This window comes from Coloeus monedula, assembly GCF_965178545.1.
Source record: "Coloeus monedula genome assembly, chromosome: 14".
NCBI lineage: Eukaryota > Metazoa > Chordata > Aves > Passeriformes > Corvidae > Coloeus > Coloeus monedula.
In genome coordinates, this window is record NC_138794.1 from 5,463,350 (window position 1) to 5,602,294 (window position 138,945).

Sequence of the window (138,945 nt, forward strand, 5' to 3'; positions counted from 1 at the left end):
AAAAGACACCTTCCCTTCTGGGTTTTGCCTACACAGGGGGAAAGATCCATCCACAGCCAACAGCTACCTTAACAGGGCAAAAGGCAAAGCCACAAAGGGAACTGTGTTTAGCCAAAATCCATCCCTGGCCCAAGGACAGACCCTTGGGGACCTTCCTTCCACTATGGTACTTAAAAAAAAGAAAAAGACAGAATGCAGAGACCCGTCGGTGGGCTGCCAAGGACTCTCTAAATGCAGCGGGTATGTCACAAGCAGGGATTTGCAGGGGGGCTTCATCTGCCGCCTTGCCCCCCACCCACGCATGCATGAGCTGGGGATTCTCATACCACTGTCCCCCATCACTCACTGCCACCTCCCTTGTCAATTGAGGAGGTTCTGCCTTCACACTTCCTTGAGACACCCATAGGTTCATGCCAACAATGGGGGCAAAAATGAAGAATTAAAGCACCAGAAAAATTTCAACCGCGGTTTCTCTCTCCTGGACATTAAAGGCCAAATCGCTCAGTCCCCTTCAGGGGAACTGCTCTGGGGTAACTGTACCAAGGACATGGCCTGAAAAAATACCCGAAAAATCAGCTCAGGAGAGGTGATTTTGTGAAGAAAAAAAATAGTAAAAACAAGAGTGGTTTCTGACCAGCTGATTGAATAGCAAGGTGAAAAAGCTTGCATCGATCCTTTGTAAGAGTTCTCATGTAGACACGGATTTCCACACTTCCATTTTATTTCATAAAATTATATATATGTGTATTTATATACACACACACAAAGACATTTATTATATGTGTGTGTATGTTTTTTCCTCAGATCCTCTTTTTATATTTTCACCTTTTGCAATTACAAAAGCCAGGGACAGAAATACCTCCTGGGTTCTGCCAGTGCAGAACACTCCCACCAAACAGATTTTCTCTAACATGCTGGTTGAATGATTCCTCCTGAATTACATTCATTAGGAATTTGAATGTTTCTTTCCTCCATCCCCCATCAAATCATTACTCCGGAATAAATGCATTCATCAACCACCTTGCTCAGTTCCCTCCTGCTTTGTTCAGTCTAGTTTTAAAGCATCTCCACTGAAACCGTTTGCACCTGACTCGATGCTAGCGCAAGAAAGGGGGAAAAAAAATAAATAGGAGAAGAACTGAGCGCCATTCACAATATTGTGAAAATAATTGGAAAATTATTTCTTAAAAATAGCCAACATAATAAAGGAGGGAAAGGACTACATTCCTTCCTCCCCACCTCCGATCTCTTCCACAATTTCTGGGATTGCATCGAGTATACATATTCCAGATGGGCTGGAGAGAAGGAGGTTGGTTCTTAATGACACGTCTTTCGCTGCCTTTGGAATGAATGATTCATTCGGATCTTGCCGAGACTCGGTGCCACAGTTGAGTTACATTTCTAGAAAATCCGTATCTTTAATTCTGGCGCTGCGTGTGGGACCCAGCAAATCATGGAATTACTGCTGTAACTTCGGATTAGTAACGCTTTCTAAATGATAGTCTAATTCCAGGCCTTCATGCTTTTCAGCGTTCACACTCACACAGCCTTTTCCCTGGGAGGCTTCCTGCGGAATTAGTGCTGGCGTCTTCGTCTTTCTCTGCCCTTTTTAATTTCTCCAATGACTTCTCATTAGAATATATAATAACAGCTCCTCAGAACTTTTCTTTCTCCTGGTATAGCCAAATTCAGGCTGAGATCCTTTTTCCTTACTGTGGTTATGGCGGTGCTTTGCTGGCCCTGGAAGGGTGCACAGGCAGATTTAGCTTTGCGGGCCTACGTGGCATCTGACGCCATTACCCCGTGCAAGGGAAGGTGGAAAACCTGCCTGTGAGGTGCGGGGGGCTCCCACCTCTCACCGCCCCCGCACATCGCTGGGCACGGGCACCTCGGCCCTGCCGTGCTCCCCTGTCCCTCGGCAAGCGATGCCTGCTGCGGAGAGAGGATGGGGCAGGGTACCCACGCTCCACCTCGCCGAGTAGCGGGAATGCGGCAGCATCTCTCCCAGCCCTCCCCATCTCCAGCAGCATCTCCTGGGGGGCAGAGAGCCAGCTTACAGCCCACTCGCAACCCCAACCACGGGAAGGTTTCTCTCTGCAGCCTTCCCAGAGCTGTCACGACCCGTGTGGGTTGGCGGCAGCGCGGGGACCATCCCTGCGGGATGCGAGCGGCCGGCGCCGGGCGAGGGGCTGGTGGCGATGCTTGCAGCCTGCCCCAGGGTACCGGGGGGCCAGGGGGACCCCGGCCTCGGCCAGGGGCGCTCGCCCCACGCCAGCTGGGAAAACGTGCCGGGGAGGCTCGGCGGAGAGCACGGTGCTTTGTGTCGCCATGGGAACGGAATGCAGATGTGCCAATTGCTTTTCTTTTCTTTCTTTCTTTTTCCACCTTTTTTTTTTTTTTTTATTTGCCAGACATTGTAATACATATTATGTTTCAACTTCTGGGGCTTGCAGGAGAGGTGAGGGAGGCTTTGTGGCTTGCCATGCACTCGGCTCCCAAAGAAGCCCCAGGGCCGGGCGGCTGCACGCTGGAGGGGTGCACCCAGCAGCGGGACCCCTTCCCTGGGCATACCCCACAGCTACGGGCAAAAGCAACAGCCACTACGCAAGAAAAGTGATCACATTATCACCAACTTGACCTTCCAAAGGCAGGCCAGGATCAAATCCAAAGCCGAAAAAATAGAGCGGGAGGGAGAGAGAGAAGGAAAGATATCCAAAAGCTGCGGGGGTTCGTGGTCTGACCCGTAGGCTGGGACGGGGGGAAGATTTATTTGGGGAGGGCGCTCGCTCTCTCCATCCTCCCAGAGCCGCGACATCCCGCAGCCTAGGAGTGAATATCGATGTGCGTTTAACCGATAATTAAACCCCGGATTTATTGGGGAAAGGAAGAATTGGCGCAGGACTCGCCTCCCTGTCCCCGTCCCTCCCGCCCGCTGCCGCGGAGCCCCGGGCTGCCCGGAGCGGCCCGACGGGGAGGTCGCGGAACCGCAGCCCTTACCTGGAGCCCCCAGGGCGGCGAGTCGGGCCGTCTCTGCACTGCCGGTCCTGGTGCGGCCGCTTCCCCTGGGCGAGCAGGTCTGGAAGTCATTTCTACTTTCGGTTATCTAGCTTTATGATGGCTCCACAACACTCATACAGCTAGATAACCAAAGACAGAAACATCCCTCCGTCGGGGATGCCGGCCATCCGTCCGTCCATCCGTCCGTCCGCTCCAAGGTGCGGGCACGGCCGGGGCAGGGCGGCCAGGAGCTGCCACCGGGAACCACACACATATAAAAAAAAAATTTAAAAAGAAAAAAAAAAAAAAAGAAAAAAATAAAAAGAAAAAAAAAAGAAAGGAAAAAAAAAAAGAAAAAAAAAGAAAAAAAAAAGAAAGAAAAAAGAAAAAAGAGAGAGAGAGAAAAAGATAAATACGAAGCGGAGAAGACAAGCCGGGGCAGAGCCACGGGCGCACGGCGGGCTGCCGCAGGGACTCGGAGCCGAACCGCGCCGTACCGAGACAGGTCGGGCTGTGCCGAGCCGAGCCGAGCCGGGCCGGGCCGGGCCGGGCCGGGCCGAGCAGCGATGGGCAGGGCAGGGCAGGGCAGGGCTGTGCTGCGGGGGCCGATCCGAGGCGCTCGGTGCCCAGCCCGGCCCGGCGAGCGGCACTCGCGCTCCCGCCCCGCTGCCCAACTTCTACTCCCCTCGCATGGTAATCGCCCCCTTTGGGAAGTGACGTCACGCCGCGCCCAGCCAATCCCCGACCCCTCATTTAAATCAGCGCCCCCTTTCCCGCGCTTTCCAGCCCGGGATGGGCTTTGCGGCGGCCCGGCACGGGACGGGGCGGCCCGGCACGGCTGGGCTCGGCACCGGGCGGCACCGGGCGGCACCGGGCGGCACTGGGCCCTCCGCCTCCTCCCGCCTGCCCCGGCCTGTGTCGGGGGCTGCTGCGCCGCGGGTCGCTCACCTCCCCTGCCCCCCTCCGCCGCCTCCTCCCGCCCCGACGTGCCCCCGCGGCAGCTCCGCTGGGCCGGGGGAGAGGCGAGCAGCATCCCTGCACAGTCCTGCACTTGCGACTAACTTCCCTTTCCCCGTCCTCGGCACTCCCCTCTCTCCCTTTTCCCTCTTTTCCCTTCCCCTCGCCCTTTCCCTTTCCTCTCTCTTCTTTTTCCCTCTCCCCTTCACTCTCTCTCTTTCCCTGGCCTTTCCTTTCTCCCCACCTTTTCCCTTTCCATCCATTTTCTTTTCGTATTCTCGACCTCTTCTCCCTTATCCCATTTTTTCCCTTTCCTCGCCATGCCGCCCCCCCCCCCCCCCGCCCATGCAGCGCACCTCTCTCACACTCTCTCGTCCCCCAGGAATGCCCTTCCCGTCCGGCCTCCGCACCTGGGGGCTGCCCAAAAGACCCTTTCTCCGCAGCCAGACGCGGGGCCCGCCCGTCCCGAGACGCGCCCCGGGGACGCACCAGCGATCCTCCACAGATCCTCTCTGCTCCCCGTTTTCCCACAATTTTAATTATTTTCCTTCCAGCTTCTGCTATTTCCTGCACAGATTCTTAACGCGACGTGTGTGTAGCGGCGAATCCGGCACATACAAATAATAACAGCAACAATAATCAGACTAAAATGCCAGGAGGTAAATATGATTATCTGGGGCGCTTAACTGACCTGCTCCTCACTAAAAAAAAAAAAAAAAAAAAAAAAAATTAAAACTGTAATCCCTCGCCGCTTCTGAACATCTCCTTTCTTTAAATCCCAGACGAGGGTAAAATGTGACCTGCTACAAAACGAGGGATCCGCGAAACGAAGCGATCTCGGCAGGAGCAGCCGCGGCAGAGCGCTGCCTGCCGGTCCCGCCGCCTCCGGCTCCCGGCGAGCTCCGCTCGGATTATTTATCTCTCCCTCTCTTCGCCCTCCCCCTCCCCGCCATCCCCTTAAAAAAAAAAAATTAAAAATTAAATAAATAAAATCTACGAGCTCAATCAGGCTAAAAGCTAAAGGACGAGGACTGCCAGCCCTTTGCGAGCCGGCGCTGCTCCCGGCGCCCAGGCGAGCCCGGCCACCCCTGCTTGGCTCCCGGGAACCGCCGGTTGCCTCCCGCCTCCTGCCTAACGAGAAACGGGCCCGGGGGTGCTCCGGCCGCCCCGACGGGGCTGGGGAAGGTGAGGAGAAATATTTTCTCCGTCCCCAGCCCCTCGGTGCCTCCCCCGCGGCCCGCAGCCGCTCGGGAGGGGGGTTGGCCGGCGTTTATTTCAATCTATCCTGGAGACAGGGGTAGGAAAAAATTGCCATGAATGGTATCTCCTTAATTTTACGGCCTTGGATTTTCTCCTAATTTATCGGTTTCGCTGTTAGGGTGGTCGCTGCTAGAATGCTCGCGGCTGGAGCGGGGGAAGTCGCCCGTCCGCCCCGCTGCCTCGGAGGGCAGCCCGTGGGTGCGAGGACAGTGGCGCCGAGCGGGCACGGGGAGCTCGCCTGGCCCAGGGACCAGCCTCTCTTTGCCCCCACGGGGGAGGCCCCGTTACTCACCGCGGGGCCTCGGTGGCGGGGAGAAGCTTGGGGCGCCGCCGACAGCTTTCCCCACTCCCGGGGCCGTTTCGGCGGCGATGCGGCCCCGCTCCAGCCCCGTTGTCCCTGCGGCAGCGGCGAGGGGGCCCAGACGGGCAGAGCCAGCCCCGTTAAGCCGCAGCTCTGCCCGGCTGCCGCCGTGCGAGGTCTCCCGCCCGCCGTGCCGAGCCCCCGGGCCGCCGTGTCGCTCAGGGGAGGATGCTGCGGGTAAAGCACCGCACCTCGCCGGGCTGCTCGGGGCTGGAGAAGGGGTCCCCTTTCTCTGCCGGTTAGAGGAGGTGATTTTCTTGGCAGAAATATATATAATAACATTTTTCTTCCCTTCTCCTTTTCGGCAATGTCTTGCTCTGCTCGGAGCTCTCGCCTTGACCCTCTCCGTATAGGCAGAGCCTCAGTACCTGGGAGAGAATACCTTGTGCTCCGGGTATTTTGGTTTGTTTTTAGGCTTTGGGCTTTGTGGATTTAAAAAAAAAAAAGGTTATTTTGTTGGGGTTTTTTTGGGGGGGTAGGGGTTTTTTGGGCTTTCTTTTTGGCGCAATTTTAGCAGAATGCGTACAAAATGGCTCCTTGGCACAGCGCAAAGCACCAGCGAGCAGCCTGGGGAGGGATCGGCGGGAGCTGCCCCGGCTCCTAAGCTCCGGTGGCATCGCCCGAAGCCAGCCCGCTTCCTCCTCCCCTGGGCCACCCACGGGGGCCGCGGGACTCTCCTTCATCTGCACGAGAGAAAACAACCCACGGCGGCGGGCGGCCCGACGGGACGGGGAGGGACGGCGTGGCTCTGGCCATGGTGCTGCACCGGCCCCGCGGACCTTCCGCGCCCACCCGCGGGCAGGACGGCCCCGCTGCCCGCTCCCTCCTCGGGTGACCCCGGCGCCAGGCAAGGCGGGCGGCCCCGCCGGCCGCACCTCGGAAGAGCCCGGTCACCAGGCCGGCCCTGAATTATTTAACGTGATCGCCCAGGAACGAGTCCGCTGCCTTTCCCTCTTCTACGTCCCTCACGTCTGACGTCACTTTTCTTTAATTAGGAGAAGTTATTTTTAGCCAACCTGGAGTAACCCCCCACGCCTCGCCGCCTCGAGCTGCATCTTCTCCTAAGTGTTTTTCTGGGCTGAGTTTTTTTTGTTTTTTTTTTTTTTTCTCTTTCCTCTCACCATCGGGGCCTGGCAAAGAAGCGGCAGCTCCCGACGGGCGTGAAGCAAACGAGTCGCTTTGTTTAGTAATTAAAAGCCGCCTCTGAGCAAGCCCCGGCGCCGAAAAGGCAAAGCGACGGCGTCTCACCCCCGGCTGCTCTTTTATCTCCGGCCGTCGGGGCCGGGACCCAGGTAGGGACAGCCCCGGACCTTCCTCGCTCGGCGGGGCGAGGTGCTGCCCGTCCGGGGGCCGGGGGTGGAGGCACGTCGATGGGATCCGGCCAGGTGCAGACTCTCAGGCCACCTGCATTGCTATGATTCAGGTTTCCTTAAGGCTGAGGCCTAAAATGCATTTCACTTCCAGGGTGATACGAGGAAAAAAAAACCAAAACAAAACACAAAAACCAAACAACAAACCCCGAGGAAATAACCATTCGCGGGAAGGGAGGGAGCAGAAAGGAAGAACGAATGCGGGGAGAAAAGAAAAAAAGAAAAGAAAAAAAAATAAGGAAAAAAAAAAAGGAAAGAAAAAGAAAATGATAAAAAACAGGGATGAAATAAAATAAAATAGCCTTTTTTTTTCTTTTTTTCTTTTTTTTCTTTTTTTTTTTTTTAGCAAAGAAAATGGATACAGCAAATGAAAAATGAAATATATCCTCCAGCACTAGAAGCTGGTGGCAGATCAGGGCATGAGCAGCGGTAGCCCCGTTGCTGGTCCTCAGGGGTAAATCCGAGCAAGGGAGCGGGACGCCTCCCCCTCACCCCTAAAAACAGGCCCAGTAGCAGCACCCGCTGCGCCGGGAGGATGAACTTCCTCGGGAGCTCGGGATTTCTCCCGCGGCCTAAAGCCTGGGTGTCCCGGGAGGCTCGGCCTCATCCGGGCGTTTTGTCCGGTGCCGCTTCTCCGACCGGCGAGAGGGGAGGTTGGGGGAAACTCGGTAGCCCCCCGGCAGCGCTCGGTCCCGGCTCCCCGCCGTCCCGTCGGGGCTCAGCCTGCCCCGAGCCCCGCTCCCGAGCTAAAACGTCCCGGGCATCCAGGGAGAAGCTGCCAGAGCAAACGCGTCCCCGGCAGCAAAAGGTGCCCTGTATCTCCCTCTCGTGCCCCGCGAAGGGTGAGCCGGGGCCAGGGAGCCGCGCGGGGCCGTCCCGGTCCCGCGTGGTGCCGGCACCTGGAGGCGCCCAACTTCCCGGCGGGGACCTGCCCAACTTCGTATCCCCCCTCCCTCTCTCCCTGCCTCCCTCCTCCCCCTCCGGCAGCCGGTGTGTCCCCCCCGGGAGGAGACTCTGCCCCCGCGTCCTCCCGCCTCCCCGGGGCCGCCCCGCCGAGGCGGCGATGCCCGGCCGCGACACTCACTCTGCTGCCGTGCGGAGGGCAGGACGATGGTCCCCGGGAGAAGCGGGCGGCGGGGCCATTCCCCTCCCCGGGGCGGGCGGAGGGGCGGGCAGGGCTGCCCCCGGCCGAGCAGTGGCCCCCGCAAGCCCCAGCCCCGGGCGCGGGCCGGCGGGGGCCGCGGAGGTGGCTCTGCCCCGGCTCCGTGCGTCTTCCCGGCTGCTGCCGGTGCCGGCTCTGGTCGCTGGCCGGGAGCTGCCGCCGCCGGCAGGCTCTGCCCGCACTGACGTCAGCCCGGCAGCCGCCTATTCACTCCAACCATGGCGGAGAGGAGGAGGAGGAGGGAGAGGGGGAGGGGAGGAGGCGGTGGGAGGGAGGGGGAGAGGAGGAGGACGGGAGGAAGGCGGCGGTGGCGGCGGGGGCTGGTGGCTGGCAGGCTCCACCGAGCAGAAAGCGCAGCCCCTCCGCCTCACCCCTTAATTACCCCCCGAGGACGGGGCTGCGCGGGGAAGGGGGGCCGTGTACCCCCCTTTCCCCCCGGTGAGCCCCTCTGCCTCCCGCTCCCCCGGGGCGGCCGTCGCTCACCTGGCCGCCCCACCGGGCACCCCACTCTCCCCCCGGCCCCGGGGAGCGCTTCTCCGGGGGGAGAGAGGGGGCAGCTCCCCTCACCCCCCGCCACCCGAGCCCCCTCTTGGCGGTGCCCCCATCCCTTGAGGAACGGACCCCGTGACGGCGGACAGGGAAAGGGCTGCGGCCGCCCCTACCCTCCCCTGGCCCGGGCAGCTCCCACCGCCCCCCGGCCGCCTTCCCGGCCCCGCACCGCTGTCCAAATGCTGAAAGGACCGGCGACTGCCCAGTCCGGCCCGACACGGCCCGGCACGGCACGGCACGGCACGGCACGGCACGGCACGGCACGGCACGGCACGGCACGGCACGGCACGGCCCGCCTGCGGCCGTCGGGCAGAGCCAGGCCACAGGCTACCCCGGGGCCGCAGCCCCTGCCCTGGAAAGGGGGTCCCTCCTGGGGCCGTACCGGGCCGGGCCGGGCCATGCCGTGCTTACTCCGACACGGACAGGCCGAGTCCGGAGCCCGGTTCGCCCCGACAGCCGCAGCGCAGCGCCCGGCGGCCGCAGCGAGCTGGGACCGGGGCGCGGGCACGCAGGTACCGCCGGCGCGTCCCCCTCCTCTCCCCTCCGTCTCTATCTTCCTTATCGTCTTTACAGAATCACACATACACTGCACCGCCTGCAGCTTCTGCTGTAAGACTCAAAAAGCCCTCCCCAAAAAAACACAATCCCCCACACCCCAATCCCTCCTGGCACACCTTTACTTCGCTTCCGACCTCTCCTCTTTCTTCCTGCGTTTAACCTGGCTCCTAATTTTTATCTCCAATTCACTCCACCGATGCCCCTGAGCGGCTCTGGGGAGACTCTCGCCGCCCCGATGAACACACAGGGATTCCCAGACAGGATTTCTATGTAGGAAAAAATACACCGATCGAGCCCGAGAGATCTGCAACAGCCGAACACACGCCGCCTCGCCTTTACATTCGTGTTTTTAAATTCCCCCGTTATTTTCCTTTTTTGCATCTGCGAGTTGCCACGAAAGGAAACACAACCCCAAATGCCACCGCCAGCAGAAATCGGAGCTTGTTGCCAAATTCCGTAGTATTTTATTTTAAAAGCAATTAACGCCATTAAAAAAAAAAAAAAAAAAAAAAAGCGCGTCTTCTCCTCTTGCCGGGGAGTGTAAGAAATCCTTTTGCTCACCCAGAGTCGAAAACCTAATGGCATTGTCGTTAAACACGAAAAGGAGAATATTAAGAAATTGCAACACTCCCTCCCGAGCGCTCCCCCCCTCCCAGTTTATTTGCCCTAATAATTAATTCACAAGAGCTTAACTTCGGTGTAACCCCGGCGGTCTTTTCATTAAAAAATCCCCGCGTTTCCTATTGAATTAGCTCTGCTCCATTGTCGCTGAAATGAAGACGCCAAACCAACTTTTACCCTGAGCATTTTCTCACCAGCCCAAAGAAAAGTCTCTCTCCTTTTTCTTTTCTCTAATTTTTTCTTTTTTTTTCTTTTTCTTTCTTTTTTTTTTTTTTTTTTTTTTTAACTCAAGCACCCAGGCGATGGACGTGTCCTGCAATTTAACTACTTTCAAATTCTTTGTTCGGGTCCCACCGGGGCTCTATTGTCACCCTATTGAGAGAGCTTATTGCCAAGTCAAGCCTGAGCGAATTGAGACACGCACGGGAGGAGCCCCGGGGGCTGGGAGCGGGATCCGTGGGCTGCTCGGCCCGGGGGGACCCCGACCCAACCCCGAGGGAGCGGGCACAGCGCGGGGCAGGGGCTGCCGGCAGCCCCCGGGCCGGGATAACCGGCACCGATTGATTCCACAGGAGCCGCAGCCGCCAAAGCAGCCCCGGCCCCGCAGAGCCCGGTGGTTGGGATGGGGCAGCCCCGGGAATGGGCACTCCCCGGGACCAGGCTCCTTTGAACCCTCAAAGCATCCCCCGCAGCAGCGCCCTGCCTCAGGTACCACCGCGGCGGGCAGGAGAGGGACTTACCTTGGATGCCCGCGGTGCCGCCAGCTTCCCTCCTTCGCTGGTTCTCCCTTAATCCCGAAAAGGAGGGTCCTCCTCTACTCTCATCCCACCCCCGACCCCTCCACCTCGGAGCCGGCTCCCGCCTGTCTCCCGTCGCCCTCTTCAGCGCTCACTTTGGGAGCTCCGGGGCTCGCTTCCCGACCAGGGAGAGAGCTGGATGTCGGGGGTGCTTTTCTTTTCTCTTTTCCTTCTCTCTCTCCCGACTCCTCCCCAGCCTGGAAAAGGGGTTGCGAGCTGGAATAGGGGGGTACGAGCTTCACGGAAGGGTTATTTCAGGAGAAAAAAAGCTGAAAAAGCAGTGCTGGGCACGGATTCCCACGTAAGCCCGTACGTCACCTATAAAAATCGCCCGTTTCTCCCGTTTCTTGGCTCCGGGGGGGAAGCTGAGACATCTCTACCTGTGGAGGGCGGGGGTGAAACCCCATTAAAACCGGCACCCCGTTAAAAACGTCCTGCTCCAGCTGGGAGAGGAAAACAGAACCGGGCGATGCTGGAAGGCAGGGGCCGCCTCTCTGCATCATCACCCTCTGCCCCGTGGTGATGTTTGGCCGCCCCCTGCTCCCCCAAAACACCCACCTGGAGCCCTTCTCAGCGTCTCGACGCCGGGGAGAGATGGAGGTTTACGGGATCCCACGCCGATCGCACAGGGAGGGCCGCGGCGGGGACAGGGGGACACTGCGGCCATCACATCCCCCTCTTCGCCACGGTCCTCCTGTTGTGACCAACGGCGTCTCCGCCGTCTCCGCCGTGTCCCGGGGGAAGAGGAAGCCCTTGACCCCTGGCCCCCGGGGCAATGGGGTTAAACAAAGTCCCACCGCCCCATTATCCGACAGACAGCATTGAGTTCCCGGCGGGGAATGGGGTCTCCAAGAAGCAGGGGAGAAGTCGCAGCTCCCACCTCTGGTACCGGACCCCGACGGGGCACACCTGGATGGGGATGGTACTCTGACAGACATAAAAACAAAAAACCTAGGGAATGAAAAAAAAATACTATACACATCCCATTCCGACTTATGCATTGCATCCAGCTCTGCTGAAACGGCGGATTTTTGAGGTTATTTCGGGTTGTTCACAGTGGTGATTTTTTTTTTTTTTAATAGCGGTGCCGTGCCTTGCCGAACCTTCCTGCCCGCACTCGGGTGAGGCACAGGCAGACCCGGCCCGGTCCTGCCTGCGGACAAGGCAGCGGAGCTCGTTGTCATCAACCCTCCCTGGAGCGCTGCCGCGAGAAATATTTAGAGGAGAATTTATTTTTTCTATTTACGCTTTGGAGAGAGGAGAAATTTGTTTGGTGGGGCGGGTTTGAATTTTTTAAAATTTCAATTTTTGCGAACACAATAAAAATAAGTATATAAAAGACGCCAAATAAGAGAAATCGGTGTTAACACAATGCGTCGGAGGGGAGAACAAGTGCACCCGGCTCCTTTCCCAGAACCACCCCGGAGCCGGGGGTCCCTAAACCCTTCTTCCCTTCACTCCAGGGCAGCTCATGGCTCTTCCACGCCGGCCAGAGCACCCGCGGTCTTGGAGCATCTCTCCCCGCCGGCTGCGCACCCTGCGCCCCACCAAGCTCCCGCAGGAAGACCGGGAAACCTCAAGTCCTCGGTATGGAGGTGGCCGAGGACAGGCGTCCCCTGTGGCTCCTGGCAGGCTCAGGCAAACCGGGTACCTCCTGCTGCTGGGTGAAGCACGGCGAAGCACAATCCCCCATGGAATCTCAGGCTGCGGGGCAGCAGGGACTTTAGGGGCATCGAGAGGCTGTGAAACGCATTCAAAGCCTCAGAACCCCGCATCGCGCCCTGTGTGTGTGTGCGCGCTCCTCACATCCCACACCACTCCCGTGCTGGCTCTGCCTTTTTGGAGAGCGGAGAGCAGCGGTTCCTCACTCTCCATCCCCCCAATCCTGCATCCCCAAGAGGAGGGTGATGCGGAGCTGGAGTATTGGGGCGGAGGCGCACCCGGGGTTTGGAGCTTCGCAGGGGCCGGGAGAGGCGAAGGGGAGGTCACGGTGCTCGGTGCCCCTGCCCGGTGCCGCACGTGAAGCGGGGAGCGGGACGGGACCCGAGCGGCGTCCGCGCCCCGACGGCCCCGGGGGCCCGGCCCGGCCCGGCCCGGCCCACAGCGGCGGGGCCGCAGCGCCACCTGGCGGCACGGCACGGCACGGCACGGCACGGCACGGCCCGGCCCGGCACGGCCCGGCACGGCCCGGCCCGGCACGGCCCGGCACGGCACGGCACGGCACGGCCCGGCCCGGCACGGCCCGGCACGGCACGGCACGGCACGGCACGGCACGGCCCGGCCCGGCACGGCACGGCACGGCACGGCACGGCACGGCCCGGCACGGCCCGGCCCGGCACGGCACGGCCCGGCACGGCACGGCCCGGCACGGCACGGCCCGGCACGGCACGGCACGGCACGGCCCGGCACGGCACGGCACGGCACGGCACGGCACGGCACGGCACGGCACGGCACGGCACGGCAGTGTCAGCGCGGGGCTGGGCTCTGCCGGGAGCCACCGTCCCGGCCAGAACAGCTCCTGCGGCGTGCAGGGAGCCTGCACCCACCTGTGCGGACCTTGGCACCGCCTATTTACCTTCCTTGTCAACCTACATCCCACTCCTTGCACCCTGCATCCCCTGCACCCTGCATCCCCTGCACCCTGCATCCCCTGCACCCTGCATCCACCTGCTCTGCAGCTGGCATCCCATTCGCTGCACCTGTGACTTTTCCTCTGCACTCTGCATCCCATTCCCTGCACCCTACATCCCCTTCTTCGCACCCTTCATGCCCTTCCTTGCACCCTACATGCCCTTCCCTGCACCCCGCATCCATACCCTGCACCCTGCATCCCATTCCTTGCACCCTGTATCCCTGCCCTCCATTCTGCATCCCATTCCCTGCATCTATGGCCTTTTCCTTCCCTTCAACCCGCATCCCATTTCTTGCACCCAGCACCCATTCCCACTACCCTACATCCCACTCCCTGCACCTGTGGCCTTTTCCCTGTACGCTGCATCCCATTCCCCACACCCCGCATGCCATTCCTCGCACTCTACATCCCATTCCTTGCACCCTGCATCCTCTGTCCTGCACCCCGCACACATTCCCTGCACCTTACATCCCATTCCCTGAACCCTACACCCATTCCCTGCACCCTACACCCTCTTGCCTGTACCCTACACCCCATTACCCCACACCCTGCGCTCACGTTTGGCTCTCCAGCCACTGCTCCACCCTCAATCCATCCGTGAGGCTTGGGGCTTCCAACGTGACAAGCACCGGCGAGGTGCGTCCCGGCCCCGCCACCGTGGGTATCCCATTCTACTCGCACGCAGCCGCTTCCCACCCCGCTCCGCGGTCAGACACGGGACCAAAAGGCGCACCGCGGGTGCGGTGACCCCGCTACCGGGGCCGCGGAAGCCCCCGCACGGGTTAGCGCAGCAAAAATACCAGCGCCAGCATAGCGCTCCCGGCGCGACCGCGGCAGGACTCGAACCTGCAATCTTCTGATCCGAAGTCAGACGCCTTATCCATTAGGCCACGCGGCCACCTCCACTGCCGCCTTCCCGCCTGCCTTACTGAGGGAATCCCGGAGGGCCGTACCATGCGCGGGAGGGGGGCGGGACGGGACGGGACGTCACCGCGGCCGGAAGCTCCCCCGGGCGCCCGGATTTGGATCTGCCCGGCGGTCCAGGCCCCTGCAGCCCGTGCCGGGACCAGGTGGGAGCCGGGGGCAACTGAGGGGGAAAACATCTGTATGGGGGAAAACATCTGTACGGAGGAAAACATCTGCGCGGGGGATAACATCTGTACGGGGGATAGCATCTGTACGGGGGATAACATCTGTGTGGGGGAATAACATCTGTGTGGGGGAATAACATCTGTATGGGGGGCACGGCTTTATGGGGGAAAACCCCGGTATGGGGGAAACTCATCTGTTTGGGGGCACCGCTGTGTGCGGGAAAACGTCAGTATGGGGACACGGGTTTATGGGGGGCACGGCTGTACAGAGGGGTGCGGGACTGTACGGGACAATGCGTGCATGGCGGGGGTGGTGGCCAGTGCTGAGCTCACCCCTCGCCTTTTCTCCGCCCGCAGCTCCAGCTGCCCGTGCCGGGGCACGTCCCGGAGCAGGGGTGGCGATGAGCCGCGTGTCCTGGGTGCGCTCGCTGAGGGGCTGCAGCCCCCAGCCCCGGCGATGCCACTCCAGCTCCTCGGCCAGCAGCCCGCTGCCGCAGGAGCCGAGCCAGGAGCCGGCCGCGGGCCAGCGGCGCATGAACCCCCTCAACATCCAGATGCTGTCCAGGACCCTCCACGAGCAGATCTTCCGGGGCGCCCGGGTGCGCTACTCGGCGGAGGAGGTCCGGCGGAGCGTGGAGCACCTGCAGCGCCACGAGCTGTGGGGCAAGGAGACCTCCACGCTGCCCGACGTGGACCTGCGGCTGCCCCGCATGTACGGGGACAACATCGACGAGCACTTTCGCCTCCTGGCGCAGAAGCAGAGCTTGCCCTACCTGGAGGCGGCCAACGAGCTGCTGCGCTGCGAGCTGCCCCCGCTGCCCGAGCAGTGGGCGTGGAAGCTGGGCTGGACCCGCTACGGCCCCGATGGGCGAGCAGAGGCTGTCGACTTCCCCGAAGAGCGGGCGCTGGTGTTGGATGTGGAGGTGTGCGTGGCTGATGGCCAGTGCCCGACGCTGGCCGTGGCGGTCTCGCCGCACGCCTGGTGAGATGCCGTGCCAGCAGCGACGCTGGGGTCACGGCAGGGGTGGGGAGGAGGAGTTTTGAGAAGGATGGGGATGCTCCTGAGCGGAGCCTCTTCCTGCAATCCACTGCTGGCTTGCAGGAAAGACACAACGAAGCCCCAAAGCGTGGCTCTGGAATGTGTGTACTGCTTGGCAAGTGCAGCGCTCCCCAGGGTGGGTCAGCTCCCTCCCACAGGTGGGGTCCTGCTCAGCGGCCCATGGCACTGCAGGTGATTTGTTTGTGACAGCTGCCGGTGCCACGTGTCCCCCGCAGGTACTCGTGGTGCAGCAGGCGACTGCTGGAGCAGCGTTACTCCTGGTCCAGCCACCTCACCCTGGCTGACCTCATTCCCCTGGAGAGCCCAGCAGGTGCCAGCTGTGCCAGCAAACAGGACTGGATGGAGAGAGTGGTGGTGGGACACAATGTGGCCTTCGACCGGGCGTTCATCAAGGAGCAGTACTTTATCCAGGTAATCCGTTGAGCCTTTGCTTTGTACTGGCAGCTGCAACTCCTTACCCAGATAATCATTTGCATTGGCTCTTGAGGGTTATTTTGATAGATGCTGTTCTGCACAGGTACCCCAGGTTTGTGTTCACCTTGTCCTGCAGAGCAGGCTGAGGTTGGATCCCTTTAGAGGAAAAGGTTCTTGCATCCTCTAAGGCTGCTGGAGGCTGCAGGGTGACAGCCGGGTAGGTGGCAGGAGCCTTTGAGCAGCTGACAGCCTGCACTGGGCATGCTTTTGGCTCTCAAAAGGGGAGTGTGGGAGGCAAAGTTTCCCTTAGCAAAAGCAGCTTGAGCAGAGGAATTGCAGCTCCTCCAGCATATCCCAAACCCTCACTTTTCTCCCACTGTGTTGTGTCCCAGGGCTCCAAGATGCGTTTCCTGGACACCATGAGCATGCACATGGCCATCTCGGGGCTGACGGGCTTCCAGCGCAGCCTCTGGATGGCTGCCAAGCACGGCAAGAGGAAGGGGCTGCAGCAGGTCAAGGAGCACATGAAGAAAACACGCAGCAAGACAGAGGGGCCAGCGGTGAGTGAGGGAGCTGAGCTGCTGGCAGCAGTGTGGGCGGCAGGGGACCGTGTGCTCCTGTGATGGGGCTGTTTGCTCCTGTACTGGCAGAGTGGGAGCTGTTGGAGCAGCTCTGCTGAGTGAAGCTCTCGCAGCACATTTCAGATAAGGTGGCCTTGGTTTAAACTGGAGCAGCAGCATCCTCTACTCCTCCTGATCTTGGCTGCAGCTGGTCCTCCTCCCACACTGCCTGACCCCCCTGTTGTCCACAGATCACCTCGTGGGACTGGGTGCACGTCAGCAGCATCAACAACCTGGCCGATGTGCACGCACTCTACGTCGGGGGGGAGCCGCTGGAGAAGGAGGCACGGGAGACCTTTGTGAAGGGCACCATGGCTGATGTCAGGAGTCATTTCCAGGTGCCATTCCACCATCCTGACAGGCAGCAGGAGCTGGAGAGGGGAGCAGGGTGGTAGTAGTTGCTGGGGTAGTTTCTATTTTGCTGCCCTCTCTTGCAGCTTTGTGTGTGCATGGGGCTGTGACCTGCTCTGGGTTCCTGCAGCCCCGATGCCTTGCCCTGTGCTGGCAGAGGGGTGGCTGCTTTTCCTGCTCTCACCTGCTGCTGTCCTCAGGACCTGATGTCATACTGTGCCCGTGATGTCCAGGCTACCCATGAGGTGTTTCAAGAGCAGCTGCCACTGTTCATGGAGAGGTGAGAGCTGCCAAGTTCTGGCTGGCATTGGCCAGGGGGCTGTGGGCTTGGTGGGCAGTGGGGAGGGTCACAGTCCCTCTGGGCATGAGATGTGGCTCCTCATGTCCTTAGGGTGTCCTGAACCTCTTTTCAGGAGGGACTTCAGACCCCTGCTGTGTAGGTGAGCAGGAATAGACAGCAGCACAGTGGCTGGGGAAGGTGAGCAGGTTTCCTGAGGCAGCCTGGAGCTATACAGTTTTAGGGTTGTTGCACAGGGCAGGCAGAAGATACAGAGATCATTACAGTTTAGAGGAAGAGCATCGAGGATTGTGTGAGGCTGGGAAACTCTAGATGAAGACACATTTGTATCTATTGTAGTCTGGTGCTTCCAGGGCAAATCCTCTCTGGCAGATACCTAATTCCTTGCTGCTTTGGGGCCCAGGTGCCCCCACCCTGTGACATTTGCAGGGATGCTGGAGATGGGAGTGTCGTACCTGCCGGTCAATGGGAATTGGAAGAGGTACCTGAATGACGCTCAGGGTATTTACGAGGATCTGCAGAAGGAGATGAAGAAGTCCCTGATGAACCTGGCCAATGATGCCTGCCAGCTGCTGCACGAGCACAGGTACCGTGGGCTGGGGCTGCAGGTCCTGCTGGAAGGAGCTCAGGCACCAGGTGGTCCATGGGGGGCTGTGGGTGGGTGTGAGGGACAGAAGCAAAGCTGTGGTGTGACAACAATGTATCATCAGGTACAAGGATGACCCTTGGCTGTGGGATCTTGAGTGGGACACACAGGAGTTTAAGCAAAAGAAGAATACAGGGAAGAAGAAGAAGAAAGGCCAGGATGGGAACAGCCAGGTCTCCCTGGCAGCAATGGATGCAGAAGAGTCAGCGCAGGAGTGGCAGGAGGGTGAGCACAGGTGATCCCTGGGGAGGAGGGATGCTCCAGGGCTGCCTCCCCAGGAGTGCCCAGACAAAGGGACAAGGTTTGTTGGTGCTGCAGGGTAAATCATTGCTGGCCTGTGTCCCATGCAGCTGCATGTGGTGGGGGACTGGTTTGATGTCCCTGTCCCCAGAAGGGTGGCACAGAGGACCCTTTGCCAGACAGTTCTTCTTGCCCCACCAGACCCTGGTCCCCCCAGTGAGGATGAGGAGCTGAAAGTCCCTGCAAGCCAGCTCTGTCTGGAGCGCCTGAAGGAGACAGTTGCACTGCAACCCAAGAGACTCCAGCACCTGCCAGGCCACCCAGGGTGAGTTGGGGACCCTGGGTGTCCCCAGGGCTTGCCCTGCGCTCTCTGACCCATCCCTGCTGCTCCCCAGCTGGTACCGCAAGCTGTGCCCACGCCTGGAGGAGGAGGGGTGGGTGCCTGGCCCCAGCCTCATCAGCCTGCAGATGAGAGTGACCCCGAAGCTGATGCGCCTGGCCTGGGATGGCTTCCCCCTCCATTACTCGGAAAAACACGGCTGGGGATACCTGGTGCCAGGACGGCAGGACAATTTGCCAGCAGCCCCTCTAGAGACCGATGGCCCCTCCTGCCCACACAGGTGAGGGGATGTAATGGGGTGCTGGGCTGGGAGCTGCTCCATGGGGATATCTGTGGGAGCTCCCCAGAGCCCTGGCACTGTGCCCAGGAGCTGCCCCAGAGCCTTGGGCCCCGTTGTGGGTGCATCAGCCCTCCCCTCTCCTCTGCCAGGGTGATCGAGAACCTGTACAGGCAGCACTGCCTGGAGAAGGGCAAGGAGCAGCCCCCAGGGCTGGAGTCTGCTGTAGAGGACGAGCTGGTGATGGATAGCAGCACAATGTGGCAGAAGGTGAAGGAAGGGATGGAGGGTTCCCTGGTGGGAGGGAGGGGTGGGGCTGTGCTTCTTCCTGAGTGCATGCAGTAACCAGCCCTGTGTGCAGCTCCAAGTAAGAAATTCCCTTTAATAAGGGAGGATTGGTGTTTGATCTGGTTTCCCCCACGGTCCCTCTCTGCTGCAGATGGAAGAGCTGAGCCAGATTGAGGTGGATCCAGAGGAGAAAATGAGCAAAGCAGGCCAGAGCCTGGTGCTGGTAAGGAGGGGTTTCCTGTGGAATGGGGTGGTGAATTGGTCTCTCTTTACTTGATTTCCCCCTCCTGCCATGCCTGAAAATGTTCCTGGCATTGTCTCACTTTGCTGGTCGCAGGAGGAGATGGAAGAGCTGAGCAAGCAGGCAGAGATGAAGAGCCAGCCCTCATTCCACCATGGCAATGGTCCCTACAACGATGTCAACATCCCTGGGTGCTGGTTCTTCAAGCTGCCTCACAAGGCAAGCTGGGGCTCCTGGGGCTCTTCCTGTCCCCACAGTGCTGCTGGGACCCACGTGATCTCATCCCGTGGGGTTGGGTGGGGGAAGTCCATCCCTGTAGCTGGGACAGAAGAATGCACAGAGCTTTGCTGATGTGGTGTGGTGGCTTGCTGAGCCCTGACACCTCTTTTGCCGCTAAAGGATGGGAACGATAACAACGTGGGAAGCCCTTTTGCCAAGGATTTCCTGCCCCAGATGGAGGACGGCACCCTGCGGGCTGCTGTGGGCCGCACCCATGGGACAAGAGCCCTTGAGATTAACAAAATGATCTCGTTTTGGAGGAACGCTCACAAGCGGATCAGGTGAGCAGCTGCTTTCATGGTGACACCCCTGCAGGTGGAGGCTGTGTTGAGACAGGGGAGTTTGTGTGGATGCACAGGGGAGCTCAGCATCTCACCTGCCTTGTGTCCTCCCAGTTCCCAGATGGTGGTGTGGCTGAAGAAGGGGGAGCTGCCTCGTGTGGTGACCAGGTACGGGGCAGAATGATCCAAATCTGGGCTGTTGCTCCCTTTACCCCGCGCCAGGAGGGCTCTTGCAGGATGATGCTCATCCTCGCCTCTGTCCCAGGCATCCTGACTATAGCGAGGAGGACAGTTACGGAGCCATCCTGCCGCAGGTGGTGACCGCAGGCACTGTCACCCGCCGAGCAGTGGAGCCCACCTGGCTGACGGCCAGCAACGCCCGGGTATGGCCACGCTTGGATCCTTGCCAGGGGTGTTTTGGGGCTCCCTCTGTGTTTTGGACTGATGGGAGCTGCTTGGGTTGGAATAGGAGTTGGATATGGATGCTGGGATTTGTGGTGGCAGGGCCAGTGCTGGGGTGGTCTTGTTGATGTGCTTTGCTGTGGGAGAGGGGAAGGAGTTGGCAGAAGCTCTGGAGCTTCAGGATGTGGTGAAAGGGAAAGAAAGTACCAGTTTCTGTCCTTTCTCAAGCTCCCCTTCTTCTGTGCTGGAGTAACCAAGTGGGTGATGCTCCACCATGGGTTAAACCCGGTTTTGACATTGAGAACAAAACTTAGGAGCACGGGGGGTGCTGTGCCAGCACACTGTGGCTGTGGGAGGAAGGCTGCTCCTGTGCCATGGAGGAGGAGAGGGATGTGCTGAGCTTGGCATCGTGTCCTGCAGGCCGACCGGGTGGGCAGTGAGCTGAAAGCCATGGTCCAGGTGCCACCCGGCTACTCCCTGGTGGGAGCAGACGTGGATTCCCAGGAGCTCTGGATCGCCGCCGTGCTCGGCGAGGCGCAGTTCGCTGGCATGCACGGTGAGCCGGGGCTGCGCCGCGGGGGAGCGGCTTTACTGGCCAGGGCGGTGATCTCCCCGATCCCAATCCTGATCCCGCCTGGTGCCCACCCTCTGCTCCGCTCCCGCAGGCTGCACGGCCTTCGGCTGGATGACTCTGCAGGGCAAGAAGAGCAACGCCACGGACCTGCACAGCAAGACGGCCGCCACCGTGGGCATCAGCCGGGAGCACGCCAAGGTCTTCAACTACGGGCGCATCTACGGGGCGGGGCAGCCCTTTGCCGAGCGGCTGCTGATGCAGTTCAACCACCGGCTCACGCAGCAGCAGGCGCGCGAGAAGGCGCAGCAGATGTACGCCGTCACCAAGGGCATCCGCAGGTGGGTGCTGCCCGGGGACAGCGGGGACCCGGCTGCTGGCAGTGTCCCACTGGAGATGGGTTACTCGCTCTCTCCTCCAGGTTTCATCTCTCCGAGGAGGGGGAGTGGCTGGTGGCAAAGCTGGACCTGGCTGTGGACAGGGCGGAGGATGGATCAGTGTCGGCCCAGGATGTCCAGCGGCTCCAGAGAGAAGCCGTGAAGAGGTGAGATTGGCTGACCCTGCACAGCTTTGTGGCGTTGGGATGTGGAGAGGGCTGCAGCCCGATGGGCAGTGGGCAGAGAAGGCAGATGGGGCTGGAGTCTTGGTCCACCCTTCCTGCTGGGCCAGGGAGGTTTGATCTGGGGGCTCTCAGCCTCACCCACTCTCCCAGTGAACAATTAGCAGGGTCTCATCCTGCTGCCCCAAACCAGGAGGGTGTTTGAGGATCTCAAATGGGGACCTGCAGCCCACTCCCACACTTCAGCAAACCTCCCCTCTGCCCCACAGGTCCCGGAAGGGGAAGTGGAATGTGGTGGAGCAACGAGTGTGGGTTGGAGGCACCGAGTCTGAGATGTTCAACAAGCTGGAAAGCATTGCCTTATCCCCCTCCCCACAGACCCCAGTGCTGGGCTGTCACATCAGCAGGGCCCTGGAGCCTGCCATGGTCAAGGGGGAGGTAAGGATGTAGCTCTGGGCTGCTGAGATTTTGGCTTTGCTCCTCTTCTCCAAAATGGGTACCTGATGTTCAGCCCCTCTTAGATTGCTGGAGACCCACTAGGCTCTTGCAGCCATTCAGGAAACCCACTGTGCCTTTATCTCCATGCCATCAAGAAAACTCAAGCACCCTGAGTTGAAGAGATTTCTCCCAGGAGCTGTCCTGTAAGGGTACCGTGCCCTTGACTGCAGCGCTCTCTTACTGTCCATCTGTGTCTCCTTTCACCAGTTTGTGACCAGCAGAGTGAACTGGGTGGTGCAGAGCTCAGCTGTTGACTACCTGCACCTCATGCTCGTTGCCATGAAGTGGCTCTTTGAGGAGTTTGACATCAACGGGCGCTTCTGCATCAGCATCCACGACGAGGTGCGGTACCTGGTGCAGCACCAGGATCGCTACCGGGCAGCCCTGGCCCTGCAGATCACCAACCTCCTCACAAGGTGAGATGTGATGGCTCTGGTGTCTCCTGGGGAGGGGCAGCAGTGACTCTGGAGAGGGACAGGCAAGCCCCAGGGGCTGGAGTTGGCTTTGCCTACAGCAAGCTGGTACAGAGCAGTTTTCTTCTGCTCAGGGCAAGTTAGCAGCACTGGAGGCTGCAGTTCCTTCATGTGTGACTCAGGTGGCTATAAATGGACCTCGGCTTTGATTTCCAGGGATAATATACTGGCAAGAGGGGGATATCATCAGTTTCTGGCTCCTGCAGTGATGGGGCCATTCATTGGCTCTGCTGGAATGAAAGTGAATTGCCTCCTGCTCCTTTCAGGTCTGCAGCTGTCACATGGCAGCAGCCTTTGGGCTTGGTTGAGGAGCTGGGAGCCTGAACCTGTCCCATCCCTAGTCCCCTGCTGCCTTCAGGGGACAGCAAGGGGCACGGCTCATCTGTTGTGAGCACCAGCACTGTCGCCCCTCCCACAGTGTGCTTGGGGTGCTCCTGCTGCTTCCCTGCCCCATGCAAAACTAAGCTCAGCCTAGAAAGCTCCTGACCTCAAAGGGCTCCTGTTGATCCAGCTGTGGCACAGGCAGCTTTGCCAAATCCCCCTCCCAGCACCGTGGGGTATTTGGTTACACGGGAGCTGGCCAAGGTGAGCTGTTTCTCCCGTGGGGAGGCAGGGATGCTGCAAACAGCCTTTCTGCAGCCGCAGCGGGGACAGGCACCCTGACGTTCCTGCCTTTGTGCCGGCTCCTGCGAGCACAGGGCTTCCTGCTGGGAAAATCCCGCATCTGCTCTGCCTGCCAGAGAGGATTAGCCAGCAGTGAGGGGCTGGATTCTTCCCTTCTCCCCAGGAGGCTCCATTACTTCCAAGGAGGCACCGTTACTGTTCCTCCCATGCCCACTTTAGCAATACTTGACTCTCTTGCTACCCAGGACTTAGAAAACATCTTGTCCCCCACCTGCTGAGTGATGTGGGTGCAGAGTACCTTGTGAGGGGTGGCTGGCCAGTGTTTGGTGAAAGTGCCTGGTCAGAACTGAGTGTGACCAGGCCAAGGGTGATTGTCCAGCACCGTCCCACCTGCTTTCTCGTTCTCCAGGTGCATGTTTGCCTACAAACTGGGCCTGCAGGATCTGCCACAGTCAGTGGCTTTCTTCAGTGCGGTGGACATTGACCAGTGCTTAAGGAAAGAGGTGACCATGAACTGTGTGACACCATCAAATCCCACGGGGATGGAGAAGTACGGCATCCCTCAAGGTGAGCGGTGTCTGTGCAAGCTGCCCCCTGTAATCATCTCTGCACGAGCCTTCCCAGCTTAAGCAGAGCACTTGGCCTAAGTAGTCATTCCCTCAGGGCTCCTCTGTTCAGCTGAGGCACCTCATAAGCCCCTTGGTTCCTGACCTCTCACCTGACCTGCGGGGCAACCACCGTGCTGGAGCCTGCCCCTCTTTCCTCAGGCCTCGTGCAGTTTGTGCTGCTGCTTCCAAATATTTGTGACAGTGATGAGCCAGGCCTGGCTCTGTTCTCCCATGCTATGTTTGCTTTGTGCTCCTCAGAGGAGCCCTCCTGTGCACTTTTAACACAACCCAAATTTAACTTCTCCTTCTCTGAAAGGAGGCACCTCAACAACCTTGGCTATTTTGCCCTGCAGACCCAAATATTTCCATCCTTCATTCCTTTCCCTCCTTCCCCACTCTCCCTTAGCCCAGCACAGCTCTTTTCAGAGAACTGCAGTGGTGTTGCTGGGTGCTTTCTCAGCAGTCCCAGGGCCTCAAGTCATCCCTGTCTGCACTCAATGTAACCCTCTAATTGTTGCAAGCAAACATTTAACTCGTGGCTGGGAAAGCAGCTCCTCCTCACTGTGCAGCAGCTCTTTCCCAGATAAGGGAAGAACCTGCCCTCAGATTTGTTCTCTCAGTCACTGCACACACCAGATGCTCCGCCCTTAAGTACCCCTTATTAAGAGTCTTACAGGCAAAGGGTGCTTTCAGAAACAGGATTTGTGCTCTGTAGGCAAAAAGGGCACTTTTCACCAAGAACAAGGCAAATTAAACAAGTGCATCGCAGTCAGGATCAGCAAAAACGTAACAGCAAAAACGTGTCAAACCACCCTGGGCAGAGGAAGCTGTGGCCTCTCGCTGCTCAGGAGCTGCACACAGCAGCTTCAGCTCCAAGGCAGAACAGCACACGTCCCCAGCTTCCTACTGGTGCTGGCCCCTTCATTGTCACCACCACCCAAAACAGAAGTTTGAATAAATTTAGGGCTTTCTGTGCTACATGCTCTGAACTAAAGCAAATCCGAAGCATCGCTCTCTTACGTTTCACAGTCTGAGTGTCCTGCAGGGAACTGACTGTCCCCTTGTCTTCCAGGGGAAGCACTGGATATATATCAGATAATTGAAATAACCAAAGGTTCGCTGGAGAAGCAGTGACGACACCAGAGTGCCAGGACAATTGTCCAGACGGCGTGCCAAAGCCTCATTGTCCTTTCAGAAGCAGATCTTTTGGCAGGGACTGATCCCAGTCACTCCCTTCCCTTTTTGCTGTAAGGAGGGATGTTCCTGGGGAAGATCTTGTAGCAGCACCTTTGAATAGCAGAGGCACTTCTGATGGCAGCAGCCAGCTGTGAAACCTGACACAGGGGCCAGAGTCAGTCCCGTGGACTCAAGGGAAGAAGTCATAAGTATTTGGCAAGAGAAGCAATAAACCATCATCTCTGGATCTGCAGCCTGCGACCAAGACGAGTCCACCATGGAACAGGCACTGTGAGAGGAGGCAGCAGCAGCAGGCCCCGTTTATTTTTTTCTCTGTCTCTTCTTTTTGGGTTCCTGGTTCTCATCTGTCTGCTCCGCTGTGCTGCTCTGGAGAGGGGAGGGAGAGAGCAGCATCAGAGTGTGATTGTTTTTGTGTGAGTAGTCTAAGGAGTGTTTACCTAGAGCAAGAAGCCAGGTGTACAGAACAGGATTTAGCTTTTTTTTCCTCCCCAACATAAGGACCTGAAATGGAACTCCTGTCAGCCACTGAGACTTTCCCTATGGACCACCCACCTTCCCAATTCATGCTTAGACCACAGGCTACCAGTGGCACAGAACAGGGACTCTGTCCTGGGTTTTGGCTTGTTGAAACACTCAGGAAAATATGGACAGAAGCACCAATAAAAACCTGGACAATCAGCAGAGTAAACTGTTTATTTTTTTTAGCCAGCACAGGCGGCACTGCTGTCACCAGCACTCCCTAGTAGAGATGGCTCTGAGAATGATGCCTTGCAGAATTTGCCCTGCCAGGTCTTTATCTACAAAAACCTGCATACAAAACCACTTTGCATCATTCTGCAAAGGTCTGATCCTGGCCAGGCAGTAGATCCTCATGTGTAATGCTGATAGACCTCTCTGCTTTCTGAGGCAAAGAACAAGGCCTAAGAACAGCTTCACTTCCCCAAGACTAGGGACACAGAGCTGGTACATGAAAATAAAAGGCCACTCAAGGCAGAGGGTGGGGTGTAGGGGGTGTTCTGAGAGAAACTGTTCACTCCTTCCTATCAGCTTAGTATTAAAGTGAGAGCTAACCCAGGGAAAAAACAAGCTGTCCTAACTTCACACATTCCTGCACAACTCACAGATACAGCTGGCTTCTAAAGAGGAGGATACCTCCAGTAAAAGCAGCTAAATGAGTTCTGACCTGGTCATTGTGTGGCTCGTTCTCAGCATCCTCCGAGTTGCGCTCCTGCAGGGCACTGTCCAGCACGGACGCGTTGATGCGGAAATCCCGGGAGGTGCTTAACTTCATGTACTGCATCAGGTTCACCTGCAGCAACCAAGGGGGAAACAGGCAGGGGAAACATGAAGCCATGAGCATCTTAGCTTAGTGTTCTACCCTGTCTAGTCCTTTGCACAGCACTGGGACAGAGTCCCTCACAGTAATAACGCAGGATTGAAGCATGAAGTGGGTGAAAAAGCACCTGCCCCCATGCAGTGCAGGGGCCCATTTACATCTTCCTAAAAGCCAAATGATTGCCAGTTACTCTCACTTTCATGTAGGATCTTGTTGTGGTACATTTCACGACACAGACTGGGAGAGAGTGAGGAAAGGTGGCACAAGGTGTGCATGTTCCTGCTCCACCAGAAGCCACAGGTCACAGGCAGGACTGATGTGGACATGGGCTGGCATCAGTGTGGCAACAATTCAGCAGTGTTGGGCCAGGAGCATGGGCAAGGGCTGAAAGGTCCTTACACCTTCCTAATTACATAAGATCTCTGCAATACATTACCTTTGACTTCTTGGAGAGGTGGATAAGGAACTTCTCATACTGCTCAATTGCAAAAATCAGGTTTGGGATTGGCTTGGTCTCCCGAAGCACCTTGGCCTGAAATGCAGAGAGGAGTGAGATGGGTCAGATTTGGGAGGGAACAATGGCACTGTAGCCTGACATGAAGACCATAACATTCCCAGTTTAGTGAAGAGTCTTCAGCAGCTTTGCTCTGTACCAGTGCTGCCCCAGCAAGCCTTGCCAGCTTTGTCACTAGTTTTAAACTGACTCCCAGGATGGTTCTGCAGTGAGGCTCTGCTGTGCATTGTTTTGTGCTCTGCCCGCAGCCCACAGCCCTGATATCCCTGTCAGCAGCTCCTCTGCTCCAACTCTCCCAAGGCATCACAAGCACAGGCCATCCAGGCAAGGAGCACCCTGACATTTCACCACATTGTTGTCCTGCTTATTCACCACCACTGGTGCTCGTTCCCCATGGTGACAGAGGGGTAAAGGACATGCAGCATTTCAGTCCATTCCCATACACTCAGGGAAGAGCTAGGCAGATCATGCCTGTGGCTTTTAAACCCTTAACATCACAGGAATGTCTGGGACAGCTGAAGAGACGGAGGAAATGCTGTCTGGGAGCACAGACAAAGGACATCAAGGACCAGGAACCTGCCAGCCTGTTCACTTGCTCCCAAACAAATAATCCAGTTGTTTTCAACTGCCTTACTTGAGTGGAACCCATTCCTTCTTTAATCTTTAAATGTACTGATAAAATTAAGAAACACTTAAAGAGGATGCAATATCGGTTCCAATAAATTAGCCCATATCTGTAATTTCATAGCTTACCCCGAATGGCAAAAATACCAGACAAGGCAGACTATCCAGATGGACCTTTGTTTCATGTCCATGAGATTTTAAGATGCATTTAGTGAAGATGGCCCTTTTGTTATGTTTTTTTTTGGTTGCATTTTGTTTGTTTGTGCTTTTTTAGACTTTTCTCTGAAGTTACCGTAGATTAAATTTGATTTTCACTTAAAGGCCCAAATGACAAATTGTCTGGTGATCTGTAAGAAGCCACCAGGTACCAGAAGCCTCGAGGTACGATCCTGCAAATACAGCCCATGTTCTAATGGAGTGAGTCGGTCTTACCATGACTGTGGAGACTGCAGCAGCTTCATCCTCTTTCTTCTTCTTTTTCTTTTCTTCTAAAAAGCTTAAGCTCTCACTGTGGATGTTCTGAAAGAGGATGCCAAAGGATGTGTCATTAGAGGGTAAGCAGGGAAGGAAATGCCAGCCAAGAAAGGCCAGAGAAGTCCTTGCTCTGGCCAGCTAACAGCATTACCAGCTAGGTAACAGAAAGGTAATGATACAAGGGTGGAATTTGGGATGATCTCAAAAAAAGATAAGGAAAGAAAAACTAATTTCTTAATTCACACATTCAGAAATGTGAATGTGTGAGAAGTCCCCAGCAGTGATAGCTCTGCACACCCCAACACCTTCCCCAGTATGTTGTACAATTCCTGTGGTCCTCACACAAGTACCCAGTTCCTCTCCAGGCAGATAAATCCCAGCTCCAGCACCGCAGTCTTTGGCACCCACATTGCTTCACACTGTGATGACTGCAGTGCTGTTGACCTTTATTTGCCATTGTGGTTAACAGCAGTATTAATCTCATCGAAAAAAACCCCCACATGAACAGAGGGGAAAAAAACCAGCAAAAACCCAGCTCCTTCCCTGCTCAAGCAGAAATCAGCATGCTCAGTCTCAATGGTGCTGAAATGTCTTATACTATATTTGACAAAGTAAAGCTTGAACTGTGAGAAACTCAGGTCATGTCAAAAAGATGAATAATCCCCAAGGGTGCCCATGTACTGAAGCTGATGCACCACTCAGCACCAGATAGACTGGCTGTGATTCTGCCAGTTAATTTAGGCCTTACCTGTACGTAAGTAATGAATGAGTAACACTGTGGGGTCAGATGGGAACCTGAGAGCTTCACCTGCAAAGGAGCAGAGAGAGAGGCTGGTGTTACTCCTAACTCAGGGCAATGAGCCACTTCCCCAGAAATCTGCTCACACTCACCAGCTTTTCCAGTCTTCCTGGAATCGTACTTGAGGTGCTGCGGCAAGCCTGGATGTACTGCAAGGAAAACATGAGTTCCTTCTAGGTGTGCTGTTCCCATCCTGTATCCAGGCAGAGCTCAAAGCAGCTCATACAGTGGCACAGTGGGGAGGGCAGGATTTGCACAACTATCCTCCCCAGTGGCTTGCTACATCCAAGGTGCCATGTCTGCAATCCAGAGCTGTGAGAGGAGAGCTCTGGGGCAGTCACCACCTCGTATCAAAGGAGCTCCACAGGCCTGTGTTTCATGGCCCAGGTTCCTCCAGGTTCTGCTTCAGGGAAAGGGAATGAGTGGCAAAGGCAGGAGTGGTGAGCACTGTGAGAACGCTGTGAGTGCCCTTCATTGTGCACACAGTTGTGTGGAGGAACCCACAGGACACGCTGGAAACAGCAACTCCAAGCCATGCAAAGCCAAATTCAGCTGGAGAGAAGCTTTCATCTCCACTGGTACAACTATCACTGCTCAGAAAGGTCATGAAATTGAGGGCATGAAAGTCAACAGAACAAGGGCTCAACTCCTGCAAGGGATCAACAGCCCAGTCCCAAGCCTAACTGCTGCCAGGGGTCACTGTGAGCTTGCTGCAGCAGATGGGGAGAAGGTTTTTAGCTCAGAGGCAGCCCGCTGTCAGCAGAGCACACTCACGTGTTTGATGAGGGAGGTGAGAATTGCGTATGTCTTGCTGAGGCTTCTCAGCAGTGTGTCCACACAGCTCCCTGCTGGGAGTGCAGTCTGCACCAGCTCATGATAGACTGTCAGCAGAGTTCCCAGCTGCAGAATTACACCTTTCTCCAGAGCCTGAGTATGATCTGATGCCTGAGAGGAGTCTTCTAGAAGAAAGAGATGAATATCTGGTGAATGCGTGTCTAATGAATCCAGTTGTGCAGGTGGGAGGCACAAAAGCACATCTCTGTGTCTGGTATATAAAGCCCCAGTGGGGCAAGGGGAAAATAATAATAATGGAGGGATTCTGTGAGAACACCCTTATCTCACTTTGTTCACGTAGAACCAGCTCAAGGCAGAGTTTAACCTGCCCTCAGATGATGCTATCTCAAAATCCTCAAATATCTTTTTGCTCTCTGTCTTCATCTGTTTTTGACAAAGGTGTAACAGTAAGAACTGGACCACTTTCATTACCTGATGTGTCTGACCCCAGACTGGTGAGTTTCTTGATAAGCCAATCCACCTCTTCAAGGACCTTATCCACCTGACCCAGAACCAGCAACTGAGACAGAAACCAATAACAAAACAGGTTTTTGGAGGAGTTTGGCACAACAGGAACCTGCAAGCTGCTCTGAGCACAGTAGCCCTGGACACTGCAGGTGTCTGTTCTGACTCACACAGACAGTGGGGGCTGCAGTCTTGGCATTCACTACGGCGAAATGGCACCGGCCCTCCACCTCTATGTCCTGAGCAGAGGAGAGAAAACAAATTCTGGTGAGTAAAACTTTTAACTGCTGTCACATAGTTTGCATCAGAGATGCACTCAAACCTGACAGCACTGTGTGATGAAGAGCTCAGCTACTCCTGCATCATACCTGATCTATGTCTCCCAGGCAGGCGTGGATGTCTTGCGCAAGTTCCCGCAGGAGACCGACAGGGCTCTTGTAGAGAACATGGACACTGAAGAGCAGAGACAGCAAACCCTTGCAGCAAGAAATATCCTCTGTAGGGAAGAGAAAATAACACACTGCCAGGTGCAGTGCTTGCCTAGCTACTTAGGAACATCAGACATCCAGTGAGGGGAAGTCTCAGATTCAGTATGGATTTAACAGTAGGTGAAAATCCTATCAAAATACTGCAGCTATCAAAAATCCAGCTAAAAGCGGGATTTAAAACATCAGGCATCCCATGTGAGAGTGCAAAGGGAAGTATGGCACACTGGAGCTCTTGGATCGTGGAAAAATGGTGACCAAAAGCACTGAAGAAGTGCAATACAAACCCTGGCAAGAGTACTGTCTTTCCAGAGTATAAATCCCAATTTGAGCCTAAGTAACAAGGGAGAAAAGTCAAGTGAATGGCTTCCTTTCCTTCAGAAATGCTAAAAGATTTAGAGATGGAGTTCCTTCCCTAATACTTGTGCTTATAATCACAGCATTGTAGCAATCTGCCACAGAATGGGACCTGAATCTATCCTGACAAAGAGGTAAAACCAGGACAGACCCCAGCAGAGCATGTAAGGGTCTAATATCAGACCTGACACATCACATCTAAACATGCTCCTCAAAGCTTACTTACCAAGAGCATTTTCTTTGCAAACTTTGACTGTCCAAGTCAGGAACTGAAGGAACTATTTAAGAGGAGAAAAGATACCATGAGTTTGAAACAGAATTCAAAGCACAAAATAGTAACAAAAATTTAAGACAACGGATCACAGCAAAGGAAGATGAGTAGAGCAGCCAGCCATGATCTGTGAAGTTCCACAAGGGACACTTAGCCTACTAACAGGTCAAAAGCTGAGACCCAGGACAGGGTAATGGCTATACATTCCCCTGGACAGAGTAACAGCTCCATTTAATTTAAGGTAAATGATGACTCCAGACTTCTGGCACAGTTACTGCAGTTCCTAGCTTGTAAAATTGGGGCACTTTAGAAAATGACTCCTTGCGTGGAAGGAATTAGGCACTCAGCCAGTTTGGACTGGACACAAGTCTGCTGGCCTTTTTTGCCTCTATTCCCATGTGGAGGCCATACCACAACTAGGCTATGTTAGGAGTCCCTGCTCAGGAAAACAAATCATTCAAGTGTCCAAAGGCAGGATCAGAATGTGCAGGAGTGGGATGGCAAGGCAACTGCCTCTGAAGTGTCCTTGCAGGCGTGTGACAGGAGAACCCTTCACAGTGTAACAAAACTGTCCCTTTGACCTGGTGGGGTCTGTGGGAGGAGGCAGGACACACATGTCAGAGCCCACAGATGCCAGCCCCATCTGATAATCTCCTTCCCACACATATGGCTGTCACATGCATCCCAGCCACCACATGAAGGCTGAGGAGCACCTGCTGGGAGGCCGGATCCAGGAGTTTGGACAACGTGGAGAGAACGGTGATGAGTGACTGCGTTTCCTTGGCGTTGAAGTCATCTTCAGCACTGCTGAGTTGGTTCACCAGGGACCTCTGGTCGTGGGAAGGAAAACAGTCCCTGAGTGTGAATACATGTTGCAGAAGCAAATAACCAGAAGCTGTGGCAGATAAAGGCATCAGCAGCAAGGAGAATGACAGGGAGTACAAGAAGAGGACTCTTCTCAAGAACAAGTGCTGATTTTTGTTAGGAGTGCTTACATACAGGCCTGCACATGGTCAGTGTGACTTTTAGAATACTCAGGTAAGTTTATGCTGCACTGAAGAACTGAGAGTTCTGTAAATACACATGCACTTCCACCCAGCTCTGCAGGGCATCCTGAAGAAGCTTTCCTTAGGAATCAGAAACCTTACCGAACTGCTAGTGAATCACTGCCACAGTTGCTATCACATACTCAGCCCTGTGGTCAAGCAACAGAAAGCTAGCAGTGTTTCCTGCCAGAATCCCAAAGGCTTTGGAACACTTGCAGCACACAGTGGTACTCACCTGAAACTGTCGGATCTGGAAGGCAGCTTTCTCCGTGACATTAATATCCGTTTCTTCTGCGTCACCATCAGTAATATCTGGCAGAGACAGAGAGGTGCAGAAAAAAAGCTAAATGCCAAGAGCAGAATACAGGATTTATTTCTAAAAGTGGGAAAGACTGCTCACAGCTAGAGGAGGAATACAGACTGCAGAACCACGGTGAGCAGAAAAATGTGTTAAAGGCAAACTTCAAATAGACAAATGCTATATCAGACCCCAACTATCCTCTGTTGACAGACTGAGAGCTCTATAAAGGCAGGTAAAATATATCTCTGGAACTTGTCTCTGGTATGAAAATCTATGCTACTAAGCCCACCTTGTTACAGAGAGACAAGAACCAGACCCATCTCTCCCTAGTGATGGATAAAGGGTGCTGGGTCCCTACGTTGCCCACAGGTGGGCTGGAACCTGGAGAGTAGAAACCAGAGCAGAATTGTACCATGTGCCTACCCAGGGCTTGCAGAAACTGGGGGATCCTGGCAGAGTACAGCTGCTGCACCGTGTTGAAGATCCGCAGCAAACCTTCCAAGCACAGAAGAGAAATGCTTTTGCCCTTCTTCTTCCCTGATTCTTCAACAACGGTGGGAATTGAAGTGTACCTCCAAAGCAGAACCCTGTGGGATGGGAGATGAGATTTACTCCAGTAAAGCTGGCTGCACAGGGCAGGAACTAGATTCTGCTCTTAGGATTGTATTTTTAATATAACTAAATTGGAAGGTCTTTTGCCTATAGGAAAAGGGTGGGGGAAGAGATCTTTTTTAAGAAGATTTTATTTCAATGTCAGCAAAACAGCTACTGCATTCTTCCTGCACAGCTAAATAATTTAATTCTTTCCAGGTGCCAAGGGACCTTCCAATCTCATTTCAAGTCCATCTTTATACACTCATTTCTTCCACCCAGCTTTCCCTCTTTCTCAGACTACCCTGACCACTGGTGTCAAATCTGCCAGTGACAAAAAGAGCTTTTCTCACGGCAGTTTGGATCTGTGAAATGTCAGAATTCACTACAGGGCTCTCTATAAATAAAATCAGAAAGGTAAAGGCAGGCAAAGCAAAGTAAAAAGCTGTGAGGAAAGCAAAATTGTTTGGCCCAAAGGAGACTTTTCTGTTTGTAGGCAAACATCTTTTTCCTGCTTCCCTAAGCCCACTTCTTCCCTTTTTTGTTCCCTCTCCTTTCTTCTCATTAGTTCTGTTGCCTGCACAGATGATCTTATTCTGTTTCAATGTCCAATCACGCAAAACATGTAGCTCACATGTAGTCCTAATGACTGCAACAAAAATAGCCTCTATTATTTGGGGCGAGACACAAAACCAGCATTATGCATGGCAGGGGTAATTTGCATTTTGTGCTCTCTGCTGACTGGGCTCTGAAAAGACCCCATGCAGATATGACCTAGATTCCAAAAGACATTTACATGGTTCACATTCTTGGATTTCCAAAGGATTAGATGCATGAATGTCTTCAAGCATCTTGCAGAAGTCCTAAACAAATGCTTTCTAAAGCTTGTGTCCCTCATGCATCTGTTTTGTTCCGTAGCTCAAAGTGAATTCTAACTTCGCTGCATTCCAGAGGCCTCAAGAATCCAGCCTGTAATCATCTTACCTTCTCTGTGACAATGAGTGATGAACCAGAAGTCAGAAAGAGGATGAAAATTTTTGATGGCATTTGGTTCTTCCAGACCAAGTTATTAGAGCTGTATCACTCCCTATGGCACAGAAACTGTAGTGCCTCCATGTGATTTCTCAGGAGCACAGAAAGGCAGTGACTTCAACCCAGCAACAACAACTGTTTGACACAGTTAGGGACTGCATTCTTCTTTCAAAACCCCACCTGAGAGTCAAAAATCCCCCAAACACATTGCTGATGTCTCCACATGCCACAATGACTCACTGTGTGATTTTGCAGAGGTGCTGGAACATCCTCTCTGGATTTTGTCCATCTGGCCCGTCCGTTTGTCCCGTCTCCTCCAGCTGCTGCACCTTCTGCAGAGCGACGCTGACAGCGTAGCGCAGGAACTCCGTGCTGGAGCGCAGCACGGCCAGGCTCTCCTCGTGGCTCTGGGTATTGTCCCTGCAGGACCAGGAGAACTGTCAGAGAACTGGGGATGCATAGGAGAAGCTCAGGGATGGCCTAAGAGATTCAAAACTTAAATATGCATTTACAAATAATATCACTGACTGAACTCAGGGTGGAAAAGACCCTTTGTTTTGGTAGCTTGTAGGGAAACACTCGGGAGGATAGAGTTGCACCAGCTTTTCCAAGCACACTGACACATGGCTTGAATTGATGTCTGGCTCTGCTCCACAGAGGACTGGACACCTTCTCACCTGAACAGAGCTGTGAGCAGAGTAGAGACAAAACCCATGGACAGGAAGCTCCGTGCAGTTTTGTTGCTCAAGGCAGATTTGCTCTTTCCAGCTTTTTCCCTCAGGATTTCAGAGAGTTTGTTGTAACATGTAAACAGGCCTAGGACATCCTCAAACTTATTCCTACTGCAATAAAGTAGTAGAAAGCATTAATGGAGAAAATGCAGCCTTGGAGTTTCCCATTTGAAGCTTCAGCTGCCAAATTACACGATGACGCTGCCTAAATGATGAAACAAGGACCTATTACATCTCCCGGCCTCCCTCATGGTGTATACCTCACCCAATCCTCCTCAACCTGCTCTTCTACAAAATGTCAGATCCCATCTCCCACAACACATGATATTCAAAAGGAAAACACTCCCCAAGGCTCTGTGAGTGGCTGTGCCATGAGGCACTCACGCTCAGATCACTGATTCTGTGTTGGCACTACCATCCCGTGCCTGAAATGAGGCTGTACTTCAAGGAGCTGGGCAAATAATAGCACAGCTAGTGCTAACGGGTAAGATTTAATGTTTTACCTGAAATTCCCGATGTTGAAATTGTACTCAATCAGAACCTCACAAATTCCCATCACCTGAATGGCATAGATGTTATTTTTCACACCAACACCAGAAGACAGCGAAAAATCTGCTGATTTATCCTGAGAGGTAAAGGGAAAAAGTGAAAAATCTTTTCAAAATCTGACAAGAACTCGGCGTCTTCTCCCACTGAGTCGAACTGAAAATCTGATTTACCAGTTCAAAGTCTTCCAACTCGCTCTTGATCATCCGTCGTGTGACAGATTCTAACATCTCTTCAAAGTTTTGCTCAAATCCCACGCCCTCCTCCTCCTCCTCCTCGTCATCATCCTCAGCTCCTTGGCACAGGCGCACAGTGCTCTTGTACCAGGCGAGACAGTGCTGGATGCAGCAGAGCAGATGGGCCTGCAGGAAGCAGCCACACAGTCACACTCAGCCTTTCAGCTGGAGGTCACTGGCAGAAGTGGACAAGGGCCAGGCTGTTTTAGTGGGATGCAAAGAGCTGTAGCTGCCTTTGGAGCTGCCTTGAGTCTCAAGGATATGCCTCATTCCCAAATTGAGGGGATCACTAATCCCACACACAGCTGCCCAGTTCCAGCTTCGGGCAGTGCTCTCTGCCCGAGCTTTTCTAGATGGGATCTAAAGACTTAACTCCCACTGCTCCCTCCACCCAGACACCTCAGGTGCTGAAGGAGATGGAAAGGGAATTTCCAATGGGACTCTCACTCTAGCTGAAGTGTCTGCTCCCTTCCTGGGTGTGCTACTGCACACAAGCTTCCTTGGGGGAAAAAAAAGATTAATTTGAATTTGTTCCCTTGGAAATCCAACAAATCATTGAGGTCTCATCTCCAGCAATTTCAAAGGAGCAAAACCAAAGGGCAAATTCTTCCCCCTGCTACACACACACACACACTCTGCACAACTGTTTTATGTGGAATTAAGTTAAAGGAGGGAAAAAAACCCCGCAGGGTGAACTCAACAGAGGATAACAGAAGTACACTATTCCTAGAGCATTTTTCACACAGGTCCCCACAACCACGATGCTTGGGGAGCTCTAATAAATAGCCTGAGGCAGGGGTGAGATGCCCAGCTCTGTTGCCATTAAAAGAATTGCTCCAGGCTAGAAGAGGCTGAAGAAGCACAAGGTATTCAGCTCCTGCAGCAGGACAACTAAAATGCTAGTAACAGATGAGCTTGCAGCTGTGGCCAGCCAATATAGCTCTTACCAGTGGTTCTTGCAGAAAGATTTGATCTCCTTGAGCCATAATACATCCCTCCAGTTTGAGTGGAGGCAGGAGGTCTGGCTGGGGCAAGTAATATTGCTTTATCTGTCACAGAAAACAAGAAATAAAAATAACCAGTTACTTGGTAACTGAGCCTCTTAAGATGCTTGAGAACAGAGTACAATAATCTTTGTACCCCATTCCAGAGAGCAAAACCTGGCACTGTGATAACAGGACTGCACAAGTACATGAGCCACGTCATCTGCTCTGCTGGTGATTAAGATCCCTTCTTGAGTTACTCCTGTACCTCTCAGCCAGGACACGTCACTGCCCTAAAACAACATCAGCTGACCACTTGCTGTTGTGTTGCCTCAACAAGTAACATCACTTGCACCCCACTGCAGTGTTACCCCTCCTTTAAACAGTGAGGATCAGTAGCTGCTGCTGCTATAGAAAGTTACAGATACATAATGATGCTGTAAAATTTTACACATTTACACCAACTTCCTATCAAGTGCCCTCTGCTACCCAAAAGCTGTCTTAGCTCTGTTCATGTTCCTTTCTCAGACCCTATACTGTCATGGGAAAGCTGGAATTAGTCAGCATGAACTCTATGGATGATTAAAGGGAAGAAAATTACTTGTCTCAAAGAAAGCACAGCCTGTCCAATGGATTGAGGAAATGTGATTGTCTTGTTGCCATGAGCAACACTGCTGGGGGATGAGTTAATCCTCCCAGATCCTACATGGACTTGGGTATTCTCCCGATGGGAGGACAGCAACATTAATAACTGTGTCAGCACATATCCTTGGGGAAGTATGGGAGGGTAACTGCTGGGCACTGCTAAGGAATAGGGAGAGCACAAAGAACTTCTCTGGGCTCACACTTCCCACAGCACTGAAGAACTGAAGGGTCGGAAAGGGCTCCAGGAGATCCTTCCTCTTCCACCCTTTGACAGGATATGAATCCTTTTCCAGACATTTACCTAGTCTGCTCTCTCAGCATAGCAGGGGTTTGAACACCTCTTTAGGGAAGTGCCACAGCACTCAAACATGTTTGCAGTGTGAGGGAGAACGATCTCCCCAATATTTAACCTGAATTGTTTGCCATACTGATGGAGTGCAGAATTCTTAAGAGTCCCTGCAGCCCCACCACGGAGCAGGACTTTACCTGGGACAACAGTGTTTCCATTATAGAGCTGGCCAGCTGGGAGTTCCTGCGAAGGACATCATAAAAACCCTGGAGACAGGAAGGAAGGAAGGACAGGTTGGCTGACACAGCAGAGAATACGAACCACGGGCAGAATAAGTTGGCGTCATAAGACAGCAACAACACTTTGGCACTGCAAGGAACCATGAGGAAGTTACAATGTGCTCAGTGTAAAACTCCATACCTGGCAAGGCAAAGGCACCACAGAAAGAAGGTATGAATCAGAAAGAGTATGAATTTCCTCACAGGGGCCCTCTCACAAGCTGTATCTCCCTAGCAGCAGTGGCAGCAAGCCCAGAGTGACTTTCACTGCTATTTAACACTAGCACAAGATCCAACTTCAAACTGTGAAATCCTGCTTCAAAGGCAAAACAAGCCAGTGGGGAAACTGTAGGAGGCAACAAATCCTGCAGACTGAGAAAACTCAGTGGATGGATAAAGCAAGCACAAGTTTTCTAGCAACAGTGATGAACGCACCCAGAACTTGCAGCTCACGAAAGGTCAATCCAACCCAAGGCAAGAAGGAAACAAAATCTTTCTGACCTGTACAGGTTTTTTTCCTCAAGGTGATAGTACACCACGGTTATAACACAACCTAAGATATGCACCCAAAAATGGCCCTTTATAACAGGCCTGTCACAACAGACCTAAGGACAGCCAAGCTTTTAGAAACTTGGAAAGGAAGAGGAGAAAAGACAGATCCCTGATGCAGGCTCTAAGGAAGTTTCTCCATACTTTCCAGACAGGGTTTTCTTTGGAGCCCATAATTAACTCTCAACAGCTCCACATCTACCCAGTGCCTGTTGTACCACTCCTCCTCATTGGGCATCAAACATGCTTCCCATTCCCTAGGCCCTACCACAGCAAGGCAGACTTTGACGTATTTTTGCTCTTAAACAACGCATGAGCTGAAGAAGATACAGCAACGTGTCTTTGGGTTTGTAACAGTCAAAAAAAAAAAACCAGCAGAAGGATTGAAAACATGGTACACATGTCCCATGAAGAACAGAACTGAGCTGAAAGGCTGTTTTTCACAATAACATGACTGTTATTTACCTGAGGCTAGAGAAGAATCAGACCACAGAAGAGCTTGTGGCTGTTTAAGAGACAGAGGAAACCATGTTTACCTCATATAACATGAGTCGAACGTCTGCTTGCTGGCTCAAACACCGCCTCAGGCTGCCCAGGATTTCTAGGCAGAAGGCCTCGTTAGCTGCAGAATTATAGCAGGCATGAACATCTGCCTGGACCTGAGAAGGAACATTAGTCACGTTATACTGGTTACAACATCACTACACAGGAGCAAGGTGATAAGGGTCTGGCCCCTGAACAATCACTGAGATAGTCCCTGTGCTGCCAGGCTCCTCATCATTGTCATGGAGCAGTGGGAATACTCCCCAGAACACTGGTGCTGTAAGAGAGAATAACTCTGAGAAGCAACATCTCTAGGCCAGCTTCTCTTTGCACATTGCACTTCCCAAAGCTTTACTTCTAGGAAGGAAATTCCCTGCTGGATTTCCAGGGCTAATCCTTACTAAAGCTGTATTTCCATTCTGGGGGAACGCTCCCCTTTTGAGTTGTTTCAAACAGTGCATATTTGACACCAGACTGTCTCCCATGTCCACACAGGGACTGCAGAACAGCACTTACCTGAGTGGCACCAATGGCCTGGCTGCACTGGGAAGAGGACAGGCTGCCCAGAACCTTAAAATTTCTTAACAGGAGCAAAAAGCCAGCGACCGCAGCTTTACGAGCATCGAGCTGCCTGGGAATCGGGACAGGAAAGAGGGTTACATATGAAAACATGGAAGCAAGAAGCTCAGAAGCACATGAAATATCAACTCAGCAATGAAGAAAAGGCCACAAGTACAGAGTGACTGGGCCCCATACAACTGTATTTCCCAAAAGGGCAGTGCAGCCCCAAACAGTCAAGAGCTTGGCAGTTTGCTGGGAACTCCCTTACTCTACACTCTCACAATATTCCATTTCCTTTCTGTCCTTACAGTGCTCACACTCAGGGAGTGCCCAGGCCAAGACACAAATGTTAAATGTCCCTGGAAAGTGGGGAGAGTCTCACAGAGCTCAGAGTTGGAAAATTCCTATCAAAAACCTGGTGTTCACCTTTTCTCACAAACCCCCAGTCTTTCCCAAGACCGAGACCCTTGCTTTGAAAAATAATCCTAAATTTTGAATTCTATATTCATAGCCAGGCAGCCACTGGCCAACAAAATCCAGTCTACAATCACAGCAGGATGGTTTGCTCAAAGCATGACCAAGACAACACCTTGTAAGGGATCAGAGGGAACGTGGCAGCTCAGCATTCTTGATTAGTGCTTCCTTCCAGACCCTCCTTGGATGTACTCAGCTCTGCTAGACACATGCTGGAAGTGGTTTTCATTTTGCCTATGTATTTGGAGTTCCCAACAGCTTTCTGAACTTGCAAAGCCCATTCATTCAGCTGGGGGTTGGGATTTGTGTCTCAGTTCAGTGGAGCTGTGACTGTACCACAGTTCTAGGCTAAAGGGGCAGGAAATGTCATTATCTAGCTATGGGAAGAACACAGTTAAGTAGATACTTAGCCAAAATAAAAGATACTTCTGCTCCAAAACCAGAAATGAGTTGTAGAAATTTTTTCAAAGAATCCCCTCCCCATCTTACCTGGAAAAGATAGCTTTTTGGAGAACAAGTATCAGGGAGTCCCTCACTGACATGCTGACTTTGAGCAGAGGCTGGAAAGGAAAATAACCTTTGGAGAGAAAAGCACTAAGGCATGCCAAGCCCTTGGGGCATATGAGCTCATCTTCCTCTGGCCCATCTGGCCCTGCATTTTCAGTACTGTCGTCAGTACAGTAGGAGAACCAAAACATTTTAAAATAGACAAGAAAACCCATAGAGCTGTGGCAGTGAGACACCCTAGCAGGTTAGTGAGGACACAGTGCAAGGGTTTGGGAAAATAACTGTTATCCCCAGGCTGGACAAAGCAAGTAAAAGTTAAAACACCAGGGCAATATCCCAGCCCAGGCAAAGAGGAATACTGACATGGAGCTTGGAAGGAGAAAAATCAACGTGACAGCTACAGCTGTTCAGCTAAACACTGTAGACTTGGTTTTCTACAGGGTGCAGCATCTGGGCATCTTCCAGATGAAAGGTCAGCACAGAGCAGTTTTGGTCCCATGCCAGCCCACGCCATATGCTTTTTGCTAGAGGGCACATGCAAATCCATGCTTGAAGAACAGTCCCATGCTACACTGAACAACCCACAGCAGAGAATGAAGGCTTATTTTATGAGGAGGGTTATCAGATCATGCATATAATTGTGGCCCAGAGCTGTCACTGGAACTAAACTAGCAAGGATATCCATGGAAAAATGCAAAGCTTTACCTGTACTGCCCGGAGGAGCCCTTGCACTGTGTCGATGGGCAGAAAGGACAAATTGTCAAAGGTCTCTGTGACTTTGGAGGATGAAGTCTGAAGCACAAGAGGAGCAGACACAACAATATTGGACAGCAAGTCTGAAAAATAAAAGGACAAAAATAACAGCTAATGCCAAGGGGCCAGAAAAGCCTGAGCAGAAGATGTCTGTAGAGCTAACAACTACAAACTAATCAAAGACCTTCCATTACACAGAGAGGTCACGATAAGATGAGCATCGAAAAACTGAGTCTACTGCAGGCACCAAGTGTTAAAAATGCTCCCAGCCCAGCTGAAGGGCCTCACCCCACCAGAGGGCACTGAGGTGTAAGGGAAGAGGCTGCAGCACTGACATCCCAGCAGCCCCAGTGGCTCCCAAGCCCAAGGACGAGGAGACGGCAAGGCTGGGAATGTGGAACAGGCAACTGACTGATGATTCTGACTTTCTGTGCGTCAGCTGTTCCATGGCAACTGCCTGCAAACATATTTTTCACCTGTGATGAATACAAGGCAGTCTGATGCAGCTGATACCTCAGTCAGAGGAGAAGGAACGACTGATTTTCTTGGCTTCAGGTCACTTCAGCAGGAGCTTCAGCAACCAAATCACATCCTGGGCTGCATCAAAAGCAGCTTGGCCAGCAGGTTGAGGGAGGAGATTCTCCTTCTCTACTCCACTCTGGTTAGAGCCCCCTTGGAGTACTGTGTCCAGCTCTGGGGTCCTCAGCACAAGCAGGACAGAGACCTGTTGGAGCAGGTCCAGAGGGCACCTCTGCTACTGAGATGGGCTGAGAGAGTTGGGGCTGGTCAGCCTGGAGAAGCAAAGGCTTTGGGGAGACCTTGGTGTAGCCTTTTGGTACTCAAATGGGGTTTATAAGATGGGGACAGGCTTTTTATCAGTAGCTGTTGTTATAAGAATAGGGCTAACAGTTTTAAACTAAAAGAAGGTAGATTCAGAGACGATATAGAGAAGAAATTTTTTACAGTGAGGGTGGTGAAACATTGGCACAGGTTGCCCAGAGAGGTGGTGGTGGATGCCCCATCCCTGGAAACATTCAAGGTCATGTTGGATGGGGCTCTGAGCAACCTGATCTAGTGGAAGATCTCCATGCTCATTACAGGGCAGTGGACTAGATGACTTTCAAAGGTCCCATCCAACCCAAACCCAGTTCTGTGATTTTATAATGTGTTTTGAGAAGCTGTGTTGTGACTGTCCACAGAACAAGAGCACATTTTTCTCTCTTTCCTGTTACCTATGAAGTGGCTGACAGGAGACGCTGCTTTTGTGAGGACTCTGTTCAGGACCTGCTCAAGAATATCACTTCTGATGGGCTCATGAACCTGAATGAGAAAGAAAATAAATAAAAATCAAAACCTTTCAGATATTCCTGTACTTCACAGCACAGGCATTGTACAGTACAAAGCAAATCCAGATCTGACAGGAAAGCAAGGATGGTCACCAGAAGTCCCCTTTCAGCTAAGTCCACACAAACTGATTCAGATTTCATCCCACAGAACAATGAGAACCAGCACATCAGGGGACACACTGTACACTCAGGACATAACGGTGCCAGTCATCTATGGGATGAAAATTCACCAATTTGGTGAAGGTGAACGGGTTTCAATCCCACCTTGTCAGATTTTATCTGTACCTCTGAATTTCTCTACTTTCTCTACCTCTGCAGTTTCTTGGAAACTGCAATAGGGATTACACAAGTATCATGACAGCTGGAACAGATTAGAATTAGATCTTCATGAGGATGGCCTCTTCTGGCTGGAAAGGGGCAAATAGGAGATGAAATCTAGTATTGTTTCCAAAACACTCACAAAGGATACAAAGCAAGTAAGGTTTTGACACCATTTACCAAGAGAGAATAAGAACAGAGTTATTCTCCCCTCACCAAAAAAAACTTCTCCAAAACAAACACTACCTTAAATGTTTCCAGCAGGATACTTGCTCCCAGTCTGCAAGCTTGCTGGGCTGGCATTTTTGAAAGGCCATAGCTGTTATCAGCAGCTTTTCCTCCAAAGGGCTTTTTGGGTTCATAGGATTCCATTAGGCTGAAGCCAAGATCCACCAGGCCCTGAGTAACGTGGTCCCAGCCAAATGCACTGAGGTGAACATTAAATGGACGAGGAAAGAAACAACTTAGTCACAGGAAAGTTTAGATTAGAGCTGTCTGAGGTAAAATCTTCTGCAGTCATTCCAGAGTCCAAAGCAGCAGTGAGAGACACTTGATGACAGCAGGGAAGATGACAACCCTCACAACCCTGTGACTGTCTTTAGGCTGAGCACACCTCTGCAGTCCTGGTTGTCCATCAGAATTCCTCTGCAGCCCAAAGGTCTCCTTGCCATGGGGAATGATGTGCACTCAGGCTTGATCTGAGCATAACAGCAGAGTATAGCTGGGATGCAAGAATATCCTACTGATCCCAAGATCTTCCAGTTGGAGAGAAAGAGAAGAGGAATGCCTCCCATCAAACCAAAGGGCAGCTGGTGACAGACCAGAGCTATTCCACAGGGTGTTTAAAGGACTAACCAGTGAACCAGATTAAACAGTGAACCTATTCCTCATCCCTTGATCAGAACACAAACTACAGCCAGCAGCATGACTCACACTGCAGATTAGGCCCTGATCAGTTTAGCCCTTTGTACCACCAGACCCTGAGATTTGAGGTAAAAGGAGCAGATTTATACAGCCGCATGTTGGGTTTTTTTTTTTAATTCACTAATATAAAACTGGGATAAAACCTTTGGATTTTGACACTGATCCCTGCTGGCACATGGTCAGAAGTATTTAGCATCCCAGAGTGTTTTAGCAAGGCTGAAACTCTCCCAACTCCCAAACCTCGTTGAATGTTCTGCAGCATGTGGCAACAACTCACCTATTTTTCACCACTTCCAGAATGACAGCAGTTATATCATATTGTTGAGGAAACAAATCCTGCAGAAACTTGGAGGCCTGAAGGAACTGCAGGTCCTTGCAGCTTCTTGTGATTGATGTTTTCAAGAACTCAAATATCTGGAACATAAAATCATTAAGTGTGAGGAAATGATCTTTGAAATGGGACCTGTATAGTCTTGGGTATGTTCCAGTAAGAGCACCAGCCAGACACAAGTTCCAGTGCAGCCTGCCAAAAATCTTAACTCACTTCTTTGTCAGGACAAATACACCAGTCTCATTAAGTGCCTCAAGGAGGGTAACTTGCTGCCAGGTGCTCTTCATGTGGCCACCACAGAGCCAAAACATTAGAAAAATAAGACTGCTTTTCTTCTCATCCTACAATACCAACCCACAGGAATCACTGCTCTGGAAAACTGTGATATTGCTCTGGGGTCTTTTAGAGTGTTTAGTAAAGTACAGCATACCAATGATCTAATTACCCATGAGTATCCTGAAACCATTTCAAGCCTAATTCTGATGGGACTATGACCTTCCCATGCTTCCTTTCCTTTACAGGGAGTGCAGAGTGCATTCTCGTGGAAGTTCTCTGCAAGCTTATCAAGCACATACCTGCTCTTGCAGTCTGTGTTTTACAGCAACCGACAGCAGAAGAGCCACGCTGAAGGGACACAGTGCTCTACCAGGGTCCTTCTGTTGCTCAGTCTAGGAAACAGCAAGGAAGCAGTGAGAAAGCTTGTTATCTTCAACTGAAACACCCTGGAGAATCAGGAAGCCATCAGGCACATGTCTCTTCAAATGTATCACAGCACTCGCTAAAGAGAACGTGACTGCAGTCATAAAATTATTTAATCCCTTGTCCAGATAATAAACTAAGTTTTTAAACCCTGCTTCAATATCTTCAGGAACAGTGCCTGCTCCATCTTTGCCATACCTTCAGATGTCTAATTAGCTCCTCGCCCAGGTCCTGGTCCAGGTTGATGACAGAAACAATGTGGAGAATAACGGTGCCTTCCACGTGGCGCAGCTGGTCCAGGGGCATTGTGGCTACCTCAAGGTCCAGTGACCTGTAAGTTTTACCAGAAAATAATGTGCCATCCAAAGCCAGGAATCACTCCTGATGGATCAAGGAGGATGTTCTTTTACGAGGTTTAACCATTCAAGGAGCCCTGGGCAGGACCTGTGTGACTACAAACGCCCAGGAAATAAAGAAAGGGGGTGACAGAGCAAGAACTTACTGTGGAACTCTCTGTTCTTCCTTCTGTCTCTTATCCAGCTGATTGAAAAAACTGATGATTCCTTCCAAAACAGTCTTCTTACTGCCCTGCAAGGCAGGACATTACATTGAGCCATTGTAGCGCCTGCAGTATCCCAGAGAACAGGACTCTATTCCCACACCTATCACAAATCTCAGGGTATCCTTCAATTCCCCCACATAAATTGCTAAGGCAGGGGAGGGCTCCTGTGTGGCTCATTTCCAGATTTCCAGTGTGCATATTTCTTTTGACTGCATCATTGAAGAACTGGAAGAAACTCAAGCTCTAAGATGTTCTGATTGTCTTTTTTTTTTTTTGAAGTTGCTATTAATTAGAAAGGATCCTTTATGTTTTAATCAATTGGGAAGGCTTTCAAACTCCTAACCTTAAATCTAACAATATATTTTGTCCAGTGGACCCAAATGACCCTCTATAACACACATATAATTTGTCTTTGGATCTTTTTGGCGCTGACTCGGTCACAAATGAAGCAAGCAAAAGAGCCAGATCATCCTGTCAAAGGGCAGAGATGTCCCTGGCAGTCTCAGCTCTGGAGAAGGGGACATTCCCAGTACAAGTGAGACTACAGCCCAGTAGACAATCATAGTGCATGAGCTATTATTATAGTGTGCAGATCACAGAGAGTGAGCAAAACCACACTGAAAAAACCCAATCCTCTCTGCTGCCTGCTAGGTCTGTGCTCATCCCTTATTTCCCAAAGTTTTGCTTCTTTTCCCACAAGGAAGACCAAGATCCCATCTTTCTCTGAGCACTCAGATTCTTCAGGCTAGAGGGAATTAAAGGAAACAAAACCTACTGATGTCCTGTTGTGTCCCTACATCATGATTTGGGAACAATCAGAATCCCTGCCAAAATCCAGACTATAGATCAGTCTGGAGACTTTTTTCCCGATGGCATAAACTTAAGGGAAATCCAGCTCCTGTAAGCTTTTACCTTTGCAGAAAGCAGCAGCAGCTGATAGACCAGAGGGGGGATTTCCTGCAGGTCTAATTTGGAGAACATCCTAAGGACCTTTTCCACCACAAACTGCAGCTCCTCTCCTGATAGCGGAATATCCCTGTTGAATCAAAGATTTTTTTACATTAATATATTGTTTATTTGCCAAGGTTCACTCACACATAGAATAAAAACCATGATGCCCTTCCCAGATGTATTCTGTATCCAAAGGATCCAGTGTGGATGTTCATTGACCAATCATCCATGGGGCTGTGCTGGGTATGGTCAGACCCATACTACTTGTGAAATAGGATACAGACATGACCACAGCACAAGGCAGTGTTGATGCTGAAGGGAAAAAGAATTACCTGAACATGTTGGCAAGATGTATTACACACTGAGGATCCCACCTGGTAAAACAAAGATATGTTGGAAGATTGAAAGCAAGCAGGATTATCATCTAGCTCTTCCCTCCTACACAATTATTCAATGTCACCATTTCCCTGTCACACTCTGATAATAAAATTAGAAGCCAGATTTCAACCAGAAATCATTAGCACCAACCTAACCACCCACATTTACACAGTTCTGAACTGCCCCAGCCCCTCTAGTAACAAATACCAGAAAACGAATACAAGCACTTCCTGAGACCAGTTCATGCAAGAGTCTCACAGGATTTGGGAACAGGATGCTCCCCTGCCTTCCCAGCTAGGGAAGGCACTGTCACAGAGGGCACAGATTCAGGGATGACAGGACACACAGCTCATGGTGATGCCTTTTTCCAAGCACAATGTGAAACACAATGTTTTGCCACGTAACCAAGAGCTGGCAGATGCACGTACTTGCTGGAGCAGAGGGTATTTATCAGCTGTTTCTTAAAATCTTCCCCATTCAGTTCACCTGAAAAAGCAAGAGTCTTAGGAGCTGATTCCAGAGGAAGGGAGGACAAGCTGAAGAGAAGCAGCTGATAGGAGTTACCTTTCCCATAAGCCAGGTTCTCCTTTGAACTGGCCAGTGCAGTGAGAACAGTGGAAAACAGCTCCAAGGATTTCCCGTTGGTCAGGCTGCCACCTTTAATAACATCCACAAATAGGTTGGCAAGCTCGGCCAAGGCGTGGCCTGGCAGCTGGCGGGCCTGGGGGAACACACAACAGGAGAGAGCCTGAGGCAGTGCACAGAATTCCACATATACATCCAAACTGTCACCAAAAACCAGCAGAAGACAGAATTTCTTACAGGGAAATGTTCCCTTTAAAGGAGAATTCAGCCCTGAGATCTCTGTTTTGTACTGTCCTTCACAGAACAGAGCAATAAATCAAGATGATGTGATTATAGGTTTAGAGTTTTGAGCCTAAGACTAAATATCTAAAGATAATCAAATTCACACACAGAGCCAATTCCAATACCAGCTAACTTAGTCTAGGGAAGCTCCGTGGAAAGGATACAAGTAATTTTCCTCAGTGGTTTAGGGAAGTATCTCAATTACATATTAAGTTATACTCAGCAGAGCCCAGGAAAGCCAGCCCAAAGCAGCTTTACCTCCAGCATCAGCAGTCCTATGATTTCAGACACCTTGCCCAAATGCAGGTCCCCTGACTCCACTAGTGGGACGCAGTGCTTGTAAACCTGGAGTCTCCTGAGAACACCACTTCTCTGGGAGCAGGGGGAGCCTTACAGCGAGCAAAGAGAGGGACAAAAGAATGGGAAAAAAAGTTATTCAAGTAACAACGTGTTGCTAAACGACAGGAAATCAGCAGGGATAAAATGTCACCTGGCAGCAACTTCCTATTTTACATCTGACAAAACAAATAAAAAAACCCCAGAGCACAGGAAATGAGATACTTGGATAAAGCGCTCAGCCACCCTGTTATCACATCCTGTGGTCCACTCAACCTGCTGCCGGAGATCAGGAAGTGTCCAAATTTTGAGAAGAACCAGGTTGGCAGTCAGTTCTCACCTGGCCAGCTCAGTGCTACTCCAAGGTACCTAAGGGCTCTCAAAAGCAAATCCCGCTTACCACGGGCTCATCACAGCTCTAGTCCAGCTTGCTATGTCCCCGCATGTACTTTTGGACGTCGTGCTTCCCCGTGACAGCGGGTTTTTTACGAAAAGTGACACTTCACTGTGCTGCTGCACCCACCGGCCCCAGGCAGCCCCCCGAGCGCAGCTCACACACCACCCACCTTTGAAGATCCCTCTCAGCAAAGCCGCCGTCTCCCTCCCCTTCAGGGCCTGCCTGGTCACCATGTCGCCCAGCTGCAAGAGAAGGGGACGCCGTCAGCCGCCCCCCGCCCGCGGAGCAGCCCCGGCGGCGCATCCCCGCTCCCCGCCCGGCCCGCGGGCACCGCGCACCTCGCCCTCCGCCAGGCTCTGCAGGGCCTCCTGCAGCCGCTCGGGGCCCTCCTGGGCCGCCAGCGACAGGATGCGCTCGGCCATGGGGCCGCGGGGCCGCCCGGGACCGCCGGGCCGCAGCTCCGTGCCCCCGAAATTCCCGCCCGGAAGCGCCCGCGCGTCACCCCGGGAACAGCTCCCGCCCCCGGTGCGCGCTTCCCGCCCCGCCGCGCCCGGGGCCGCGGGTTCGAGTCCCGCGCGGGGCGGGCAGCGTGGGGCGCAGCGCGGCGGGCGGTGTCACCGAGTCTCAGAATCCCAGCGTGGGTCCGGAGGGAAGGCACCGCAGCGGGTCATCTGGTCCGACCTCCCTGCTCAAGCAGGGTCGTCCTAGAGCACATGGCTGGCACAGGACTGCGGCCAGATGGTTCTGGAATATCGCCAGTGAGGGAGACTCCACGGCCTCTCTGGGCAGCCTGTTCGGTGCGTGGGCACTGCGCAGTGAAGAAGTTAATGGAGTGGGGTGAAGGCACGTGGGGTGCAGGCACGTGGGATGGGCAGCCGGGGGTACCGGGGCATTTGGCACAAAGTGCCCATTCAGGGCCACCCCGCATCAGCAGCGGGTGCCACCCACGTGGGCTTCGGATACATTCGAGTAAACCCCTTAATTCCGGGGGACACGAGGGCTGGCCTGGAGCGTACCAGGAGGTGTAGCCCGTCTTTAAGCAGCAGGATTTGGCCAAAGGATCAGGTGCCAGCACAGCGTGGGAGCTTTCGAAAGCCCCGTGCTCACGTGGAGTGGGAGTTGATGCTGCTGAGCGAGGGGAGCGGGTTTCACATGGGAGGAGGGGGATAGCCAGACCTGGAAGAGAGATGCACTTAGGGCTCTGTCACAATACATCAGGGTGGGGTCCCCCTTGGGGCTGCCACCCCTTTCCTTGAGACCCGTTCAGCCAGGACAAAACACTTGTTCTGTGATGCCAGGGGTTGTACATGTGTCTGCAAAACTATTGCAACTGTGATGACCATGCTGGCCAGGATGCCCAGGTGGCCCAGGGATCACAGGTTCTCTCTGCCACCCCAACAGAGCATTATTGGGTCTCTTTGGGAAAACCCCATGCTGATGATGTCCCCCTGTTATGCACTGTCTTGCGCTGAGCTGCAGACAAAGGTCCAACGAGCTGTAGGAGGGAGCTGAGCCTTGCAGCGGGGAATGGGGACGGGAGGGTTGGGGGTCTCCTCTCAAGAGCAGCGCACAGTGCCTCTGGCCACAGCAGCATTGCTCAGGGTTTTGGTACAGGTCCAGGTTTTCCCTCAGCAGCACCCCCTCCTTTCCTCTGGAGTCTCGTGCCTTCCTCCCTCCCTCACACTGGGATCTCAGCTCTGCTCGCAGGACAGCCCTGTGTGGAAACCAAATCCGTAAATCCCAGAGGCATTACAAAACATGCCTTGTGTAAGATCCTTCAGCCCTGCTCTGGTGCTTAGCCCGACCCTACCACCTCCCCAAAATCCCCATTGTGGTAAGAGCTTGGCCAAGCTCCTCTCTTGGGCTTGAGCACAGCTCCATCCTCACCACATCCTCACCCATCTCCCACAACCCTTGACCCAAAGAATTGAGGCTGCAAGGGCTCTCCTGCTCTATGTAGCTTCAGCATGCTGGGACGTCCCAGAAAACCCATTTTGCCATCCTGCAGCATCCACATGTGGACTCAGCTTGGTTCCCCTCACTTATGGGTCTATGGCATCACCATGGTGGTGGAATGGTTTCCAGTTTCCAGAGCTCCGAGCAGGTAATTGTCACTTGAGGGCATTGTAGGAATTTTGCCCGTGTCTTTTTTTCTATTTTAAAAGCTGAAAGGGGCCTCGTATGGATGCTGGTTTGGGAGGCCTCGTAGGGGAGGAGTTGGAGAGCCCCAGGACCATCCTCTGACACAGACCCATCCCCGCAGCTGGACCACATGGCCAAATTCACAGCAGGACCTTGCCAGGGTTTTTGGGCCAGAAGCTGGGGAAAAGACCTGTCCTGCTCACCCCGGGGAGCAGGCCAGGATGGCAGGCTGCCCACCACCTGCCTCTGCCCCTGCCCCGTGCTAATGAGCGAGTTACACAACAAGGAGCTTTTATACTTTGTTAATCGGGTCCGGCATCCAGCCCGCCTCTCCACGCACGCTCCAGCTGGTGGTGGAGCCCCAGCTCCCTCCTTCCCTCTCCTCAGCTGCCTTTTGTAATGTTTTAATGGGGTTTCTTGCCTAGGCTGTGCTGACTTAATTACAAAGCTGCAGTGAGTTGATGCCTTGTGACGGTCTAATCCCAACCCGGTGACTCTACAAAGCTTTCGCCCAGCTCCTTTGCTGCTCCACTCCGGCCTCGCCATCCCTGCATCCACCTCGGCTCCGTGCACTGACCTGCGGACGGCTCAGCTTTTCCTCTTCCTGGTGAGTATCCAGGACTTTTTCCAACTCAAAGAACTGCATTGAAGACTGTCATCCAGCCCTCGCTCAACCTGGCACCTCTGGAGCTTGAATTGGTTTTAGTGCCTGGAACAAGGGGACGCCTATCCCTTCCCCAGGAGGTGAAGAGGATGACCCTGGGAAATGGTTGAGCTGAAGCCAAGCATCCCTCACACAGCCTGAGCTCAGAGCTGGTGCTACAGCCAGGCAGGGAGGGGTAGATGCTGGAGGCAGGATGAAGGCAGCCCTCCTCCTCCTCCTCCTCATGGATGGGAACAAGGTGTTTCACCCAGACTGCGCTGGAAGGATGCTGAGAGGCTGATGGTCCAGCCTTGCAGTTGGTGGAGCAGTGAGACATGAGAGTTTGGGAAACACTTTGGAAATAATTATTTATTTTGGGAATATTATTTATTTTGGTAGTAGAAATAAAAGGATGATCTGGCTGCCTGGCCAAAACTGGATGCTCACCTGTGCCCATGTGAAGGTGGTCTGAGACAGAACACTGCTGGGTGAGCGCAGGCTGAGATGCCCCCAGCCCAAAGAGGAAAGGCAGAGTAAGAAAAATGTAAGAAGGCATCAGATGATAAATACACAGATTTTTAAGCTGCTTTTGCAAACATCCCTGGTGTTTTTCCAGGCTGCTCAGTTTCCTCAGGCAGGCAGAGATGCAGGCAGTAGGTGATGGAGCTGAGGATTGATTGGGGATGTCCTCTGGACATCCACTTCTGCCCCCACCTGAGCAAGATGGGCAGGGAATGGGGCATAGGGGGAGCCGTGGAGACTATTTGGATCCATGCTGATTCCTCCTTCCCTCTGCCAGTGTCCTGCTGCTGACGGAGGACAGAGGACAACATGTCTGCGGTTGTGAGTACTGTCCCCACGCTGCCCCATCCTCTGGGCTCTGAGCATCCCCTCCTTGCAGTGCTGGGATGGGCTGCACAGGGTGCACCTTAGTCCAGGCAGCACACAGTCCCTCCCTATCCCACCGCACCCCCTTGGGTGCATGTGTGGAGCCTCTCCCCTTCCCTGTATCTCCCAAGGAGACTTGAAGTGGGGCTGGGAGCTGGGGGGCTGTCTGGGAAGCCCCCACATCCTCTCCTCCCCCCCCCAGACGGGCACATTCCGGATCGTGTCGGAGGAGGAGCAGGCCCTGCGCTCCAAGCTGGAGCGCCTCACCACCAAGGATCATGGCCCCGTCTTCGGGAGGTGTGAGAAGATCCCCCCACACACCCTGCAGAAGGTGAGGTGGCTCTGGGGAATGGGGGGGCAGGTGCAGGCCGAGGTTCCTGCTCCTCAGGGGCTACAGGAGACCCTCGACTGGCTCTTGCCTTGGGGGGGATGCACTTACCAAAATGTCTCCAAGCTGGGGACCTGAGTGACCCTGCCCTCCCTATGCTGGGAAGCTGCAAAGAGCTTTACTGTCCTCCCCCAGTTTTTTGGGTGCCTACACGACCCCCGGGGTGTTTTTGAAGATGTGCATGGCATCACTGGGTCCCCTCTCTGCTCCCCCCAGGCAAAGGATGAGCTGAATGAGACGGAGGAGCAGAGGGAGGTGGCAGTGAAGGCGCTGCGGGAGCTGGTACAGGAGCGGGCGGGCGGCGAGGACGTTTGCCAGAAGGTGGCCGAGAAGGTGCAGGAGAAGGATGACTCCTTCTTGCTCCGCTTCATTCGTGCCCGCAAGTTCGATGTCCACAGGGCCTATGATCTGCTGAAAGGTGGGGAGGGGTCCTGGGCTGTGATGCTGGCTGAGGACGGGGGTACACATCCCCCAGCAGCTCCCAGTCCTGTGCTGGTGCCTCCTAGCCCAGACTGGGCTCTGTTGGCAGAGCAGGACCCTGACATGGGAAGGGGACGAAGAGAGGGGATAAATAGAGAAAGTCAGGGTTGAGGGGCTTGGAAAGAGTTGGGATGGGGAAGGAAATAAATGAGGGTGACACCAGGCATCCTGCAACACCAGGACAGTCCCATTCCTTGCAAATTTACCCAAACAAAATGGAAAAAACCCTCACATTTGGTGGTGGCAGGCTGTTTCATTTGTGCAGCAAACCCAGCTGGCTGGGGCTGCATCCCCTTGAGACCCCTGTACATGCCCTACACTCCCCTCTCTGTACCCCTGTAAAGGAGCCAGTTCTGCACCCTCCCGATGCTTCTGTGCATGGTGCCTGGGGGGCTCTGCACCCCTGGGGCACCTCTGGGTCTGGGGACAGCTCTCCCCACACTGAGAGTGACCCATAGGGATGGAGGGGGAGCAGAAGGGCAGCCTAGAGGGTGGCTGCTGTCTGGAACCTGCCTGGCTCCAGCTCTGCTCTTTGTGTCAGCTTAGGGGATAATGAGTTGTAATTATCAGTGCTGGCTCCCAGACGAGCTCTTTTGCTTGCCTGCATTTTCCCAGGATGAAATTCCTTATTTTGTGCCTGCAGGGTGCCAAGGGAGGGGAGATGGGGGTTGTCACCCAAACAAGGAGGAAGGGAAGAAGGGAAATGAGGGGGAAAATGACTTTATCTACTTGTTGAGGTGTTGGAGAGAAAGCAGGTGTGGGAAGCTCCTGGCAAGGGATGGGATAACACCAAGCATGCTGGGGCTGGTGTGTTGCTGAGCTGCTTCTTCCTCCTTTGCTGGAGGAGAGCTGACCCATGTGGGCCACAGGCAGAGCTTTCCACAGCTCTGGGGCTCAGCGCTGACATCTCACCATCACCAGCCCATCCCAGCTTCCCGAGGCCGGGCGAGCAGCCACTGTTTTCCCCATTTCTGCCTCTCTCCAGGCTACGTGAACTTCCGCCAGCAGTACCCCGAGCTCTTTGACAACCTGAGCCCCGAGGCCGTGCGCAGCACCATCGAGGCTGGCTACCCCGGCATCCTGGCCAGCAGGGACAAGTACGGACGGGTGGTGATGCTCTTCAACATCGAGAACTGGGATTACGAGGAGATCACCTTCGATGAGGTGAGCCCAACTCAGATGCTGCTCCCAGAGCAGAGTGGTCCTGCTTTTGGGCTCATCCCGCTCGGCATGTCTGAGCACAGCATCCTTACACACACACGTGGATCTGTGCAGCCATACAGGTGGAAGCAAATCTGTAGTCCTTTGAATTTGTCATTTGAGGGAGCCTGGGAGAGCATGGTCCACCCCAAAGGATGCGGTGCAAGGTGCAGGCCAAATTCGGGGTGTGTGTCCCCCAGCTGATGTAACATGGGCTGAAGAAAGGCACCACACCATTAAATCAAGGGCAGAGGAGGACACTGAGGCATAGGGCATGGAAAGGGCCTCTTGGCAAAGAGGTCTCCAGGCACGTAACTCACAGCTTCTCCCAGCTCCGTTTTCTGCTCAGCTCTGAATCTGGTCTCAGCGTATCACTGATGCAGATCTGATGCTCACGAGTTGAAAAGGGAATGTGGTGGTGGTTCAGCATCCCCCCTCCCTGCTCTGAAATCCAGGGACTGGCTGTGACAAGCAGAGTGGAGTCAAGCCTGGACAATACTCCAAAGGACTCTTCCTGGTACCCCCTAGGGCTTATGGGAGGTGAGACCTCATACAAGACCCTGCTGTCTCTCCTCTCCATTAGATCCTTCGTGCCTATTGTATTATCTTGGAGAAGCTGCTGGAAAATGAAGAGACCCAGATCAATGGGTTCTGCATCATCGAGAACTTCAAGGGCTTCACCATGCAGCAGGCGTCAGGCATCAAACCCTCTGAGCTCAAGAAGATGGTGGACATGCTGCAGGTGAGGTGACAAAGTCTGCACCCAGCAGTGGCAGAGGGGGCCCTGGGGGAGCAGGGAGCTCAGAGAAGGGAGGTGGCAGGGCTAGCAGGGTTTGGGATTGCCACCACACTGGAACAATGAGAAAGCGTCACAGAGAGGCTGTTCCCCATCATCCTCTCCCTGCCTTGCCAGCTAACTGGCTTAATCCTGTAAAATGGATCCCATTTTTCCACCTCATCTCCCTGCCATCTCAAATGCCTGACCAGAAGCAGTACTACCACTCCTTGCAGCATCCTAGGGCATGGCCTGGAGGTCTTTCCTCATGAGCCTCTCAGCCCAGCCCGGTCAAGGTTGGATGGAGACTCACAAGCACTCCAGGATTTCTGCCCTTGGACCAGAGGCTGGACCAGAGGCTGGACCAGAGGCTGGACCAGAGGCCAAAGACACTCTGCTCTTCCCAGGACAGTAGAGATGTGGTCCTTCTCTGGAGTGCGAGCAGTGAACTATCTGGGAGGTTCTTCAGCTCCCTAGTGCTCCTGAGGCTGGGATGGTTGATCCTCTCGGTCAGAACAGAAAGGGGCCATCAAATAGAGATGGGGCAAGGAAAGCCGTGGCAGTGCTGGGGTGTCCATTGCTGCCTGCTCAGATCTGGGGGGACAGCACCATCTGTAACCATCTGTCTGGGTTTGGGATCCTAGGACTCCTTCCCAGCACGGTTCAAGGCTGTCCACTTCATCCACCAGCCTTGGTACTTCACCACCACCTACAACGTGGTCAAACCGTTCCTGAAGAGCAAACTGCTGGAGAGGGTGAGTGTGGGAAAGGGATCTGCAGACAAAGGCATGTCCTTGGGTGAAACACAGCTGTTGGGAAGAGCTGCCCTGGTCCTCTGCTGAGGGTCACTCCCATCTCCCTCCAGGTCTTTGTGCACGGTGAGGAGCTGGAATCCTTCTACCAGGAGATCGACGCTGACATCTTGCCGGCAGACTTTGGTGGCAAGCTGCCCAAGTATGACGGCAAGGCAATCGCAGAGAAGCTCTTTGGGCCCCGCATCGAGTCCGAGGACACGGCTCTCTAAAGCGGGAGCCTGCTGCCCTCCCCTGTACCACAGCACCAGAGGTGGCCCTCTAACCCCAGCCACCTCCCTCCTGTAGCATTGGTTGAGTGACTGCTCGTGCTGAGGCGCTCCGGGCGCGCTGCTGCCTGTCCCTCCCGTCCCCACTCCAGGCAGTGGCTGTCCCTCCCAGGCACAGCGTCCTTCCCTCCGGAGCCAGTGGAGAAAGGAGGCCACCGGCCCTCTCCCACAGCATGTCCTGGAGCTGCGAGGGGAGGACAGGAGAGTGTCTGCTCTGGGAAGGGAGAAATAAAGTGTTTAACAGCAGAGCTCTGTGGTCCCTTGTGGTAAGGCACAGGGGCACAGGTTTTTGGGCACTGGCTGCGTTGCTGGTTCTAAGGAGGCCAGGAGTGCCAGAGTTTGCTAGGAGACCCCTGTCCCCTCATCATTGACTACACTTTGGCACAGGGGCCAAGGAACTGCCCATCTCCATCCTCCCTGCATTCCTGATCAAGCCCCACCCTTGCCTGAGCAAGGACCCCCAGTTCTTAGTTATCTGCTCTAACCAGGGAAGAGAAAACAGATGAAAACAAAAACCCAACCAGGGGCCCAGGTGGAGCTGTGTGCCTAATTCCTGCTCAGGCAGGCAGGGAGTAGAACAGAAACTGCAGTAGCCACTGAGACTAGGAGATGGATTTCAATCACAAAACAACTGAAAGGCAAGCAGAATGTACCCTCCTAAATCCTTCAAAGGCCTCAACACAGTTGTTTTCTCCTAGCACTGCACTGTGTAAGGGAGCTCAGTCGGGGAAGCCCCACCAAAAGTCACCATGGAGGGTAGAGGAGGGTACCTGCGCAGCAAACAAGCTAATTACTGACACTAATTACACCTTGCTAATGTGGAATCAGCAGGACGTGGATGGGGAGGAGGGAGGCAGAAGTAGCTGTCCCAGGCAAGGCAGTCTGTTCCAGTTCATGAACCACGCATCTCCTCCAAGAAGCCGATCGGACACCCATTCCCAGATCATCTCCTCCCTTGGCCAGCAGCAGGGCTCAGAGAGGAGCAAGTTCTCTGCCCAGGTTACCTTCTCCCTGAGCCTGGTCCCACAGTGTGTCCTGTCCCCCCTCCCAGCTCCGCACGGGCCCCTTTCATCAGCCAGATCAGCCCCCCACCCAAAGCTGGCTGAGGTGGAGGGTGATGACAAGAGCCACATTCATCAGGGCACTGGCTAAGGCTCAAACCAAACAGGACATCGGCTCTGAAGCCGCAGGGAGGATGGGGCCTGTCTGGGGTTAGATCTGTTTGCTCCAGCCTCAGCAGCTTGGCGAGTCCATGCATGGCAAGTCCCAAAGCCTAACGCTGTGCCAACCTTGTGCAAGAGTCCAGAGACAGAGGAACAGGCACCTCTCCACTTCCTTTGGCTCTTTCCTGCACCTGGAACCATCCCAAGGAAACCATGTGTGACAGCCCTGCAACCATCAGGCCAGTGCAAACACAACAGCACAGCTTGCCTGGGAGACAGAGCAACTGCAGCTTAGGAAACAGAAAAAGGGAAAAAAAACCCATCCACACAGACAGGAGTATCACACTGCTGCCTCTGGGATTTGGACTGGGACAGTCACAGCTCTTGGGAGGTGCCCATGGCTGCTCACCACTCCTGTGACAAATTGTCAGCTGGGAGCTTGTTTTGATGGAGAGACAGAGAACAGCACAGCAGAACTGGCAGCTGAGAGACTGACTAAGGCAGGAAGGAGTTTGGAAGTGGATCTAACAGCTGATTCACAACGGCCAATAAATTAGAAATGAAGCCTAGTGTCTCTCACAGAACACTGCCCATGACAGGGGAAGAGCAGTGATGGGGCTCTGGCCCAGCCCAGTCCAGCTGCCCAAGCAGGGCACCAGGCCCAGTTACCCTCCCACAACTCTCTCCCTCAGGCTGTAGATAAAAAACCCCCCCTTGGTGAGCTGCTAGGGGCAGGTGAGTAGTGCTTTTGTATGCCCTGGGCTCGAAGATGTCCCTTGTCCTGGCCAGAGATGTTGGTTTGTGTTTCTTCTGCCAGCAACTGAAAGATTAGGAAATCCACTTGCTCTCACATAAGGAAAAATAACAGATGTTCTATTCCACTGGCAAAAATAACTCTTTCAGTAGTTTCAGGGCAGGCATGTGCTTTTTTAAGTTGATGCTATGCCCATTCTTCACCAGAGTGGCATCAAAAACCTTTTCTTGGCCAGAAGACAAAAAGCAACTAGGAAAGGCTTGAGCACCACAAGTGCTTGTATCACTTTCCCCCCCAGCCAGCTCCCCAAGCTGGGCCTCAGGGAAGACTGAGAGCCTCTGCCAACACATGGAACTTCACACACAGGCACTAGCTGTAGCACTGACTTCAATAAGTCCTTTATTTTTAAATAAAGAAACCCCACTGAATCAAAGATAACAAAATTACATTTTGTTTTGCAATGACTTCCATTTTACACCACACAAGAACAAAAATTAAAGAAAAAAATCAAAGACAGTTTTATATATATTTATATATCATTTTAAAGGTAAACATCAGCAGATATAGAAAAATTGCATTGCTAGTTGCAAATCATCTCCCCTGCAGCTCTCAGCTCCAGAGAATCTGACTCAGAACATGGCAGCAGGGAGGGTGTCTCAGTATACAAGCTTCTTCAGGGCAGCATTTCGAGATAGTTACAGAACATAATTTTGCCAAATTGAAAATATTTTCATAGTCAACTGCTCACCAAGAACACTGGAAGTCACTCTGCCTGTTCTAACACAGCTGCATGAGAAAAACAAGGGCACAGGTCTCCTCTTCCCAAGCTCTTCACACACCTTTTTGGCTTGGAACTTCCAGAGGAAGAGGTTATGCTTTCTCAAGAAGAACATCTAGAGATCTGTCACTGGGAATTACAGTCAGGCTATCATGTAACATAAGAAGATATGCCCCCTTTGGAAGGTTGGTCACTTGGGCTAAGCAGTAGGATTTAGTTATATATCAAATACAAATGAGTTTTATTTGGCTTTTTTTTTTTATTTTAAAGACATTCCAGTTGGCAGGAACCGTGAGAAGGGTCAACATCCCAGTAGAACTATAGTGGAGATGCTAGAAGAAAGTTCTGTATCTCCTCTCTGGTCATGCAAGAACTCTGATTACACTGGAAGCTTGTCAGTCAGACCAAAGCAAAGGGGCTTTTCTGCCACCTTGTACAGATGTTCAGGATGACCCCAGAAACTCTTCCACCAAAGCACAGAAAGCTGGCAACCCCTTTGACTCACTGATGGCACTTGTGCCTAAGCTCCCCTAACAGCTGAGGAAGTCCAGGCCAGTGTCACTCCCACTCCCAGTGAGAAGGGGGTACAGTAACAGGGGACCCTCCCTCAGGCTGGTGCTGCTCTGAGGAATTCTAAGCTTAGAGAAGAATCATGAAGTCCTCACACCAAGGAAGGGCTGTTTGCTTTCCACCTAGAAGCCACAAAGGAAACACTGCTTTGAGTCACTGTGGCTCCAGCACCTTCCCAAATGAAGGAAGGAATATGGACATGAGGAATACGGACACATGGAGTGTGCCTCAAGCCAGAAACAAGATGCTCTTTACAACAAATAACTTCTACAGGCAGCACAAGGCTCAGGCCTTCTCTGGTCTCACAAAAAAAGGTTGAAGAATTTCAATAAGCTCCAGACAAACATAGTATTTCCAGAAAAACTTGGAAGCAATCCAGGTGACTAAACTGGCAATTAAGTCCCGAAGATGGTACTCTGCTCTTTCCTTTGAGATGTACCCACTTGAGCAATCTACCTCCAGCTATGCTGCTGGACTAATAGACACAAAACTTTGGATTGCAGGATAACAAGTCACACATTAGGCCAAAGCAAACCCTGCTTCTATGACTCAATTCCTACTGCTAGAGGAGCAGAGAGCTGAAAATGATCCACTGCTTATATACATTGTTATTTTAAGCCTTGAAATAGACTGTAGCCAGTTGTAGGCTGCCCACAAAGGTCCTTTAAGCCAGCACTCAGTTGTACAGTGTTCATCACTGGTGTGTCTCAGTGTCTGAAAATCAATTTACCAAAAAGCAAAGTCTCAAAAGCTCTGACAGAGCTGTTTACTGAAGTCTCTAGATATGCTGATGTCAAGGGAGGAGGAGGAAAATGGCAAGGCACCACGTGTCAAAGGGGCTGTGGTCTAGGAACTTGTGACAGACCCAGGACAGATGACACACAGGTAGCTTGGCTAAATTCAGTACTGGAGTTAATAGCTCCCAACATTTTTACTTAATGCCCCAGTCTTTGTAACCCATATCTTCATAATTAGGAACTGCAGAAAAACACTGAGGAAAAAGATTGCAGGAAGTTCAAGTGTTTGCCCTTTACAGTTGCAACTACAACTCTGCCAGACCCATCTGAAAACACTTTGATTTAAAAGCTAACAAAGGGACAAATAAAAATGCTGGCAGAGCTCTTGTAGTGGAAGGTGAAGTTCCTTGTGTTCAGTCAGAGCAAGCCTGAGCTGCTTATTACCATCTTCAGATATCTCCAGAGAAATGGCAAAGGAGATGGTTGGACCAGCCTAACCATCAAAGAGTAATAGTTCTGCATCTTGCTGACTGATTGAGAGGGTCCTCAGGGTTTATGTTCAAGTGCTGCTTACATTCAGGGATGGGGAAAGATGAGACTACCTGTGGAAGAGCTCTCCTGATGATTTTTCTAATCCCAGTTTGAAACTAAGCAGAGCACATGTCAGATTCACCATGCTGTAATCCTGAATGGCTCTATCAGACCACACTGCAGTGATCTCCAAGCACACACTTCAGCAGCCTCATGTGTCTCAACAAGAGATGAAAGACTTCCCCTCTAAGACTGAAAAATTCAGATTACAGTTAAGATTGGGGTGGCTGGGCAAATAAAGACCACCTGCCCACATCACAAGACTAGTACTGCCTTATTTTGGGAGATAAGAGTATTCAGATTAGGACTGACAAAGTCCCATGTGTCACTAGGTATCAGTTACCAATCATTGTCAGTAGCAAGATTTAACACATAATTGTAAGGTTTTAGATAACATGAACTGCAGCTTAATTCTCTCCTCTCCTAGTTCCCCAAGACCTCTTTATGTGCTTGCTGCAAGTCTGACAAGCCTTGCTTTGAAAGAAGCATCAAATATGTTGAGATGGAGAGAACAGTTTTGGTTTTTTTTAACACTGCTTCCACCTACAAGGGCTTAATAAGCTGAACCTCGAGCTCCAGAAACCTTGCACAAAAAAAGCCCCAACAAAAGTTGTCCTTCCCAAAGAAGCCAGAATCAGTCAAGTCACAAGTGATTTGAACAGTTTTAGATTCAAGTGCAAAAACAGGACAAGGAGCAAGACAGAGACTCTGTTACTTCTGTAGCTGAGAGTTTCAGAAAAGTCCACAGCATTGGCACTTCTGAAGTAGAAGGCTTGGGTTGTGGGGCAGGAAGAGTATTCCTCAGAAAGGCTCTCCAAGCGTAAAGAAAAATCTCTATTTGATTGGACAAAGCTACAGCTCCTGCTGCTTTGAGAACTGCCAGTTGCTCACCTCATTTTGGGGAGACTTAGACACCTAAATTTCTACTGTATCTATTTGATGTGTACAAGTGTTGTTTACACTCCACTTCTGCTGAAGTGAGAAGATATTTAAGTCATACGCAATGAATATTACATGAACACTACTTAAGCAAAAAACCTGAAATGTCTTTTATGATACACTTTAGTGATGCAGGATGAATAAGAGGATAACAACACAGAGACAAGATACCCATCAGCTAAGAATATCCTTGCTAACTGAAGCCCTAAAATAGTTCTTAAGGAACAGCCACAAGCACAGCCAAACCTTGCTGTAGCTTTACTTAGTTTTCATCTTCTCTTTGAAGAAAAAAAGAAGCCCAGATTCACTAACCAGGAGAATGTGCAGATATCCACATCATTGTGGATCACAGGCCAAGGTGTTTGGCCTAAGGCAAATGAAAGAAATTTCCTGATACGGCAATGCACCTTTGCTACAAAAGTTAATTATTGCTTTATTAAAATGAAACCCCACCTACTCAACCTACTGAAGTTCAGGGACAGAGCAGTCCAGAAGGCTTGTTCCCCTGGTTTGTTGTTACCAGACTGAAGTCTTGCAGCTTGTTTCACCCTTAAGCTATAAATTAAAGTGCCTGGAACACAGACCAAGGCTGAAGCAATAAAGTGCTGATGAGGGAAGTATGACAGGAAAAGAACTTCACTGACACTGTGATAAAGAAATCCTAAGGATGAATTAATGACACTACAATATTGACAGAACAAACAGTAAAGAAAAAAAAAAATTTTTTCTACAAGTTTCAGTCTCCAGATTGTCATGGGACAACTTTCCTTTAATAACCATCTTGGCACAGACCAAAACTGCCACTTGAGGGAAAAGCACAGGTGAGTAGCCAGCTTTCCTGCAAACAGCTTTCACACTTCACTTTGCACATTAAAACTAAAAAGGGATGTCTGGGTGTGGAAAAGAAATTCTAGTGAGAAAGAGCCCAGTGTCTTACTGGAGCCAGCAATCCTACAGCATTACACAGATCTGGAAGTAGTCAGCCATGCAAAGATGTCATTTCAGTTACACAGGGCTGGAGACATCCAGTTCCACATCAACTGTGAGTAAAGTCACATGTCTCAAACCCACTTGATGCTCTGAAAGCTAATGGGAAGAATTTTGGTATTATTTACCCTGACATAAGGGGAGTAAATCTAAATAGGTACACCCTACCCCCCACCAACTAATCCCTAAGAGAGCACAATAGCTCTTCACGAAGTATTCTTTCAAACAGATTGAGCTCACAGAAAAATCCTGCAGATTCTTAATCATGGGTTACCACTTGGAAGCCAGAGCCAGCTTTAAAAAGCCCCAGGTCAAACAAAGAATCCAGTACTGAAAAGATAACAGTATTTAAAAAGAGGCAAAGATGACAAGAAGGTGACTGATCAGGTCCTGGGAGTGAGAACATGTTTACATAGAAACATTAACTGGCATTACCAGGCTGCAGCTTTTCTCTACTTGGAGACCCAGCATAAAGCCACCCCAATCCACAGACAGCTCAAGCATGGAAAAGTTGAATATTTTTAAAGTGATTCACTTGTGCAAGTGCATTCCTAGGTACTAAAAGGCTTCCCTTGAGATGGTGCAAAGCTGACACTACACTTGCAGTCACGCATCTGTTTTTCCAAGCCACACTGTAGTGGCTTACAGACTGAACCACTCACTGGCTTGTGGCTTGGTACAGGGATTTTCCAGCACCCAGACAGAGAACAGAGCCACAGTTCTCATCATCTACACTTAAACAAATGCTGCAGATCAAGTTTTTGACCAGCAGGTAAAGAGACTTTGACATGTGAAACTTCTGCTATATTAAAGCAAGCAGTTTTAGCTCAGTAGCCCTGTAACAAGCTACAGTCAGCAAAACCCAATTCTTCAAGCAGAGCAGTAAATTACAAATCCACATGACTGGATATCCAAAGAGGCTCTGACCAGATGTTAACCTCTGCTTTAACCCCATTTTGGAAAAAAACATGGTGATCAAACACCAGCCAGAGGATATCAAGGAGAATGGAAACCTGAAGCAGCAGGTGAGGGAACAAGATGTTCCCAAAGGGGGAGATATACTGAAGTGATCCAGAGTCTTTGGGTCGATTACTCCTGGCCAGACACAGCCTGCTCTGTGTCTGAGCAGTGAGGCTTTGTCTTCTCCCACTGGCAGATGGCATTGGCATACTGTACCACGAGCTTATCCATCCAGGTAAGAGGTTCTGGGAATAGCACTGACCCCTCAAAAAATCCCAGGTGGCCTCCATGAAGGGGCAGCACATGCATGACATTCTCTCTTTTCTCTGTAAAAGAAAAACAGGCAGAAAGTTCCAGAAGGTTAACATCTTCAAGCTGAGAATGAAACCATCTTGAATTGCCAGGACAAGAAGACTGCCCAAGAGTTGCTGCTGGCTGGGCCCTTACAGCAATACCTGTATTGCTGTAAGAATGGTCATTCTTTAACAAATGAACACCTTTAACTCACATCCACTGGAACCAGGACTGTTTGCATCATGTCAAGCTGCACTAAGCTCTGACAGTGTATCAGCCATCTTGTTGCATGGACAGTGAAAAATCCCCTGTGCTTGCTTCTGTCTGAAAGCAGCTGTGGATAAACTCTCTGCTCACAGCCTCTGACCAGGAAAAGAATGAACCCTGCTTCCCTCCCTGTGCACCCACTATTTGTGTGATGAAGCAGCAGCAGCTCCCTCTTCTGAGCTTCTAAGGATAATTTACCTCTTTCCTTGTTCGAAGACAGACAGCTCAACTCCTTTCAAGGGAGAGATCCCAGTTCAGTGCCAAGTGACACAGCCATGCATGCACTGTCCCCATTTCATCAGCAAAGGGGAGTGTTTATCTGTGCTTCATACAGACTGTCACCACCACCCATCTTCTTTTAAATCCCAGTGAGCAATGAAGATGTGAGGAAACCTTTTTTCATCCAAGAATGTAACCTGCTGGCTATCAAAACAAGCCAGAGCAGCAACAGGTGCCTGAAGGGACTCAAGTTCTTCCTGCTCAGGGTTAGCCTTGTTAGTTTTAGCAACTGGTGACTTAAAGAGGCTTAGCATACCTCCTGCAGCATTACAGATGTAAGGAGGCAAGTCAAGCTGCTTTGAAATCAGGAATTGTGATGTGATAAGCAAGCTGTAGGCACACAAATGTACACAAAACACATAAGGTGTAGCTACAGCTTCAGCATACCTGAAAGAGCTCTTGGAATTGATAGAAGACTCTCATGGACAAGAGGGTCATCAGCAGCATTAACCAACAGAAGAGGAACATAGATCTGCATCAGGAAACATGACATAAAAGGGAAAAAACCAAAACAAAAAGGGGTTGGTATTTGAATGTCAATCTACCAACTGTAAAATGTCTTAGCTTAATTGAATTAAGATCTCTTATTAGAGATTAATATTAATTTATTTTTTCACCCAACCCAATTGCAAGAAGGAGGCAGGGATGCACCAGAGCAAACACAATGAGTCCCTGTTCTTAGAGTTGAAACAGCTCCACCCTTTTTTCGCTCCACATTGCTTTGCACATCAGGCAGCTAGTGCCAGCTTTGTTATGGACACCTTGGTTAAAGTCCAGGAAACTCCCTTGGAACATCTCCATTCTCTGGGTCAGTGGAAAAAGGAGGAATTGATTTCAATTCCACTTTGGCAAAACTTTGCTCAAGCATTTGAGTCTCTTCCACAGCACCCAGTCAGCCTTTCTTCCTTGAAGGTGCAGGCTGCATGCCACAACCCATTTCCCACTTTATCCTCATACACTCAGACCATTCAGCTGAATGTGTGGTTTTATCTCCATCTCTTGGGTGCAACCACTTGCCAGAGCTATAAGCTCTTAAGAGCCCAGAGCATTTAGCCCCAGTGTTAGAGGCAGCAAGAACTGAAATCCCACTCCAATATACCATGCCTGATTATTTCTGAAAATCCCAGCTAAGACATCTGCAGGTAACAACAGAAACCACCAAGTATTTTCTCCCCAGTGCAAGAGCAGTCTGCTGCAAGAGCTTACCCTGTGCAAGTACTGCAGGCAACTTTCCTCTTCGTAGTACTCCTTCAGTGAGCTGTAGCCATGGAACTTCCTGAAATAGAGCAGATTGTCATTAAAATCACCTGTCACTATTACTCTCAAGTGAGGACACACATGCAGGAACAGGAGTGATGCCTCAATTTCCATAGACAACTTTTTAATATCCAGCATCTTCGCAAAACCCTTCGGCAGCACATACCTTGATGCTTTCTGTGCCTTCTCAAATATTCTGAGAGCATGGGCAAGTCAAACATGCAAACTGAAGACCAGCAGCCTTCAGAGTTTCTTTTAAAATACCCCACTTTGTTTAATTGTACACATGGACGAAATAAAGTCAGGACCTTGTTCATCTTTCCCTAAAAGTCTCTCCAAATACAAACCCAGCACAGCTTATAAACCTCAAACTTACTGGACAAGTTCCCCAGAATTCACTATGGTTCCACTTCTTTGCCAAATCCCTTCACACCATCCCAAACCAAGAATTCAGTAAGCCTATATTCAAGTGCCTTTTTTTTTAATAAAAGGGACAACATAGCTGTTAGTCCAAACTCAAAAGGCCTCAGGGATGGGAGACAAGTAGGGAGATTTCCCTAGGAATGACTTTTTTTATAAGCAGCCAACGATACTCCTAGTTTGCCAAAAGTGTCACAGCTTTTTAGCAAACAGTTTACAGTTTTATTTTGGAAAGGGGTCAATGCCTGATACAGAACATGCCATGGTATGAACACTGCCACTTCAAGTGTTATGCTGATGTCAAGGGCACAGGCAGTAACAGGCTACTGCTTATTAAAGCAGAGCACTTAATTAGGTGTTAGTATGACAAATAAAGGTTGCATTATCTCAGCCCTACTGTGTATTGAGAAAGCAGCAGTGTTTTACAGGGAGAAGATGTTTTCAAACAGAGCTAAGGAAATCCATGAGCAGTTCTGAGCTGCTTTCCACATTCCCCTTTTTTGTTGCTAGAGCTTGGCAGCAGAGCTGGCCTCTTCCTACCTTAGTGAAGGCTGCAAGTTCAGGTGTTACCAAGAAATAAATGCCTCCTGGATGATTTTCAAGAAACTGTGACTGTAAGTTGTTTTTTGTTGTTTTTTTTTTATTTTCTCTGCTAAGTTTTCTTTAATGTGGAGGCAAGCAAGAATTTGAAGTTGTGTTCACTGTATTTCAGCAGATTCCAACAGGCTCAGCAAGGGGCTTGCAAGAGCAACACTGGGAAGAGAGGGTACTTGGAGTGCTATACAGGAGCAGAGAATTGCCCTTCATACCTCATAACGTTATCATCGATCTGCATAAGTGATGTTGCTGTATAGAGCTTGCCCAGATCAGCATCTGACAGGCTTTGTGGCTTCTTCATGTTGTTATCTCCAAAAAGAACTTGCCTGGAAAGAGTAGCATCAAGAATTACATCCAAATAACATAAGGGCAGCAAAACCATGACCTGTTCAAGGACAACTGAGTTTACCAAATCTGACAAGATAAGATTAGAAGTGGGCTACATAAACATGAGGCTGTCTTGGGAGCAAGAACAGCTTATTTGTCCACTTACCTTTGCAGCAAGACATAACAAACCCTAGCAGCCTCCTCGTAGGAAAAAATGCTTTCCCTTATACACTGAGAAACTGCATGGGGGGCCCTCTTAAAAGAAACTTCCCAGAACAGAGAGCACTAAGGGTAATTGGAATAGAGGCTACATGTTAGGAGGGAGGGTTCTTTGGCCTCAGACCAAACCTGTGGGTGGTTTGGGTGAGAGCACCAACAATCCTGGGCATAGCATCTCCTTCACCATCTGGTTCTAAAGCCCCCCAGCACAGACTTTAGGCTACCTCACACACAGAAGTGACTCAGGGTATTACCTTAGCAGAAAGCTATTTACTATGGACACTTGTCATATTAATTATTTCCCTCAGGGGAGGATGTGTTTCTTTACCAGAACAAACTTCTGCCCTAAGAAACAGAACAAAAGCCACAAGTTGGAAAGGGATTTTTATTCCCTTTGAGAGGCAGCTGCAGGGCAGAGCAGGAGGGAGGCTAGGTTTGATTTGAGGGAGTTAGAGCACAAGTGATTATGGAAAAAGTTTACTTAACACACTTGGCCTTCAAGCCAGCACTGGCTTTTTCTGGGTTAAGAATTTAAGTACCTTTTAATGGGATCTTACCTAACTTCAAATGTCAAATTTGGTCAAGTTGTCTAAATATTTGTAAACCTGGAATGAATTATGTGGATCATCCTACATTGGCTACCCTCCTCCTACAAGTGCTTTATACTGCAAAGGAGTGTAAACAAAGAACCTGAAGTTCTGAAGTGACACATGCTCCTTCAGTGAAATAGGTCTTAGATATGCCCTTCCTTTCCCTTCAGTCAGGCAACTTCCAATACACACAGATGAGGTACTTCCTTGCCTAGAAAGTACAACCCAGAGACCTTTTGGTGGGGAAAGCACCAACATTGAGCACGTCACCTGTTTAGCACACAAATTTCTTTGTTATGCAAGAGCCACAGAACAGCAACAGCAGCAGAGGGATCCTACAGTACACCTGCACTCCAGGAACAGCAATGTTGAGTGTTTTGCTGGCTACATGCTCTTTCTAGAGGAACAGCTAGAAGCCAGAGCTACAGGTTCGACTATTTGCTTGTTTGGTAAGCAGCAACTCCATACAGCAGATCTTGAAGGTTAGTCCTACCTCAGGTAGGTGGCAGAACAAGAGGCTCCTTCAATAGGGAATTCTTTGGCTAGAAGTGAAACAGATGCAGAATACTCCACTTTGAAGTCTAATTGCAATGTTTTCCTGTGCATGTCTTGTTTATTCATTAAGCAAGTTTCCCCAGAATACAAAAAGACAACCAAGTCTTTCTTCTAACAAGATGACCAAAGCTTATTTGTCTATTTTACAGTATAATGAGATTGACATAAGCTCACCTTCTCTGTTGGTTCATCTAAAGACCCGCCAAGGAACTTGTGCATAACCTCTCAGGAGTCCTATTTTAAAGGACCAGCCAGACAAATCCAATATAGCAATTGACCCAATCAATACTGTCAGTGTAAGTGATGTACTGCAGTACCTGTGAGAAAGGATGATCTTCTTCATGTTGTCTGCCATGAGGAAGTTATAAAATCTTCTACAATGATCCCACTGCATGAAGGTTTCCTGGGCCCTAGAAAAAACAGGGCAGAACAAACAAAGCTGTTAGTGGAGCTCTTGAAAGATCAGATTAATACACTGTTAACATCTTATGGCAGCCTGGGGGCTGTGTAAACAAACCTCCAGGCCTTCCCTGCCACAGCTTAACCTTTTCCAGGAAATGACTTCCACTTTGATGAAGTTTGTTAGTATCAGAAAACAGATCTGCAGTCTCATCTTGCACAATGCAATTAGTGGTTTTGATCAGAGCATTTAAGAGCCATCAATCAAGATCCACAACACTGACAAGAAGATTTTAGTATCCCTTTGCAGAAGTTGAATGTAATTTACATAATAGGACTTTCAAGGAAAGGGCTAAAACCTGTTGCTCAACAGTGCTGTCTATTGTGTAATGTACCTCTGCAGAGGAAATAATTTGTGCAGATGTTTCCAATATGTACAGATATTATTGTTTCACTTCATTGGCAGGATCTGTAGGAATAAATACTAGATGCAGCTGCAGTGGCATCTGAGTTGAAGCCTTTACCTATTCTCAAAGCAGCAGAGCACTTCACAGCTTATCTGTTGTTAAAACAGAATTTAAGCCACCCAGAGTTGTGTGAGCTCTGCCAGATACCAGCACTCCTTTGCTATGCAGGGTCATGGGCAGGTTAGAGCCTCACTCCTAGCAGGGTTTGCTGTTACTGAGGGAACACACTATCATTTACTGAGACTGAAGAATGCTGGGAGCAGTTTCAGCTACTGCTGAAAGCGGTAGGCTCTCCTACCACTTGAACATTAACATACCATGAGAACTACTGTAGATTTAACATGACCTTCCAAGCTATATCCTGCAAGTCCCCTACCAGGCAAGAGCAAGCTGCTTTCTTGTAATTTGCCATGCTGGAGTATGGTTTGAAAAAAAAAAAATCCATTATCTTTTTATCTAGCCAGGCTATACCTACCACATTTATACCAGGGCAGGGGAAAAAAGGAAGATAGGAAAAGGCACATTTCTTTCTTCACAAAAGGTTTTCCAAGCAAACCTATTAAGTTATCACAAGATGTCTGAAGTTAAAGCTGCTATGCTGCCCTGCAGTTCCTGTGGTATACAGCAGTACTCCTAATATGAAGAGCTGCAAGCATAAAAAAAACCCAATACCACATGCAGCTTCCAGTATTTTGAGGGCTGCCCAGGTTTCAGAGCTGAGGTCTCTCCCCACAGGCTGTAGCTATGGTGAAGATGCATTCCACAAGATCAAGAAGCAGAATCAAGCCTATGCAGGCAGATATTAAGGAATGAGGAGACCTGTCCCTGTTTAGCCTCAGGGAACACATTCCCTAGACTCTGTGTTAATTCATTAAACTAAGAGTCTCATTCTTCTGGCAGATCCTGGTATTGCTGCTGCTCTGGAAAGGCAGATCCTCAGTTCACCTTGCTCACTAAAACCTTTTTCCTTCATTTATGAAAGTTATTTGGGGAATAAATGCTGGACAAGCTAATATAAAAAAAAAAGGAATTGTAAACTAACTGGTCTTGTCTACCAGGGTAATCCATTTCCATGTAGCCCTGAAGGCTGAAGCCAGCTACTTTAACCTACAAGACCAAACCTGGGAAGGCAGTGGCTTCCCTCCCTCCCAATTTTATATCCAGGGCACAAGGCCCTCCCTCCTCCTGTCTTTTGCTTGGTAGATGTTTTCTCCTAGCTCTTCAGCTAATTAGCACTTACAGCAGATGTAGATATTAGGAAGGGAGACACAAGACCTGAAAAGCCTTCCTGCTGGCTGTCCAGTAATACAGAGCAGATGCTCTGTGGCAGGAGGTTTGCTAGGAGATGTTTACCCAGCAGGTGGAGGCAAGAGCTCAATAATCCACACAACCCACACGATGGGGTGCATTAAACTCAGGGAAAAGAAAAAAAACCCAGCCAGTTGTTTTTCCACACAAATATCCATGTGAAGAATTGTTCATCAGGTTGTCTTTGCCATGCAAGCATAACAGCATTACTCACAACATCATTTTGGAGATCAGGAATACAATATTGCATAATTGTAGAAGATGAACCAAGTGGACCTCAGCCAGATATTATCCCTGCAAACCCTGTCTGATGGTTGCAATTAAGGAGCTGGCTTCAAAAGGATGCTCTATGCCAGAACCCCAGGACAGCTAAGAACATTTTACTTGAAACAAAACAGAACAGCTGTTCCTGTACATCTGTTCAGATTTTAAGGGTGTGAACTAGCAGCAGATTATACACTTTTTTAGCAGTAGTCACATCTGACCTCAAAAGGGATTAGATAGCTGGAATATTACATGCACATCAAGCTTTTACTCACATCTTAATGCTTCTGGAAAAGCTTTCTGCTTTTACCTGTAAGAACCTGATTCATAAAAGGTGTCTTCAGACTGCTGAATAACAAACCGGTCCCTGCACAGGCAGAGCATCACCAGCATCAAGAGTTCCAGCTACCTTGACCAGGCTGTGAGGCCAAATTCCATAGCAAGCCCCTCACAGACCTGCCACAGTTTCACCATTTATATCAGCCCAAAGGATCTTGACCCAAATACCTGAGTCTCAACAGCCCCTTTTGCCTTGTAAATAGTCTCATGGCTCAAAACTGCAGGTAAATTACTGCACAGTCAGCTACACCTTAGTAATTGTCAGCATGTAGAGACAGTAAAAACTGAAAAGAGCAGCTTAGCCAGTTATAGCATTTGAATCTCCATTGGCTGTGCATACCTAGAAAGGTTAAAGTACATTAGTCAAGTCCAGTTTTCAAGCAGCAGTGCTGTGCCTGGACCCTCCATCAACACATGCAAGTGAAGCCATCACAGCTCCTAAAGTGCCACAGCCTTGGCTTCCAGGTGGGGAGACAGGTTAATACTTTCAGACTTTAGGGCTGCAATACTTTTCCTCCCCACCTTCCCCACTCCTATAACACAGCTGCATGCACCTCTCCATCCCCTGATCAGCCCACAGCACTGTTTCAGTGACACACACTAAGAGGGGAGCATGGACTGACAGTGAATGTGCTGTGTCTTTCCAGTCTTCCCAGGTAAGAGCTGCCAGATGAAACTGCACACTGAAACCAAACAAGCTATTATGAACCACGGGATCTTTCTCACAGTGATGAGACAGTGTAAACTATTGCTTGCAAACCTGGCATCAGCTCAGCAGCTGATCACGCTGCCCAGCCTGCCTGGTTAATTACACCAGGACTGCACAGGGAATGCCTCCTCTTAGGACACTGCAGCCATGAGACAGCATCACATGCACAGTCCAGAAGCTGCTAGCATGTACCTGGCCAGGTACAGAAAACCTGTCTGCATTGCTGACAAAGTTTACTTGTGCTTGCAAATCAACAAAGCTTCAGGCTCCTTCAGGAAGGTGCTGTCCTACACACTGTGTCAGACCAGTTCAGTGCAAGAGAAACACCCATCTTCACCTTGTCCTTCCAAAGATCTGCCCACTCCTGCACTCCCAGAAGAGACCAGCACGGAGAAGACTCCAGACCCACCTCAGTGCACTGTACCCCTGGCACACACTGACACAGCAGAGGACTCGCTCCTGGTTGGCCTGGCTCTCTCCCAGGTATTTGCACACTATGTTTCCACCCAGGCTGAAGCCCACGACAACCAGCTGGGTCTGAGGGTAGGTCTTCTTGATGTAATTCACCATGGCACCAAATTCCCAGGTGCATCCTAAAAAGAAGAACAAAGTTAAAAAGCATCTGATATATTTCAATTCTCACTTGAAGCTTCAGTTGCATGCTTGGAATTCAGCTTTCTTACTCTTTCTGACTTTTCAATAGCCTTAAGGTTTTAACAGCTCTGATTCACAGTGTTCAATACATCTGTGAGTCCTGTGGAGCTTAGCTCATGCTTAGTTCTGACAGAGTGCCAAAGCAAGATGAAATTTAGTTGCTTAACAATCATGGTGACAGTTAACGTGACAATCAAAACTCTTCCTTTCTAAAACAGCTTAAGAAGCAGTCCAGCAACTCTGGGCTTGACATTACTATGCAGGACCAGCACACATCATTACTTTCCTGAGGCAGTTTACCACTTTTGAAGCGAAATGGGGTATCTGGAATGCAGTTTGCTCCTTTGTTTTTAGCAAGACCACCATGGATCCCTAAATCCGTGCTGCTAGCAGGAGGGGAAGAGAGTGGCTTGTCAGGAAGAGCTGCCAGCAGACTGCTGCAGAGCCTGAGCAGGTGATCTCTGGAATCAGAGAGAAGGGTTTAAGCACAGATACATTCAGCCCTTTGTAACCAGTGAAGGGGTAAAGATCCTGCAGCTCCCTAAAAGACATGTGGGTATCCCCACATCAAGAGAATAGTTAAGTGCCTCTGTACAGATCTGTTCTGCTGTCAGTGAACACCCACCTGCATCCCACAGGCTGCAGGCACTGAGGGATCCAGTTTCTGGCAGTACTGGCATCCTCCAATTGTTTGAGAGACTTGAAGGCCTCCACACAGGCAACAATCTGAGTACCTACAACTATTTCTTCTGCTTGTGAGTACAGGAAAAGGAAGTATGGAGAAGCAGCTGCAGTAGTGATGGCATTAGTACACTGGCATCAACTGTTTATGGAGCTCATTAACCTTCCTTTTGGATTTAAGGCTGCAAACCACAGAAGGCATCACACCAACAACAGGAATAGAACTCCAGATGTTTCTTCCTGTCCAGAGTCAGAAACTCAGCTCTCTCCTGTGGAACTTGTCCAGTGAGATAAATCCTAGCATTCCAGGATTCCACCCTATACTAACCTAACACTGCTCCACTGTGCCCTCACCCCAGCTGTAGCATCCTCAGACATCAGACTCCAGCTTTACCTAGATCTGGAGTAAACTCTGAGCACCACAGTTTGTTTGCTTCAGTGGAACAGCAAGCTCCTGGCTGAGTGTTTCAGCAGGGTTTGGGCACTTCCTTGTGAACATTCTTAATGAGCAATCTTCAAGACAACAAATGCTGCACTGCTCTGGTTTCCTCTGGAAGAAGCCAGTGGTCAAAATACTTCAGTGTTGGACCTCTGTGATTTCAGGGCAGCTCAGGAATCCAATACTAGAATAGCAACAGGTCAAACTTGATATAGAGGCTGGGGTTCAGCAAATCCCAGATTTATGCTACTTGCTCCTCAACAAGTATGCCTGGAATACAGCAAAGCTGAAAGGGCACTGAGTTATTTGGGTAGGAGGCAGAGTAAAGTCTGCTCATGGTCTTGCTGGCACTTAACAACCAACTCTGCCAAGTGATTTACTGTCTTGCTCAAAGGAAGTGCTAGGCATTCTTTGCCCTTTCCAAGGCTATAAAAGACTCAGAAGGGTATGTCTCAAGAGATGCACTACAGAATAACACCCTTAGGCCTAGAGCAAAGCTCCATTAAAGCAAACTCTTAACTTTTAGCAAAATAACAAATGCTTTAACAAGGACAAATTTAGTTTTCAAGACATGGTAGTCTTGCAGCCATTAACAGCCTAGGGCCTCACTACAAATGAAGGTATTTGGTATTCCTGAAGTGTTTCCCAAAGAGGAATATATTTAATAATTCTAGAACAAGCAACAAAGCATTACAGCCTACTTGCCTGCTCGACTTGGCACCTCAAAGCACAATACCTCTATTTTGACAATTACCTGTTCAAGATAACTATTCTGTTATAATCCAAACTCTAAGGAGTAGCTTGGCTAACTTTAAAAAAAACAAAACCTAACACAAGTCTGCTCCACACACAATTGACAGGGTACCTATAGATATTTACAGTAAAGAGGGAGAAGAGGGCTCAAGAGAGCTCAGGAACAAGCAGATTAGGTCACAGGCAAAGAGGGCCCATTCTACAAAGAGCACAGTACTCACCAAGAGGGCAATTAAGACTAACTGGAGTCATCCTTGACACAATTTCAAATAATTTATTCCTTTTAATTTCTAGGTTAAGAACGACTTCCTTATACTCAAGGTGAGAGCCCAAAATCATGGCAATTGAGCACTACCACTTCTGCAGCTTTACTGTCATACTCTACAACTGTTGCTGTTGACTTGTGTTACATCTGGGGCAAATCCTCATGTGTCCCTCCTGGGATATAAATGTACTTTCTGGAAAGGCTGGTACAAACTCCTCTCAGGTTGCATCTTACAAAGCCTCAGAAATGGCATTTATCCTTCAGGGACAGGTTTGTTTCACATTCCATGAAACTGGCAATTTCAGTATCTCTAAAATCATTTGAACAGGCTCTTGGTAGCCACAAAAGGGTTTTTTTTCCCCAAAAAAGTTTTCTAACAAAAAACTGCCTCCTTGATGAGAATACATGTGTAAGAGCTGGCAGAAGAGACAAAAGTGAATTCAGTATTAGCCTGCCCTCTTCCTCCCATCTAAGCTCAGTTTAGTTCCCAAGAAACAGTACAAAACTGTTACCCTCATTGGGGTACAGCAGTTGTGTTATCTTGAAGGAGGCTGATCAAGCCCTAGAAACTCCACAAGCTTGAAAATAAGTTCCCCAGGTGCCACGAAGTACCTACCATATGTGAACATCCGTGGTGAAGTGAGCTCAATGTTTGGCAGGGCTCCCAAGTGATTGAGGACAGCACACCTGTACCCATTTTTTTGGGCATAGTCAACAAAGGTGCGGATGTACTGCTTCTCACTGTGGTTAGCAATCCCCGGGCAGATCACCATCGTGACATCATCTGTGCTCAGAGAGAGAGAGGGAAGTTAAGTAAATGTCACTTCATGCAAATTAAGAGAGTCAGAAGGCTTCCATTTCAGATCCGTGGGAAACCACCTACCACAAGCAAGCTAGAATTCCTACTAGTCTGCCAAAAATCCCGTATGGGACAGGAGACCAGCAGCTCTAGCGCTACAGATGTGAAAAAGTAATTCATGCTATGGGAGATGAACAGTTTTTAACTTCAGGGAAAGCTGTGCAAACAGTTCTACTGGCACTGCCTAGAGACCAAGAATACATTCTTCCCTCTGAAGGACACTTTTGATGTTACACATGTTGTGCCCTCTGACAGCCTGTTCTGACTGTGATGTGTGGAAGCTGTGGAGTCCAGCATCCCAAGTAGACTGGATGTGCTATTTCCCCCTCATTTCCCTTTTCGAGCTGGGTGTAATACAGATCTTCCAAATGAAGCTTTGCTAAGCAGAGACATTCTGATCACCTGACATTAGCCATCATCTACTTTGTGGCTAATCTAATGATATTTGATCTGCTGACACTATTCACTAGTTTAACAAGATATCATTTCATCAACCAAGAAAGTAATTGCTGTAATTCAAGTAAGCACAGTAAATTACATTCAGGATTATCATATGCACTTCAAATTAACTGTAACTCTCATGTGCAAAGCTCCAACATCACCAGCTCTAGCCACTGAACTTTTATCTCATTAGAAAAGCACTGCTCAGGTTCTCTTCAGCAATAAAGATAACAGTAACTGTTCTTGTGCAGCATTGTACCATGAAGATCTCAACTCTGACAGTTAAAAAAAAGAAAATCTGCTTTTTCTGAGGGCTCTATTCCTCATCTGTCCCCCAGAGCACAGAATCAAGGTTAGCAGCCAGCAGCTGTTTGACTGACCTCCAGTGCAGTGCTCAGAGCATGGCTCAAAGAGATCAAAGGTGGCTGTCGCTCCATCTGGCATCGTGAGGTACTTGCGAAGTCCATATGGATGTGGTGATCTCACTCTCCCCATTTTTCCATAAAGAGCTGTCTGGATATGTCCACTCTTTCCCCAGATGAGGGGTGGAATGTACCTGAAAGGCAATAATTTAATTACTTACCCCTGCTGTGTTAACGAGCCTTTGAGAACAGGTAAGCACTCCCATAAATCTCTCACCAGCTCCCAAATATAATAACAAATATAGAATTGTTTTTGCTATGACTGAACTGGCAGCAGTGATCTTCGCAGCCTTATACAAGAGGAGAGACCAAAACGCTCTCAAAGCTGAAAAATCAGCACTGATAGCAGCAGCAGAAGCCAAACCCCACACATTCCCTATTATTGAGATGTTAGAGGAACAAATGCTTCTCACTGAATACACAGAGGCCTTGTGCCTCGGTGAGACTGGGACTGCATGTTGCCAACCAACCAAAGTGACCTCCAGAACTGTACAGTGCTGTAAATCTGTTTTAATTGAAACACTGAAGCCTCCTGGGTCGAGCCACATGAACCTGTGTAAGCGCTTGACTGTACAAGTCAGTGGAAGAAACAGCAGGATTCACAGCAAGTTCTAGAAAACTGAAAGCCCCAAGACTTGCTGGTTGGGATCATTTTACACAGAACTGCTTTACTAAGTTAAGCAAAGAGCACAGTACAGGTTGATTTTGCTGTTCAGAATTAGGTAAAAGTTGGGACAGTGTTAAAAGAACCAGTCAAAACTGGCCAAACTCCACTGAATAACAAATCCCTTCCAGTAAGAGGGGCGAGTCTACCAATTATTCATGCTTATCAAGGGTATATTAAAGCTGTGTAACAAGGCAGATTGTCTTTTCCTGGCATACAGGCCCTCAAAAAAGATACGTGAGAAACAGCTATGAGCTGGAAAGCATTAAAGGCTTAGTTATCAATTTTGTTTTAGCACAAGCAGAGCTGCAAGTGGTTTAACAGGAAACATACTGTGCCCTAGCACCACCAGCCTGTGGGCAAGTCACCTGGTCACTCAGCAAAGGAGACTGAGCCAATGCCTTGAAAAAGAGAGTTACATCAGCTCTGAACAGGAAAGCATGAATGCATGAATGATTTATTGTTGAGGAGAACAGCAGTCCCAGGAGACACACTTCCAGTTAAAGAACTGTGGTCTCTGGTGCACAGACCAGGCTATCCAGAAGAAGCTTGAGAGCTTCTGACAACACCTTGGATCCTGAGGGATTAGCAAGTCCCTCCCTGCTGTGTTTGGGGCTTCCTGCAATTGTTCCTTCTGCCTTCTTGAGAGCACATGAAGCAGAGATCATGTTCTTCTCTCTTCTAGAAGAAGAGAACTAGGCAGCTCAAATTTACTAAAGCCCATAATCCACCAGAACGTGACAAACCCTACCTTTATGCTCTGACACTGCCTACTCATACAGCTGGACCTTTCCCCATGCCAGCTCTTATGTGTCATATCCGCAACTCCCTCCTCTCCCACACACTCCTTAAAGAGACTTCTATCAAATAAAAACTACTTAGGCTTGTTTAGCAAGACAAGGGCAGCAGTATGCTCTCTTTCTCCCCATTCTTCACCCTCACTATGAGGGAGACTTCTTACAGTCAAAGCAACACAACAGTTTGCTGTAGTTTCACTCATTTTTGCAAGTGCACTTCCCAAAGAGATCCAAAACAGATTTCTGGAGAAGCAGATAGTGCTTCAATAAAGGCTGCAAAAGTTGTTCACAGCCTTGTAAATGAGCCCTCAGTGCATTCTGGATTTGATCACTCAACTAAAAAGATTTTCAAAGGATCCAGGCAAGGCCAGGAGCATCACAGCTCTCTTCTGTTAGGGAGCATCCCTGCACTGGGTCTTGCCAGGCACAATGTAGAACTGTGCAGATTCCCAGCAGTAACAGAGGCTGGACAAGCTCATCCTCTGCAATAGCTGCTAGAGCTGGAAAGTAGTCAGTGGGTCCATTCTCACAATCCAGAGTAAATATCCACTGGGATAGGGCTGTCAGACTAAACCAGGCTGCCCAAGAACTACACACGGTTCTGCTCAAGTCTCATACAGCTCAGTGCAGGGGCTCTGAACACACCTATTATGTCAGATGGAAGAGACACTGCTCTCCCAACATAAGGAAAAACAGCTGGCTTCACCCCAGTCATTTACTGTGGCACCAGTTCACATCAGTAACCGTACTCCACACTAGACAGCGCCTGACTGGCTTTTTGTCTTTTTTTTTTCTCCCCACAGACATCCTTTACTGATAGGGTTTGCTAGCACCTTCTGAGGGGAGCTGACAAATACAACCTATAATAAGAATTTTCAGCTCTTTTAGGAGACTCAGATGTCAGCATTGCTTCATGGTTTCTAATCTTGGGTGAGAACATGCATTGGAAAGTTTTGGTGATTCTGCTTCCATACAGTGCTTTTCAACTCAAAGACTATCTGAAAATCTTACCCTATAGGGCTAACAGGAAAGCAATTTGTCCAGCTACAGCAGCTAAGTTATACAGCTGTTATAGCTGATTACTGCTACCGTGAAAAAATACCAAAACAAACCAAAAATCAAGGATCTCTGCAGACATCCTCATGTTTAACCTACAGTTCACTTCCCAGCCATAGGTTACAGCCATCCACTGGAACAGATGCAGCAGCACATACCACAGGATGTTGTTAAGAGATTAAATCAGAATAGTATTCAAAGCCTCACCACTACTGCCAGAGTTTAAACGAAGGCAAATGGTTTCAAGCACACTGCTTCCCACAGTCTGCCTCTTCAGGTCACTGATGGTTTCTCCGGGGAAAAAAAACCCCGGACCTGTCTTTGCATAACCCAGCTGGAGGTTACCTAAGTACTGATGTGCAATAAATCAAACCTTTATACTGCTTTTACAGGCAAACAGCACATGCAGTTTCCTTGACATGTTTTTTATTTAAGGCAGGAATCCCTTTCACTCCATCCATAATGATGGTCAAGTGACAACTAGTTTCTACTTTCCCTCAAAGCTAAAACTGTGTGAAGCCCTATGGACAAGGGAGCATCCACTGTCACTCCCTGCAGAATGCATAAGTGTTTGAGCATCCTATGGACCAAGTAAAATGCTCAGCTTATCTTTTATGATGCTAACTCCAGCCACCTGCTTAAGCATCACTGCCTGAAGCAAAGATGGCTTGTGTTAGTCACTCTGCATGTAACTACACTCTTTCAGACAAATATTCAAAAGCCAAGCTTCAGCATGAGTGATGTGCATAGTACTCTGATGCAGATATTTGTAAGTTCTACCAAGTCATTAAGTATATTTCTAGTTTGCACGTAAGTCTTACAGCAGTTGAAGCTCTGAAATACATGCAAGTGTTCAAGAAGAAGCTTGTTATCTCACCAAACTTTTTGTTTAGACCCATCAGCCTTTAAGCAACAGACTTGTGAGGCAAACCACATCCCCTAAGTATCCAGGCTCAGGAGACTGAACAACTTCAACAGGGAAAGGGAAGAAAGTTGCCCAGATAGCACAGAACTTGTAATATCAATGAAAAACTAAGACAGATTAGAACTTACCTTATAAGACTGATGCAAAACCAAGCAGCTAATAAAGATATTACTTCTGTTTACTACAACAAGTTGTCAATCTAACCTACTACAAAACCCGGTAAAGCCTTTACAGTAAGGGTGATTCCTCTCTGTCACTGAATTCAGGTAAAATCTGTTCTCAGCTGAGGACAAGGTATCCTTACAATCTACAGCAGAATCAGACACATGATCTGCCTGTCACACTATTTCTGTTGACCCTCCATTTTGCCAATGGACAAATCTATTTTTGAAACATTTGTGTGACTTATGTCTTTCGATGAGACAAAGTCTACAAGAACTTCCAAGAGCAAGTACTGAGCCTAACAGCACAAGACTGTACAAGACTGAAGGATGGGACATCTTTTTACAGGGTTGGTGTGGACCTAGCTTGCTTTTACTAAAATCATTCAAAAAGAAGAGATCACAGGAAGAACTCTTCAGTCCCAAAGATGCACAATACCACACTGGTGAGGGAGAAAACTTGCCAGGAATTGTGCAAAAGCCTTTACCCTCTGAAAGGGCAGATCAGATTAGATAAATTTTATTTAAGCCTACTACACAGTTTCAGAGACATTTCTATCCTCAACCCAGCTGAAAAAACCTAACTACCCAGGGCTGATAGCAAGAGCTAGAACAGATTGTTTTGTAGTGAAGTCAACATTCCTCATGGCAAACAGCTGAAAAAAGATGCTTCTCCAAAACAATCATCCTGCAGACAGAAGAGCATGTACTCAGGGCATTCTTCTTGTGGTTTACCTTAAGAAAACAAGCTCAGCAGGATGCAACACAGGGAAACAATGCAGACTGAGCAATTAAGTAGTATTCTGTCTAAGGAGCATTTGAGTATTGTCCTTCAGATTTTATGCTAAAACTATAATTACTGCTAAATTTAACCATGTCTTTCAAAGAAGGGCCCTTCACTCAAAACCAGGTGGCTTCCCTCCAGCACTGATAACAAGTAGAAACAAGGAAAGTGTTCAAGGACAACAGATTTTCAACTCCTTCCTCTCTGTCTGCTATGACCTGAAGTTGTTCTGAAAAGCAGTGTACTGCAGAGGTTATTCCAGCACAGCATGGAGATGCTTCAGTACATATTCCTCAGTGTCCTGTTCCCGAGAAGCTGCTCCCAGAGGTACCAAAGCCCAGGGATGTCTATAAGCAGCATTTCCATTGCTATGCAATTGTGGCTTATGGTGACAGAAGCTGAGCAGTGAACACCAGCCAGGAGGACCTCTTGCCAAGGCCTCCAAACAAGGACAATGACAGCATAACACAACAACCCAGACAAGCATGTACTGATAAAAAATCCAAAAGTTATGTTGTACCAAAACCGGAGATTTTTCTGTGAAACAAAAATGGCTTCTGAGTTTACTCCAGACCCAAAGGCTTTTAACTGACTCATTTCCCCATTTTGGTCAGTTGCAGTAGATAGCAGGCACCCTGAGTAATGATTAAGATTTTGAAGCAGTTATGTCTTCCAGTAAGCAGCCCTGTAACTTCCAGTAACAGGAGGCAGACAGGAGAACAGGCCTGGGGATGGTAGTTACTTATTATGGAAGCTGTCTTACATGGCCCAACATGTACAGAGTTCATCACTTTTAGGTGGTTAAGTGAATTCACACCCATTTACATAAATCTGCTCAACACTGTTCGGGTTTGAGCTCCAAACATGCATTTCAGCTGTGCAGCACTGCCTCACATCTTGATAGGTGGCTGCCCACAGTGCTCCAGAACAAGACAATTCCTAGGTGTTTCCCAAAAATTTCTCCTAACATTTTAATATTTAAAACAATTCCAGCATGTGATTGTAGATTAAATTTAGTGGCTCTCAGGCAGCAATTATCATTTTAGAGCACATACATCATCCAGTATGCAGGAATTTAGGAAAGCAGCAGCTGTATAAGCAGCTCACACAAAGCACATAAAAACTGTGCTATTTTTATTAGCAGGCATCAGCATTCAGGTCCTCAAAGATCTGAAGTGGAAGTTCAGCAACAGGCTTATTTCTGGAGCATTGCTTCATTTCATCTGAGGAGATTAACACTTTAAACATTAACTCTTACATGTGCTATAGCACACTGGATACTGATGGTGAGAAAACAGAGCCTACAACTTGCCAGTGTCAGGACATTCTAAGAATTTTTACCTGCATTACAACAGGTAAGAGATTATTCTTTTCCCTTTACAGAGCAGTTTGGAGGCATTTAAAGAATGCTTTACAAAAATCAAGCTTGCTTTGAGCCTTGTCCTTTATTTGATGCTAGGGAATGCAATTTGAATTCCAATCAAGGAAACTCTCATACAAGTCTGCAGGGTTCAACCCCTGACCCCAAATATGTAGAAAGCAGCTTTTTCTCCATCAGCTCAGCTAGACTGCTCAACATGATGAGGACACAGCAGATACACAACAAAAAAATTTAAGCAAGTTATGGAACTTCCACATTCCCTGAGCCTCAAAAAAGAAATAAATGGAGTAGAAGTGTTTGTTTGCTGCCCACAGTACCTGTATGAAGTCAGAACTATTTAAAAATACAGACTGGCCTCCTTGACTAAACTACCTCCTTCACCACTTCAGAAGCTTTTATTTAGTAAAGAGCCCATCACACCCCTCCTCCCCCACCAGTGACTACAAGAAGTATTTTAGTCAAAACAAGGTATGAGGATTTACAGCATTTAGAATCCTCCTTGCTGATAAGAGCTGGAGAACACAAGACTGCTGCCAGTGTCACAGCACCCACCAAAAACTCAGACCCCCGAGGGCGCTTCTCTGCAAGGTCAATGCTTCAATTTACCAACAGGGAGCTGCCATTCTTCTCTGCCTCTCAGCATGTTCACCTGCCAAAGCTTCAGGGGTAGCACTGTTCTTCTAGTTTATTATTCTCCTGGAAGTGTTCCTCCCAGAGTAAAACACTAAGGAGTTGACAGGGATCAAACACTGCTTGCTATTAGGGGGAAGAAAAGAACACTGAAAAGCTTGAAGACAGCTTTTCTGACTACTCATCTCCTTGCATCTAAGGGAAAAGCAGTGACAGCGTAAAAGAGTCTTCTGGTACCAGGCAGCCTGCTCACCCAGCACAGGTTGGTGTGCAAACAAAGGATGAGAAGGATCTAGGCTGGATCTTTGACAGTGTTTACTAACAGGCTTGACAGTCATTTGCCTCAATCTTTGAGGAGCTTGCCTTTACTGATGATAAAAAGTGTGCAGACAGTGAGGATAATTATTTTCGACATGGATGACACGTGCCACATCTCTACAGAAATAAAGATACACCCACTTTGTTAGAATAAACTGTAAACAGCCACAAAAGTCTAGCCCAGTACAGCAAGCACTGGCCAAATTTATCCTCACAAATCAAAGAGCCAGCGCTGCATTTCTACAGGAATAACAGCAGATGAAGGATTTTCTGTACCCTTCTGAAAGACAGGAAAAGGACACAGCTGCCACCAGCAGTTAGACCCAAGTGCTCAAGGGCACCAATAGCTGTGCTGAATTGCAAGAGCTTCCATACAAGAAGCAGCAATTTGAATGGAAAAGGGTCTGATTATGCTACTCCACTTGGTAAGCCAAAGTACAGAGCTGGACAGGGTCAGAGGAATGGAAAAACAGGTAAAAACATGAGCACTAGGAAAACAGATTCTCTTGCTTCCCAATGTTTGGTGGACATGTAGAAAGTCTCTGGCAGTTTACAGAACTGTAAAAAGCAGTACTAACATCTACAAGTACAAAGTACCTGGCACACAGCCATCTCAGGCAGTTTTACAATTCAAAGTTCTTAAATTATTCATCTACCACCACGTGGCTCACTGAATGACACCACAGCTACAATACACTGAATTAGGCCAGAGGTGAGGATTGTGCCATAAAGGGAAAATAAAGTCCAAAAGGGTTTACTCTAAGAATTTTTGAACACCTGCACAGATAGCAGAAGCAAGCAAAGTTATTCTCCCTGTCAGCCTGTTTTTCACAGCAGTGCCCTCACCCCTTCCTCCCTTAAGCAGGAGCTGAACAAACCAGGTCTGAAAGCCAGTTCACAGCCAGTCTGAAAGCTGTGAACATTCCTCTGTACAGAAGAATTGGTCTTATAACAGATCTGACAACAAACCCAGTACTGATATAACAGAAGGGATTGCTGGGCTACTTATTTTGCTTTCATGGTAGAATTTGAAAAGAGCTGCTTAATCAGCTTTCCTAGCACTCTGAATAATTAGCAAGTAATCAAAGCCTTGCAAGATTTTTCGGTGGAGTATGGCACAAGCTGTTTTCACATAGCTTTTTCCTAATTATCCTACAAACTGTTTCATGCATAATTGCAGGAATTTAAATGTATTTGTTCCCCTTTAGTCTCCAGGTGACTTTCATGCCTAAGGACAGGATTTATCTGATTTTTTTAAAAATTTCTATATTGAAAAAAGTCTGTGATAACAACACTAGAATAGTAAAAAGAAATAACTGCATACACATCTTAAGAGTTGTCTGTCCTGTAAACTCTTCTAATTCCCCACAGCAATTATATTCCCAAATCCCGTCTTTAACAGAGATACAGAGGTAGGAGGACTGATCAGCTACCTATCAACACAGTTTGTTCTAGTTTGTTTCAGCTGAGTTTGCTGCCTTTTGTCATGGAAGCCTTTCAGACAATATTTTGCCCAAGAACCAGGTACTGGAGATCACTGCTACAGTTTTCAGAGAAGCCAGCAAACCTGAGCTCAGCTAATCCAGGGAAGGCAAACAACCCACGACTGCACACTATTAACACAATACCAGGGTTCTGCAAGCAGCTCATCACTCCTGCAATTAATGCACAGCAGATGGCTAAATACTGCTGGACACGTTCTGCATTTTCACTCTTTTGGGAATGCTTTGTTCTCCAACAGAAAGGCAAAAGACATGGCCCTAACACAGCAGTGCTAGGAGCCTGTGCTGTGAGCACAGAGTTGAAGTAGCAGGAAAATGGACTCTGAATTAGCTGACAATCCCTTTCCAAAGACTAGCCTGATACTAACATGCCTTCAAGGCTGGTAATCAGCACAGCTTCATGCTTGCTCCTTCAGTGACAAGGGACATGTCATTCTGGAGTGCGACACTGAGATGGCAAGTCTCTAAAGTACCAAGTAACTCAAACCTCCTCACTGTATTTTTTAGGAAAGCAATTGCTTTGCAGTTAAGGCACTAGACATAATCAAGAATCCAAACACACTTATGTTACCACCAACTTGGAGTGCAGCACAGAACCCTCTCTGGGTTCCAATTTCAACAGATAATGCTTTGTTTGCTCTAGAAGTTTACAGAGCAGATGGCCTAACATCTTATACCTTACGTAATCAAAGCACCTAACACAGCACTGCTAAAAGCCTCTCATCTCCCCTAAAATGACTATCCTTAAGTCAGCTTGACTTTTGAGATCCAAAAGGAAAGTTCATGCAGCTGCACTCGGCACTTACTATATAATTGATGTATTTAGAGCTTCTAAATAGGACTTGCAAGTTTTCAAAGTGATTGCAGAAGAGAAATACTGTAATCAAAGTCCTTGTCCCTCCAAAGCCTCACAAAATTGTACTAAATGCTTCCTATTATTGGCAAAGGTTCTTGGTGAAGTTAAGGGCAGCTGCACTGATTCTGGAGGTCTTGGAGTGGAAGATCAGGGACCAGCCTGCTCAAACACACAGCTGACATAAGGTCAATTTGAGAGTGTATTCAACAGGCTTAGAGCTGGCCTCTGTGTCATTACTTTATTAAACTAGTTAGGATGTGCTCCAAAAATAATAAATTTCATTAGTTTTCAATCACCTTAACATACTTCAGATAAGAGCAGGCACTTTAAAACTAATAGCCAAGCCTGTCTTCATTATAAGGGCACTGACACACCATGAAAACGTCTCCTTCCTGTGAGCCCCAACACATTCCTTCCCTAATAGAAAGGAGTACAAGAATATGAACAAGTGCTGACTGCACCCATCCCTCCCCCATTTCTACAGACAGTGGACTATATAGTGCTGGTATAGCATATCAGCATACAGCTTCTGTAAAGATGAACAGTGATGACTTTTTCTATACATCTGTGCAAAATGCCACACAACAAGGTTTGGTCATAAATCCAGGTACCTGAGACAATAAAGAAATGCTTGACTTAGAAAAAAATTTATTTTAGCAGGAGTATACCCTGACATCCATTTGAACCCAAGTTTAAGAAATACATGAGGAAGAATCAATAAGCAGCTCTTCTTCCTATAACACAGGTCAACATGGAAAAAATATACTACTTACTCTTTGGTCAAAAGTGGGCAGGATTTGAGCAGGAAGCGAGCCAAAGCAGAGTCCTGGTAAATGAGTTCAGGAGGGGCAGTTGGGCTTTTTAAATTCAAGCAGCGAACAATAACATACAGAACAGCAGCAACTGCAGCTAGCTTCACCCCATCAAACACTGCTGGCAGCTCAGAGGTTTCCAATATTGCACTCATTTTCAGCCTGGAGATAAAAAACCAACATTAAAGCTTTTAGCAATATAGTGTTGGATACGAGTATCAACTGTCAGGTTAAACATACAATTGTGCAAACCAACTAAATTTGCTAAGTCAACACTGCCAGGAAATCCTAGCATATCAACTCAGACCAGCAACTTTTAAGCTGAAAGAAAATTTAGTTGGTATTGTTCTAAACACCCTGACCAACAGAAGAAAAACTGGATGATCAGCTGTGAAGGAGATTTACTCCCAATCACTGCTGCCCTAGAACTGCACCAGTGTCTCAGGTGTCAACCCCTGGTCTGCAGCCAGTCAATACATGCAGGTCAGGTTTGACCTGATTACTCAGGTCAAACAGAAGCTGGGTGAAAAGCCAGGCTATAAAGGCACCTTGGCAGCTTTGGACAGGTGTTCCTTCGCAGACAGACTTGAAACAGAGCATCTGAAAGAACGACTGTATTAGTTCCTCAGCCTGAGTCTTGCAGTTCCACGAGAACACTGGTACTAAATCCTGCCTGCACTTAAGATGGTCACTATGTACTGGCATTTTCAGCATTTCTTTTAATTCACTGCAGTTCTGCAGCTGAAGGACTAGATTAATATCTAATCTTTCAAGGGCTTCAGAGTAAAGAAAGAAAAGCAAAGTATAAAAAAAATATATCCTTCCAGCCTGAAATCAAATTCTTAAACTGATCCAGCTTATTTTGAACATACAATTCAAACAGCTGGCTGCATTTATTGTTGAAGGGACAGGTTTCTCCCTGGGTCTTTCCTAACCCAAGTAAGATAAGTGACAAGCCAAGTCTTACCAATTTCAATTTTCTTCAAGCTAGAAAAAATTGCCAGTCCTCAGTAGACTCGTCACTGATCCACGTGCTGCCCGAGCTATCCTGTGAGGGGAGGAAAAGCAAATTGATTATTACTGATAAAGCTGCATTTCTCAGCTGGAAAGGATGAACACAAATTTATACAAAGGTCCCATCGGAGACATGGCAAGCTATTTGTGTAGTCAGTCATAGCCAAGTCTGATCCATCTGCATCAGAAATCTGTTGCCAGTGGACAGATTCCAGACGAGATCACTTACCTAAAGCATATTAACTCAATTGCAGTGTGCAAACACAACTTGATGAGCAGAGAGACTTCATCTCTGCAAGACAGTGAGACATTGTAGTCAGAAAACCTGCCCAAATCTCTTCCTATTTAAACAACTAGGATTAGCAGGATACACTTCTCAACTTTGTACAATATCTACACTGTTACCGAAGTGTGAAGCCAGTCTGAAAGAAGTTTCCTGCTACTTTTATTCAGGCTTAGCAAGGCAGCTCACTCCTACAGATGGAAGCCTGTAAACAGTCTCTGCTTGTTCCCACACTTGCTTTTTGAGATGTTACAACGCATCACACTTCAACACGGTGGGAGCCACAGGAAGCTCAGACACAGTCACCTAATTAATACTAGTGCACATGCAAGGAGGTTTGTTACAAGAATATGATGAAGCCAATAAAAGAGAAAGCTTCCAGCCTGTGACCATAGAAGTGTAAGGAATACTTGCAATTAGAACTGCCTTACCACAGGCACAACAAATCGATGGGGAATCAGAGCTTCCAGGAAAAGCTCCAGAACTGTCTGCTCTCTACCACAGCTGCTGCTTCCAAATGGAAAGCACACCATCAGGACAGACCATACCAAAGCCTCACTCTTCTTCATCGCAGGAGTAAAGAGCCTCAGAAGTACTTTTTGTACTCAGTGTAGCTACACCAAAACCCCTTGGAAGAAGACACGCGTAACATCAGCTATTGACTAACAACGTGCTGGAAAGCTGCAAGTTCCTGCCACCACAACCATCTGCCTAGCAGAACAGAGTGAGGGAAGCAGAGACATTTAATCTTGGACAGCTTTTCAGCTTCTATTTTCCAGTTCTGAGCTTCACAGTAGAAGGGAGAGGATGGGCCATAAAAAGCCATTTATTCTTCTACTCAGAAGATAGCATTGGCATCATGAGAGGAGTTCAAGTACCACATTCAGCTGCAGTGTGTTACCTCACATCTCTACCTGGTAAACTTTCACCAACACTACCATCAGTTCTGTAGGGGACAACAGGCAAATCGCAGCAATGGCTTCACCAGGGAAGGTGCAACTGGCAGAAGAGCAGACCAGTTCCTGAACTCAAGGACAACCAGGTGCTCAAGCAAATCTTTGCCAGATCAAACTCCCAGCAGTTCTGTTGACATCTTCCTATCATTGTTTTATTCAGAAAATTAAGATACACTAATCTCTGAGAACACACTGACGCCTGGATTTTAAGCTAGGTTGCTGTTTACAGTGTTCACCTTAGTGAACTCGCTAAAAATAAAACTGGGCACAATTAGTCATTAGGATTTTGTACAAGTGACTCAATATAGCTGAACTCTATCTCTCCCTGAGAATGTTCTCTCCCATATAATCTTCAGATGACAAACACACCACATCTTTTCTGATACTTTTAGATCTCATGTTAGCCTGTCACTCCCTTAAAACAGCATTCCAGCTTGGCATTACTTCCAGAAAAATCAGCTGTTGGTAGGCAGGATTATGCTTTGACACTTATGAACTAGTATTTTCCATTTTAGACAGTCTAAACACATTCACTGAACTTACGCACCTCAAACATGTGCTAGAGGTTCATGTATTTGTCAAAATCTGTACCCAAAAGCTCAGATCAGTCTGTGATGTAACACAAAGCTGGCACCGCTTCAAGTGCACAGCTTTCTGCAGTGATTATTCAAGCAATGGATCCAGTCCATGAAGACTCCATACCCCTATGGATTCAGCTGTGTCACTTGAGGTACTCCCTTAAAGTCTGGTATTTCTGAGGACCTAAACAAACCTGTCTCAGCCAGGGCAGATTTGCAAGGGCTGAGTCAAGGCACTTGGCTCTAAAATTTTAAGGGTTTAGCTTACGAAAATGGATTTGAACTCTGCCTCTAATCACAGAGGACAAATGTCTCCCTCTTTAACCAGCTGGGATGAGGTCACCTTGCTTCTGTTTTGTTAAGCCCTTTTTGCATTAACCCAATAAACTTGTCTCTTTAAAAAAAAAGAGGAGGGATAGATAACCACAGGGTTGAGCCAGACAAATTTTAATCTAGAATTCCCTCTAACTGGGTCAGCATTAATCTAATTGGACAAACATTTGGCTTTTTCCATATAAAAAACACTGCATTCACTTCTGGCAGGCCAGGCAAAATTACCAAAAAGCATATCACTGGGAGCAATCAAGCCTTTCCACCCATCACAGCATTTGAGATCCACATTGAAGAACCCAAAGAAGCTGAAGCTGTTGGCCCCAAGGATGTTATTTTGAAACATTTTTTTTTATATAAAATTGTGCAATTAAATCCCTTACAGGCATGACAGCCCCAAAGACCAGCAGCCTTCTCAAGCAACGTTTTTAAGTCCCAGCTGTAACTGAGGGATAACTTTAAAATCAATCACTGGAAAGCAAGTGCTGGATTTGTGGTCTTTTCATTTGCCCTTTCATCACAAAAAGCTGGAAAATCATATTATAGGAAACATTTCAGCATTACTGTTAACAGAGGGCACTTCATCTGTACAAGTATAATGAGTAAAAAATCCCAAGTCCCACCCTTCCCAGACAGGAACAGACATAAGTACAACAAAAGCCAGTAGAGCTACAGCAAATTCTTTGTGTATCCTTTCAAAAACACTGGGTTTTTGGGAAAGACATCAAAATATTTACTTGTACAGTAAGTGAATTCACAACTGTCAACAAATCCAAGAGCTGTACGCATTTCAGTTCCAGGTTTCCTGTGGAGAGGAAACTCTTCCAGGGACAGAAGTCACTTCACTGTGACTCAACAAGGCACGCACAGGATTTGGTAGCTACCAAGCTTTACAGCTCCTCCACCCATGGAAGCAGAGTCTGACTCTTCATACTGGAAAGCCAACATTAAAAAAAGCAGAGATATTAAAGGAAGCCATTCCCATAGGATCCTCCCCCCTCAGGCCTTTTAACAAGCCACTGAAAGCCTGGCAGACTTTTATTTCACTGAAGCATTAGAAATGCTTTGGGCTAATGCAAAGATGCAGCTATATGGAACACAAAGAGCAAAGGCCTCTTTGAAAGGGGCTCCACTAACAAGATATTCTATTCTCCATTACATGGACTGAAGAATCTTGAAGGAATGCCATTTCCAGGAAGGGCAGCTTGGTACAAAAGCCTCATGGATTCCTCCCCACCCCTCAGCATTCTGGCTCACTGATGATCTCAGAGCTCAGCTGGACACCAAAACACTGGAACATGCCTGGCCAACAGTGAGAGTCTTTAAAAATTCCTTTTCCTAGTCTGTTACAGCTTACCAAGTAGTGTAATACTCTTACCCACTAGGACTCAGAAGAGCCAAAGAGGCCATTTATGACAGATTTAAACAGGCAGACTTTGTTAACTAACATATCAGACATTTCTTGGACTGGTTTCACGTATTTTAGTGTCTGGTTGGGAATAAAACTGTGAAAGCAAGCATATCAGACAAGAGGAAAGCAAAACCACCCTACTTTAAAGAGTTGTGCCTAGGCAGACTAGGATCAGAAATAAGGTGGGGTTTTTTCCAACCTCTTTGAAGGAGGAAGGCTGAAGTCAGTTCTTTATGGAATGTTTCCAGGAAATGAATCATCTTTAATATCAGCCAAAGCTAATGACTTTTCTGAAAGATACACCATCACTATCAGGTAAGATATTTAGAACCATGTTATGGAGAAAGGAACTTTATTAAGGAAAGGGCAAAAAGTCAGAGCACTGCATAGCTTTTTTTAACAAAGACAAGTTTTATGCCAGAAGATTATTCAAATCTCACTCCAGGAAGTGCACGGAAGTGTTTCACTGCTGAGCTTCCAATGGTTTAAATGCAGAGGGTGATGTTTAGAGACCATCTAGATGAAGATGAATACACTTGGGAAAGGCTCTGAAGCACGTGTCCTCAAGGGAAAGGCTGCCAGACTAAGCACTGGAGGACAAGCCACACAAGTACAGAACCTGTGCAAGAGGAATCATGAAGAAAGCCTCAAGCTTTATTGCGCAGTTCCATATCCTCTTACCCAGCACTTGTGTAAAAAAATGCCTTTGTTTTTATGGCAAAGTGTTAAGTCTAAACTGCTTTGTTCCCTGAAAATGACATAGATATGAGTATTTTAGGGCCACACCAATACTCTGCCTCATCAGCTTAAGCACAAAGGCAAGTCATAACACCACTTATCTCGAGACTGGCATCTACCCAGCCCAAGCTCACCTGGAGCAAAACCTCCCAATTACATTCAGTGTGGCTCAGAGGACACATCAGAAGGAAACGCTGCCATCTTGATGCATCACTAAGTACTTTTGGCCATTTAAAAGAGCCAGCTAAGTGTCAGACCTCAAAGCACAGAGGGTATAATGAAGAATTAGCTGAGCACTTAAGGCACTTAAGTTTAGGGTTAGACGTGGACATGAGAGATAAAGTGCAGTCCTCAGGAGCCTGGCAAAGCCACCATGGGTTTGTTGTCCAACATGTGACAGATTTTATCTCCCAGTAAAGAGGGCACACTGACATGCCCCATCACCAGGATGCTTCAAAGAACAATATTTGGACAGCATATTGAAGTCCTCAGTGCAAATCCCTCCCTGTGCCAGGGCCATACCCAAGCCAGGATTTGGCTGGTTGGCAAGTACAGAAACAAGCAAGTATTGTTTACACCCTGTTCCAAAAAAAATTCTTGGCTGGTGCCTTCACTGGAATTTGACCTTTTCATGAGTTACAATACTTGGCTCATACTAAATTTAGAGGTACTGTGAGGTTACAGGGATAAAGTTCACAGCACAAGGAGCCATCAACACAGTCAAAGACAGGTGCCTTGAACTAGAGCTTTTTACTTTGCTCTTGAGGAGTTCTACTCCTTCAGAGCAGAAATCAAGCACCTCAGAGGGCTGGGTGTACATCACAAGGCAGGTTGCTTAAAAAAGCACCCAAGAATAAATCTAGAGCAAACAGGGCCAAAGGCTCTCTAGCATTCTCACTTCTCCAAAAAGGTTAATTTACAGTCAAATGAGCCTTGAATTTAACTTCCTTCCAACTACAGGAACTGCCTTTGTTTCCCAACAATATCGTTTTAAGTGATCAGAAATAGTTCTACTGCAGGAGAGGCAGCTTTTACATATGACCTAAGGTTGCTATGTAAACTCCTTATTACATCACCTTATCTGGTTCCTGTTTGTCTCAAATGGATTGAAAAACCCCCTGCACTAGCTTTTATTGCACACACCTCATGAACATGATTAAACTAAGAACAGGACCAGACTCTGACTTCACAGAAATCGATTAACTGCAGTAATCAAATAATTACGTTTGCTTAAATAACATGAGCCTTTCCTTTAAGATAAGGTGCAGGGACTTGGGACTGTCTCCCTAACCACTACCTTATGTAACTACAGGGTAAAGCTTCAGGTCCTTGTAGAAGAGGTCAAGCTAACTTTTAGGTACAGAGAGAAATATTGGGTAACACCTTCACACAGTCCTACAGCATTAGCAGGTGTCCTTTGCCTACCACATAACTCTGTCAGTGAGCAGCATAAAGCTCAAGGGAAGAAATGGAATAAACAGACTGTAGAGAACCCAACAAACCACGCTTAGTAGATGAGGGAGTGCTATTGGAATCAAGCCACAGAGAGCTAAGTGAGCTAATAAAAACTGCATTATAGACCAACCCTCCTCAAGGAAGTCTGCTCTATTCCTTCATTATATTTTGAAGCATCATATTGTTAAAGCCTCATTTATCCTCTGACTGCAACCCCTCCATTTCCGCACTGCCACAGAGCTCAGCTGAACACACTGGAGGAACAGCTCAAAGTCCAAGCACATCACAGCTGTTTACTCAGCTACAGGGTTGAGTAAGTGGGGAATGTGCTCCACACCAGATGAGCTGCACAGCAGGGGAAGACCACCTATAACAAGGCACAACACAGGTAAGAACTTTATTCAAGAATGGTCAGTTCAAGCAGTCTGAAAACACCTGTACTTGAACAGGATGAAAAAGTGAGGTGCCATTTCACTGAGGTCTTTAAAGATCTTGCTTACTTTATTCCCCTGACGAGCAGCTCCTCTCCACAGGGGAGCAGAAGATTTGCAGAGTCATTCTCTCACAGCCTGTCCAAGACAGGCAGAAGGCTCACACTAGAGAAGGAGTAATGTAATTCATGCAAATACATTGAAAACGAAGCAAAAACGATTCAGGACAGAAGAACTACACACAAAGAGACAGGGGCTGACCAACACACAGCTACTACCACTGATGAATACTCAGGTTCTCCCAGAATGCAACTAAAAGAGCGGTTTTGCAGCATTACAGCAGTCACCAGCAGCTCAGTGTCTTAAGGGCTACATTGCCCTCTCTGCTGCTGAATCAGAGTGGCAGGCTAGGAGTATTACAGGCACACGTTTTAGGACATTTTGTCCTTACCTCTTACGAGGAGGTCCACTGTAGATGACTGTGCACATGCTTATTTCACTTAGTACAGCCTTTCACATTCACATATGCTCAACCAACACTTCACAGAACTGTGTGTTCCAGATAAGGGAGAGCCAGGCTTGAACCCTCTCTGCACAACCCTTCTGGAACCTGCAGCTCTATACAAAAGCATCTTTGAGGATGCTTTGAGGTAAGTTTAGAAGCAGGGCAAGCCACTCAACAGTGAGCCTCTCAGTAGCAGTCAGTCACTTGTCTCTTCCTATGAGGAGCCTGTACTATACTTTTTGAGTACTCAGTGCCCTGAATAAGGCTGTAGCTCAGTTACTAGCAAATAATACATGACACATTTCAGAAAAGTTTGGTGTTTGCAGGGGCTCAACCCATATTAGCAGAGGAAGTTGTCAATGTCATTTATTTTAGCCAGACTGAACCCACGATAAGAAGAAATGAAAGCATTTCTCAACAGCAGATTGATAGGCAACTGCACTTCTTGGTCAGTCTAGAGATATAGATAAAAATCTGTTCTCTGCCACATCTGGCACTGCCTTCCACTGCCATTACCTCTAACAAAGCACAGGCACAATGACATTTCAAGCACCTGGTTTGTACTGAACTGCTTTGCAAAGCATTTTCAATTACTGCTGTCTGATATTGGCAGAGTAAGGCTGGCAGGCAGACAGAGACAATCTTTATTATTAAGTCAACTGAGAGAGCTGAAGGAAAGATAAGCCTTTGGGTGTAGAAGCCTTTGGGTGTAGAAGCCTTCCTAGAGCCAGGAAAGGCTTCGATAGCTGCCCCACAGGGTACTATCACTGCCACCCACATATGCTGGGCAAGTGGGACTTTGCTTCCCCACAAGAAGGACAACATGCCCTTGCACACTGAAATTAAATCAATTGAAATTAATCAGCTGAGTTTGATCAGACATTTAACTGCATATAAGCTTAAACTTTGCAAGATATTTAGGCAGAAAAAGGGCAAATACTTACACAGATCAATTGATCTATTAAGCACATTAAGAACAGCAATTTGGAGCTGTAACACATCCTGAAACACTCTTCCAGAGAAACTCAGAAGTGTAGATGAAGACTCCAAAGTCCTGGCAAACTCCAATTGTTTAGGCTTTTGCTGAAAAGTTCAAGTAACCAGTTTCAGGCTGGTCTTTGCACCTTTCAGTAGGAATTACAAGCACCCAAGAACCCAGCACTTACCTACCTACCAGAGACTAAAAAAATCCTGTTCTTGGTTAGCTTAATCCAAGTTCTGGTGCTGCCAGAGCTGAAGCAGCAAGAGATATGGAAGAAGAAAGGTGAGTAACAGGGCAATGTGAACCCAGTGGCACCCAGGCATTTCACTGCTCTAAACCCACCATTTCCTAATCCTACATCAAATCCCATCTGGAGTATAGTTGGAACTTAGTAGACTCAGGTAATGTCTTCATATGCCTGTGTCAAGGTCAAAAGGAGTTATTTTGCCATCTTTTCTTCCCAGTGCCACATCCCAGAACAACTGCTTCAATGTGTTAATCTCTGAGTTTTCACATGACAAGTTTAATAAAGCAGCTTTATGAAACACTAAGAGTTTAAGCCGCTATTCACTTCCTGAATAAAAAAAATACAGCTTTTACAGGAAGAGAAGAACGCATTAATTTTTAAGTTTAACTTCTTCAGAAACAGTTCTGCAAGATAGAAGGCTTTATCCACAAGCTCCACATCTTTTCCACACCTAAAAAAAATTACAGTCTGGCACAATCTTAGGTCAACCTCATATTTTGTGCAGCTAATTCACTCAGTAACATAGAGGACCTCCCATTCAAAAGCAGCTATTTTTAAGAATAAGACAGGAGAACAGAAGAACTCAAACATTAGCTTTTATTTCTCTTTTCATAGCCTTCCTGTTCTTACTCTTGACTTTGAGACCCAAATAAGCAATGTGTAGAATAAGAAGAATGGCTGCATGTCCACTGATCTAAGAAGAGACAAGAGAAGCTATTGAAACTTCTCTTGTGATATGAGAACTAAACAAGCACCTCACAGAGAAGGTGACACAGGAAAGATAAGAGAGCAACTAAAGACTAGCACTCAATAACAAAACTCCCTGCAGAGGAAATACATATTATCAAAGAAAGTCTAAAAATGAGATACCACAAATGCAAACAACTGGACTGAGTGTTCACCATACAGACACCGTATCAGCAGGGACTAAAACATGTCAACCTAAGCAATATTATGAACGTGGCTGAGCATGATAACAATTGATAAATAAGGCATGTAAGATGAACACCCTGTACCAGTTAGCTGACTAATAAGCCAGGAAGACTTGCTACAGAAGGATGCACCAGTACTGTGAAAGTCAAACAGCAATCTAAGAGGCAGACAGGAATCTTTAATACTTGTCAGACCAGTGATAGTTTTTCATCAACAATAAGAGAAAGCTGCTGTGAATTCTCTGAGAGAACCTACATGAGAATGCAAGTACAGAATGCAATCCCTCCAGCCATAACTGCATGAATAAAGCTGCTCCTGACATACCTCTGCAAGCACACTAGCATCAGGTGATATCTCAGCAGCTGTAACTCATCAATTGTGATAGATACATCTACACATCCTGTGCTAGAGATCACGAGTTACACCTGAAGGTGCAGGATGGGGCAGAATCCCATCATACAGGGTAACAAGCAGGTACACAGCAGGCACCAAAAGGGAGTCTGAAGCTGATGCAAGCTGCTCCCAGCAGGGTCAGGACCTTGGAGCGTGAGCACCAGGGAAGAGCCTCGTTTAGCGGGAGCAGTGTGACCTGACAAGGGGCACAGCCCACCTGCCTCTAACTCACGCAGGGACCATCCTCTGGTCCGCACTCAGCTCTCGACCGCATCCACGTCGGGCTTCCCTCCCTGCGAGCACAGGGATGTGCTGCTCCCACCCCAGCTCGTGCCCTGCACAGCCTCGCACCCCCAGAGAGCCAAACGGGCGGCTGTCACCGCACCGCCACCTCCCAGAGCTTCCAACACCGGGGAGAACAGCGAGGGGACGGAACACTCACCGCCACAGCCCCACCGAGGGACATCCCCATCTCCCCCCCAAGCAACAAACACGCGGGGCCGGGCGTGCAGGCAGTGCACGGCTGGGTAGGGACAGACCCGGCCGCGGGGCAGCCCCGCAGGCCTGCCGGGAAGAACGGGAAGGAGGCCCGGCCGTCCCCTGAGCCCTGCGGGAAGGGGCTCCCGGGTGCCCCCACCTCACCTGCGGCCCCGGCCGGGCGCGCCGCCCCGGAGAGCTCCCGCCGCCGCTCCCGCCCGTCTGCCGCGGCCCCGCCGCCCGCTGCCCTTTAGCGGCCGCCCTCGCCGTCCCATTGGCCACCGCCGCGCCGCTTCCGCCCAGATCCGCGCGTCGATTGGCCAGGAGGAGAGCCGTGGGCGGGGCTCGCCGTCACGGATGCGCGGGCTCCATTGGCTGGCGGAGGAGCGGAGGGTGGGACGCCGCGGTTCCAGTGGCTCGGGCACCTGTCAGTCAGGCAGAGGACGGTGATTGGCGGCGGCGGGCTGGGGGCGGGGCTGTCGGCGCCGGCGGGGTCCGCGGTGCTGCGGCCATGACAGAGCGGGGCCTGAGGGAGCAGCGGGGTCCGAGGGGTGCGGGCAGCTGCGGCTTCAGCCTCCGCCTCAGCTTCATTTTCAGTCCGCTTCACGCCGCCGGAGATACCACCCGTGACGGGGGGGAGGCAGTCCGGGGAGCGGCTCCAGCTGAAGGACGTGGTTACTTCTTAGTGACACGGGGTTCGGTGGTCCTGAGGGTCAAAAACCAGCTCCAGGCTGCCCATAAGCCGTGTAGTGTACCTGGTGTTGGATGCTGGTTACATGATACTGCGTCGTTTGGAAACAGTATGTTAAAAATGGTGTCTGGGCCTTCGACGTGCTGGGTTTGTTTACCATGGGCCCACAGGCCACCTCTGTGTGGGAAACACTGGGAGCACCCTTGGGCTGTGCCAGCAGCAGCGAAGGGTCTTTCCTGGTCCCTCAGAGTGCTCTGCATCGTCCCACCAAGTGGGGTGTGTGTCGGGAACAGCGAAATCCAGTCAGAGGTGGGTGGACCCTGCCACATTTGGAAGGCACTGGAGGAAAATAAATGATAAGATAAAAAACCGTCCACAATGCAATCTTTATAAAACACTTCTTTTGTATTCTTCCAAAAGAACGATGTGTTATGTCGCTAGTAACATCAACCATTCTGAGCTGTGTTAATGGTTGCTTTATATAGCTGAATGGAAAAATCCTTCCTCTCATTTCAGATATTTTGTTTCCTCTGTTTACCGGGTGTTGGAGCTTCCTACGTGGAGAAAGCTCTCAAGGAACAAGTCACATTTTCCAGGGCGCTGTGTACATGGAGAGATGAATAACTGCTGTAGCCTGAGTCACAGGGAAGGAGGGAGTTCTGGGTAAGGGCAGAGAGGAAAACTCTGGAGTGAAGGTGGCAGAATAAACAGCAACCACCTCTCCTCCACACTTGCTACAGGTGTGATCCCACACCACTCAGTCAAACAGACTTGTATTCCTTATCTTTTGAGCTTGTGAAAATACCCAGGGTTTATGGTTGCTAAGTTTGTCAGTGGCTCAACTGGGCTGAGGTTTGGTGTGTCTCAAGGCAGCTGAGTTATGCTTGTGATCAAGTTAACAGATAGGCTCAGCAGATAAACATCCGGTATCAGGCTCAACTAAGTATTTGAGGAATGTGTTTGAGTTTGATTACAGAAAATTGCAGTCCAATTGATTCCAGATGTACCTTAGCTCCTTCACCATCTGATCCAGGCAGGAAAAAACAGATCCAGGCAGGAAAACATGCCTCAAACTGGAGCTGAGCCTCCAGGCAAGGCTTTTATTTTATGTCCTTGAGACTACTGGAGATTCTCTGACCTGAGAGAAGCTCAGCTATTAGAAGAGAGCTTTGTTATGAACCTGTCACAAAACAAAGCAAACCTAACTTGCTGCTCATTTCTTGCTGAGGAGAGGTGAACGCTGAAGAAGTGGCAGCACGAATTTACAGGTGGCTGTGGCAGTGGGAGCCGAAATCCTGAGCCGTGTTTATTGCAAGAAGTGAAGTGATGGAAAAGGTGCTGTGTCTCCAGAAAGGGAGGGAAGAACCAGTGCCAGTCATTGGTGTTTTACTCTGGGCAGTGTTGGGGGGTTCCAGCTGCACCTTGTGGTGTGGAAGCAGGGATGTCTGTGAGGGAGCAAACACATTTTGGGAATACAAATCTGACTTTGGGCTGTTAAGACAGGTGGTGAGCCATGGCTTGTGAAGGAAGCTGCCCTCCCTCTGAGTGTGTGGGGAGTTGCTCAGGCCGATGTGCTGGTGGGCTCTGCAGGGTTGGTGCTGGGAGCAGTCCTGTGTGCCCGTGTCGTGGGTGGAGTGCTCTGGCCAGGAGCCAGGAGCAAAGCTGTGCCACTCACAGTAAACAGGTCATGCTCAGAAAATGCCATCTGAGAATGAGCCTGAACCATCCCCAAAGGAAGAGTGCTGGAAAGAGCTGGGCTTCATTTCCAGCCTTGTAGGGGAGGGATTTAGCTGCCTCAGCCCAGCAGATATTTCTGCCTGCTATTATTGCTGAGAGGTGGGATGGGAGTGTCCAGGAACACCCCAATGCTTTGGAGACAGGAGGAACCCTCTCTGAGTAGTGTGGCTACTGCAAAAGGGTACAAATGTATTTGCTGGAAACTGAAAGCACAGGAAGAACGCAGCTTTGCCTTGTGCTTTGGGCAGCCAATTACCTCTGTAAAGAGAGGCCAAAAAAAGACTGATGAAAATTCCACCTTTTTAAATGCAGCAATTGGAAAGGTACCAGGCAAAGAGAACTCCACGTGCTGCTGAACCAGCCCGAGACACCCCCATGCAACACTGTGGTGACAATCACCTTTTGTTCTTCACACCCCTCTCTCTTTTGGCTGTTGCTGCCACAAGGAATTCTGAATTCTTTTTCTGCTTCGTTTCCCCTGGCCCATCTTTTCTCCTGCTCAGCAAACGTGCCTTGTGCTGAAGGACTCCTGCGGACTTTGCACCCCTGAGGAAACCTTTTTGCCAGAGGAAACATCAGGGTGTTCATCTCTGGAAGTGTGTAGCAGGAGCAAAAAGGAAAACACCTCTTAGGCAGGGTTTGATTGCCAGCTGAAAAGAAGCGAAGTGCCTGTCAGTGACATGTGAGCACAGAAAAGCTTTGCAGATGGAAATAAAGGCAGTGCTTTTTCCTCTCCTGCTCTGCCTTCCCTGCAGTGTCAGTGAGGCTTTGGCTCGTGGGCTGCAGAGCCGTGCTGTTCCAGAGCCTGTTGGATCTGGAGGCAGAGTGCTCTTTAGACTCTTACATCTTTTCTGAAAATGGTGTCTAAAAGAGTAACGGGCATTTTGCATAGCTCTAAATAGACCAGCCTCTGTCCTGAGGACCTGGCAATGTATGGAGGCAAGCGCCAGGGATGGGAGAACTTCTGCATCATACAAACCAGCTGGGGAGGTGGCACGTGGCCCACCTGATCAGTATTTTTCCATCACATTCTCATTCAGCTGCTCCTTGCCAACTTCCAGCTCTGTCACGCTCCTCAAAAGCTTCTACTCTGGGTTTATTTAGCATGCTATTTATTTCCTAATTATAGAACTGAAGTGACTGACCTCAGCCCTGCTGGGTACTGCTGTCCACTTTTTTGTCACCTCTAGACCACAGGCTCTGGTCTCCTCTAATGGCTGAAGGCCATTGCTAGAGACTTTCTGACTCACTTTTTTTGTTTTTCTCCCAAACCTGACAGGGCTCAGACTGCTTATACAGACAGCTTCACTGATCATTTCGGAGCAGATGGGCTATTGCATTCCCAAATTCTTTAGGCCAAAAGAGAAATGCCGCTGAGCCGAGCACTTAACCAGGCTGTGTTCCGCTGCTTCTGTCCACAGATTCCCAGCAGCCAGCTCACTGCTTTTAACCCACATCCAGCCACAGCTGCTGGCTGGAGGAAGAGGTTTTGAAAACCACTCCCTAGCATCAGCAGTGCTGTGGGTCCTGCTTTTGGTTGCTCCATGGCACTTGAACCCTGCCTGGCTCCACAAGGACTCAGTGGTCTAGGACAAGGATCCATCTCTGTGTCCCTGAAAGGAATCTGTGCCACAACACTACTGAATTTTCCAGGGAGTCTGGTTAGGTGAAATTCCTACCTTCAGAATACCTTCTGCACCAAAAGCTGCCAGGCTGAGCAGACCTGTTCCCTGCAGCCACCTCTAATGCCACCTCTTATTCACTTAGAGCTGTTTCTGCCCCTTTCACACATTTTGGTAACTAAAGACACAGCTGCAGAAGCCAGGCCGTGCTTTGGTGTGGCACCTGTCCCTAAAGCCACCTGCACAAGCAGGGAGTTCTGTGCAGTGGAGGTGGCATCAGAGCAGCAGGTGTCTGGCAGGCAGTGAGAGCAGGGAGAGGAGGCATCTCTGATGGAAAACAGGGTGGATTCAGACAAATGAATGTACTAGAGCCATAAGGATGTATGAACTTCTCCTGGAGAGTTTCCAAGATGTCATACTGAATAACGGAAACCGCTGGTCTTCTGTTTAATCCCAAGTGGTCTGTCTGACATTTGCCACTGTAGTGTGTTCCTGAGGTTGGAGTCTGAAAAGACTGGGATTGTCCTGCCTCAGAAAGCTGGCAGAGAGTCTGCTAAGGCCACAGTTTTATTGTTTTTTTCAGTGGCTGCTTGTGAAATGCTTTCTGTGGAAAAGTTTCCGTAGAAGTTGTGGTGCCTGAGGAGAATGCAGGGTTGCAACCCTGCAAACTGAAATGCTCAGTGAAGCAAACAATGGGATTAGCACCCCCTTGTAAAAATCCAAATTTTATTATGGTCTGAGGAATGGAGAAGGGCCTTTTCCTAGAGAGCAATATTTATAGAAATAAATGGAGTGGAGGCGGAAGCTACTGCCTTGTGCTAAAATAGTGGGAACTGGGATAGATCTGGGAGAGAGGGAGAACAAAATGGTGTTTGGATAATGGTGAGTACAAAAGAAATGGTTACAGTTGTGATTTGGGGGAACAAGTGATGGTATTCAGGAGCAGAGAGCCAGAGCTCTGTTTCCTGGAGGTGTAGAAGGAAAGCAGGGGTGAGAGGAAAGAGGCTTGGTGCTGGTACAGGGAGGTGGGTTGTGAGTGAGGTTGTGGGTGAACCACGGGAGCATGGTTTGGGGGGGTGGATAGGTGGGGAGAAAGCTGCAAGGAGCAGTGGGATGGCTGGGATGAAAGGCTAACCCAGAGCATCTCCATGTGCCTGATGGTTTCCTGAAGATGCACTGGCAGTCACAGCCAAGCGGGGAAGGTCTGCCACCACAGCCAGAGGTGAGCTGGGGGTGACCACCCTTCTCCATGCACAGGCACCTGGGAGGCTGCAGATCATCGTCCCAGGAAAACAAAGCAACTGCAGAGCTACTGCTATCCATTCCTCTGGCTGACCTTACCTGGCTTTGCAGGAGCAGCGCTTCCCTTTGTACCACCTCTGAGTTAAAGTATTGCGTGGGCTGGAGGAAATAAACGGTGCTGCTGATGCTGTGTAATGACCCCTTCTCCAGGCTGATTCCACCTTGGTGCATTGCAGGCTCCACCTTGCAAAACCGATGTCTCAGCTTTTGGGAAATGACATCTTATTTGCCACACGTCTCCTCAGAGCAGACCAGCTTTAAGATCGTGACCTCCGGAGTTCCCGTGAAACCCATCCTGGGATTTGGCAGTAATGCTGCAGGAGGATTTTGTTGGAGTTACGCAGGGCTAGATGTGTAGGGAGTGTGGCAGGATGGGAGGATGCGTGGCTGAGTGATGATGGTGAAGGTCCTTCCTCCTTGCAGCTCAGGAAAGAGCTACCGCCCCGGCGAAGGCTAGAGGGTGCTGTGCTGCAGGGAATGGGTGTCCTCCTCCTTCCCTGCTCAGCATCCCTTCAGAGCCAGGTAAAAATTTGCAGGAAACACTGCCTCTGAGTTAAGGTGCTGACTGCAGTTATGAACAACTTCCAGGGCTTTTTTCAGACTGGAACAGTTCATTAGTTAATTATTTAGCACCCAGAAGGTGACATACGGAAAGGAAGGGTGGCTTTTCTCAGATGGGTGTAAAAGCAAAAAGAAGGGGACAGACAGGAGTAGGGAAAAGGAGTGAGAAAATGAGGAACGGATCAGGAGATAAGGAAGCTAATTGGAACAAAAGCAGAGAATAGAAGGGTGAAGAAAGAGAATAAAAGGATAAAGAAAGAAAATAGAAGATGAAACCAATGCAGAGGATCACATTCACTGCTGTGTCCAATCAAGGGCTTCAGATCTGCTGAATGATGAAAGGGAGATTCGCTGGGGAGAAAAATAAAGGAGCACTTCTTGCTTGCCGCAGCTGAGGCTGCAAAGCCCCCGGCTGATGGGGCAGGATCAGCTCCTGTTTACCCAGCTGAGGTGTGGCTAATCCTGAGCACCGCAAAGAGCAGAGCTGAGGAGTGAGAAGAGGCCGGGGGGGGAGCACGGGAGACAGGGCTGTGTTTGTACAGCAGCTGACAGGCAGCTGCAAGACCAGGCAAAAACACGACATGCTCCCAAACAAGCAGCTCTGTGAGCCGAGGGCTGCTCCCTGGAAAGCCTGCCAGCAACCACAGGCAGCAGGAGCGAACGTGCCTCCTGCGCGGGGCTGCACGTGCTCCCCAAAACACAGCCCTGCCGCCCCGGTGCTGCGGTTGGGGGTCACTGGCCTCACAGCTGGCTGAGCTGCTCTCCCTGCCCGCCTGCAGCAGGTGGGGCAGATGTGCAGGCGTAGCTGGAGCAGGAGGAAGCACAGGTAGATATGTTCTTAGTTCTCAGGTCTTGCAGAAGACAACCTACCAAAAGTGAGAAGATGCAGGCATGCAGCAGAGGAGGAAGAGTGCAAATGAGCCCCGTTCACAGATAAAGGGACTGCACCTCCCTCTGGGCTGTGGGGAAGTTCTGGGGTTCTTTCAGGTGAGCAGCATGTACAGCACATGTACAGCCACATCAGGTCTTGATGCAAGTGACCCCTCTTCTGTTTTCTACCTCAGTCCTGAGGTGGGTTAGCAACCACTGAAAGAGAGCATCCTAAACTGGACAAATATTACCACACAATCCCCTAATAACTGTCCTGGCCCCACCACACGCGTCAAAGGAGGTGCTGGAGCTGCATCCATAGATCCCTGGGGGACTTGAAGAGGTACAAACAAACCTGGCCCAGAACACAGATCAAAGGGAATGCTCTGGTAGGATGCAAAGCCCTGTTAGAAGCTAAGCAGGGCTGTTGAACCCACATGTTTTCACTCTGTCTACTCTGGATGTTTGCAGTGAGAGCCACTGCTTTTGCTGCTGGGGCTGTCAGGGCAGCAGCCCCCTGCCAGCTGGGGACATGTAGGGACTCAGCACTGGAGCTGCAGCTGCTTAACTCTCTGAGAACACTGGGAGAAAGCAGAATAGGTGGGATCTACTATTATTAACTGGGCTGTGGGGTAGGACAAGGAGGTGAGAGGAACAGTGAAATGTGAAAATGCCTGGAGGGGGAGTTGATGGCAGAAGGCAAATGGGTTCATGCTCTAATAAAGGCTCTGTTGGAGGCTGGACAAAGTAGTTGGTGTGATGGGAGACCCCACTGAGAAGGAGGGGTGATTGCAGAGGACATATGGAGTATGACTGACTGAATGCATGTTGTAAAAATACGTTAGCATGAACTTCCTGGCAGGGAGGGAGAAACACTTGGGAGACTTTACAAGGATCACACACTTAAGCGCTAGGAAATATCCCTTGGAGGAAATTTGTGAACCAGGTGGGGGAGATGGGTGCATACCCCTGCCCATCAGCCAACTCTTCTTTCTTCTAAGGAGGTCTTCACTTCTCCAGACTCTGTGTACGGAAACTGTATGGAGACATCTGTGGCTGCGCAGGGCTATCAGCTGGCTCCTTGCCTGGAAGTTGTTGTCGCTGCTGAGAAGGAGGTAGCACAGCCCCAAGCAGAGCGCCTGGGGAGGACGCAGCTGCCCCGGCCGTCCCGTGGCATCCCCTGCTCCAGCCTCGTGTCCCCTTGGGTGCGTGCTGCCCCTGGGACTGGCTACGTGCGCTTCTCCATGGTGGGGCTGGACGCCCTGAGCAGGCAACAGCCCGGTGAGACCGTGGCGATGGCTCTGACAGATGTGTTTCATTGAGGACACATGTCTGGCTTGGAGCTTGTTTTCATTTCCTTTTGAGGGAAGGAGGAGCCATGAAGAGGAGTAACTGAGTGGCTGAGCCGGCTCTCCTGGACACAGACCGCGGTGCCAAATGAGCTCTTGCTGCGGTTTCCACTGCGGCTCTGGAGGCTGCAGCCCAAGGGGCAGGAAGTGGTAGAGAGGGAGCTTCAGCTGGTGTGCCAGCAGTGCAGGATTGATCCAGGATGGAAGAGAGACTGAGTCATAAGGGGAATGCTCTGATGGTCATGGGGTGGGGGGGGATGTATGGCTCTTTGCCAGCACAGGAGCTCCTGCAGCAGCTCCAGCAGAAGGCATCAGTCACCATGAACTTCCTTCCGAGGCAGAGGTCCTACAGGAGCCAACATCCTGCATCAGTGGTCACCAGCATCTCCACCTAGGGGCACAAGTAGCTCCAGGTGGCCTCTGAGAGCTGCTTTGGCCTATGGGAACCAAGGGGATAAGGAGCTGTTTTTGAGGTGTGATCACCCTGGATTCCCCCACTGAGTCAGGTGTCCGTGTGAGAGAGAGGAAGGTGTGCAGGATCTGGTGCTTTTGTGCTACATCAGCCATGGTTGTGGCTACTGAAGTGTGTTTTAGAAGGCCACAAATATGCGTCTCTCCAGGAAGAGGTGAATCCTAGAGCTGTGGCAGTTCTCCCCTTGCCTGCCAGGTTCTGGGGGATCAGAGCAAGTGGGAGGTACGGAGAGGGTGGGACGGGCAGAGTTCAAACCTTCTCATTATGCTTTGAGATACAGAGATCAAAAGCCAACTTTACAAATTAATAAGGCCTCCACCTGGGCAGAGCCTCTCCCGGCATGGATGGGCGGGAGGGGAGCGTGCGGTAATGAGCAAACTGCCACTTCTCCACCAGCCGGTAGGACAGGTTCTGGGCTCTTGCAAACAAACCCTGTGGTCTAGCTTGTTAGAGTTCATTAGTGTTGTTCCATATTCATATAGCATTAGCGCCATCAGGCCCCGTGTTTAATCAGACCCTGAGCTTGCCTTCAGCCCTGCAGGCCTTGGAGGACCTTCCATCAAGGATACGCCAGAAGCACACGCACCAAATCAGTGGCTTGAGTACGGACGGGTCTTGTGAGTGTGATAACAGGGTGAGGATCAGAAACCTGCCATGGAAACCTGGTTTATCAGAGGAGCCTGCGTAACAAAGCTATCAAGTACACAATTTAGTGCTTCGTTTCAAGGCAGGAGTTTGCAAAGAACTTCCTGAAAAAGAACAAAAGAGCCATGCCTTATCTTCCTGTGGCATCTGCTCGGTGCTCAGGCGAGGTCAGGCTGCTCGAAGCTTCTAATCCATCAGCGGTTTCGATTGTGCACTGTGGCGTAGGACTGAGTGTGGGCTGCTGTTACAGACTGGTGCTCTCAAGCAACAGGCTACAGAGGGCAAGGCAAGCCTGGGATGTGGACTGTGCCCCATCTGTCCTGGGCAGCGCTCTGAGACAAGAACCACAGGGAATCACCGCCACACAGGGGTTTAATCCTGGCCCGAGGTTGGTGCTAATCCATCATCACTGAGGAGACAGGTATTTCCCAGGGTAATTCTGGCTGTAGCATATACAAATGACCTTTGGAAGTGGTGCTGTTACCACTGACTGATGAGACAGTGTGTGTAAGAGGCCAAGCCTGCATGTCTAGCTTTTGGATGGACAAAATAAAGGGAGATACGTCCTTCCCTGGAGCCTCAGCAGCCCCTGGTTTCCCATCTGCCAAATGAAGATGAAGGCAACACCTTTTCTGCTGGAGATAAGCATGGATAAATCCTTAAAGACAGCAAAGGATTCAGAGAGGAGGGTTATATAAAGGTGCTTATATTAAGTACCTTACACAGACACACCAGCTCTAAGCTGGGTATAATCTTGTTTATTTAGGTTAGAGCAAAGGGCTTGAAGTTAAACTGGCTGGAATCTCATCTGAGCTCCGACAGGATCAGCCACGGGCAGTGGAGCAAAACCAGGGGACGGTGCTGCCCTTTGCCTTCTTCCTTTTAAATCAGGAAGTTTCAGATATCCTGAAGGGCACTCAGCAGCCTTATGGAGATTTCCATGCCCCAAGGATATTAAGCATCTAGGTTTTTTGATTATTCCTGAAGTTCCAGATTCCTAAACATTAGCATCCCTAAGTGTACAGCCTGTGTTTAAAGAAACTGTTGCCCTTTTGGTGGAAAGGGCAGAGAGTGTGGAAGCCTTTTGTTCCTCAAGAAACTAAACAGAGAAGTCTGGCTACATGCAAGGATTGTCCCAGCCAGTGGATATCTTCTGCAGCCGTTGGAAACCACGTGCTGGTAGGCCAGCGGGCAGTGACGCTGGCTGGGGCTGCAGGAGGTTAGAGATGCTGGCACAAGCCCTTGGTTATCCTGTTAGAGGGATTAAGAGCAGACTGGGGCTTAGTCCACTGCTTTGGTGCCGCAGATCATTTCTCCTTCCCACTTGGAGTGGCTAACACATGTGGCAGGATGGGAGGCTTGATCCCACGCAACACAAAACTTTCCCGGGGCCTGTGCTGTGGCCTGAACCACAGCTTTGAACTCTAAAAAAGAGTGGTGCCTGCGAAGGATGGGGCTGGCTACCTCTGCCAGGGAATTTTTTTGGGCTCTCAAAACTGGGGTGAGAGAGGAAAACCGTGTTGCAAGGAGTGCTGTGAGAGCATTTTGGGTGGGGAATCCCTCTGGGGTGTAACAGCTGACTTTTGAGATAGACCTAAGCCAGTGAACTCCTTTACAGAACAGATAGTTGAAACAATAGGAGCTGCTACCCAAAGAAAGATCCATGCAAGGGCTGAGCAGGACTTTGTTGGGGGTGGGGGGGGGGGGCATCTTTGCTACCTGATGGTGGCGGGGAGAGGTCCTGTGAGCATCTGAGAGGGAGTGGAGGGAAGGAACATGAAACTGTACTGATACCAAAGTTGTCACTGCACATTCATCAGCCATGATACCCTGGTCAGTTTTATGGCAGATGAGGGCTTTATGCTTGGGCAAGGGATCAGCTGTGTATTGTTCATCTCTCTTGTTCACAAGAAAACACCTTTGTATAAGCTGGAAAATAAATAGGATTGCATCAGAGAAATGCATGGCCCCATCATCACCTATTTTCCTCTTTATCACCCCAGCTATGGAACCAGGCTCTCTGCTATCAGCACAGCTTGGAAAGGGTTATGCACGGCAGAATCTGGCAGATCTGTGCGCAGAAGAAACCAAACCCAGTGGTAAATACTGCTATAGCAAGGCCTAAGTAGTCCCTGCAGAAGGGAGTGAAATTACGCCTGACCTTCGACCTACCCAACTCTTTCAAGTAGAGCCATCCCTTGCAAAAACTTGGCGGCCGTAGGAGCCTGGGTGTGGTGTTTGCCTGTGGGAGCTGTCTCTGTTCCTTGTTTCTTCCCTGTCCTTGATAGGTTGTTACTCTCTCTTCTCTGCTTCCCATGTCCAGAGCTTCCCTCTGCCAGCTGGGACAGCAGACACTTCCCAACTGTAGTTTCTCATGGGATGCCCCTCTCCATTGCAGGTCTCCGTTCAAAGAGCTGCTGGTACTTGCAAGAAGCACTGTCCCCGTGGAGAGCACTGCTCCATCTGGCCTCCACAACTCGCTTTTTCATATCCTTTCCCATGCACATTCCTCAGGACATTGGCCTTCATGCCTCTGGGGACAGGAGGAAAACATTTTGCTTTCTGTTTTTAGAGAGGCTGATGCTTTTTCTGCAGCTCCCTCCGGGTCTTGCATTCTCTCTGAGACTAATGCAGGCAGTAACCCCTCAAAAGACTGAACAAACACCCTTGTCCTAGTTGCTTGTGCACAGCCCTGGGAATCTTGCCCTGCACTTTCCTCCTCCTGACCTTGTTTTCATCGGAACACCACAGCAGTAATTACCCTGAGGTTGAAGGGTTATTCGAAAGCAAGTACTGTGTCTTGTGTGCTCCCTCCTTTCCAGCTGTTTTTTCTCCCTACACTGGAATTAAACTCTACCTGGAGTTTTCTTTGTGTTGTTACTAATTTAGGGAAACACCAGCAGTGAGGTTGGTGGGTGTGGGTGGGAATACGTGTCCAGTTCCATGCGTTTCTTGTTCTCTGGTGCTCTGAGAAGTCACCAGCACGCTGGGGCAGCTGGACCTGCCACTGGGTCTCTCCCTGGGGTGTCGTTCATAGTCTGAGTGCTCTCATGGGCTCTGGTTGACTGTGCCTGACAAAAGCATTAGCTGGACACTGGAGTGGAGGTGGGAAGACTGGTCAAAGTGCATGGCATGCAGCTGGACTGCCCAGCTCACGGATGGCTGCCGTGGTTGCACTGCCAAAGGCAGAAATGTAGCAACACTCAGACAGACTCAACACATAAATATGAGCGGCCCAAGTGTCTGAGGTGGGTTAGTTAATGCTGAAATGGAGGGTTTTGCAAGAAGAGATAAAATCAGCTTCACGTTTAGGAGGAGGGTTTGGAGTGGATTTCCATTACAGGGTCAAGTGATCCAGCATTCCTGTGCTGTGCAGTGCTCTTTTCCAAAGAATTTGCTGCTGAATATGGATTTAGCCTGAATATGCTCTAGCCTTCCAGGGCTAAATATGTTTCTGCCTTCCAGGGTAGAGCTCCCCACAGGGCACCAGTTCCTTTCAAGAGCATGGCTGGGCTTTTCCAGTTCTTGGGCACAGCTCAAAAAGGAGCTAGTTTGTGGCCAAACCAGTGGAGCTGTGGTGTAGTGCTTTGGGCAGAAAGCTGTTATGTCACTCCCAATCCCTCTCATATATTCGCCTGACCTAGCTGCAAGCTGTTTTCCTTGATGCTAGTTAGGAGGGACTTGGGAAAACCCCCTGTCACTGGATGACAAGGATGGCACAGGGCACTTGTGTTCCCTGTCCATCGGAGGGGAAGCCCTCTCCAGCTTTCATCCCATCCAGGGAGAGAAAAGTGGGGTTTCTGCTGCAAAACAGCTCTTCCTTCTGCCAAGTGCTGGCAGCCCCCAGTACATTCCAGTCCAACTCTGCACCCTCTGCCTGCCAACGAGGGCTGGGAGCCATGGGCACTGCCAGCCTCAGGAAGTCCCTACCGGCCACCCGCGGGCCAAGATCTGGCGTGGCGTGAGCCAGCGGTCCCCCTCACTGGACCATCAGCAGCGTGGCCGCGGTGGCTCTCACTTCCAGAGACACCTTTGCTGCCTTGTTCCCGGTACCCCCCGCGCTGCCTGCACCCTGGGGGCGCGCACCCTCGGCCGGGCTGTGCCCCGCCGGCGGGGCCGGTCCCGCCCCGGGGGCGGGCGGCGGAGCACGTGGGGCCGCGCCGGGCCGGGCTGAGTCACTGCCCGCCCCGAGCCCCGCGGCGGAGCCGAGCCGAGCGGAGCCGAGCGGAGCGGAGCCGAGCCGAGCGGAGCCGAGCGGAGCGGAGCCGAGCGGAGCCGAGCCGAGCGGAGCCGAGCGGAGCCGAGCCGAGCGGAGCCGAGCCGAGCGGAGCCGCTCGCTGAGGAGCGCACGGCGCGGCTTGGGACGCAACATGAGGGCGGCGAGTTTGTTTCGGGTGCTGCTCGCCGTGTCGGTGGTGCTCTCGCTGCTGCTGGTTGTGTCCAGTGAGTGCCGGGGAGAGGGGGTGCCGGGGAACCGGGGTGCCGGGGAACCGAGATCAGGAGTGCCTGGGAGCCGGGATTCCAGGCATCTGGGGTGCCGGGGAACCAGGGTGCAGGGGATCCGGGGTGCGGGGAAGCCTGGGTGCCAGGGAGGCTGGAATGCTGTGGATCCGGAGTGGTGGGGATTTGGAGTGCAGGGTTGCCCGGTGTGCAGGGATTCCGGGGCGCAGGGCAGTCCGAGGCGCAGGGGAGCCAGAGTGCAGAGAATCTGGAGTGCAGGGTTGTCTGGTGTGCGGGGGATCTGCGGTGCAGGAGAGGGTGAGTTTCAGGGGATCCAGAATACAGGGGAGCCCGGAGTGCTGGGGATGTGGAGTGCAAGGGATCCGGGCCGCAGGGGTTGTCCGGTGTGTAGGGATTGTCTGGTGTGTAGGGGAACCCGAGATGCCAGGGATCCGCGGTGCCGGGGATCCGGGACGTAGAGCGAGAGGATCTGGGGTGCAGGATGAGTGGGTCCAGGCTGCGGTGCGGGTTGCAGGGCACGCAGTGCGAGTGAGAGGGCGTGCAGCGGAGGATCTCGGGTCCACGACCCCGTCCCTACTCCCGAGCCGGGAGTCTCTCAGCCGGGCTGTCCTGTGCTTTCAGGCTCAGATAACCATGCTCGCAATGTAAACAGCGTCCCTGGGACCGCCTGGTACTGCGCGCCCAGCTGGCCTGGCCAGGGCAACCCCGGGGAGTAGCAGCTCCGTCATAACCCCGTGGGTCATACCTGGGGCACTTGGCTCCAAAAGGGATGGACGAGACCAGGGAAAAGGGGAGCAAAGCCTAAGTGCAGGCTCCAGGTCAGGAGACAAAGGACAGCAGGAAGGGGTGAGGAAGGCCCTGTATATGTTTGCTCTTCCTGGGCAGCTGAGGTGCCCTTTTTGCCCTCCTGAGACCCGACTTCCCCCAGCCCTGCTGGGATGAGCTGTCCCAGTATTCAGAGGATGTTATTTTTGCCTTCCAGCCAGCCTGTGGGTTCATATAAGCAAACATTTCCAAAAGCGGTGGCTGATCTTTGTTGCCTTGGTTCCTGAGTGTTCAGCCCGTGACAGCTCTGTCCCTGACTGGAGAAAAATGTGTGTGTGGAGGATGGAGATGCTGAACAGCTCTGAAACCAGGCCTGAAACAGCCCAGAAACAGGAGCATCCAAAACTGCTTGCTACAGTGGAAAATGTGACCTGTGTGCCTCACTGCTAGGCAGGGGGCTGGCTACCAACACCCACCACGTAAGGGATTATTCCTGGGAGGGGATAAAAGGGAGTCCAGATACTTGGAATAACTAAGGTATAAAACTTGGACCCCTCCTGCCCTGACCCTGGGATGAGACCTTGCTGCTTTGCTGCCGTGTTACACCCCAGACACTCCTGCGCTGGAGGCAGCACTGATGCTGGGGAGCACATGTTCCTTGACACTCTGCCTGGGGAAGCAGCCGTCTCCCACTGTTGAACAGAAGTAGCTCTGTTTGTGCAGCCTTGACTGGCTGCCGGCAGAGATCCTTGGGATGGGGTGGCTGGATGTGCCCAAGACCTGCGGAGGGGTGGAGGGCAAAGGCATCCCCATGTATCAGCAGGAGCCCTCTCCTCCCATGCTGTAGCTCATGGCAGCGCATTGATGGAGTATGAGGTCATGCAGAACAGGCTGGGCAGCACAGGCAGTGACTTGAACTGGTGCCCAAGTTTTTCTGCCTCCCGAGGCTGGGCTAAGGGAGCCACAGCATCCTTATGGAAACCTTCACCTGATGCTGGCCTGCCTGCCACCAGTGTGTATGCTACACATGTGGAGTGTCAGGAAGAGTAGGATTAACTCAAAGGAGTCCTGCTATTAAAGGACTAATGAGTAGGAGCTCACTGAGTAGTAGCTTAGGCAAATGAGAACTGCGTTGTTTGGTGTGGGTCTGGGCAGTGAGCCCACAGCTCATCAACTTCCACCTTCTCCAGGTCATGCAGGTAGTGAAGGGTTATTCCTAGGTCTCCATCTGGGTTCAGCCCTTGTTCTGACTTCTGCAGCATGACAGAGAAATGCCTGGCATCAAGGGATGTGCTGTCCTGTTTGACGAGGAGTTACTGAGGAAATCTGGTCTAGGTTTACGGAGCGTTGCCGCCTTGCAGCTTTTAGGCAGAGTAAAGTGAGAGTGGGAGGAATTTCAGCCCAGCTCTTGTAATCTGATTCAGCCCTACAATGGGGAGTAGAAGGCTGGAGGATGCAGTGGGTTGACATCATTCACTCCCCTCCTCAACCGGACAGGGTGGGGAAAAGAAGGAAGAGATCCAGAGTGGGTCCTTCCCATGGGCTGCAGTTATTCATTAACTGCTCTGGTGCGAGTCCTTTCCATGAGATACAGTCCTTGAGGAAGGGACTGCTCCAGCCTGGAGTCATCTGTGGGCTGCAATATGGATATCTGCTCCCCCATGGTCCTCCACAGGCTTCAGGGAGATGGGTCTTCTCCATGGGCTGCAGTAGAATCTCCCTCCTGCACCTGGATCACTTCCTTCCCTTCCTTATTCTCTGCCGGGGGTGTCTGCAGGGCTGTTTCTCTCACATTTTTCTCACTCCTCTTCTACAGCTGCTGCACAGTGTTTTTTACTTAATCTTGGATATATTATCACAGAAGCAACCCTAGTGCTGGTGATGGGCACCAGCTTTGAGCAGCAGAGGGTCTGTTTTGGCATTGGCTGGGACTGGCTGTCTCCAGCATGGGAGCAGCTCCTGTTGTCTTCTTGCTGAGCCACCTTTGCAGCCTCCTGCCACTACCACCTTGCCACATAAACCCCACACCGTGGCACAAGCTGGAAGTGGATGAACAGGCAGGGAAGGTGGTGCAGCCCCATCAGCTCCCTGGGGGAACCTGCCTGTGAGCCAGGGCCGCCTTGTGGGAGCTGCTCGGAAAGTGATGGAGGTCCGGCAGGCGTCCTGCAGAGATGGACCTTGTGCTTCCTCCCTGCGTGACTCTGGGAACTGAGGCATGCGAGCTCCCCCTACAAGGATTTTTTTTGGTGTTCTTACAAGTACAAACTTACATTAGCAAAACCCAGCAACAGCACCAGCCTCGTTCCCTTGAATGATCTTGTCCTGCTCGTGCCCGAGTGAGCCCCAGCCTGACCACTCACATTTCCCAGCCAAGTGTCAAAAACATTTAATGCACCAAACCCCTGGGTTTCCCCTGTCTTCATGTTCACATATAGGGTCTGTTAAACCTCTTTTTTAATGTGCCAGGGCAGGGAAGGTCCTTGCTGCTGGTTATGCTCCCAGTCTCAACCATGCCTTTGAGTGCCAGTGCAAGGTCCAGCAGCCTGTCCCTGCCAGGTGCTCCCTTCCCTGTGGGATTTGCAGCAGACCAGTTCCTGCTGTCGGGCTGGGATGCCCAGCCTTAGGGATGGTTTGCAGTGACACCTGGCTTTACTTCCAGGTGACTTCTGCGACGTGAACCACTGTCAGAATGGGGGCACCTGCCTGACTGGGATTAATGAGGCCCCCTTCTTCTGCATCTGCCCTGAGGGCTACGTTGGGATTGACTGCAATGAGACGGAGAAAGGTGAGGAGCTGGCCCTTTCACAGGTGCTCCATGTCAGCCAGGAGCCTCGCAGAGAATTTGCCCTTGTCATGGCCCTGCACCACTGGCCCTGGGGTTCAGCCCTTCTGATGGCTGATGGACACACAGAGCAGAGATCCAAGTGGGGATATAGTGACGGGATGCACTTGGGGAGAGTGCAATGTCTGTTGGGGAGTGGAAGCCCACTGGATGCTCTTATTATTATTGTTATTGCCTATATTACAGTTCTTTTTCCCCTTCCTCAGGGCCCTGCCACCCCAATCCTTGCCACAACAACGGTGAGTGCCAGCTGGTCCCAAACCGGGGTGACGTCTTCACCGACTACATCTGCAAGTGCCCTGCGGGGTACGATGGGGTGCACTGCCAGAACAGTGAGTACAGTGGTGGGGGGCAGGGGGAGCTGCTTGTCTTCTAAGAGCTTGGGGACCTCTTGGGTGACAACTGGTGGGTGTGTGCTGCTGTGACTGTGGGCGGGGGCACCAGGCTCTGTCAGGGACTGTGGGCTGTTTTGGGGCTTGCAGGGTGGAGGGAAGGACTATGATGTGGGGACAGGTTGTATCTGAATCTTGCTCTGCATCTCTGGAGGGACATGGTGCCTCAAGTAATAAAACAAGGGGTGCCTCGAGGCTCAGTCTGCTCCATGCAGGTTCCCAGCCTTGATGTGACTGAGTGTCCTGGTGCACCTGCATGGCTGCACTCAGTGGGGACATGGCGTAGACAGGTCCTTGGGTTAGAGCTTCAACCCGTGCCACCCTATTATCAGGGACCCTGCCATGGCCCTTGTTCAGAGGATGCCTCCCCCTCTTCCTGCTGCACTGAATGAGGGGTCTCCTCCCTGGAACTTGTTCTGGGATTTCCTCCTGAGCTCCTCCTCTCTCTTCTAGACAAGAACGAGTGCTCCTCCCAACCTTGCAAAAATGGAGGCACCTGCCTGGACCTGGATGGTGACTACACCTGCAAGTGTCCTTCTCCGTTCTTGGGGAAGACCTGCCACGTTCGTAAGTCCTTGGCACCAACTGTACTGAATTCCCTTTCCCTCCCTGTTCCCTACTGTCTGTCCCTCATTGCCAGGAGAGATCTCACCAGCTGGTTTAGGGGATCTGGAGGGCAGCTGTGTCTGCCCTTGATGCCAGCAGGCCTGGTCCTAATGGAGGGAACATCCTCGGGGATGTGCTTTCTCCTCTCTGGAGGGCCTCAGGATGACCCTTTCTCCTCCACACCTCTGTGCTGTGAGGGGGACTGATGGATGGTATGGTTTTGGCTGAGGGGTGAGGGGGAAGGGACACCCTGGGGACAGCCAGGTCCTAGGACTGGCGTCCCTCTCCTGCTCTGTCCCAGACAAGAAACAAATGACCCCTAGTTCTGCGCTCTGATTACTGTCTCTCTTTGATCCTGATCACCCCTCTACCCCAGGCTGTGCTGTTCTCCTGGGCATGGAAGGAGGAGCCATCTCTGATGCCCAGCTCTCAGCATCCTCTGTTTACTACGGCTTCCTTGGCCTCCAGCGCTGGGGGCCAGAGCTTGCCCGCCTCAACAACCACGGCATCGTCAATGCCTGGACCTCCAGCAACTATGACAAGAGCCCCTGGATCCAGGTACGTGGGGCAGGACTGGGAGTGCCAGCACAGAGAGCAGCCCTGGTAGCCACGGCTGGTCTTGCAGTGCTGCTGTCACGGGATTTCACTGTTCCTGGTGGGAAATGTGGGGCTAAATTGCTGCAGCAAGCTGCCACCTGGGGGCATCTTGGGATGTGCCTGGAGGAGCCAAGTCCGTTGGAGGAAGGTGGGACCCAGATTAATGATCCCCCTTGCTCTGCCCACCGTGGAATGCAAAGCTGGAAGGATGGAGGGCTTCCACCCCATGGGAGTTCCAGCACTCTAGGCAGCCCCTTTCCTTGTCCCAGCGCCCACCTTCCCACCCAGGCTTGGTGGTGCTGGTGGGTGCAAGGGCTGTGCACCCCATCCTCACTGCACCCTGCTCATCCTCTTCTCCCCTCCACAGGCCAACCTGCTGCGGAAGATGCGCCTCAGCGGGATCATCACGCAGGGCGCGCGCCGCGTGGGGCAGCAGGAGTTTGTCCGCGCCTACAAAGTCGCCTACAGCCTGGATGGGCGGGAGTTCACCTTCTTCAAGGATGAGAAGCAGGATGTGGACAAGGTGGGCTGCGATGCTCCGTGTAGGGGATGTCCCAGCTCCCCCCATCCAGTGGTGCTGTGGGTTGGGGTGGCTGTGAGCTGCATCCCCATGTGTGGGAAAGTGCTTTTGACCTGGGGCAAAGCTGTGTTGGGAACCATCCTAGCAATGAGATGGCACAGGCAGTTCTGGCACCGAGCAGTACTCCCTGCCTCTGTTTAATTGACCATAATAAGCATAACCAAAGAAGCAGCACTGACTTATTTAGGTCATTCAGATATCTTTATCACTGACACGCTGTGGGAACTGGGCTTGGTCTGGGAGTGTTACTGAGCAGCTTGGGTGGCTCGGTGTTATATCTGCACCAAGCACCAGCTGACAGTGTGTCTCTCAAAGCAGGGATACTCATAGATTGCAGTGCTCTCCACTCTCAGTTCTTTATGGCAACTGTCTCCTGCTGGCTTTCTGAGCGTCCAGGGAGTGGTTGGGAGTACCTGCTTTGCTTTAAAACAAATAGAAAAATTCCTCTTTTTCTGCAGCGCAGAAAAAGTGCATGGAAACATGATTTGATTCTATTTATTGTGTTAAAAAGTAAGAAGTGAGCAACCTCTGTGCTTATTGTGATTTGAGGAGCACTGTGGTAGTGGGAGGGAGTGGGTGTTGCTGCATGTGTGGCTCTGTGGGGGTGAGGTCGAAGCAGGGAGAGTTCCAAAGCTCTGTGGAGAGTGTTGGAGCTGCTGCAAGGTCCTGCACTGTTCCAGGGCACAAAAGCGGAGCCCAGCTTCCCCCTCTGTACTTTTTTGCCATTGGCAGTGCTGAGATCTCTCCGTCTCCTGTGCAAGGGATTTGATGCAGGAGACAGTGGGAGAGCTGGGGCACTGAGCCCTGCTCACTGTTGCAGGTTTTTGAGGGGAACGTGGACTATGGCACCATGAAGACCAACATGTTCAACCCTCCCATCACGGCCCAGTTCATCCGCATCTACCCCGTGATGTGCCGCCGTACCTGCACGCTGCGCTTCGAGCTCATCGGCTGCGAGATGAACGGTAAATGCTGGTGCCTCTCCCCTCCCGGGGGGCTGCAGGGCAGGGGGTGACGCAGGGCAGGGCATCACCCCTTGGCCTGCTTCTGATCCCTCAGGACAAGGGGATTTGTTAGTGCTTGTTTTTCCTCACACTGATGCCTGGAAATACCCAGGGGTGCGTTTGGGGAGCGCAAGCCGTTAATCCCATCGGCTCAGCCAGCTCTGAGCTGCATTCTCATGCTGCTAACACCTTCCCAAGCCAGGAGTTTTTACTGTGTCCCCTCCCCGTCTGAGCTGTGAACCCGCTGCTTTTCCTGCCGGAGAGCTTGAAAAGCAGCAGAGGATCAAAGTCCTCTGGGAAATGTAAGGGATCGTCAGCCTGAGCCCTCTCCCTGTGCCTCCCGCATTCCTGCCCCGCGGCACATCCCTGGGAACTAAGTGGGGCTCACGTGTTGGTGTGGGAGTGGGATGCTGTGGGGGCTTGGGTCCTGTCCTGCTGCTGCGTGGGTGTGGTGCCATCCGTGCTTTTGGCTGGGGGTGTTGTTGCGTTGCTCTTTCCACGTCCTTCTCTGCCTCCTGCCAAAGCTCTCTATACTCCAGGGCTGTGCTGTGCTGTGGGGACATCACTCGTCCCTGCAGCAGGAGGCACTGTGAGCCAGGGAATAGCTAGGAGCTAAAAATCCCGGGAAAAGGCAGCCCTGCGCCTCTGCTGAGCATTTCCCTGCCTGGCCCTGATGCTGCTCTGGCAGTGGAAACATGAGAATGTGAGGATGGCTTCTGACAGGGCTGAGGGGTTTTGCTTGCGACCGCGCTGTTGTCTCTTTCCTTTTCACTGCCTGTGTAAACTGTTGTGTTACAGTGTATTTCAACACGGCAGGTTGCTCGGAGCCTCTGGGCATGAAATCCCGCCTCATCTCCGACCAGCAGATCACAGCCTCCAGTGTCTTCAAGACCTGGGGCATCGATGCCTTTACCTGGCACCCTCATTACGCTCGCCTGGACATGACAGGCAAAACCAACGCCTGGACAGCCCTGCACAATGACCAGTCTGAGTGGCTGCAGGTGGGTCTCCGGTCTCTGTAACCTCATGTCTCCTCACCAGCTCCTCCAGCTGTGCCCCTCCTGTTTCAGGGTAGCTGGAACAGCTGGGTTGGTGTGGCCAGAAACTTGCAGTGGGTCACAAAGTCCAGCAATGCTCTCCCCGAGGGGGAATCACGGGGCAGGTCAGGATGGGACCACAGCCACTGGTTTTAACAGGAGTCCTGGAGCTCTGGGTCAGAACCAGTGCCCATAGGGACAAGGTGGTGCCGTCTCTGCACCTTCTTGTCATCAAGCCTACAGCACCCCAGTTCTGCCTCACCCCCTGAAAAAATGCCATCCCAGCCTGGGGTGACCGTCCCACCACCTTCTGGCTGCCCAGAACACCATGTTTCTGTTTTGCAGGAAAAACTCAGACCTGCTTTTCTCTTCCCAGTCTGGAATAGAAACAAATAGTTTTGAAATTTCCTTCTCAGTTTCCTTTCCTCCCCTGTTTTTGTACTTTTCACATGATTCCATGACATAATAGGACAAAGCAGTTTAGATATTTGTCCCGCTTTTTATTTGGGAAATGATTAAAAGCAGCTGCCTCACAACTCTAAACCAGCTTATCGAGATGTTGGCTGATGATGGGGTCGGGATGACACGCTGAGTTGGACTGCTGCACCACAGACTGCCTGTGTATAGATTTACATGTACACTTAGGATTTACATGTATTGTGTAGCTGGAACTGCCCTCCATGAGCATGAAAACAGAACTAAATTAATGAGGCTTTCAGCTCCTTTGGTGGTTTACCCTGTAACATTACAGCAGCAGTAAATACAGTGTGGCAGAGTAAAGGGAATGGAAGCCGTCTCACTTAGAACCCAAATGTCAGATTGTGTTGAAGTGCATATTTTCTCAGCCAGAATTGCTTTCCAGTGGAAATGCATTTCCTCTGTTAATCCTGTATTTTTTTGAGTTGAGATTTTTTGCTGTCCTTCCCACACTGATGTTTCCGGCAGAAAATGTGGAGGTGGAAGGGGTGGGCAAGGGGCTGAGGTGGGTTTGTGCCCACTTTTGGTCGCTTTGAGGGATGCTGTGAGTGTTGAAGGATCAAATATTTCACAGTCGTGTTTTATGATTTGTCTGGCATTGGTGTGGGGGTCAAGTGGTGTTTTCTCCATTCTTGACCCCCGAGGGCCAGCTCTTCCTGGCAGCCTCTGGAACATGCAGGGTGCTGTAGGGTGGGAGCACTGCTCTTGCAAGGAACTGTGACGAGCCTTGTCTCTGCCAGATTGACCTCCGGGACCAGAAGAAGGTGACAGGCATCATCACGCAAGGAGCCCGTGACTTTGGGCACATCCAGTATGTGGCAGCCTACAAGGTGGCCTACAGTGACAATGGCACATCCTGGACCCTGTACCGGGATGCCCAGACAAACAGCACCAAGGTGGGTGTGGGGAGGACAAGGTGGCTTCTCTGGTGCTCAGGGATGCTGTGGTGGGGAGGGATGGGTGGTGGGGGTGAGGTCACAGAATCACAGAATTTGCTGAGTTGGAAGGTACCCACAAGGATCAGTGAGTCCAGCTCCTGACGCTGCACAGGACACCCCAAGAGTCACACCGCATGCCTGAGAGTGTTGTCCGAAGGCTTCTTGAACTCTGTCAGCTCAGTGCTGTGACCGCTCCTCTGGGGTCCTGGCAGCACTGACACCCACCTTTCTCCTCTAGATCTTCCATGGCAACAGTGACAACTACTCGCACAAGAAGAATGTGTTCGATGTGCCCTTCTATGCCCGCTATGTCCGCATCCTGCCCGTGGCCTGGAACAACCGCATCACCCTGCGCGTGGAGCTGCTGGGCTGCGATGAGTAGGCACGGGGAGGAAGGACGGGGCTGCTCTTCCCCGCTGCCCAGCCTGCACCCTGCCTGCCCCTGCCCGCTCCTGCTCTGACCTCACACCCCCCTCTCCGTGTCCCCACACTCAGGAGGTGGCTGAGAGGGCTCCCCTGCCCCGCATCAGTGCTGGGGCTGCAGCACTGCACTTTATGGGGCCCTTGTCGGTGGGATGTGGGGATGGCTCCTGCCCTTTTGCTGCTCCAGCCAGGGCTGAGACCCCCTCCTGAGCTGGGGCTTTCTTGGGGACACCATCCTGCAAATGAGGCCTTGCTGGGGGACCCTGTCCTGCAACCAGGGATTGGCTTTATCTTCTCAGCTAAGCCTGGGGACAAATTTTCTCCTTCTTGCTTCTGTTTCCCGCAGAGAGGCTGCAGCCAGTGGCAGTCCCTTGCCTGAACTGGGTCTCGGGGCTCAGCAGTTTTCAGGGTCTTAGGGCAGGCTCCCCTGGCTTGCAACCTCCGATGTCCCTCCTGCTCCCTGCTTGTCTGCAAGCAGGGGCTGTTAAAATCCTCTGAAAAAACTCAGCTGTTGTCCCCTGCCCATTTTGCCAGGCCCTGAGTGTCCTTGCCTGCAATGTCAGCACCACATAGTGTGAGTGGAGTGATGACACGGCTCCTGTCAAGAGGCACCAGATCCCCCCTGATGGTGGCTCTACCTGCTGGGCACTGGCAGGCACCACAGCAGGCGTTTTGGCAGGCACTGCCCATTCCCCTTCCTGGGATGCCAGTTCCAGCATCCTCCCAAGTCTCAGCATTGCCATCATCCCCATCTTACTGCAGTTTGGGGTGCCTGGACGTCCCTTGTCCTCAGAGCCCGGTGGTGACCAGGGGAACTACGATCTGGTAGCGGGGAGAGTTGGTTTGTAGCCACAAGGATGTGGAGAAAAGGTGGGAAAGGTGGTAGTTAAACCACCCAAGTGCAGTGGGCAGAGAGCCGTGCCATGACCCTTTTTGTAACCTGATTTTTTTCCCTTTGTGTGAGGTGGAAGGGAGCCTCTTGCAATGCTCGAACCCTCGGGATTAGCGGTAGGAGATGAGTGAGACCCAGATGGGAGCACAGGCAGGCTGTCCTGGGCTGGCAGCCCTGCTTCCCCTGCCTGCTGGGATGTGAAGCGGCCGTGGGGCTGAGCTGGCAGTGGGTTCACTTTGGCAAGGGCTGAGGGAACCCGGGTGGGATGGCAGCGATGGCCCCACTCTGGGGTGTCTCTGACAGTATTAAAACCAGCTTAAACTTTGGGGGTGTTGGCTTGTCTGCTCTGTGCCTCCCTGAAGGCCATCTCCCAAAGCCCAGTTGGTCTGGTGATCCTCCAGGATTCCCTCCGAGCCCCTCGACTCCTCCATTCTGGGGCATTGCCAGCTGCTGTGCTGAGCCCACACCTCTCCTGCCTTCACAGAGCCTCTTAGCTCCCTTCCCTGTCTGAAAAACAGGGTATCTCAGGGCTTTGTGTGCATCTTTCCCACTGCCTCCACCCTGTCGCAGCTGCTGGAGACTGTGCTCGCAGCTGGCCAGGCGCGGCGGGATGGGACTTGGGGAGGGGAAGCCTCTATCAGCACCCCACACCCTGTGTCTCCTCCTTTGGCTTTGATCCTGGAGCAAATCCCCCAGCTTGGAGCTAGATCAGCTCTTACACCCAAGCGCACTCCCAGGGCTGGAGGGAGCTGTGAATTTTGTGAGGGATGCCTGTGGGGATGTTCCCAGCTGAGCCCTCTTGGGGAGGGCTGGGGCATGGATGCTGCTGGAGCAGGATCTCCTTGCATTGAGGAGGTGATCCCATGTAGGGAAGGAGCACCATGGTGAACAGGACAGACGAGCTTTGCTCATCTCCAGAATCTGCCACACTGGGCAGGGACCCCTGAGGCTGGCGTGAGTGGCCAAGAGTCAGCTATGTCCCACACAGTTCTTTGTCCCTGCAGCTCTGGACAATCTTCCTGCACCTCCCTGCTGCCAGCAGTGCCCTGCTCAGCCAGGCATCTCCTCCTTGGGCCTTGCCTATGGGAGGTGGGCTCATGCCTAGCCCTGGGCACCAGAGGAGCTGGGGGTCTGCTTGCGGAGGCCAGGCTGAATTCACTGTGACTGCAGCTGCTTGGTGACAAATAGCAGCCACAGCTAGAGCCAGGGACGGGGGGGACAGTCTGCCCGGCTCACCTCCAGACATGCCGCCCTTATCATCGGGAAGCTGAGGCAGAGATAAGAGCAGTTCGCTTCGAGTCCAGCCAAGACAGCCGTGAGCCAGGGATAGGGCAGAGGCTCCATGAGGAGGGTGATGGGAGCAGATGCTGCACATCAGAGCAGGGGATGCATCCTCAGCCCCTGGCTGCTGCTTCCCCCTGCCCGTTGCTACTCCCCAAGCTCCTCTGGTGGATGCTGAGCCCCTTCCCAGCCTTGTGGTATTTTCTTCATTCCCCAGAGCCCCAGGACGGGGGGACTGGGAGAGCCAGGGTGCCCTCCCCACCATGCACAGCCCCTCACGGCTTGTCCCGATCCCTCGGATTCTCTTCCCGGACGCGGCTGGGTTGCTGGGACAGCAGGAAGGCCAGGATGGCCGGCATGCTGTGGCACCCTGCTGCCTGCTGACTCGGCTGCCGGCGCTGCCAGCTGCTGTGAGCTGGTTCCTCAGGAAGCAGCCGTCGGGGAGAGCATCCTCTCGCCGCCACCCGGAAAGCCCAGCACAGATCACAACCTCCTCCATCCCACCAGGAATGTGAGTGTTCCTGCTGGAATCATCCTGTGCAAGCAGCATTTCATGGACAAATCTCTGGTGAGGCCACAGCAGAGCTGTCAGGCGCTGGCTTTGAGGCGGGGAAGACAGGGATGACACTTTTATGGCTCCCGTTCAGCCAAATACTCAGCCAGCGCTAGACACGTGCCCTAAACATGTGCTCCCAGGTCAGAGCTACCCTGACCCTGCACAGCTTTGCTCAACCTGAAACCTGTGGTCACACCCAGGGTACCCCTCAGGGAATAGAAGACGAAAAGAGAGTGAGAGGTGGGAAGGAATGAAGGAGATTCCTTCTTAATCAGGGACTGCTGGTGGCCAGATCCTTTCCCATGCCCCCTCCTCCCTAGGAGGAGAAGGAGAAATCACTGGCCACATCCTGACAAGAGTTGTGCCCTAAGGTGAGCCAGGAGCTGTTGCTGAAAAGAGGTGCCTGACAGCATCCCTGTCCCCTTCCCTGCTGCCACTCCCCTCCTCAGGCCGGGCAGAGGATGGCTGCTGGCAGGCGCCGCGGTGCAGGCAGTGCGGGCAGCACAGGATACTGTGGGGCTTGTTCCTCCGTTCTGGAACAATGGGATAGCCATGCCAGCGAGCAGCGTGCCCCGACAGGGCTGCCTGTTTTCTGCACAGCCCGGGGGTGGAGGGAACCATCCCGATTGCTGGGTCACTAGAACAACTTGGGCAAGCAGCTGCAGCTGGGCACAGATGGCCAGGGCGCAGCTGGGACACCATCCCACTACCTTCTCCGGCTGGGGAGGGCAGGGACCGTCGGCCAGGATGTGGGCAGTGCAGTGGCCCCATGCCGGAAGGTGTAATTGTCCCTCCATTGTGGGCTGCGGGACAGGCTGCTCCGGGCAGGCGAGCAGGCGGCGTGCCCGGCCGTCACACTCCCGTGTCCCTGGGCAGCCCGGCTCCGCCGCGTCCTCCTCGGGCAGCGCTGGCGGGGCTGGTGGATGTCCAGGGAAAAAGAGAACAAGGAAGAGCGGTGCCTCCAGACCCCGATTCCCACAGCCATCCCTGGTCGGGGCTTCTCACGGCGAGCACGGGCTGTCGTGCCGGCGCTGGGCGCAGATAACGCCGTTTCCTTGCTGGCTGCTCCCTATCAGCGTGGCGGCGACGGGAAGACAGGATCGCACCCCGAGCGCTCCGTGCTGGGCGCTGTCGGGAAGGGGTCCTGGCCCCCTTCACCCCGCAGCCAGCCTCGGGCCGTTTATTTTTACACGGGTTGTTTTCTTTCCGGCTTGAAGCCATCCTGCACGGCGGCAAGAGCTGGACCGGGGCCCCCGCGCCTCATTTCCTTGCCATAAAACAACAAAGTGGGGGGTGAAGCAGCGCTCTGGACTGGGACAGAGGGTCGATGGGTCAGGGCACACGCCGCATCGTGGTTCCTCTGTTTGGCCCCTCTGTCTATCCCCTGACCGGCATCCCCTGGCGGTGTCACCGCCGTGCTGCCCTTCCTGAGGACTCGACCTGGGGCTCTTGGAGCTGGGTCTGCATGTCTGTGTACCAGTGGGAGCTGGCATGGAGGGCATCGCCCAAGTTTAGGGATGATGCCCCCTCAGATGGGTGCAACTGGGCACCCCAGAGCTTTTGCCCTGGTTTCTGTGCTTCTGCTTTATCCCCACAGCCCCAGGCAGAACCTGAAGAGGCTGAACCTCACAGTGCCGCTGTCTCTCCTGAATTCCAGAGCAGGCAGGCACTGCCTGCACATCCTGGGCACAGATCACTCTGTGCCACAGCCCAACTGTCCTCAGCTGCTTGTGCCTGTGGTGCTCCTGGCACACATGTGTTGGACACCACCTTTGTCTGGGGTCCGTGGCCAGTCCCCTCCAGTGGGATGTGGGACACGGCATGTCTCTTCTTCCCTGCACTGTGGCTTCACCAGGGCTTTGCATGGAACATCACAGGATCCCACCAGCCCCAACAGGGCACATTTCTCCCCACTGTGTCCCTTCCAAGTCGGGGGCAGTGCAGGCAGCTGGCACACAGCAGATAAGGTGTGTGAAGAGTGTGTGGGCAACATGTGGGCAGTGTGTGGACACACGGCGAGGCCATCACCCAGCCATGGTGGGCAGGCGGGGGGCCGGGGGCACCCACCCCAGCTCCGGGCTGCGAGCAGGGGGTTGGGAAAGGCGTGTGTTTCCCTTTAAGAGGCAGGCCCTGGAGCTGCTTCCTCTCAGCCCTGCAAGAGCCCTAAACACAGTGCATCTGCCTGCAGCCTGCCTGCACGCCTGCCTGCAGCCTGCCCGCAACCAGCGTGAGTAGGGCTTGGCCCCAGTGCCGGGACTGGGGAGGACTGGCACCCCGGGGCGGTGGGCACCCTGCTTGCCGCGAAGGGCAGGGGGGGATGGCATTGCCACGGAGGGAGCCGGGCATCACTGTGGAAGGTGCCAGGCATCGCTGTGCTGGGTGCTGCAGCACGATGCTCACGGCGCTGCAGTCGAGAGCGCTGGGCCCGCTGCACGTCCCTGCAACGCTGGGTTCTAGGGGGGGGGGGGGGGGTCAGCAGGCATTGGGGTACAGGGGCACCAGGGCCCTGCAGCCCGAGGTGTGGAGCTGCCGTGCGTCGAGCCCACCCTGCGGCGCATGGGCAGCACGTGGCGGTGTCCCCGCCGCTCCGGTGCCAGCAGCGCCGGCTCCCGGGGCTGTGCTGCCGCTCCAGCGGGTGCTCCCTGCGTCCTCGGGCACCGGCTCTGCTGGCCCCAGTGGGTGGCAAATGTGGCTGCACCCCACGGTGGGCAGTGGCACTGACTGCAGAGGAGAGTCCGGGATTGAGCAACCTGTAGTGAGAGCAGCCGGTTTCACGCCCCGGAGCCCAGAGAGCACCACCGTAACCTGTACTGGACCCTTCCGGGGTTGAGCATCTGCTCTCCCACAGCCCCCTGGCCCGGGGTGTGTTTGCAGGCACTCGTAAGCCTTGTCTAAGCAGGGCACAGATGTCAGACTCCCCCCCCCCCCCCGCGGTGCTGGAAGGGGTCTGCCGGAGGCTTGCCGGGTGCCGGGCCCCCTCTGCCGGCTCCGGGAATGCTCACAAGTAGCCAATTCTGCTGGTAGCACCCTGGGTGACCCCCGTGCAGGGAACCCTTGGGTGTCCTGGCCCCCAGAGCTGGGGACGGTGCACGTTTCTGGTGCTGTGGGGCAGCCAGGCTGCCCCCCTCCCCTGGGAGATTGGGACATTCTTTGGGAGCCAAATGTGTTGCATGGGGTCGGTGCCAGCCATGTCTGTGACACAGAGCGGCAGCCCTGGGTAGGACTAAGGGTTCCTTGGCCAGGACGGCGAGTGCTGCCGTGCTTTGTCCGGAGCCGGGACATCAGAGGCAGCCCGAGCTCTCTCCCTCCCTCCTTGGTCGGGTTGCACGCTCGGCTGCCTCTGTAAACCGAGCTTGCTGCTTTACAGTGGAGCTCAGCCACTTCTCTCCCCCTGCACCCTTACGTGATGTTTTCCCAGTGCTCCCTGTTCAAAGGACACCCTGGGATCCCGTTTCTCCAGGTACCCTGTCCCTGACTTGGTCTCAGCACTCCCCTGTGGGCCAGGCGCTCCCTGCAATGGGCACCCCCCAATGGGCACCCCCCCAGTGGGCAGCAGCGGTGAATGTGGGGGTGTGTGGTGTGAGCCAGGCGGGAGGATGAGGATGGAGGGGTCTGGGAACACCGGCTGGGGGGCGGGTCTGGGGGCACGGCTCAGGTTGCCTGCACTCTCCCCTGCGGGCAGGCGAGCTGCTCTGCCGGCTCTTCCCACCCCTCTCCTTGCTTGGCACCACTGCCAGGCAGTGCTGGCTTGCTCCGGGCTATTTGGGGGTGTTCCAGCAGCCCTTTCCCCCTCTGCAGCCCAGGCTCAGGGTTCAGCCTCGCTTCCCAGCCATGCTGCTGCTCCCACTCCTCCTGAAGGCCACCCTGCTGCGCCTGGCCAGTGGCTCCTACCGCCCCTTCTACAACGGCTTCTACTACAACCACATCATGAATGACAATGACAACGGGCAGGACAAAGGTATATCGGGGACAGGCAGGTTGTTGCAGGAGGCTGAAGTACCCCCCTGCCTCTGGGTGGGTTGGAGACTCATCACTTGGTGGGATGTGGGGCCCAGAGGAGCAGGCGGGAATGCTCCAGAGATGCTTGGGGGATGCTCATGGTAGAAGAGGTGGTGGCTGGAGGGAAGGTTTGGGGATGCTGCCCAGCCCTGGATCCTGACCTGCCCATCACACGTTCTTTCTTGCCCCCAGTGGATTACTTCAATGGAGCCAAACTGGTGGTGGAAACCTCCAAAGACCCTGTCTACAGCTACAATGGTGCCAATGTCACCCTGCCCTGCCACTATCGCTATGAGCCCGACATGGGACCTAAGCGCAAAATCCGCATCAAGTGGTCCAAGCTGCGGGACGACTACACCAAAGAGCAGGATGTGATGGTGGCCATAGGCAAGACCCACGTGGCCTTCGGGGACTTCAAGGGCCGTGCTCACATCCGTCAGGCCAGCCGGCACGAGGCCTCGCTGGTCATCAGCGATGTGCGCTTGAAGGACGACGGCAAATACCGCTGTGAGGTCATCGACGGGCTGGAGGATGAGAGCGATGTCGTGGACCTCCGGCTGCAAGGTGGGGCATGCTGGGGACCATGGCTCTAAGCCAGTGAGCCTGGCCTTCCTGTGGCACCTTCTCCTTTGAGGACATAGCAAGGCAGGGGGCTTGGGGAGCTTGATCATGGGTAGAAAGGGGCTGGGATGCTTGGTGTGATGGGGCAGTGGCTTAGGCTGTCTGGCTCTGGGGTTTCAGGAGTGAGTGAGCCCAGAGCTGTCTCCCCAGCTGGGACACCAAGGGTGCTTTTGGAGTCAGAGTTGGGAGTGACCCCATGGCTGCAGCATTTCCTGCCTTTACCCACCCATCTTCCCACTGTGCTGCATTATGTACAGGCGTCCCCTCCCCTCCCAGCTCTGGATATCCCAATGCATCTTGTGATGAACCTTGGTGACTGGTCCAGCCTCTCTTGCTCACTTGTCATGAGGGACCTGACTCAGCCCTGACATTGCTTTTGAGCTCAGAGCTATGGAAATGTCCCCATTGCTTGTCCCTGCCCCACCCCTTTGATCCCTGGACCCTGCCTCCCACAGTGACTCGTCCCCACCGGTCCTTGTGGCTGTGTCCATGGTGGTGATGCCCATGGTTCTGTGGTCCATCCATCCCCACGGCATCATCCCCATGTTGGTGGTCCATGTGTCCCCTGGGATCATGGCCCATATGTCCCCACGTTGCTGGTCCTTGTCTCCCTGTTCCTGAAGCCTGTGCATCCCAGAGACAATGATCTCTCCATCCCTGCAGGGGTGGTCCATGCCCCCCGACCACTGTCTGTGTGTTCCCAGGCCCGTGGTCTGTACAGCCCCGTGGTGGTGGTCCCTGCATCCCCATGATAGTCTGTGCATCCCTGTACATGCAGGTGCTGTCCCCATGAGGGGGTCCTTGTCCCCAGGACCGAGCCCGTGTGTCCCTGTGCCACCAGATGTCGCTGGCAACTCGCTGCTGGCGCCTGCATGTCCGGAGCAGCCCCCTCCCTGCGTGCCTGAGCGTTGTCTCTGCCACATTGAGGTGGTGCCTGTCCCAGAGCCTGAATTTGACATGGGTCAGGGACCCCTGTGGCTTCTGCTGGGGCTGGACTCGGGTTGGGTGGGTTGCCCACGGAGCCAGCTGAGTGTCCCATCTGCCTCCAGGCATCGTGTTCCCCTACCAGCCTCCCCGCGGGCAGTACAGGCTCAACTTCCACGAAGCCGAGCAAGTGTGCCGGGACCAGGGTGCCATCCTCGCCAATTTTAACCAGCTCTTCCAGGCGTGGAGCGAGGGGCTGGACTGGTGCAACGCGGGCTGGCTGGCCGATGGCACGGTGCAGTACCCCATCCGCCTGCCCCGCAAGCCCTGCGGGGGTGTGCACCTCGCCCCGGGCATCCGCAGCTACGGCCCGCGCCACCGGCACCTGCACCGCTTTGATGCCTTCTGCTTCTCCTCTGCCCTCAAAGGTGAGTTCTGGGCCAGGGATGGGGCTGGGATCCTGGGGAAGGTGCAGTGCATCCCTCCCTCTTAGGGCACAGGACTTGGCCTGGATGGGGTGGTTCCAGGCAGCGATGCCCCAGGTGGGGATGCTCGGGATGATGCTCAGCACTGATGCTCCCCTCTCACTCTCCACTCTCCCTCCTAGGAGAGGTTTTCTACCTGGACCGCCTGGCTGGGATGACGTTGGAGGAGGCCAAGCAGAGCTGCCAGGATGCAGGGGCCGAGATCGCCCGGGTGGGGCAGCTCTACTCCGCCTGGAAGTTCCTGGGGCTGGACCGCTGCAGTGCCGGCTGGCTGGCAGATGGCAGTGTCCGCTACCCCATCGTCACGCCCCGGGCCAACTGTGGCCCCGCGGAGCCCGGCGTCCGCAGCTTCGGCTTCCCCAGCAAGGGCAGGTTCGGGGTCTTCTGCTACAAGGAGAGATAAGGAGCCGGGAGGGATCCTTCTTGGACGAAGGATGTTTCCAGCCTGCCAGTGCCCAGTGTTGGGCATTTCCAAGGGCTGTTTTGGGGGTGACTGGGGGGAGGTGGGATGGGGGGAGGTTTCTTTTTGTTTTGTTTTGTTTCCTTCCTTTATATTTTCCACGTCTCGCTCAGCAGCTGGCACATGCAGCTGCTTGGGGTGGCTGCCAGCTGGGCAGTGTGGGACAGTCCCTGTTGTGGGATGTGTGCGAGGATGATTCCCCTGGGCTACTGCTGCCACCCCACTTGGCTGTGCCACCCCATGGGTGGTGGCCCCTTCCTGCGGTGGCAGGTTGTCACTGACACCCACCTGCCCTTCCAGGCTGGTCCTGCCTCTGAGTTCATGAGGCAAGGCCATGAGGGAGTGAGGCAAGGCTGGATTTGGCCAGAGCAGAGAGCGGGTATCTCCGTTGCATCCTGGCCCCTCTTCCAGCCCCATCCATGTCCTGCTGAAGGATGCCATTGTGCCTGTCCCTGCAGGAGCACCAGTGCCTTATCTCCATGTGCCCCTTGTGTGCACTCCATTTGAACTCTGGTGCCTTCTTCTTTGAGCATTGGCTGCAAAAAGATGTGTTTTTCTGGACATCTTCTAATAAAACGGTGGAGAAAGCCCTGGAGTGACATGGCTGTGTCCTCATCCCTGTCCCAACACAAGAGAAAGTTCTGCTCTGGAGAAAGGACTTGGGGATCCCTGGCTGTCTTATCCTTGGCTGAACACCAACTCATCAGTGCTAGCTCAGCTCAGCTCCTGCAAGGGCCTTGTGTTCCCTCATTAGTGAGTGCTAATTAACCCCCTGGGTGTCAGGACTGAAAGCTGGAAGGTGAAGCAGTTCCTGCTGGCCACGGGTTTTAGATGGATTTTTAGGCATGTGGATTAACCCCCTCCCAAGGTGAAAGCTGAACAGGGGGGGCAGTGTCCTACACCAGGGTCCTTCTTCAGCTGGGGCTTGGGACACCCCTCCCACCTCCATGGTCCCTTAGGTGCTGGCTGGGGCTGAGCCATTCCTGTGTAGCTTGGAGCACCCTCTTTGGGTCCCCCTTCCTTCCTTGCTGCCTTGCCATGGGAGACCCCTCTCCTCCCAGCCCACCAGACACCCCTCTTCCCTAAAAGAACCAACACTGACAAAGTGCCCATTCCGATTTCGCTCTCTTTATTATTTATCATTCTTTCAAAATAGGATATGTTCAAAAATATAAATAGGTGCAGGGAACGCTGGTGCCCCGCACGGTCCCCTGGAAAGAGCACGTTGTCCCGGGATGGGCGCTGCGCTGCAGAGGGGGCGGTGGGGAAGCAGAGAGGGGCCACAGCCCCCAGCACCCGGATCCCGGGTCTCAGCATCCTCTTGCCTCCCTCCTCCCACAGCTTCTTCCACCACAGCCCCCCGGCCCTCCCCACCCATCCTGACGTGCTGCAGCAGTAGAAGGATTCTGGAAAAAAAAAAAAAATAAAACCCCAAAAGGTGCTGTTCACCCTGGAGATTAAATAACAGAAATAATTACATTGTTCGTGGATAAAATCAGGAAAAAATAATCATCTTTATTATTTAACTTAACCCCCTGCCCTTGCAAACCCACCCCCCTCCCTGTCCCCGAAGGCACGAAGATAATTGGAACCGGACGGTTAGTAAAAATGCTGAGATCTAATTCGTTTTGCTTTGGTGCTTGGAAAAACAATTTTTTTTTTATATATATATACACAAAGGTGGGTTTGTCTTTAATATAATTTTTTTTTCCTTATATGACAAAAAAGCAACAAGAAGAAGAAGAAATCGACTCTGTTAATATAAGTGTTCCGTTAAAAATCTCTCTTTCTCGCGTTCCCCCTCGGTCTCTCGCCCCGCTCTAATGGGTGGGTCTGTGCACGGCGCTGCCGCTGGGTTTCGACCGGCTCCTGGGGCTCCTCTTGTATAGCCTGCTCTGGTAGCTGGAGGCTGTGGAAGAGAAGAAAAGGCACCTTGTTGGCAGGAGCCGGAACAGAGAAGCTACTTGTCCCACGCTGGCCGGCCCGGCCGCTGGCTGCCTGGAAAAACACGGGCAGCCGCAGGCAGCGCTGCCCGGGGGCGGCTGTGTGTGCCCCGGCGCCAGCCCGCCCGCACACGCACAATCGGCCCTTCTCTCGCTCTGCCGGCCTCTGCTTCACCCAGGGGACAAGGTGCCCGGGGCTTGGCCAGAGCCTGGGCAGGAGCATCATCTCCACGGCTGCTTGTCCCAGCCCTTCACTGCGCCCAGCCTTCCCCACCTCACCCCCTGCGCTATCCCTTAATCCCGTACCCCAATATCCATTAGTAGTGGGATGTGCTCAGGGCATAGGAGGGGAAACAGCCCCGTCTGGCTGGCAGGAACAAGGTTTCTGCCTGATCTTTGCTGCCAGTTTCCCTGGAAGCTGGCATGCTCTGGTGTGATAATTGCAGGAGGGTTTGGGTGGAAGCGGCAAAAGCTGGTTGGGAGCAGACCAGGTCTCTTGATCGCTGGCGGTCCATGTCAGGAACAGCCTGCAGCTCTCCAGATCCACAGCAGAGCCAAAGGAATCAGCATCTTGGTCGGCACCAGGCAGCCGCCCTTGGACACCTCCTCCATCCCTCCTGCTTTCATCTCCTCCCTGGGGCAGAGGCTTGTCCCTTAAGCCCATATCGGCTTTCCCTGGCTGTGGGACCATTGCTTAATCTGCCTTATCTGGAATTGCCCAGCTGGACCAGAACCTGGCAAGGAGGCCACTGTACAGATGTGATTTGTCTGAAGCCAATGAAATTCTTGGGAAGCTGCAGGCAATCAGGGATGGGACAGGGGTGTAAGCAGGCCTGGGAGTGGGCTGGGACACCAGTGAAGAAGGCTGGCTGCCATCAGCTGGAGGCCTGACAGGAGGAGGGCCAGGAGCCCAGCCCTGCCCCTCAGCTTGTATCTGCTGTAGGACTCCTGTCTGCTCCCAGTGCAGGGGGACACTGGGGAAGGGCTAGGGGGACCATAGCTCTCCCCTCCTATTCTCTCTGTTGATGCAGTTGGTGCCAGACCTCACCTTTTCAGAAACCATTTGTTTTTCTTTCTCTGAGTAGCCTGGGCCATTGGTAAGCTCCTTGTTGCCCTTTCCTGACTCTGGAGCTGCCCATACTCTGCCTTGCTGGGTCTCCAAGGCAGTCCTGCAAGCCAGGCTCTGTGGTCCACAACTACCCAGAAGATGTCAACTCCCACGGCCCCATCATGGGGGAAACTTCCAAGAAGTCAAGGGAACCATGATGCCCCTTCTGCCTGGCTCAGAGCTATCCTACACCCTGAGATGATGCCCTGCATTCCCAGCTCCTTCTCCCAGCTGCAGGGAGGCATCAGCCCTAACCCAAAGGTAAAGGGACCAAGACATACGGTTTAGGCAGGATATCCGTGGCTCCTCCCACTGCCCATTGGGCTGGCACCGGATCGTGGGCACGTGGCGTTGGATGTAGCCTTGGTCGCACTGGTACCGCACCAGGGAGTTTATTTCGTAGCGCTCCTTCTTCCGACCGAAGGTCCTGGCATTCTCCACCGCAGGGGGGTTCCCGCAGGCCACTGCAGGAGATGGGCAGAGACGTGGAGGGTGAGTGAGAGAACAGCTGGCTGGCTGAGCAGGCAGCTCACACCCAGGGCAGGCTGGGCACGCACAGCCTCGTCACTCCTCCGTGCATAAAACCTTAACTGCCTTTGAGATTGCCTCTGTCCACAAAGCTTAGGGGCAGGGGGATACGGAAATTCTGTGATTTGAAATTAAGCAGGGGTCTGCCTCAGTGCTCCATTCCTGCCTCCTGGAGAGGCTGTGAGAGCTGAGCATCACAACAGCTGCCTGTGTCTGTGTGAGGGCACAGAGCTGGTGTGTGGGAGTGATGCTGCAGCCAGGGTATGACTCTGCCTGGGGATGTTGAATCTTAATGGCTTGTCCTATTTATTTTCAAGTCCTTGTGAAATTTTCTCCTAGATCCTCGGCCAACTTCTGTTTCTAATTCCTCCCATTTCTTTGACCACCCTTTGCAGTGACAAAACCCACGTTCATGTGCACTGGGGACTCTGCTCCAGACCCACAGCTACCTCCTGAGCCCCCAGTCCTTGCCAGTATGGCACAGGGTGCTGACCTGTTCCTTTCTTGCAGGTGAAAGGGAGGTGATAGTTGCAGGGAACGTCGTTCCATTCGCCTTTCTCGTGCCAGATCATCACAACGCAGTCCTCGCCCGCCGAAAAGAAGTTATCAGGTTGGTTGGGCCGCCAGTTCTCGTATTGCTGCCAAGAGAGGACAGTCCTTGGTCTAAGGTTGGGCCCTGGTCTCTCTTACTCCCTCCTTCCTTCTCACTGCCACCTCTCCCACACCTCTCTCCAGCCTGTGGGTTGCCAGCACTGCCCCTACACTGGTTATTTCTGTTGTGTTGGTGCCCAGGACCCGACCAGCTTTTCTAGAGGCTTGGAAAAACCACGAGCCCTTCAGAGTTTAGGGTTGCCTCTACTCAATGCCCAACCCAAGCACTCAACCTGTAACCTGTGGGGCCCTTCCCACCCAAGGGGAACCTCCTCCCCCCACCAAAACCTGGCGCCTGCTTGTGCTGCGGGCTGCGGGCTCACCAGGGAGTGCCCATCGGACCAGCGGAAGTCGTTCTCCACAGCTCTGTCACTCAGACCGATCCACTGGTAGTCCTGTGCGTGACCTGGAAGAGCAGGAGGGGGAGAAAAGTCATGGTTGTCCTACACTGTGCTGGAAGCATTTCTTTGCCATCTCAGCTGTCCCTGGCCCTGGAGCCTCTGGGTCATTCATCTACCTCCCAGTCACTATTCCCTGACACCCTTTTCCTTACATCATGTTTGTCCAGCTCCCTCCTCACTCAGCCTGCCATGAGCATGGATGCACCCACACAAGGATGAGGCGTTGTTAGGATACATATGAGCTCCAGTGGGACAAATGGTGGGTTTTACACCACTTTGGGTAAATCTGCCTGTAGAGTCAAAGTCCAGTGGTTGGACCCATGCCCAGCCCCAGGCTGCCCTCAGCACTCACTGTTCACGAATTCTTGTTCCTCTGGGGTGATGATACTGCTCAGGTGAGCTTGATGTTGTCGGCATCTGGTCTCTGCATCCATCCAAGTCTCCCTCTCTTCAAAGTGCTGGTAGCAGTGGCCCTGGAACTTGGTCCAGCCTTCCTCGCAGTTTGCCAAGTCTGAAACACACAGAGGAGGGCCGAAAAGGAGTTGGTGCATGTGTCTGAAAGCTTTCAACTCACCTTTTAGCAGCTCATGCTCCCATTGCATGGGACAATGCACCGTCACTTTCGCTAAAAAGCAAACCCTGACACTGTTGCCTGTAGGAATTCCCTGGGGAAACTTTCAGAAGGCATCCAAGACACGCAGAGAGGGCAGCCTGTGTGGAAGACCCTGTGCCTGCAGTGACACAGCCAGTGCTACTGGAAAGCTTGAATGATACAGAGTTATTCTTGGGAAATTCAATCCCTGTGTAATGTTCCTGAAATCAGCTTCTGAGGAACTGACTAAGCGAGAACACCTCTCTTCCCACTTGTGCTGGCCTGCAGTTTTCTTGCTTTGGAAAGAACCCCCTCCAAACCCCATATCCAGATGTCCAGAATCAACACATATGTGTTGAAAATGAAAGAGGGGACCACCAGGTGCGAGTGGGTCCATCACTTGGTGTGATTCTGGAGCTCTGGAGGAGAAGCAAACCGACCAAGATGGGTGAAAAGAGATGGAGATAGAAACTTACCATAGTGGAGAGAGAGAATGAAATCTCAATGAAAAAGCTTGGAAGATGCTAAAGAAGTGCGAACATTCCTCAACTTTTCAGAAGATCTTTTACCATCTGAGTAATGTTCAGGAACTGAACACACTGACTAAGAAAAATAAAACCACAGATGGGGGAAAGTGGAGATAAATGGAGAAACCATCAGGAAAGACCTTCAGCAGTTCCCATGCAATGCAACACCACACATCTGTCTGCTAAATGTGACCGAGGGAAACAGAAAATGAAATGTGTTTAATCTCAGCCCTTCAGATGCCTGACCTACCATCCTTTCTCAGGCCTTTGCTGCTCTGAAAGTGGTGGGCTTCCATGAGTCCTCATGCCTGTCTCTCTTTTCAGTAAGGTTTTCTCTACTCAGTTTCTTTCTTCTTTGTTAAACTTGGTAGGTCAAAGCACTAGCCACCTTCAATCACACTAATTCCTCCCAATCCACCTTTTTGGTGTTCTTCCAGCTGGAGATTGCAGGCCCATCATAGATGTTGGAGTGGTTGGTAGTTATCTGAGACATTAAAAGCATTTCCTGCCTTCTTCAATGGATTAAATGGGTTATCTGGAAGTAGGTGAAGCTCTAAGGATTCTCAGGTTTTGCAGGCAGATCGCCTGCTCAAAGTTAGCAGAGCATCCTTGGGGCAAGGATGGTCTGTCTCATGGGAAGATGAAGATTTACATTCCGCACAAATTTTGGGGCAATGGCTTCCTCTTGCATCTCCCAGGCATCAGAGCTCATAATTCAGAGAAAAGAGTAAATTAAATCTGGCTTGGACCACCCAAGATCATAAGCAGTCACAGGGTGGAAAGTCTCTGGGTGGATTACAAGGATCTTCAACAGCAGGCATCATGGATGGGTAAATTGAGAACTGATGAGGTTGCATTAAAAAAGTGATGTTAAGACAGCACAATTCCTGCCCAGAAGGTTCAATGATCATGAGCCTTCTCCTTATGGTCTGCTCCACATGTTCATGTTTGAAGCAGAAAGAGATGTGAAGAGAGGAAGGAGAAAATCCAACACATATTATTGTTACTCATGCCAAGGTGAAGAAGATACTGCAACCTTATTTCTCTTTTGTTTGAGCAAGGAAGGAGAGCTTCCCCTCAGCTAAGCTGATAGAAGTTTGGACTTTCATCAGCTTTAAGAAAAAAACACAACTCTTTTCTTTCCTTGTAGAAATAAAAAGAAGTATTAGTGCAGGTCAGAATGCCTAATTTTGATGGAAATGCAGGTTGCTTCCCGTTTTCTCAAAGATATATTCCCTGCCGATTTTTCCACAGGAAGCCATGTTGTGGAGATGACAAAAATGTCATGCTGTGTCAAATTGGTGGAGATTCCTGGAGTGAATGAGGCTTCTCTCAGCTGCATCTTCCCCAAGAGGAACACAAGCATTTTTCATGGCTCAGTCGAAGCATCCTTCCATGAAATTCCAGTCTAGCAGAGAAAGTTTGCCTGAGGTGAAGACGTACTCAGAAGGTTCCCTACTGTTACAGATGAACAGAAAGACCCTCGACCCAAATAGATACCAACTTCTGTGATCAATGATCTATGTGGAGATTCACCAGAGAAACTTAAAAAAGAGAAAGCTGGAGAAGACACCCGAAGCTCCTGCTTAGGAATCTTAGAGGACATGGTGCTGTGAGGAACAAACTTATCAAAACAGATGTGCAAAAGCCTCAAAGCTTTTCCCTCGCGTGTTTTAAGCTGCTGTTAGAAGTTAGCTTACTGAGATGAGGGCAGCACTGATGGGAGCACTGGGGATCAGCTTTTTTTGGGGATAGCATGGGAACAAGGTGGTGCAGCAGTTAGTAGGATTAGCTGAAGCCAGGGAGGCCGTACCGATCTCACACAGGTCCCCTCCGTAGCTGGGAAGGCAAAAGCATTTGAAAGAGTCGATGCCATCAGCGCAGGTGGCTCCGTTCAGACAGGGGCTTGAGTGGCACACATCGGTGTCTGCAAGAAATCAAGGGCTTCCATTAGGGCTCTGGGCAGGCAACTCCACCAACAGGAGAACTTGTTTCCTTGCTTGTTTAGGAGGGAATATCAGCTGCTTTGGGGAGACTTGGGAGGGTTGTATTTTATAACATACTGCCGCTGCTGCTGCTGGAAGAATGAAGGCAAGAGACCCAACCCACCCTGAAAGGAAGATATTGGATTTGTGATGGTTGAACACCACTCTGAAGATATCAGAACAAGCTCAGCAAGGTGTATCCAACACACAGCTCTTGCTGTGGGAACTCTTCCTTGTCTGCTGTCTCTGCCTGATGCATCAAACATGCAAACCTGTGTCCACGTCTCCACTAGCTAAAGGTCTATGAGGAAGAATGTGGAATTCTCATAAGTGATGGAAACATCCTCAAACAGATCTCTGTCTCCTAACCAGACTGTGTTCCTGGTTGTCCATCCTCACTAATAGTTTCTTCCTAACCATAATTTGGATGAAGGTCCGCGTCAAGAAATCTCTTGTCAGTGAACATGAAGAAAGTGAAGAGAAGGAAAAAAGTGGGTTCAAAGGTAGTTCGGAGACCCTCAACTTTTTCTCTTTGAGGATCTTAGGCCTGGCTATGGGCACTTCTTCCTTGGCGAGGGATACTGGAGTGCAGTGCCATTTTCTCCAGACCTGTCCCCACTACGTGCTCTTTTCCTTGTGATGGGGATGGAAGAAGCTGGTACATCTTTTCCAGCTGTGGACTCCATCTTGGTGGAGAGAGCTTTGGAATCAGAAGAAGGGTCATTCAGAATGGAAAGATTTCAGATACATTCAGCTCAGAAACAAGGAGGAAGCCTAAGGAAGAAAATGTGAACACATCCACTCTGGTTGGATTAAATGATGCCTGGTTAGATCCTCATGCAGGACAGCATTTCTTTCACACTCAGGAGAAATGTAAGGCTTTAAAAGTGATGACTAACTCTCCATGCTTTTCTTGTGGATGACAGGGTTAGTAAGGAAACCTTCAAAGATGATAAACATGCTGGCTGTGGAAATAGCAGAGCAGAGCAGCGACTCCCCAAGATCTGTGTTCATCTTCTGACTGGGCTGTATTTGGTTGGAGATTGTTTTCTTGGAGCTGAGGCCCAGCTGCTCAGTGTCCCCAGGCACAAGAGAGCAGATGGGTGTTATACCCCCTGTGGCTGTCTAGCGACTCAGTGGCCAAGGTCTGATATGTCCTCTAAGAGCTGACATGTTCTGTAACGTGCCTAAGTGATGGAAAAAATCCTTTCTGACCTTGGATGGTAAATCTGTGCGTGCTTTGGAGCAAGGAGATTGTCATCTTTATTCCAGGCTGTATCACTGTGAGCAGTGAAATCATTCCTCAGATGGCTGATGAGCCTCTTACTCCAGTTTTGCAGTTCTTCTCTGAGAGAAGGAATTTTTCACTCTGGATTGCTCTTCTAAATGTCACGAAAGCTTTCTGGATTTCTTTGTTCACTGCAACATGAAGAGAACTCCTGTTTCCATGATACTAGTAAATACTTTGAGACTTTCCAGAACAAAATGGGAGTCACAAGCCTAGAGGAAGAATAGAGGAGCTGAACTTGGCTGAGTATTGCTTATTAGTCACACTTGGAGTTCCTAGAGGATAGAGAGCATAAAGAAAAACGAGGAATCCTGAGGGGTGATTGCAACTCAAGAGGCCCTTTGGGCTTCCCGACAGCAGTGGCAGCAGAAGTTCATGTTGATTCCAGTGGGCTCCAGCTGAACACGTAAGGAAAGGCTTTCCTTAATTCGTCAGGCTCCATGAAGTGGAAAGAACACTGCAGAGGTGGGAGGGAAGCACACACGAGAGCTAAAGCTGAATGTTTAGTGGGGGATAATGAGCCTTCAGCTGTCTTCAGCCATGTGGAATAAAACTTGGCGTGTCCAAGATCTCTTCTGAGATGAAGGAGACCTGCTGTGTTCTGCCATCCCTAGTCTTGGAGGAGGGGGGAGCAGGCACACGTGTGCAAAGTCATTGCCACAAATTTCCAGCTAGGAAATAAGATTGGAACAGTTTCCTTTTACAGATATCACATATAATATGGTTGCACATATTATATATGCAGTAAAAACAAATCTCTGATTATAATATATATGTTACATATCTCTCCATACATACACATATGTATTTTTATCTATGACACATAGAGAAAGGGTGTGTACTTGTAGGTAATGCTGGAGAAACAAACAGCAAATACA

The 138,945-nt window shown here is 51.2% G+C and overlaps 7 protein-coding genes across 8 annotated transcripts in view; 4 read left to right on the top strand and 3 right to left on the bottom strand.

Annotated features, from left to right (window-relative positions):
- The first annotated feature begins 14,266 nt into the window (after window positions 1-14,266).
- Window positions 14,267-25,300, top strand: POLG (DNA polymerase gamma, catalytic subunit). Its single transcript, XM_082290576.1, has 23 exons — window positions 14,267-14,334; window positions 14,713-15,337; window positions 15,631-15,826; window positions 16,222-16,389; window positions 16,641-16,787; window positions 17,001-17,080; window positions 17,502-17,684; window positions 17,809-17,969; window positions 18,186-18,309; window positions 18,380-18,604; window positions 18,754-18,871; window positions 19,041-19,112; window positions 19,227-19,349; window positions 19,530-19,690; window positions 19,805-19,858; window positions 19,956-20,073; window positions 20,513-20,648; window positions 20,758-21,004; window positions 21,085-21,207; window positions 21,492-21,660; window positions 21,928-22,136; window positions 23,227-23,384; window positions 24,498-25,300. Exons 2-23 carry the CDS (start codon window positions 14,757-14,759, stop codon window positions 24,557-24,559), a joined length of 3,615 nt encoding a protein of 1,204 aa, XP_082146702.1. The 5' UTR covers window positions 14,267-14,334; window positions 14,713-14,756; the 3' UTR covers window positions 24,560-25,300.
- Window positions 24,863-48,418, bottom strand: FANCI (FA complementation group I). The gene is made up of 37 exons (XM_082290575.1): window positions 48,294-48,418; window positions 48,125-48,197; window positions 47,481-47,611; window positions 46,920-47,076; window positions 46,784-46,841; window positions 46,310-46,351; window positions 45,939-46,062; window positions 44,967-45,052; window positions 44,663-44,795; window positions 44,341-44,433; window positions 43,712-43,848; window positions 42,757-42,937; window positions 42,079-42,166; window positions 40,799-40,929; window positions 40,076-40,146; window positions 39,068-39,182; window positions 38,545-38,667; window positions 37,379-37,447; window positions 36,212-36,313; window positions 35,202-35,390; window positions 34,986-35,107; window positions 34,429-34,593; window positions 33,992-34,171; window positions 32,552-32,715; window positions 32,063-32,139; window positions 31,495-31,611; window positions 30,737-30,788; window positions 30,037-30,164; window positions 29,839-29,907; window positions 29,636-29,723; window positions 29,144-29,328; window positions 28,462-28,518; window positions 28,319-28,378; window positions 27,529-27,615; window positions 26,395-26,490; window positions 25,806-25,931; window positions 24,863-24,988 (listed from the first exon to the last, which is right to left on the bottom strand). The coding sequence occupies exons 1-37, from the start codon at window positions 48,375-48,377 to the stop codon at window positions 24,923-24,925; spliced, it is 4,026 nt and encodes a 1,341-aa protein (XP_082146701.1). The 5' UTR covers window positions 48,378-48,418; the 3' UTR covers window positions 24,863-24,922.
- RLBP1 (retinaldehyde binding protein 1) lies at window positions 48,376-55,495 on the top strand (the record flags this gene model as incomplete). The annotated part of the gene is made up of 7 exons (XM_082290620.1): window positions 48,376-48,517; window positions 51,760-51,959; window positions 52,233-52,434; window positions 53,482-53,660; window positions 54,280-54,438; window positions 55,116-55,226; window positions 55,337-55,495. The coding sequence occupies 7 exons, from the start codon at window positions 48,376-48,378 to the stop codon at window positions 55,493-55,495; spliced, it is 1,152 nt and encodes a 383-aa protein (XP_082146746.1).
- A 2,348-nt stretch (window positions 55,496-57,843) lies between these two features.
- On the bottom strand, window positions 57,844-96,693 carry ABHD2 (abhydrolase domain containing 2, acylglycerol lipase). The gene is made up of 11 exons (XM_082290612.1): window positions 96,621-96,693; window positions 86,690-86,770; window positions 85,684-85,884; window positions 75,795-75,970; window positions 74,731-74,898; window positions 71,732-71,915; window positions 68,154-68,246; window positions 66,358-66,471; window positions 65,078-65,147; window positions 64,259-64,343; window positions 57,844-63,357 (listed from the first exon to the last, which is right to left on the bottom strand). The coding sequence occupies exons 3-11, from the start codon at window positions 85,875-85,877 to the stop codon at window positions 63,161-63,163; spliced, it is 1,281 nt and encodes a 426-aa protein (XP_082146738.1). The 5' UTR covers window positions 85,878-85,884; window positions 86,690-86,770; window positions 96,621-96,693; the 3' UTR covers window positions 57,844-63,160.
- A 13,179-nt stretch (window positions 96,694-109,872) lies between these two features.
- MFGE8 (milk fat globule EGF and factor V/VIII domain containing) lies at window positions 109,873-121,044 on the top strand. Of its 2 annotated transcripts, none has more exons than XM_082291086.1 (10): window positions 109,873-110,147; window positions 113,590-113,715; window positions 113,979-114,104; window positions 114,618-114,731; window positions 115,147-115,328; window positions 115,735-115,890; window positions 116,768-116,912; window positions 117,750-117,952; window positions 119,206-119,361; window positions 119,642-121,044. In XM_082291086.1, the coding sequence occupies exons 1-10, from the start codon at window positions 110,075-110,077 to the stop codon at window positions 119,783-119,785; spliced, it is 1,425 nt and encodes a 474-aa protein (XP_082147212.1). In that variant the 5' UTR covers window positions 109,873-110,074; the 3' UTR covers window positions 119,786-121,044. The 2 variants fall into 2 exon arrangements, with proteins under 2 accessions (XP_082147212.1, XP_082147213.1); XM_082291087.1 differs by having other exon boundaries at window positions 117,768-117,952.
- Window positions 121,045-126,386: 5,342 nt separating this feature from the next.
- HAPLN3 (hyaluronan and proteoglycan link protein 3) lies at window positions 126,387-128,987 on the top strand (the record flags this gene model as incomplete). Its single annotated transcript, XM_082290385.1, has 4 exons — window positions 126,387-126,513; window positions 126,747-127,118; window positions 128,225-128,527; window positions 128,707-128,987. 4 exons carry the CDS (start codon window positions 126,387-126,389, stop codon window positions 128,985-128,987), a joined length of 1,083 nt encoding a protein of 360 aa, XP_082146511.1.
- A 1,877-nt stretch (window positions 128,988-130,864) lies between these two features.
- Window positions 130,865-138,945, bottom strand: part of ACAN (aggrecan) — a gene marked incomplete at both ends in the record, with an annotated part of 24,799 nt that continues 16,718 nt past the window's right edge. The window contains 6 exons of the mRNA XM_082290621.1: window positions 130,865-130,953; window positions 132,377-132,559; window positions 133,117-133,261; window positions 133,598-133,680; window positions 134,028-134,186; window positions 136,608-136,721. Of these exons, the coding sequence (XP_082146747.1) occupies window positions 130,865-130,953; window positions 132,377-132,559; window positions 133,117-133,261; window positions 133,598-133,680; window positions 134,028-134,186; window positions 136,608-136,721 (773 nt within the window). The remainder of the gene's footprint in view (window positions 130,954-132,376; window positions 132,560-133,116; window positions 133,262-133,597; window positions 133,681-134,027; window positions 134,187-136,607; window positions 136,722-138,945) is intronic.

Bases quoted from the DNA above. Each gene is read 5' to 3' on its own strand.
- POLG (XM_082290576.1), top strand. From the start codon at position 14,757: ATGAGCCGCGTGTCCTGGGTGCGCTCGCTGAGGGGCTGCAGCCCCCAG. The intron at 15,827-16,221 runs GTAATCCGTTGA...GTTGTGTCCCAG, and splicing joins AGGAGCAGTACTTTATCCAG to GGCTCCAAGATGCGTTTCCT. The intron at 19,691-19,804 runs GTGAGCAGCTGC...GTGTCCTCCCAG, and splicing joins AACGCTCACAAGCGGATCAG to TTCCCAGATGGTGGTGTGGC.
- FANCI (XM_082290575.1), bottom strand. From the start codon at position 48,377: ATGGCCGAGCGCATCCTGTCGCTGGCGGCCCAGGAGGGCCCCGAGCGG. The intron at 29,329-29,635 runs GTAATGAAAGTG...TCTTTCTTCTAG, and splicing joins TCTGGGGTCAGACACATCAG to AAGACTCCTCTCAGGCATCA. The intron at 27,616-28,318 runs GTAAGGCCTAAA...ATCCTCTTTCAG, and splicing joins CATTCATTACTTACGTACAG to AACATCCACAGTGAGAGCTT.
- ABHD2 (XM_082290612.1), bottom strand. From the start codon at position 85,877: ATGAGTGCAATATTGGAAACCTCTGAGCTGCCAGCAGTGTTTGATGGG. The intron at 66,472-68,153 runs GTACTGCAGTAC...TACTCTTTCCAG, and splicing joins AAGATCATCCTTTCTCACAG to GCAAGTTCTTTTTGGAGATA. The intron at 65,148-66,357 runs GTATGAAGGGCA...GCTCTATTTCAG, and splicing joins ATCGATGATAACGTTATGAG to GAAGTTCCATGGCTACAGCT.
- MFGE8 (XM_082291086.1), top strand. From the start codon at position 110,075: ATGAGGGCGGCGAGTTTGTTTCGGGTGCTGCTCGCCGTGTCGGTGGTG. The intron at 110,148-113,589 runs GTGAGTGCCGGG...CTTTACTTCCAG, and splicing joins GCTGCTGCTGGTTGTGTCCA to GTGACTTCTGCGACGTGAAC. The intron at 117,953-119,205 runs GTGGGTCTCCGG...TGTCTCTGCCAG, and splicing joins ACCAGTCTGAGTGGCTGCAG to ATTGACCTCCGGGACCAGAA.